The sequence below is a fragment of the Lathyrus oleraceus genome, chromosome 5, assembly GCF_024323335.1.
Source record: "Lathyrus oleraceus cultivar Zhongwan6 chromosome 5, CAAS_Psat_ZW6_1.0, whole genome shotgun sequence".
In the NCBI taxonomy this organism is placed as follows: Eukaryota; Viridiplantae; Streptophyta; class Magnoliopsida; order Fabales; family Fabaceae; genus Lathyrus; species Lathyrus oleraceus.
The window spans coordinates 528,946,541-529,072,183 of NC_066583.1; the positions used below are offsets into that span (position 1 = coordinate 528,946,541).

At 35.1% G+C, this 125,643-nt stretch overlaps 3 protein-coding genes across 13 annotated transcripts; all 3 read left to right on the plus strand.

The window, feature by feature from the left end:
- Window positions 1–54,224: 54,224 nt before the first annotated feature.
- On the plus strand, window positions 54,225–100,953 carry LOC127086115 (glycine-rich protein 5). 11 transcript variants are annotated; one of them, XM_051026832.1, is made up of 4 exons: window positions 54,241–54,363; window positions 64,761–64,814; window positions 75,162–75,566; window positions 88,073–88,385. In XM_051026832.1, the coding sequence occupies exons 1-4, from the start codon at window positions 54,267–54,269 to the stop codon at window positions 88,261–88,263; spliced, it is 747 nt and encodes a 248-aa protein (XP_050882789.1). In that variant the 5' UTR covers window positions 54,241–54,266; the 3' UTR covers window positions 88,264–88,385. The 11 variants fall into 11 exon arrangements, with proteins under 11 accessions (XP_050882782.1, XP_050882789.1, XP_050882788.1 ...); XM_051026831.1 differs by lacking the exon at window positions 64,761–64,814 and adding an exon at window positions 75,039–75,092; XM_051026830.1 differs by lacking the exons at window positions 54,241–54,363; window positions 64,761–64,814 and adding exons at window positions 74,682–74,829; window positions 75,039–75,092.
- A 3,371-nt stretch (window positions 100,954–104,324) lies between these two features.
- Window positions 104,325–108,945, plus strand: LOC127081836 (glycine-rich cell wall structural protein 1.0). The gene is made up of 3 exons (XM_051022064.1): window positions 104,325–104,352; window positions 108,591–108,644; window positions 108,737–108,945. The coding sequence occupies exons 1-3, from the start codon at window positions 104,325–104,327 to the stop codon at window positions 108,943–108,945; spliced, it is 291 nt and encodes a 96-aa protein (XP_050878021.1).
- A 16-nt stretch (window positions 108,946–108,961) lies between these two features.
- Window positions 108,962–109,496, plus strand: LOC127081837 (glycine-rich RNA-binding protein 10-like). Its single transcript, XM_051022065.1, has 2 exons — window positions 108,962–109,131; window positions 109,289–109,496. The coding sequence occupies exons 1-2, from the start codon at window positions 108,962–108,964 to the stop codon at window positions 109,494–109,496; spliced, it is 378 nt and encodes a 125-aa protein (XP_050878022.1).
- The last annotated feature ends 16,147 nt before the right edge of the window (window positions 109,497–125,643 follow it).

Consider the following 125,643-nt stretch of genomic DNA (forward strand, 5'->3'; position numbering starts at 1 on the left):
ATCAGGTCCCTCTTCAACAACTGGCTCTTCATAGTCTTTCATCTTGAGGAACATGATGTCTTCATCTGGAAAATCAAACTTCATCGACTCATAATCTTCAACCGGCTGTTGAGCAAGATAGTCTGACAGAATACTCCCCTTGATGGCTTTTTGGGATGTATATTGGATGTCGTACTCTGTCAGTACCATTTGCCAACGAGCAACTCTTCCGGTGAGAGCTGGCTTCTCAAATATATACTTGATTGGATCCATTTTGGAGATCAATAAGGTTGTGTGAGACAACATGTATTGTCTCAATCGCTTAGCAGCCCATGCAAGTGCACACCATGTTTTTTCAAGCATTGAGTATCTCGACTCGCAATCTTTGAATTTCTTACTCAGGTAGTAGATGGCATGCTCTTTCCTACCTGTCTCGTCGTGTTGACCGAGAACACAACCCATGGAATTGTCTAGTACTGTCAAATACATAATCAGCGGTCTCCCTGGGACCGGAGGCACAAGGATAGGAGGATTATGCAAATACTCCTTTATCTTCTCGAACGCCCTTTGACAATCATCATTCCACCTGATAGCCTGATCTTTTCTCAACAATTTAAATATTGGCTCACACGTGGTTGTTAGGTGAGAGATGAACCTTGCAATGTAGTTCAACCTCCCTAAGAAACCACAGACTTGTTTCTCTGTTCTTGGCTCAGGCATTTCCTGTATCACTTTCACTTTGGCCAGATCCACCTCAATCCCTTTTCCACTAACAACAAAACCCAGTAGTTTTCCAGATCTCACCCCAAAAGTACACTTGTTCGGATTAAGCCTCATCTTGAATTTCCTCAAACGCTCAAACAGTTTCTGCAAATTCACCAAATGTTCTTCTTCTGTCTGAGATTTGGCAATCATATCATCAACATAAACCTCGATTTCATGATGAATCATATCATGGAACAGAGTCACCATCGCTCGCTGATATGTTGCTCTGGCATTTTTCAGACCAAACGACATCACCTTGTAGCAGAAGGTGCCCCATGGGGTTATGAATGTTGTCTTCTCCATGTCTTCTGGTGCCATCTTAATTTGATTATAGCCAGAAAAGCCATCCATGAAGGAGAATACCGAGAACTGAGCCGTGTTATCCACCAAAACATCAATGTGAGGTAAGGGGAAATCATTTTTAGGACTAGCCCTGTTCAGATCCCGGTAGTCAACACACATCCGTACCTTTCCATGCTTCTTAGGTACCGGAACGATATTTGCAACCCATGGTGGATAATTTGTGACTGCTAGAAACCCTGCATCCAACTGTTTTTGCACTTCTTCCTTTATCTTGACAGCCATCTCTGGTCTTGTTCTTTTGAGCTTCTGCTTGACCGGAGGACAATCCTCTTTGAGAGGCAAACGGTGTACCACGATGTCTGTGTCAAGCCCTGGCATGTCCTGATAAGACCAAGCGAAGATGTCAACATACTCTTGCAGCAATTCAATCAACCCCTTCTTTACATTGTCTTCCAAAGCAACCCCTATCTTGATTTCTCTCTTGGCGTCCTCGGTGCCGAGATTAATCACTTCAACAGACTCTTGATGCAATTGAGTGACCCTTTCCTCTTGTTTTAATAACCTGGTAAGTTCTTCAGGAAGTTCACAGTCTTCATCACCCTCTTCTTCAGCTTGAAAGATTGGATTTTCAAAGTCGAAGCGAGCCATAGCAGAACCGTTATCAATAGGATCCGGTGATGTGCATCTGCATGAGTAATGGTATGTGCTTATGAGTGTGAAAAAAAAGAAAAAGTGGAAACTAAACAAAACATTGCCATTTTTTTTTTGAAAAACTGCAAAAATAGAAAGACAGGGAACGAAATATTTGAATGCAAAAAGACGTCCTTTATTTATGATAAAAAATGCAAGTGTCACATAGATGAGCCCTACAATGAGTCATTACGCCCTGGCGGAACGTAAGACTTGGATATGCATGAATAAACAAAGAAAATTACTCCTCCAGACAAGTGGCTTGGACAATCTCCTCAGAAGACCAATTGTTGAGAACTTCACCCGGGATCCTCGGACGCACCCAATTATCGATGTCGCAATCACTATCCCCATCTTCATTGTTGACCGCAGAGACTAATTTGACTTCTCCTTCAACCATGTTAACGTTGGCTCCACCATGCTGGGGCATGGGATTGTTGACGACATTAGGAGCTGGTGCAAAGTTAACGGCCTTCGAATCAATGAGGTCCTGAACCACGTGCTTAAAAGCTTTGCAGTTCTCAATATTGTGGCCAGGTGCCCTAGAGTGGAAGCTACACCTAGCGTTGGCGTCATAACCCACAAAGAGCCTACCAACGGGAGGAGCTAGAGTGCGCAACTGCACAAGTTGTAGTTGTTGAAGACTAGAAAGCAACTGAGCGTACGACATTGGAAGAGTGTCGAAACGCCGGTCCATCGTCCTTGGCCTCGGTTGATAGGCGGGTATGTTACCCGGTTGTTGTGGTTGGTACTGAGCTGGTTGACGCTGTGGTTGTTGTTGTTGTAGTGGTGCTGCAGCTGGAATGGTAGTTCTGAAAGTTATTCCTCCGGTTATCCCTGTCCTGATAAGAAGATATGGAACTTGCATCCCCTTCTCTCCTCTTCTGTCCCTGAATGAATGGCTTCTTCACCCCTGATGAGGATTCACCTCCACTATTGGTCTTGTATGTCCTCAGGTAATTCTCCACCCTCTCTCCGGTAGAGACTACATCAGCAAAATTGGAGGCATTGCAACCCACCAGGCGCTCCAAATAAGGTCCTGTCAGAGTGTTCATGAACATGTTAGCCATTTCCTTCTCCAACATAGGAGGTTGAACACGGGAAGCTGTTTCTCTCCAGCGTTGAGCGTATTCTCTGAAGCACTCATTGCTTTTAAGAGATAGATTTTGAAGTTGAGTTCTGTCCGGAGCCATGTCTGCATTATACTGATACTGCTTCACGAAAGCCTCAGCCAAATCCCTCCAGCAACGGATGTGGGCTCTGTCCAGCCTCATATACCATTCCAGGGATGCCCCAGCTAGGCTGTCCTGGAAAAAGTACATAAGCAACTTTTCGTCATTGGAGTATGCAACCATTTTACGGAAATAGGCTTGCACATGGGTCTTCGGGCAAGAGTTGCCATTGTATTTGTCAAATATCGGGACCTTGAATTTTGGTGGCACTCTCACACCTGGGACCAGCCCCAAGTCAGCAACATTTACTCCCAGAGGATTCTGTCCTTCCACTGCCTTCAACCTCTCTTCCAATCTTCTAAACATGGGGTCCACACCATGACCCATACCAAAGTCTTCCTGCAGCAGGGGGAACTGATCGTCCTGATCATCATGAACGGGCTGTTGACCGGAGGTGACATGTAGGATTGGGATAGGCCCCGGTCCATTGGGTCCATTAGCCTCTCCAGCTGGAGGATCAGTCACCGTCTCTGGTTGAGCATGGGGATTCCTCTGTATCATCTGCCTGAGCTCTTGCTGTCCCTGAGCCACCCCTTGAACCACATCCATGAATTGATTCATGCGGATTTTCATCTCGCCGAACTCTGCCTGTAGGCTTTCCATTACTCTCTGTTGGTTTCTGCGGGTACCGTACCGGTGAATGCCTGGGTCAGCTATCCTGCTGATGGAACACCAAACAAACTGAGAACACTGTGGCGGTACCTGTTATGCAAGACATGCTAATGAATATGTAAATGCAATGACATGTTTATCAATTCCAAAGGTATTCTACCCCCTTGATTCCGGTCTCTCAATAGATAAACGATGTAAAAAAAAGACTAAGCCGTTGATGAGAACCAAGAAAATTCCGACTAGAATCAAGTAGAAGATACAAACCCCATAGAAATGGATAAACATGTGTGAATGATTATGAATGCAAAATGATGTGAATGCAGTGCAGTGGCATAGGAATCAGGATCGCTGTATCTGCTTGAACATCTGTCAGGTTGCACTGTCTGGAGAGAAATTAAGAGCACACCAAACAAAGGTCATGGGATGGATCGTGTTATCCTTAATATCAACCACCCATTTTGGTGGATTATGGTTTACACCTTATCAACACCCAAGTTTCATTGATATTAAGGATACCTGATCGGATCAACCATGAATCAAGGGTTTGTTGCAAGTCACGAGCATGGAGTTTAGGTTAAGAACCACCCAAAAGGAGTGTACTAAGGTTTAAACCTGCCAAACATGTTCTACAAAAGGTTCCCATAGTCATAATCCCATCTTTCGGATATTATCGGAGGAACGACTACTCGTATTCCAAAAATATTCTCAAGAGAGACTCTTACGAGTGTAGTATCGCGTAATAATCGTATCAAATCTTACACTTGAATGACTTTCGCACTACGTCCTACGAATAGGCCAAGATGGGTTTGGTAAACTAAGGACCTCGACTTCTAAGGTCTATATTGGAAAAAGTAATGTCTAACCACAACTTACTTGTGTGACATTATTGATCTCAACATGACCTCCACCAAGTGAATGGGCTTGCAAGTCAACTTGCTAAGGAATAACTCCACACAAGTCGACAAGACTATGCCATTCTCCTATCCTAAGTGCACTCGAGTTCGGGTATAGAACTCATCTCACAAAGATCACCAAGCAGCCATAGCCAACCAACAGATACAACAATGATATGTACACAATGCAATAAGGTAAAGCAGGTAAATAAATAACTGTACAAAAGCATGAACACCCAATAAACAAACAAACTACAAAAGCTAGGAGGGACTCGCTTAGGGAAACCAGAGATTCTGGGTTCGTTTCCCCAACAGAGTCGCCAGCTGTCGCAACCTGAAAAATACAGTGTGCAAAAAAACAACCGGCGAAAGAAAATGACAGAAGAGTCGCCACCGTGCGTTATTTATCCCAAAGGAGGGAAAGGAAACACTCGAAGTAAACCTGAAAAGAGGAAAGGAAAAGACAAGGTCTCGCAACCAAATCTTGGGTTCGGGAGTCGGTTATGCGAAGGGAAGGTATTAGCACCCCTACGCATCCGTAGTACTCTACGGGATCCACTTTTGTAGTTCTTGTCTAAAGGGTGTGAGTTTATCTTGTGCTGTTTACTAAAAAAGGGTTAAATGAAAATGACTCGCGCGGATGTCGCATTCACTGCATACGTATCTCACCTGAATATGAGAATCAGAGTCTTCGTAGCTCGGCTGACCTATGGGTTGGGGGATGTGTGCTCGCTAAGACATCGCGTCTTATGCCTACGTATCTCATCTGGAATGAGAATCAGAGCAAGCCGTAGTTCGGCTAACTACGGGGTTATGGATTGGGTTTTGGACGAACGACGTTACTAGGCAATCTACCGGATGCTCGACCTTTGGAGACTTACTCACCTGTAGTAGAAGGAGTAAATGTGTGTTTAGGAGAAGAAAAATCAATGAAGGGTTAGGTTTTGGGATGCTCATGCAAAAAGGCAGTCCTTGACGAAGGAACCTGTAAAAAAAATAAACACACAAAAACATTGCCTCCTATCGAGGTCTTCCAGCTAGGAAAGTAGTAAAATGTGGGAAAAATGTAAAAGTACCACACGGATAAAGATCCTAAGTAACAGTAATTAACGGAACAAGGAAACCCTGAGATCCTCCCAAGCTAACACCATCAAAGAAAGTGAGTCAGTAGAGGTAATCGGAATGAAACTCCAGGGGGTATCCCACAAATAAAGTGGGAAACCACGCAAGTTATCCCTGCAAAAGTCATGTGCCTTCACAAAAACTCAACAAAAGGGTTAGTGAAACAAGATAGGGTAACCAAGAGTTGCCCCCAAATCAAAATGTAACCACATGAATCATGTCCTTTCAATTCACAAAAAGCAACCAAGGGTAGGAGGCCTAAACCTCTTGTCAAACACATGCATCAAAAGGGTATCAAATTCACCCATAATAACTCATACATTCAGAGCATTCAAATTAAAGGCATAGAGTAATGGGGATAAGGGCAAACCTGATTGGAGAGACCGATGAAATTGAATTGCCTGGTTGGGTTTGCAAAGTAATCTGAGGGTTTATATGAGAGGGAATTGGTTCTTTGCCGATGAGTTCCCTTCAGTCTCTGGAGATTTCTCTGAACTCTGTTAGCTCTTCTCTCACTTTCTTTTTCCTCAGGGTTCTTCTCTCACTATCTTTTTCCCAGACAGGGTAATAGGAATAGAATTGAATTGAAAAAATGTTTCACTAAAACTCTGAATTTATAACCTGATTTTTGTGGACCTGTGGGCTCAAATGAGAGAGGTCCAAGTCCAAGATTTTTTCTTTTATTTATTTATTTATTTATTTTTCGTTTTTTTTTCTTCGTTTTTTTCGTTTTTATTTTTTTATTATTTTTTTTAAATGAATGCATGCATGAGGTGTAAAGCGTATGCTTCCAGGAAAAATGAAGGGTAAATTTTGGGGTATTACAGAATCCACAGAGACCAAGTGTCAATCTACCGTTATCTGTCGTTATAATGTTTATCAAAGGCAATCAAAATAGGTGTTTTTTAGAGTGTGCAATGGAAAGTAAAGTGTTGAATAAAGTTTAATTAATAAAGACAGGGTCGAATGTAATTCACGTAATCAATTAATAATCCAAGTACTTGCTAATAGAACTACTTATGGGCAATGTTTTCTACTTTGAAAAGAACTAATTTAACAGGAACTGTCGCTTTCGCGTATTCAGAACTGAGTTGTACTCCCTAATCAAACCCTCTTATTGTCACTTATAAAAAGGCGTGCATTGCGTTAGAGTAGTAAACCTATTTTTAAGAAATATAGTATCTTGACTAAGTTGAAAAGTATTATAACCTGGATTTCTTAACCAAAAGAGGTTCTTACGAACCAGACTCTAAACTTATAAACGCGTCCGAAAATAGTTTTAAAATCTCTTTTCTTCTTAAATTAAAAACTCCTAATGAACTAAATAAAGCGCTTTCACTGTTTTTGAAATAGTTAAAAACAATTAAGTTTAGATAGACGTTGGACGGCTTTCGATCTTACCCAACGGAGTTGAAGTGCGGGAAAACTTAAGTTGAAAGTTAAAATAGCCCTTAAGTGTTTCTACGAACAATTGTACGGATTATCGGTTCAATTACGATCCTTACATTCTAACCTTATAAATTTAGTTAGACATGGTAAAGTAAAAGTGCATTAATTTAAATAAAAGTAGTGCGAGTGCGGGAAGTAAATAAAAGTAGTGTGAGTGCGAGAAAATAAATAATTTAAAGCGAGTGCGAGGAAATAAATAATTTAAAGCAAGTGCGAGGAAATAAATAAAAGTAAAGCGAGTGCGAGGAAATAAATAATTTAAAGCGAGTGCGGGAAAATAAATAAAGTAAAGCGAGTGCGGGAAATAAATAAAGTAAAGCGAGTGCGGGAAAATAAATAAGATAAAGACAAGTAATAAAAACCTGCTCCAATCGGAGGGTTGAGTAAATTGCAAAGCGGAAATGAAAATGGCGGCAGGATTAACTTCCTACCAAAGTGCTCCAAACTCGATTACAGACTCTACCACAGACTTGATTACACAATTGTGGTAACACTCCAATGCGAAGCGATTACCACTTTAAAATACTGAATATATGCCTAAGTGAAACAAAGTTGCTTTGAGTTTGCCTCTGTTCTAAGTTTGGATGATTGTAAAAGTGATTTCGAGTTTTTATTTATAAGCAAGTAAAAAGATGGAAATGACAAGGATGCCTTTCAACTTGAAAATGGAAGGGAAAACTTTTCCTCTTGTGGCGTCCGCCACAAGGCCATGGCGCCCGCCACAAGGCCAATCTGAGGCGCCTTAGTGGAAGTAGTGGGGAACATGGCAGTTGGGGGAAGTTGAGCTTGGACACGTCATGGCAGGGTCTATGGCGCCAGCCATGGGGTAAGCCACAAGTACAAAATGCTGAGTTTTAGGGTTTTTAGCTCTTTTTCACTCCTTTTTTTGATCGGGGCTCCGATTAAAGTAAAAACCTGAAAACAAAGGAAAACATAGCAATAACACAACAAAATAACAATAGAAAAACTAGAATGCATGTGAAATCGGAGTCGAAAATACGGTAAACTTCAGTGTTATCAGTATCCATCAGCAACTTATCAATCATGATTCAAGTTATATGCCATGAGCCTTAAGTAACAAAGAATGATGAGAGTGGAGAATTCCTATCCCTGTTTAGGATAACCTTGGGTACGGGACGAATGACCCAGTTGCTCGAGGTATCACCTTTATTCATAGACTTTAGTGCAATTTGAATCAAATGATTGATAAAGTCTTCATCATCACAAGGAGCAATGAGGATTCTTCTTCAACAACTTGAAAGTTATGATGAGAATCACATGCCACGAGCCTTAAGTAGTAAAGGAGGAATGTGAATGGAGAATACCATTAACTCATTATGAATGTCTTTGGGTACAGGACGAATGACTCAATTGCTTAGTGTATTCACCTTTATTCATAGACTTCAGTGTGGTTCATTATCCAATAACTGCCAAGTCTTCTTCATCTTCCATTATCATATATCATTTCTATTGCCTCAGTCTCTTGTTGTCTTTGTTTAGGTCGTAGTGGGCCGAACTACGAAGCTCTGACTTTCTCATTGCATAGTGAGAATACGTAGGCCCGAGGATTCAGATTCTCTGTGATCTATCTTATTTATTATTTCTTTATCAATCAATACCATCCTTTTGAAATCAAATGCATTATCCCTTTGGATTCCATGCATATCCTTTTAGGACGATTTAATCGGACTCTGCCTTGTGAACCAGGAGATGTTTGTCTTTTAGACAAACACCTAATTCCTTTGTTTTTGGTCATTCTAATACAGTGGTATGATGCCTCAGGCCCCCCACATATTGGTCTATGCCATATTTACTCTCTGATTCAGATTTTATTCCTTCATGGATTCAAGATACCATTCTTTGGTTTCAAATTTTTTGTTCCCTACATTGATATATTGTTTCTTGTACCAATAATCATTCTCCATTGTGTTTCATACCTACCCTTTTAGGACAATTGTCCATCTTGTGAACCAAGAGATGTTTGCCTTGATGCCAAACACTTAATTCCTTTATTTTTGGTTATTCCAATACAGTGGTATGATGCCTATGCCCCCCACATCTTGGTATGTACCACCTTTACTCTTGGGTTCAAAGTTCACTTACCTTTATGGTTTGATATGCTACCATTTCCTTTTGGTACAAGTTATACTTTTCATCACCATCTATCTTCTCTTTGTTTTCGTAGTTCCACGAACTACAGAGTTCTGAATTTCTCATTGCACAGTGAGAATATGCAGGCATGAGGACGCAAATCCTTGACGAGGACATTCCTATTTATTCCTCCTTATTTTGCCTTAGGGCACCATCCATATCTTTCATGATCTTCCATCTATCTTCACTCATTAAATTAATCACTCTAGTGACATATTGCCTTTCTTTGGAACCAAATACCAGTTTTCTTTGGGATTTCATATATACCATTTTAGGACAATTGTCCACCTTTATGCCAAGAGATGTTTGCCTTGATGCCTAACATTTAATTCCTTGTTTTCGACCAGACCATATATAGTGGTGTGATGCCTATGGCCCCCGATATATTGGTTTATGCCACCTTCCTCTTATCTTTCATGATCTTCCATCTATCTTCACTTATTAAATCATTCATTCCAGTGACATACTGCCTTTCTTTGGAACCAAATACCAGTTTTCTTTGGGATTTCATATATACCCTTTTAGGACAATTGTCCACCTTTATGCCAAGAGATGTTTGCCTTGATGCCGAAAACTTAATTCCTTATTTTCAGTCAGACCATATATAGTGGCATGATGCCTATGGCCCCCCACATATTGGTTTATGCCACCTTTCCTCTTAGGTTGCAAATACCATTTCTCTTATGGATTTCAATATACTCTTACTTTTGGTTCCAAATCATAGCCTTCTGTCACTTTCACCAAATCCTTCAATTCTTTGACTTTTGTTACTTTTCCTAATCAAACAATTTATTTCCATAAATCACTATAATACCTACTACCTTCATTCACTCCATGTGATGTACTATTTCTTTGAGCCAAATATACTATTTCTTTAAGCTTCATCCAGTGTTTGCTTTTGAATCAAGAAATGTTTGACTTGATGCCAAAGACTTAATTCTCTTTGTTTTCGACCGTACCCTATAGTGGTATGATGCATATGCCCCCCCACATATCGGTTAACTCCAGTTTTACTCTTGGGTTCAGATTTCATCCCTTTTTGGAGTCGATATTATTCTTTGATTCAAACCATATTTTGTTATCACTCTTATTTTCACCTCCCACCATTAGTTCTATGAACTACAGAGCTCTGAATTCCTTATTTCACTATAAGGATACATAGGCATGATGGCCCTAATCCTCACCGAGCATTCTATCTATTATTCTTTTTCTTCTTTCACGAGTAACCTTAGATATGACACACATTCAAGCAAATAACGATCAAAATGGTTCCCGTTGAGTATAACGGATGTGAGGGGTGATAATACCTTCCCCTTGCATAACAAACTTCCTTACTCAAATTTCTCTTTCCTCGAGTTTTATCGATGTTTTCCCTTTCCTTCGGGAATAAATAAAGTTCGATGACAACCCTGTTGTATGTTCTAGCGTGCGATGCATTTGGGTATATTTCCGCTAGCTTCAATTGCCAAGGAGTTCTCTTTGTTGTTTGCATGAGAAATCACATTTATCTTCACATATCTTCTTGTACTTTTTCTATGGAGTCCTCATTTTCCTTTTGCATGAGGAAACATCATACTTCTTTACTTACTTTTTACAAGTCTCCTCTACCTTTTGTAGCGGAAAATATTGGCATTCCCCAGCAAAGCATCACTTGCCTTTTGCAAGATCTCTTTTCCTTTTGCAGAAGAGAATTTAATATTACCTATATATCCTCTATTACTTAACTTTTGCGAATGCACAATCCTCGTACCTTTGTGGAACCTTGCAGGAATATCTCAACTACCAATACCTACTGAAACTTGATAGTGGAGGCAAAACAAATATATCATAAACACTTATACCCATCTCTTCTCTTCGGAATTCAAATTTTTGGGTATTTATATTTAATTATCTTCTACCTCGAATGCCTGAAAGCGATTGCTATTCATACCTTCAGGTCTAAGATGATTAAATAGGGGAAACTGTCATATCCCAAAATTTTCCCTACCTATTCTCATTTTATTTGGATCATTCTTAAATCATCTGTATGCCTGGTTATCCAGTTATCCAATTAGGTCAATCATTTTAGTGTGTCATTCATCACATTTCGCGTAATTCGTCAATGGGCCAAAGGTTCGGTAATAATAGATTTAATCAGTTTAAGTAGGTTTTCGAGACGAATATTATTTGGTGATTTTTCGGGTTTATTTCCCATATTACTTGTAGTGTGGATCATTTTTTTAGATTCATGGTTATCAGGGAGATTGAAATGATTGTCACTTAATTCAGAAGATTGCTTAAATTCAAAGAAAATGGCAAAGTTGGAATAAAAAGAATATTTCATTCATTTATTGGAAATTCATGGTACAATGCATATTGTTTGAGATATAAATCAAAAGAATGGATTACAAGGAAAGAGGATAAAAGAGACATATTTTGGGTACAATTGACTTTTTGACTCGATTCTGACTCCTGAATTTTCCTAGGCCTGTTCTATAAGCATTTGATCAAAGGATTCATCATTATTTATAAAAAATGACTTATGTCATGATTATGTTAAATGCTAATTTCCAACTAATACTATCTTCCATCAAGCTTCACTTCCATGGTTTGCTCTTCACTTTCCAATGTTGCTTCAAGTTCATTCTTCCACCACAGTGCTCACTTTGCTACAAGGAAGAAGGTACATCAAGTTAAAAGTTCTTGTCATGAAGTTAAATCATAAATAAGTCATGGAAAATTCCTGAAAAACTCAAGAAACAAAAGGAAAATTCTTCACTATTCCTTAATTTTAATAGTTATTTTTTCAACACTTTCCAACATTGATTCATGCCTAAAAAGTCAGAATTTGATCCATGAGTTTACACCATTCAAAAGTTCTTATTTTCAACATAAAATCACTTCTCAAGAGCACTTAAATTCATGGGATAATTCACCAAAAATTCAAGGCAAAAGTGGTAAAAAATCAAAGGTAAAAGCATTTAAAAATTCCAAGTTTCATGCATAATCACTAATGACCTTTTGTCTTACATTCCAACTTGGTACTTTTGCAAAAACCAAGCATCATTTGTCTCTAACTACATATGCATCCACAACCATTCAATTATACAGTTAACCCTTAACTACCATAACTACCAAACTAACACAAGATCCGACTTCCATTTTCAATCAAGTTTTCATTCAATCCTAACCATTCTTAACAATCAACCCAAAGATTGAAATTAGTGATTTGCAACTAAGACTTAGATTAATTTCCAACCATTGATAAATCTCTTACTTGGATTAAATCCAAGGGGTTCATTCATTCACATCACCTCTATAAACCCGCCAAACTCTTCACTGAAGACGAACATTCACACCCTCTAGTTACTCTTCCCAATTTTCTCAATCATCACCCTCATTCAAATCACTCTCCATAATCTTCCTCAAATTTCCATCTTTGAACTTTGATTGAAGATGTGCTAAGCCTCCATCCATCTCTCAAATTCCAATCATCAACAATTCAATAAAACACCAAAAACATCACAACAATAACAATTTGGTATCAAGAAAAAAAAGAACGAATAGAAAAAGAGAATTAAAGCAAAAAAGAAGCAAAATACGGTAAAGGAACTTTACCGAACACCTTGTGCGCGACTGCATTTTGGTATCCTCGTTGCTCCAACAAGGTAAGTTCTCATCCATTTTATCACTATTATGTTGTATGCTTAATGTTAGTTAAACTCAAACCATAATTTTCATTAAAGCCAACTCAGAATCAAACTATGGTGTAACTCGAAACTGCGTCGAAATCGTAAAAATGCAGAAAATAGAACACTAATTTTTTCATAAATTTTGTGGCTCTGTTTATCCTGGATTTTGTTTGTATTTATGTTTTTTCTTGATACCATCTTGTTATATGCCATGAGACCTTTTCAACACATATTTATTTTTCTATTTTTGTTAAGAAATGAACATTTTATGATGCTTTAAACATGACTAGTTGGAAATGAAAAATGCAAAAAATGCAGAACACCGTTTTTTCGTGAACTTTGTGGCTCTGTTTATGCCGGATTTTGTTTGTGTTTGCGTTTTCTATTGATACCATCTTGTTATATGCCATGAGAGCTTTCCAACGCATATTTATTTGTCCATTTTTATTAAGAAATGAACATTTTATGATGCTTTAAACATGACTAGTTAAAAATGCAAAATGCAAAAAATGAAGAACACGTTTTTTTTTGTAAACTTTGTGGCTCTGTTTATCCTAGATTTTGTTTTTGTCTGTGTTTGCATTTTATCTTGATACCATCTTATTATATGCTATGAGACATTTCCAACACATATTTATTTGTCCATTTTTGTTTAAAAAAAAGAGCATTTTATGATGCTCTAAACACGGCTAGTTGGAAATATACAATGCAGAAAATGAAGAATACGATTTTATTCATAAAATTTATGGATTTGTTTATCCTGAATTTTGTTTGTGTATGTGTTTTCTCTTGATACCATGTTGTTATATGCCATGAGATATTTCCAACGCATATTTATTTGTCCATTTTTGTTAATAAATGAGCATTTTATGATGCTCTAAACATGGCTAGTTGGAAATGCAAAATTCAGAAAATGAAGACACCGTTTTTTTCGTAAACTTTGTGCCTCTGTTTATCCAGGATTTTGTTTGTGCTTGCGTTTTCTCTTGATACAATCTTGTTCTACGCCATGAGGGCTTTCAAACTTATATTCACTTGTTCATTTTTGTTAAGAAATGACCATTTTATGATGCTCTGAACATGGCCGGTTGGGAATGTAAAATAAAGAAGATGAAGATGCAGAATTCTCCTTCCACCCCCTTTAATTAATTCTACATCCATCTTGTGTTAATTCTTTTACATTTTGTAATTAATTAATTATTCAATTGTTTTGATCACGAATTGATTAATAATTAGCCTTTGACTAATTAATTAATTTTTCTCCGCAAGCCGATTAATTTGATCCGATGCAATTTTGGATGATGCGAATGTACTTGCAATCATCATGATAAACTTGAAAAAAATCCTTTATGCGGTATTAATCTTGTTCTTTAAAACAATCATGATTAATAGTTACTTTTTGAATGGCTTATCCTTATGAATGAATTGCATACCCCCGTATCTAGTTAATTGATTAATGTTGATCATTAATTAAATAAATAAAACTTTAGGACTTTTTACCTTATTTAATCCTTTAGGTTATTTAGCTCCATAACAAAATTCTATTGATACCATAACTTGATCTTATGGTTATTTTATTCCTACTTAAAAAAAAACTAAAACTTCTCTTTTCCCAAAATAAATTCAAAACACTTAAAAGTACGATATAAATTATGCCCCACGAGCCTAAAGAAATGGAGAAGAATGAGAGGGATGTATTCCTACCCTTGTTTCGAATATCTTTAGATACAGGACGCATGACCCAATTGTTCAAAATATTCACCTTCATTCGTAGACTTTAGTGCAATTAAAATCAAGGAAACTTTCATAATAAAAGGAAGAAAAATAAGGAGGATGTAGATTCTCTCTTTCCTCGAATGTTCAGATACTATTGTATAGCTCCCTATCTGAATATTCGTCTTCAAACTTAAAATCAATCGCAACTAATCAGTTTCAATTTTCTCACCTTAGGGCATCCAAAACCCTTTCAAAAAGGATATGTTATTTCAGTTCTACAGCAATATAAGCAACGCTTAAACCTCCCATGAGTGAGTATACAAGCTATGTTTAACTGCTAGAATGAGACCCAAGCTCCTACCACAATACAAAACAAATGTTTAAGCCTTTCCTGCACGAGTATACAAGCAAACTTTTAATTGCTAGAACGTGAACGTTAACATCGTTCAATTAAAAAAAATCAACAAAGACTTATTTTCTACTCCACGAACTACGAAGCTTTGATTTTCTCATTGCACTATGGGAATACATAGACACATGATTTCAGAATCTTGGCAAGCACAATAATTAAAAACTTATTTTTCCCCTTAATTAAAACTAAATGCAAGTAACCTTTAGATAATAACAACTATCAATGCAAAGAATAATTAAAATGGTTCCTGTTGAGTACAACAGATATGATGGGTGATAATACCTTCCCCATGCATAACCGTTTTCCGAATTCGGATTTGGTTGCGACGACCATCTTCTTTTCTTTTAAGGGTTTTATCGATATTCCCATTTCCTTTGGAATAAATAAAGTTCGGTGGAGACTCTGTATTTTTCGCGGCTCGACAAGATGTAAAGCACAATCTGTGTGAAACATATTCCACCAATGAAAATTAACCACATGGTTGTTTTTTTGTTGCTCTTTTTGCTAGTATTGCACTTCATGTAAATTGATACCAGCTGCTACCAACGGTACACATACTACCAGCTTTGTAATATCCCATATCCTCTTAAATACTCTATTCATTATCAGTTGAGACCAATTGAGTTCCTATATGCTTTATTTCTTGTCAGTTAGGACAAATAGAGTAATTACTGAACTCATATGAGCTAAATTTTTATTCAATTTAATTAACATTGAAAAGACGACGGAAGAACGTGCGAAGATCCTGGAGGATTAATCCAGAAGACTCTTCAAAGTCTGAAGAATTGGAAAGTTGATACCAACTTGAGGGGTTCGATCTCCGTAGAGTACGGAGAAGTCAAGAATACAAGGTGATGAATCAGAAAAGTCCAGACGAGTCTGGGAGCTCTCAAAAGTGGAAAGCTGACACTGTGGTTGGATGGTGAACACCAGTGTTTGACGAATCGACGGGCGTTCCGTGTCAAATAGGCCGTATCTCCCTAGTGGGTTCGAGGTTGTTATCTCCCCAGCGGATTCGAGATCGGTGTCTCCTCGGCATCCAAGTCTGAAGTTTGTCTTATCCCCAGCCAAGTCTGAAGTTTGTCTTATCCCCAGCCAAGTCTGAAGTTTGTCTTATCCCCAGCAAGTCTGAAGGTTGCTGTCCTCCCCAGCAGGGTTGAGAGTGTTATTTCCCCAGCAAGTCTGAAGGTTGCTGTCCTCCCCAACAGGGTTGAGAGTGTTATTTCCCCAGTAAGTCTGAAGGTTGCTGTTTCCCCAGCGGAGGTGGGTGTGGTTTGTTTTCCCCAGCGAAGTCCCCAAGCGGATCGAGTTCAGCGGAGGTCGTCCCCAATGAAGATTATCCGTTCCCCAGCAGCAGTGCTATTCCCCAGCAGGGTGGAGACTGGAGTGATATTGAGTTCTTCAGCAGAGTTCCTCGAGCTCCCTAGTAGAGTCCCGGGAGGGGGATATATTTTTTATGCATTCATCATTTAGAAAAGCATAGCATATTGCATCATTAATTGCGTAGCATTTCCATGGTTATGGAGCATTACGCTGAAAAAAATTCATGCACAAGCATTGCAAGCATAAGCTAGTCTCAAGCCGTGGTTACCGTTTGAGAATCGGTTTATTTGGTTGGAAGATCAGCCTCAGCATTGCAAGCATCAGCTAGCCTCAAGCCGTGGTTACCGTTTGAGAGTTGGTTTCACCGGATGGTGAAGATGTTACTCCGAGGAGTTTAGTATCATGACGTTGGATAAGTTAGACTCAAGCCGTGGTTACTGTTTGAGATTTGGTTTCGCCGGAGGATGAAGATGTTACTCCGAGGAGTTTAGCATCGTGACGTTGGGTCAATGGTATTCTCCAGTAGTGTGATATTGGAGGAAGAATTTTTGTCGTGCGAGATGGAAGTGGGAAGGTGTTACTCTGAGGAGTTTATCATCGTGATTTTGGACCAACAACATTCCCCAGTTAGTCCCCGGCAAGCGTCTGCCTTGTTTTGACATATGTAGATGTCATCCCTGCGATACCGGTAAATGTCGTGTCGATCCATGTAATGTCTGTTTTCTTTGGTGTCAGTAAACATCATTGTTCGATGTCAGTAAACGTCGAGCTCCTTCCCAGTCATTGGTAAATGTCTGGTCGAGTATCTTTTCTTTGGTGTCAGTAAACATCATTGTTCGATGTCAATAAACGTCGAGTTCCTTCCCAGTCATTGGTAAATGTCTGGTCGAGTATCTTTTCTTTGGTGTCAGTAAACATCATTGTTCGATGTCAGTAAACGTCGAGCTCCTTCCCAGTCATTGGTAAATGTCTGGTCGAGTATCTTTTCTTTGGTGTCAGTAAACATCATTGTTCGATGTCAGTAAATGTCGAGTTCCTTCCCAGTCATTGGTAAATGTCTGGTCGAGTATCTTTTCTTTGGTGTCAGTAAACATCATTGTTCGATGTTAGTAAACGTCGAGTTCCTTCCCAGTCATTGGTAAATGTCTGGTCGAGTATCTTTTCTTTGGTGTCAGTAAACATCATTGTTCGATGTCAGTAAACGTCGAGTTCCTTCCCAATCATTGGTAAATGTCTGGTCGAGTATCTTTTCTTTGGTGTCAGTAAACATCATTGTTCGATGTCAGTAAATGTCGAGTTCCTTCCCAGTCATTGGTAAATGTCTGGTCGAGTATCCTTTCTTTGGTGTCGGTAAACATCATTGTTCGATGTCAGTAAACGTCGAGTTCCTTCCCAGTCATTGGTAAATGTCTGGTCGAATATCCTCATGTATGTCGCCATCAGAGTGGTAGTTGGTGTTATTTCCGGCCTTGCCAACGGAATTAGCATGGGAAAATGGAGAACGAGGTTCATTGTTTGGCAGCAAGATTGACATGAAGTTATCGGGGTCCAAATGCGGCGATCAAGGATCATCCGCGTGAAAAAAGATAAATCAAAAAATTTTGGGGTTCAAGAAAAGCAAAAATGATAAGAATCCCCAGCGGAGCGCAAATTGTTCGTCTGTTCTTGGTATTCAACCACTCTTCACCCTGATCATCTGAAAGTCGAGGCTGTTCATATCTGAGATTCACAGTGGATTGAATAGGGGCAGCTGTAACACCTCAAAATTTGCCCTCCTCTTCTTGGGACTAGTTTAGCATATTGCATTTCATGTTTTAGGACATTAGGCATTTGCATATTGCATATCATATGGAAATCAGAAGTCATCCTCCATTGTCTTTTCAGAAGAGGGAGGTGGTATATGGTTAAAGCCTGAGGGTTTCTATGGACTGATGATCAACCATCTGAGGGTATGGGCTTCAGTTAGGGTTTCCTCATCCTTCAAAGGCCTTGAGTAGTGTCTTGGTTGCAAGGATATATTACCATCATCATGGTTTTATCTTCATCCAGGGTTTCATTGTTCACTCTCAGGTTCTTCTGGATTAGGGTTTTGACCTCTGGTCAACCCTAATCACTGACTTCCTTCCAGCCAAGGTTTCTTAAGGAAATGAGGTATTTGTTGATGATGAAGATCACATGGTTATGTGGAGAAGCTTATGTGAGCTAGGGTTTAATTTCTGAGCCAATTCCTCAAGTGGTTGAGGCTCAAGCTGGTCAGAGCATGTCAAGGTCATTTGAGGACCTATACAATTGACTGTGTAAGATCTAAGGGCTAGGAGGGGGAGAAATGGTTTGAGATACTTCATTCATGCCCCAAAGAGGTTCATTTGTCCTTATAAACATCTATCTTGAAGGTTTTGAAGTCAGATCAAAAGTTTCCCAAAATGGAAAGTGACCTGTAATTGAAAGTTTCCAAAAATGGAAAGTTTTCAGTCCACCTTCAACTTGACTTTACAACATCAAAGAAGCTTCAAATGAAATTTTGTCCGACATGAAATTTGAATATATTTCTCTCCCATTTCCAAAAAGTCCAAGATCATGAGCATCTGACGAATGGTTGAAGAATTATGATCAAATGATTGCCAAGGGTGCATAGAAGTTCAACATGCCATAACTTTTAATCCAAAACTCCAAAATGAGTCACTCTTTTTGCATATTGCTTCTCATGACTTATAATTTCCAAATCCATCATTACATTGCATGAAATTATCTCATATAATCATTTGCCCATGCATGTTCATTTTGGAGGGAAATTGAAGAATTTGAATTTGGTTAATCACATGAGCTAAATACCATTGCCATTGTGTTCATGAATTGATTTTGAGTGAGTATACACCTCCACATGCTACTGTTCACGTCCAAAATTTCCCATGCACCTCACACTTTCCACTTTTGGTCATACACCTTATTTTTCTTAATCTCAATTAACCAATGCAAATGTGGATTAGCAATGTGATTAGGACAGAGTATAAATGCCAAATCATAACAGAATTCTGGAGTTTTTTCACTCATTCTAATTCTAGATCCAAATTCCCTCCAAAAATTCTCTCAATCCAAATTTGAAAATTCTTCACATAACACTTGAATTTTATTGCATATTCGAGTTCATTGATCATCACTGAGTGTAAATCAAGCTGTGGATTGAAGGTTTTGGTGAAGAATCAAGCAAATCGTGCATGAACACATGAACATGGAGCTTTGAGTTTCAGCAAGATCCAAGCCAATTGAAGCATCAAATCGTGTACCAGACTTCATAGCAAGGTTGAGGAAGGAAATCTGGAGCTGGAGAGCACTTGAATCCATTGAATCAGTTCACTGTTCTTCAGGTTGGTTAAAATTCGAATCTCTTAATTCTTCAAATCATTGCCATTTTTAGGTAGATCTCATCATGCTAAGAATTCTGATGGTCATAGATTTTAATTTGGTTGAGATATGTTAGTTTTAAGTTTTGAACATGAAAGATGTTTTCATTTGATTCATGAAATGTGTGATGATTTAGACTTAGTTGATGATAGATCCATGTTCTACGCCTCATGAGCTTTCGATTGGTATGCTTATTGCGCGATTCTGGATTTTTTGTTGTTGAAGCTACTGTAGCCTCGCCGGTCTCAACGAGGAAGACGGTGGAAACCACCGTCAACCTCCGCGTGTGAATAGTGGCAGACGCTTCTGGTTGAGCGTCAGGGCTTGTCCCTGTCATCGCCACGCATGCGTCCTGCTAGCGAAACCATAGGCCAGGATTCCTTTGACTTGTCCACATGTGCTTGGACTTTGCTGACTGGAACGCCACTTCAATTAATGAAGTGCTGCGTTTTGGAACCTTGCGCCATACCTCCATTCGATTCCCATTGGCAGCGCTTTTGTGATTTATTTCTTCAGCGCCTTCTATTTTTTCATGTACCTGGTTCGATTCCAGCTGATAGCATATTTTCAAATTAATCAATCCAATTTCATTTCCCTCCAATTATCATGTGCTTTCTTCATTTTTATTTCAATATTTCCATCCAACTTCAAAAAATCATAACAAATAGAATATTGATCCAAATTGAATGCAATTTTTTCCTACATGTTCATCTTGATGTCTAGTATTTTATAATGTCCATTTCCTGATTTTATCATTTCTGGATTTTTAATGGTGAACTGTTATTTGAACATGATGCAAAATGTGACATGTTGTACCAATTCTCTTGTGAAATGCTCATTAATTAGCCAATTGCTTTGAAATTTGATATGCTGATTCCTAACATGTTACATGATATTTGAGCTTTTATTTGGCATTTTTGGCATATTCCATCTCTGTTTGGGACACATGGATGTATGGTGTGACAATGTGTGTCACACATTTTGATGTTGCTCTTGTTCATTTTCATATACATGTCAATTGAGCTTTTATAATTCCAATTTTTTGCATGATGCTTGTGTTTAACATGTTGTGTGCACATAAAAATTTCCATGGTCATTTGATTCATTTCTGTTTTAATATGGAATTTCTACTCTTAATGCCCAATTGTGTGCTTTGTAATTGCCTTTGCCTTATTTTGCGCTTTAGATGGCTTTGCTTATTGATTTGGATTTGATCCTTTTTAGGACATGTTCTCACTTGATTAAATGTGTTTCATGTTGAATATCACCTTCTGTTTTGACTTTTTGCATTGCCTTTGACCCTAGTCTTGGACTAGTGGTTTGTACTCACCTTTTGAGCTTTGTATTTCAGGTTCAAGCAATTAACTATAATGGTTGATGTTATATCAATTCATGAGATGCAAATTACTTTGTACACTAACCTTGGTTGTGTTGTAGGGTCATTGGTGATGAACTCACTTGAGTTGTTGACTTGTATTGTGTACATATTGAGGAACCACTGTTGTTGACTGTTTGGTGTGTCTGAATGTGAATACTGACTGTTTGACTTTTGTACAGGTACTTTAGTCGCTTTTAGCTCATTGCTTGAGCTTTGCTTTGCTTGTGGTTGGCATACCACCTAGGTAATCATTCTCTAACTCCATGTAGTCTGGAAGCCCTGTCGTTTCTTTTGGCAGACATTTGGCTGAAGTCCTCCTTAAGAGGCAATGACTGTGGTTGTTTATATTTGTGCCATGTACTTCAAGTCCTCCTAAGTGAAGAGGCAATTGGTAGATAGAAGGGATTAGCAATCAATCCCCTGCTAATCGTTTAAGTCGTTCATTAAGCTCGCACTACATGCTGATGCTCTTAAACCTAACCCAAGATCTTTGTATATAGAGTCAGTCAAGTGGAGTAGGGTCCCACATTCTGGATCCCCACGCCTTCTTTGTCTTGAGCTCACCCAGGCCCGGGTTAAGAGCTATGAGGTCTTATCCTCATTACCTTTCATCTGCTCACCCTGACGGTCAATATCAGTGGTTAAGAGCCTCAGACACCCCTTCCAGTGTTGGCTTGTTTGTCGAGGTTGATATGACCCCTTGACTAAAGCGCAACCTTGTATGAGCCGCTTGTTTGCATATAGTGTGTGATACTTGTTCACCTGTGATGTTTACTTGCTATTTATTTGCTGTTTCAACTTGCTTCCTGTGCGAGTTAGGATCTGTTTAGATACCTCAACCTAGGACTATTGTGGATTGCATGACAACTTCTAGGCTCGAGTCGTAGTCTCCCTTTTAGTTGTTATCTCCCTAGTCTCTGGTTAGGATAGTTTTTCCCTGTTAAGGGGAATTATGTCGCCCTGATCCTCATACCAGATGAGGTACGTAGGCAGGAGATTGTGCGAGATCTCTCCGGGCACCCTTTTCTTTTTTGGCGTGTGTTTTGCTTGACAACTATTAGGTCCGAGTTCCCGACTCCCTTTTAGTCTGTGTGTTCAACCTCTTTGTTTCTTTTGACGTCTCAGCGTCTTCTTGGTGTTTGCTTGACAGCTTTTAGGTTCGAGTACCAGACTCCCTGTTAGCTTGTCAATTTGATAACCTTTGTGTGTGTGTTTGGAGTCTGATGTAAGCCCAACGATTGGCATTCGGTTTCCCGTTTGTGTTTGTTTGTTTGGAGTCTGATGTAAGTCCAGATATTGGCCTTCGGTTTCCTATTTCGTTTGTGTGTTCGGAGTCAGATGTAAGACCATTGATTGGCTATCTGTTTCCTGTTTCTTTGTTTGGAGTCGGATGTAAGCCCATCTATTGGCATTCCGTTTCCTTGTTGAGTTTCTTTTGACGTCTCAGCGTCTTTGTTTTGTGTTTTGTTTCGGCGTGCGTTAGCCGAACTACGGTAGCTCTGATTCTCATTCCAGATGAGATACGTAGGCATAGGATGCGATATCCTAGCGAGCCCGTTCCCCATTTCCCCAAACTACGTTGACTCTGATGTTTGTTTCTGACAAACTACGTAGGCCCAGGATGCGATATCCTGCCGAGTCCCATTCCTCCGTCTTCTTTCACCTGTTTGCTTATTCCAGTGTGTGTGCATTCTTTGAGCAGTTTCTCAGCAACCTTATTCTATTCTTTTGAGCGTGGATCCCGTCGAGTACGACGGACGTGAGGGGTGTTAATACCTTCCCCTTGCGTAACCGACTCCCGTACCTTGCAATCTCTGGTGGTAAGACCATTCCTTTCCCTTTTTCAGGTTTACTTCGAGCGTTTCCTTTCCCTCCTTTGGGATAAATAACGCACGGTGGAGGCTCTGTGTCTTTTTCCCGCCGGTTGTTTTTCGCGTTGCGACAGCTGGCGACTCTGCTGGGGAAATGAAGTTGACCTCTTGCTGGTCTATCTTCCCTAAGCGAGTCATTCCTAGCGCTCTCTAGGATAGTTTTGGTTGCTTGTGCTGCTCTATTTATTGCATTTATGATTATTATACTGTGATTGTATATATTTGCATATATGTTTGCATGCATCATATTATCATTGTGCTGGATCTATACAGGTTGGTTCCTCTGATTTGGGGTGGGTGTTCTGAGTGGGGCTAAAACCCAAGCCCGAGTATACACCTAAGATTAGGGTGGTCTCATGTTGCCCCTCATGTTAGGTCAACATGTTTTTGGCGACGTGACATACCACAAGCCGGGCGAGGTTCTTTTGAGAGAGCTCTTCCTTTGTGGAGTATCCACTTTGGTTGAGTCACCTCATCTGAGCTGTTGACTTCGGTGACCGTTCTTTCCCGGATCTTTGGTTTAGATGATCTTATAAGAGCTGCCGCGGCACACCCGAAAGAGCAAACCTGTTGAGTATCTTGTCTGATTATCGAGACCATTATCCGGCTTAGGATGACCTTGTTAGAATTCACCTGTGAGGGGAGAGTTTGATTCTTACAGATGCATGTTCTGGTGGTGACTTTTTTATGGTGACTATTGGGTCCTATTTATGAGTTGGATTTATGGATTTATTTCCGAGATGCCGGAGTTCTGTCCGTGGTATTTATCAGTGGGGATCCGTTTATTTCAGGATTCCATGGGTTGGTACATATGACTTTGTTGCTATCAGATCAATGGTTTTCCAGTGGTGATGGTGATATATCCTCAGGTTCCGTTTATTTCGGAACTCTCAAGTTGGATTTATGGTTACTTGATCCCTCAGATGGTTGTGATCAGTTCAGAGACCGTAATCCAGTACAGTTGATGTTCAGATGACTTGGAGGATGGCACTGTGACTTGCATTCATGCATCTGTATCATTCCCATTTTGCATTCATCCGCATCCAACTCATGTCTATCCCTACTCAGGGTCCATTCTCGATTGAGATTCTGGTTGAGAGACATCCTGATGTCAGAATGTTATTGTCAAATTATTATCCGTCTCGATGAAGCCAGAATCGAAGGACATAATGTTCCTCATACGGATAGACATTGCATTCATGCGTGAGTCATAATAACCTGCCTTCTGTTTTGCAGGTGTCAGTTTCTAACATGTTTGATTGACCTAGGAATCATTGCTCGCGCGCGCCGAATCATTCCCTTGCACGTAGCTCGTCTGCACAAATACCCTACCAGGCGCAACAGATCCAAATTGATGGATCTACCCAACGCAGATATTCTCGAGCAGAAAGAGAAGATGGGAGAGTTGATCAGTGCTATGCAAGGGTTTGCCTTGGGACAGAAAGCACTTGCCGAGAAAGTGGAGAAGCTCGAGCGGGCTTCGGCTGCCAACAGTGGTAATAATCAGGAGGGTGTTTCCAACAACAGTCTTGGTGGTTCTAGGGACGGTGGTGATCCCAAAAGAAAGGCAACTATTGCTGGTGTAGTGATCAACAATGGGGGAGGTTTTGGTTTCGCTGCAGGCAGTGTCCCAGGTCCTATGGGCAATAATCTGAAGGATGATCAGTTTCCTCCTTTCTTTGGGGCTATGGAGGATAAAGAAGAAGACCAGTTCTCCGTGCTAAATGAGCAGTTTGGCCAATATGGTGTTCAACCGCCAAACAAGGAAATTCAGGTGCTGGCAGAGAAGATCAGAGCTCTGGAAAGCCATGCTACTCCTGGGGCTATCAACATGATAAACATGGGGCTGGTTGAGGGGATTGTGATCCCGCAAAAGTTTAAAGTGCCCATGTTTGATAAATACAATGGGAGTTCCTGCCCGGAAACTCATCTCCAGGCCTTCGTCCGAAAAATTTCTGCTTATACAATGGACCAGAAGCTTTGGATGTACTTCTTCCAGGACAGCTTGTCTGGTGGGTCTCTGGAATGGTATACCAAGTTGAGATCATCTGATATCAAGAGCTGGCAGGATTTGGGAGATGCTTTCTTTAAAAAATATCAATTCAATGCTGACATGGCTCCTAGTCGTACCCAGCTGCAGGGTATGTCTCAGAAGCCAAACGAAGGGTTTAAAGAATATGCACAAAGGTGGAGGGAGTTGGCTGCCAGAGTTCAACCTCCGCTGGTGGATCGGGAGATGTCTGATCTGTTCATGGGTACCCTGCAGAGGATTTTTGCTGAAAGGATGGTGGGTTGTCCTGTCACTGGCTTTGCAGACATAGTAGTGGCTGGTGAGAGAATTGAAAGCTGGCTGAGAATGGGGAAAATACACGGAAATGCTCCGTCATCTGGAGTAAAGAAGCCATTTGGGAACGGTCAGCGCAAGAATGAGGGTGAATCGAGTGCTGTGTATGCCCAAAGGGGACGCGGTAGGTATCGTTACTACCAGCACACTGCTGCGGTAACCATTCCTGCTAGTAATCAATCGGTACAGCAGCAACATCAGCCACCTCAACAGAGAGTACAGAGAGCTGGGTACCAAGTGAGAGGAAATGGGATTGATCGTCAGTTTGATAAGCCACCCGTGACATATGCTTTTCTGTTTAAGAAGTTGATGGATCTTGGGTTGGTTCAGCCGAGGACGATGGCTCCGGTAAGACCAGATCAGAGGCCTCCTAACTATGATGAGAATGCCAAGTGTGAATTCCATTCTGGTACACCAGGGCATAACATTGAGGGTTGTAGAGCTTTTAAGCATGTTGTCCAAGACTTGGTAGACTCCAAGGCCATCAATTTTGCACCATATCCGAATGTTAATGCTAACCCCATGCCGACGCATGGTCAGGTGATGGTGGGTGTAATTGCTGAAGATTCAGGTCACGTCTGTGCGGTGGGTGAAGAGATTGACAGTGACTGCGAGCTCGATGGTTGGATAAAACCGTGCGTACCAGGGATGGAAGTCCAGAACTGGAAGGCCGAAAAGATCATCACTGTCACTCTACGTGAAGAGTAATATTTCTGTTTTCCAATTCTGTCTGCATGAAAGCCATATGTTTTGCCCGAAACATATTGGTCCATTGTAAGGGCCACCTCATGTGTTTCATTTTGCAACATTTTGCATCATTAATAAATGGATGTTTTTCACATTAAAAGCCGTGTTCCCTGTTTTTCATTTATTTTTGCAGTTTAAAACAAAAATAAAAATGGCAATGTTTATTTTCATTTTTCCTTCCTTTTGATTGGCTTCGTTCCGACTTTTGTATTCTCTGGATCTCATTGATAACGATTCTGTTACACCCCGTATGACTTCGACAATCCGATCTATCATGCCGAAGAAGAAGGCGAAGAAGATTGTGAACCGCCGGAAGAATTAGCCAGGTTGTTGAAACAAGAGGAGAAGGTGATTCGACCGCATGAGGAACGAGATGAGCTTGTTAGCCTGTGTACCGAGGAGGTCTGAAGGGAAGTGAAGGTTGGGGCCGCCTTGGAGGCGAGTGTCAAGAGCGGAGGTGATGCCATTCGGTCTCAAGAACGTCGGTGCCACGCATCAAAGAGCTATGGTGACTTTGTTTCATGATATGATTCATCATGAAATCGAATGCTATGTTGATGACATGATAGCAAAGTCCCAAACAGAAGAGGGGCATTTGATAGACTTGGCCAAGTTTGATCGGTTGAGACAATTCAAATTGAGGTTGGATCCGAGTAAGTTCACTTTTGGAGTGCGGTCCGGTAAGTTGCTGAGGTTTATTGTGAGCGAAAGAGGAATCGAGGTTGATCCTGCTAAAATAAAAGCAATACAAAAAATTCCTGAACCGAGAACAGAAAAGGAGGTCCGTGGTTTCTTAGGTAGATTGAACTGCATGTCACGGTTCATATCTCATCTAACTGCCACGTGTGAACCCATATTCAAGTTGTTGAGAAAAGATCAAACGGTCAGGTGGAATGATGATTGCCAAGCAGCATTTGAAAAAATAAAAGAATATTTGCAGGAGCCTCCGATTCTGATGCCTCCTGTGGAGGGACGACCGTTAATCATGTACTTGACAGTCCTCGAGGGGTCTATGGGGTGTGTACTGGGGCAGCATGATGAGTCTGGTCAAAAAGAGCATGCAATTTACCTTAGCAAAAAGATTACCGACCGTGAAACAATATATTCACTGCTCGAGAGAACTTGCTGTACTTTGGCATAGGCTGCTCGCTGACTAAGACAGTATATGCTGGTTCATACCACTTTGTGGATTTCCAAGATGGATCCGATCAAGTATATGTTTGAAAAGCCAGCATTGACCGGACGGGTTGCGAGATGGCAAATGATTTTGACTGATTTCGATATACAGTATACCTCTCAGAAGGCAATCAAGAGGAGTGTATTGTCTGATTACCTCGCCCAGCAACCCATTGAGGATTATCAACCGATGAAGTTTGAATTCCCTGATGAGGACATCATGGTTCTCAAATCGAAAGATTGTGAGGAACCAATCCCGGAGGAGGGGCCTGACCCTGAATCCGAACGGATTTTGATGTCTGATGGGGCCGTAAATGAGAATGTGAATGAGTCGGTGCTGTTGTGGTCACGCCGAAGAGATCCCACGTTCCTCTTGTTGCCCGGCTAACAGTTGAATGCACCAACAATGTGGCTGAGTGCGAAGCTTGTATCCTGGGTATCGAACCTCGGTGCGTCTACTGGGGGCAACGCCTTTCTCGCTGGTGTATAAGATGGAAGCCGTGCTACCAGTCGAGGTCCAGATTCCGTCATTGAGAGTCCTGACGGACGCGAAATTGAAAGAGGCTAAATGGGTAAGGACTCGGTACGAGGAGTTGAGCCTGATTGAGGAAAAGAGGCTGGCAGCCATTTGTCATGGGCAGTTGTACCAGCAGCGAATGAAGCGTGCTTTTGATCGAAAGGTGCGACCTCGTGTGTACCACGTGGGAGATATGGTATTGAAAAGGATCCTTCCTCCTCAGAACGATCGTCGGGGCAAGTGGAGACCCAATTATGAAGGTCCATTCGTGGTCAAGAAGGTTTTCTCTGGCGAAGCCTTGTTGTTGACGACCATGGATGGCGAGGATTTTCCATCCCCGGTGAATGCGGACGCAGTTAAAAAATACTTCGTATAAGAGAACCGCTGGACGAAAAGAATAAAATAGTCCAGGAAAAAATGGGCATCCCGGCGAACCAAAAAAAAATGAAAAGGTTCGGGCAAAAATTAGGGATAAAAAAGAAAAAAAACTGTACACCCGGCAAGTCGAAAACCCCACAGGGCGGCTTGGGCAAAAAAGGGTATCCCGGTGGGCTGAAAACCCGAAAGGGCGGTCCAGGAAAAAGAGGGATTGAAACGAACAACTGTGTCTAGCATGATCATTTGTACTGTGGATATGACACATGGATAATCCCCAGCAGGGATCAGTCGGAAGCGTCTTGTTCAGAAGGCAGAAAGCACGGAGAGTCTTGAGGACATATGGGGTGTAACCGAGTTGGAACTCGATGAGATCACGGGTTCACATTGCCATTAGGATAGATTTTTCCTTTTGTGCGTAATTACCTCTTTTCAGGGATTGCTTCCTGTGTATTGCTCAGTTTTGAGCCACCTTTTTCAATCAATAAAATGCATATTCAGTCAAATAATTTTGTTTTTGTTTTCATTACCGCTTTGATTGCAAAAACATCCGGTTTATTTTGATAAAGAATATTTGCATTTTAAAACATACGGGTCCCTTCCAATGCATGTTTATAAGATTGAGAGCCTGAAATCTTATTCGGAAGGTTGAGTGACCCAGGTGTTGAAATTTTGGCGCCTGGGGCACGTTTTATCTAACGATCTCTTTTGCAGGTGCTGTTAGATATTTTCACTCACTTGCAGGTTGTGATGTGAAGCTTTTTGACAAAAGATCCCCGTGGAGTCCAATCAGGGACGAGGAATGGAGGAACGGTGAGAAGACGACGGAAGAACGTGCGACGATCCTGGAGGATTAATCCAGAAGACTCTTCAAAGTCTGAAGAATTGGAAAGTTGATACCAATTTGAGGGGTTCAATCTCCGTAGAGTACGGAGAAGTCAAGAATACAAGGAGATGAATCAGAAAAGTCCAGACGAGTCTGGGAGCTCTCAAAAGTGGAAAGCTGGCACTATGGTTGGATGGTGAACACCAGTGTTTGACGAATCGACGGGCGTTCCATGTCAAATAGGCCGTATCTCCCTAGTGGGTTCGAGGTTGTTATCTCCCCAGCGGATTCGAGATTGGTGTCTCCTCGGCATCCAAGTCTGAAGTTTGTCTTATCCCCAGCCAAGTCTGAAGTTTGTCTTATCCCCAGCCAAGTCTAAAGTTTGTCTTATCCCCAGCAAGTCTGAAGGTTGCTGTCCTCCCCAGCAAGTCTGAAGGTTGCTGTCCTCCCCAGCAGGGTTGAGAGTGTTATTTCCCCAGTAAGTCTGAAGGTTGCTGTTTCCCCAGCGGAGGTGGGTGTGGTTTGTTTTCCCCAGCGAAGTCCCCGAGCGGATCGAGTTCAGCGGAGGTCGTCCCCAGTGAAGATTATCCGTTCCCCAACAGCAGTGCTATTCCCCAGCAGGGTGGAGACTGGAGTGATATTGAGTTCCTCAGCAGAGTTTCTCGAGCTCCCCAGTAGAGTCCCCGGAGGGGGATATATTTTTTATGCATTCATCATTTAGAAAAGCATAGCATATTGCATCATTAATTGCGTAGCATTTCCATGGTTATGGAGCATTACGCTGAAAAAAAACTCATGCATAAGCATTGCAAGCATAAGCTAGTCTCAAGCCGTGGTTACCGTTTGAGAATCAGTTTATTTGGTTGGAAGATCAGCCTCAGCATTGCAAGCATCAGCTAGCCTCAAGCCGTGGTTACCGTTTGAGAGTTGGTTTCACCGGATGGTGAAGATGTTACTCCGAGGAGTTTAGTATCATGACGTTGGATAAGTTAGACTCAAGCCGTGGTTACTGTTTGAGATTTGGTTTCGCCGGAGGATGAAGATGTTACTCCGAGGAGTTTAGCATCGTGACGTTGGGTCAATGGTATTCCCCAGTAGTGCGATATTGGAGGAAGAATTTCTGTCGTGCGAGATGGAAGTGGGAAGGTGTTACTCTGATGAGTTTAGCATCGTGATTTTGGATCAACAACATTCCCCAGTTAGTCCCCGGCAAGCGTCTGCCTTGTTTTGACATATGTAGATGTCATCCCTGCGATACCGGTAAGTGTCGTGTCGATCCCCGTAATGTCTGTTTTCTTTGGTGTCAGTAAACATCATTGTTCGATGTCAATAAACGTCGAGCTCCTTCCCAGTCATTGGTAAATGTCTGGTCGAGTATCTTTTCTTTGGTGTCAGTAAACATCATTGTTCGATGTCAGTAAACGTCGAGTTCCTTCCCAGTCATTGGTAAATGTCTGGTCGAGTATCTTTTCTTTGGTGTCAGTAAACATCATTGTTCGATGTCAGTAAACGTCGAGCTCCTTCCCAGTCATTGGTAAATGTCTGGTCGAGTATCTTTTCTTTGGTGTCGGTAAACATCATTGTTCAATGTCAGTAAACGTCGAGTTCCTTCCCAGTCATTGGTAAATGTCTGGTCGAGTATCTTTTCTTTGGTGTCAGTAAACATCATTGTTCGATGTCAGTAAACGTCGAGTTCCTTCCCAGTCATTGGTAAATGTCTGGTCGAGTATCTTTTCTTTGGTGTCAGTAAACATCATTGTTCGATGTCAGTAAACGTCGAGTTCCTTCCCATTCATTGGTAAATGTCTGGTCGAGTATCTTTTCTTTGGTGTCAGTAAACATCATTGTTCGATGTCAGTAAACGTCGAGTTCCTTCCCAGTCATTGGTAAATGTCTGGTCGAGTATCCTTTCTTTGGTGTCGGTAAACATCATTGTTCGATGTCAGTAAACGTCGAGTTCCTTCCCAGTCATTGGTAAATGTCTGGTCGAATATCCTCTAATATGTCGCCATCAGAGTGGTGGTTGGTGTTATTTCCGGCCTTGCCAACGGAATTAACATGGGAAAATGAAGAACGAGGTTCATTGTTTGGCAGCAAGATTGACATGAAGTTATCGGGGTCCAAATGCGGCGATCAGGGATCATCCGCGCGAAAAAAAATAAATCAGAAAATTTTGGGGTTCAAGAAAAGCAAAAATGATAATAATCCCCAGCGGAGCGCAAATTGTTCGTCTGTTCTTGGTATTCAACCACTCTTCACCCTGATCATCTGAAAGCCGAGGCTGTTCATATCTCAGGTTCACAGTGGATTGAATAGGGGCAGCTGTAACACCTCAAAATTTGCCCTCCTCTTCTTTGGACTAGCTTAGCATATTGCATTTCATGTTTTAGGACATTAGGCATTTGCATATTGCATATCATATGGAAATCAGAAGTCATCCTCCATTGTCTTTTTCAAAAGAGGGAGGTGGTATATGGTTCAAGCCTGAGGGTTTCTATGGACTGATGATCAACCATCTGAGGGTATGGGCTTCAGTTAGGGTTTTCTGATCCTTCAAAGGCCTTGAGTAGTGTCTTGGTTGCAAGGATATATTACCATCATCATAGTTTTATCTTCATCCAGGGTTTCATTGTTCACTCTCAGGTTCTTCTGGATTAGGGTTTTGACCTCTGGTCAACCCTAATCACTTCCTTCCTTCCAGCCAAGGTTTCTTAAGGAAATGAGGTATTTGTTGATGATGAAAATCACATGGTTATGTGGAGAAGCTTATGTGAGCTAGGGTTTCATTTCTGAGCCAATTCCTCAAGTGGTTGAGGCTCAAGCTGATCAGAGCATGTCAAGGTCATCTAAGGACCTATACAATTAACTGTGTAAGAGCTGAGGGCTAGGAGGGGGAGAAATGGTTTGAGACACTTCATTCATGTCCCAAAGAGGTTCATTTGTCCTTATAAACATCTATATTGAAGGTTTTGAAGCCAGATCAAAAGTTTCCCAAAATGGAAAGTGACCTGTAATTGAAAGTTTCCAAAAATGGAAAGTTTTCAGTCCACCTTCAACTTGACTTTCCAACATCAAAGAAGATTCAAATGAAATTTTGTCCAACATGAAAGTTGAATATCTTTCTCTCCCATTTCAAAAAAGTCCAAGATCATGAGCATCTGATGAATGGTTGAAGAATTATGATCAAATGATTGCCAAGGGTGCATAGAAGTTCAACATGCCATAACTTTTGATCCAAAACTCCAAAATGAGTCACTCTTTTTGCATAATGCTTCTCATGACCTATAATTTCCAAATCCATCATTACATTGCATGAAATTATCTCATATAATCATTTGCCCATGCATGTTTGTGAAAGAATTCTTTAACTTGAATTAACTTTTAATGATAGCAAATTGTGTGAACATCATCCAAATTGGTTGTGCATTGCATTACATGATATATTTGTGTTTTTACTTTGTGATTCATCCCATTCTATTGTTGCATAACCCCACATATAACTGTACATTGAAAAATTCCTTAAAATAACTATTAAAATGCATTTTGTAACAGTATGTATCAATACATGAATCTGTGCATCGATACATGTAGCTTTGATTAATCACAAAACAACTTCTGTTCAGTATGCATCGATGCACACGAGCCATGCATCAATACATGAAAGGGCAAAAACTCTGTGCATCGATACACACGACTTCTGCATCGATACATGACCACTTGAGACAGCCTGTGCATCAATACATGAGCATTAAGCATCGATACAGATTAGTGTAAAAATCACATGCATCGATACACACGACTCCTGCATCGATACATGATTAATTAATTTGACCAAATATTCATACAACTTACAGTATGCATCGATGCACACTCCTGTGTATCAATACATAAGGCTGTTTTAAGTCATAACAGTAACTGTTTTTGCAGCACATATATACAGGTTTCAACAGCAGATGAAAACACGAATTCATTGAGCAAAAAGACAATTGAACACAAGATCAAAGTAGTGTTGGAGCAATTGTCAGTGAGCACATAGAAACCTGAAAGAGACTTCATCTTCTTCATCTTCTCAATCACTCTTCTTTCAAGAACATTTACACATAACAATTCTTGTTCGTTGGATCAAAGAAGCATTGAGATAACGTTCAGTGGTGTGATCAAGGATCTAGCTGTGGGTTGCAGTGGAACGATCGAGGATCTAGCTGAGTCGAAGATTGAAGGGGGTTTCTAGGAAAAACCTACTGGTTTGTCCTTCAAGAACTGGTGTGTTCTTGAGGGTTTCGGAGTCACATTTGCAGAACAGATTCAGCCGCAGCGTTGCGTTTGGAGATCGGGGGATTTCGCAAGCAGGTCGTGGAACCGGTGAATTGTTTGCAACTTTGTGCAGGAAAATCTTGATCAAGCTCAGATCAAGTGAAGGTTTATACAAGAAGAGGTTCTTGGAGTTTAGAAATTCTGTCTTTGTATCAAAACCTTGTATCAACGGATTCGGCAATAATTGATAATCAAAGTTCTCAATTTCATTTGAAATTGAGAGGGAGACGTACCCACACGCGAGGACGACGTGGGGAACTTCCTTAACAAATCTCTGCGTATCGTACTCTTACCTTAATCTTCTTTACGTTTCAAAACTGTCTTGCAATTTCTGTTAGTGTGTGGTGATTGATCATAATTCTGGACAGCAGTGATAATAAAACCTTTAATCATACACCATTGCTGTTTATCATCAAACACTCACACACCAACTGTTTGACAAAACGGTTAACTAAATTGTGTTCATTGGAAATAGTATTTGAGGATAAGCGCATTCAATCTGTTAATATTCTGTGTGTATTATTTCTGTCATTCTCATTAAAATCCAGCAACTGCACTTGCGTGTCCGGCTTTCTAGTAGCAGTTCAGAATAGACGGAAGTCGATTCGGGACTGCTTTTTCCGCTATTTTCTGAAAACTCTGATTAAACGTTAAATCCGTTAAATTTTAAAGAGGTGATCTATTCACCCCCCCTCTCGATCACTAGCCACACCGTCTAACAAGTGGTATCAGAGCGCCGGTTCGCTGGTGCTCTGTGGCTGCCTGTAACAGTATGGATTCTGAACCAAAGGGGGCGTATAATAGAGCGCCTATTTTCAACGGTGAAAATTATGGCTACTGGAAGGACTGCATGCGAGTTCATATAAATTCTGTGGATAGGTTAGTATGGGCTGCCATTGAAAACGGTCCGTTTCAAATTACAATGACAAATGCGGCTGGCGCCATAGTACCTAAACCAGAAGATGATTGGAATGAGAAAGATGAGAAAAAGTGGTCGTGTGATTGGAGAGCTCGAAACATGTTAATTTCAGCACTTGGTGTTGATGAATATTATCGAGTATCACATTGCACGACTGCTAAAGAAATGTGGGACGCTTTAGAAGTTGCCCATGAGGGTACTACTGAAGTAAAACAGTCCCGCATTAACACACTCAATCAGGAATTTGAGCTCTTTCGCATGAAACAAGGAGAATCCATCTCCGACATGCAAAAGAGATTCACCCATCTAACTAACCGATTGAATGCTCTTGGAAAACCTATTTCCAATGAAATTGCTACTAATAAAATTCTCAGGTGTCTTAGCAGGGAATGGCAACCTAAAGTTACAGCAATCAAGGAAGCCAACGATCTTACAAGACTTACGATTACAACACTGTTTGGAAAGCTGGAAGAACATCAGCAAGCCTTGGAAAGTCTTGAAAAATATGAGAATAAAAGTAAGAAGGAGAAGGAAAAGAAAAGAGACAAAGAGGGAGAGAAGAAGCCAATAGCTCTTGTGGCTTCTAGCTCTAAGTTCTCACGAAAAGAGCAAAGCGACAATGATTCAAGTAGTGACAAAGACTCGGATGATGAGGAAATGGGACTGTTTGTAAGGAGATACAATAGATTCATTCGAAAGAATGGAGTCAAGCATTCCGACAAAAATCTCATGAAGTTTCGAAAACAATCTACAAACTCAAAACAAGAAGAGAACAAGAAAAGTAGAGGAAGAGGATCCTGTTTTAATTGTGGTAAATCCGGACATTACAAAACGGATTGCCCTATAAAGTATAAGGATCAAAGAAAGGATTCACCAAAAGGGTACAGCAAACAAAGAAGAGCGTACATTGCATGGGAAAGTGATAGCGACTCATCATGCACACAAAGCTCAAGTGATGATGATGAAGCAGCAAATCTATGCCTCATGGCTCACACAAAAGTTCTGCCCTACAACAAGAAGAAAAACAATGACAAAAAGGTAAAACAAGCCTACTATAATAACTTTTCCTCTATGTCATTTTCGGAACTAAAAATAGCTTTTGAAAAACTGCATAACAAAGCGGTAGATGCTTTTAAACGACTATCTTCCGACAAACATATCTTTTCATTTTTGGAAGGTAAAGTAAACAAAGCTGAAATTGAGTTAGAAGCATTGAAGGCTAGTATTGCAGAAAATTCAAAAGATATTGATATTGACGGATGTAGTAGAGTTAGGTATTGTGACGCTTGCTATATTTGGCAAAAAGAGGTAAACACTCTTAAGGTCAAATTAGAAAAAGCGCTACAACCTAAAATTGCTTATGCCGTTGATCCTAAGTTGTTTAAGAAGTCATTGAATCCTCCATATGCAAAATACTCTTTTATTCTAAAGGATTCAATGAATAAGAAACAACAAACATATCATCATCGTTTATGTCATTATTGTTGCCATGCTGGCCATACCATTGAAAAGTGCAAATTTAGGAGATTTCTTGTCCCTAAAGGCATTTATCGATGGAAGCCAAAAGGCAACCATGTTAGCACTTACCCACTTGGACCCAATGAAAATTGGGTACCAACTTCTCTCTTTTGATGTTGTAGGATGAGTGCCTTGCCTCCGCGGATAGAAGGTGGTTTCTTGACAGCGGCTGCTCAAGGCACATGACCGGTGACATATCGCTTTTTATAGACTTCAAGGCAAAGAAGAAGGGATATGTTACTTATGGAGACAACAACAAAGGAGCCATACTCGGCAAAGGTAGTGTAGGTAATCCCTCCACCACTACTATTTCAAATGTCCATTTAGTTGAGGGACTTAAACACAACTTGTTGAGCATAAGTCAACTATGCGACATGGGCTATAAAGTTTCGTTTACAAAAACTTGCTGCATAATTGAACATGCTGAACAAAACATTGTGTTTAAGGGTGTAAGAGTAAACAACATCTATATGCTTGACTTGTTTGATGTACCGTTAACAAACACTAAATGTCTAGTCACCTTGAATGATGATTCTTGGCTTTGGCATAGACGTTTAGCTCATGTTAACTTCGATTTGCTAAACAAGGTTGTATCTAAGGATCTAGTAGTTGGTCTACCAAAAATAAAATTTTCAAAAGACCACCTATGTGACGCGTGCCAAATGGGAAAGCAAACAAGGGTGTCTTTTAAATCTAAAAATGTAATTTCAACTTCACGACCCCTTGAGCTTCTCCATATGGACCTCTTTGGACCTTCTAGGACAAAGAGCCTAGGTGGAAACTACTATGGCTTTGTAATAGTTGATGACTACTCTAGATTCACTTGGACTATATTCCTTCATAGCAAAGATGAAACTTTTTCTGCTTTTAAAAATTTTGCAAATCTGTCCCAAAACAAAATGAATTCCAAAATAGTTACAATTCGTAGCGATCATGGAGGTGAGTTTCAAAATTATCACTTTGAGAAGTTTTGTGACAAGTATGGCATTGAGCATAACTTTTCAGCCCCTCGCACTCCACAACAAAATGGCGTTGTGGAGCGTAAAAATCGTGTTTTAGAGGAGTTGGCAAGAACAATGCTTAATGAGGGTGGACTACCAAAATACTTTTGGGCTAATGCTGTTAGCACAGCCTGTTATGTCCTAAACAGAATTTTAATTCGCCCTATTTTGAACAAAACTCCTTATGAACTTTTGAAAGGAAGAAAACCAAACTTGTCACATCTTCACGTATTCGGTTGTAAATGTTTTGTTTTGAATAACGGTAAGGAAAACATTGGGAAGTTTGATGCAAAAGCGGATGAAGGTATTTTTCTTGGTTACTCAATGTCAAGTAAAGCATATAGAGTGTATAATAAGCGTTTACTTACTGTTGAAGAGTCGGTTCATGTTTCTTTTGATGAGTCTTTTCCGAAAAATGTCGGAAAAGGTATTTCTTTTGATGACGCAGGTGTATCTACAGAAGACATACTCAAGGAAGCTGTTGAGGAAATTGATCAGTCCAAAACAGCTGCCCATGAGAAGGAGGAAGATACAAGTCATGAAGAAATTGAGGAAGAAAAGACAGCTGAAGTGAATGATCTTCCAACAGCTTGGAGATCCTCAAAAGACCATCCCATCGACAACATTTTGGGAGACATTTCAAAGGGAGTAATGACCCGGTCTAAGATAAGTAACTTTTGTTCTCACTTTGCGTTTGTTTCACAAGTTGAGCCTAAAAATGCCAAAGAGGCCTTGATTGATGAGTTTTGGCTAATGGCCATGCAAGAAGAGCTTAATCAATTTAAAAGAAATGACGTTTGGGAACTTGTCCCTCGTCCGCGAGATCATCATATCATAGGCACTAAGTGGGTTTTTAGAAACAAACTTGATGAAAACGGAGTGATTACTAGGAACAAGGCACGCCTAGTAGCACAAGGATATAACCAAGAGGAGGGCATAGACTATGAGGAAACTTATGCTCCAGTTGCTCGCCTCGAAGCTATACGTCTTTTGCTTGCCTATGCGTGTTCTAAGGATTTTAAGCTTTACCAAATGGACGTAAAGAGTGCCTTTCTTAATGGTGTCATAAATGAAGAAGTATATGTTTCACAACCTCCCGGTTTTGAAAATGCTGAAAATCCAGATCATGTTTACAAATTAAAAAGAGCTTTGTATGGTCTTAAACAAGCCCCTCGGGTTTGGTATGAAAGGCTTAGCAAATTCCTAATTGATCATGGATATTCAAGAGGTAAAGTGGACAATACTCTCTTTATTAAACACAAAGGGAAGCACATTCTTTTAGTTCAAGTTTATGTCGACGACATCATATTTGGTTCAACTAACATACACTTGGTCGAAGAATTTTCTAAGGTTATGCAGGGTGAATTTGAGATGAGTCTAATGGGGGAGCTAAACTACTTCCTAGGACTGCAAATAAAGCAACTTGATGAAGGTACTGCAGTATGTCAAACAAAATACTGCAGAGAACTACTCAAGCGCTTTGGAATGAATGACTCAAAATCAATCGACACCCCAATGCCTACCAACGGAAATCTAGAAAAGGATGAGCACGGTAAGTGTGTAGATGTCAAAAGATTCAGAGGTATGATCGGATCTCTCTTGTATCTTTCTGCCTCTAGACCTGACATCATGTTTAGTGTTTGCATGTGTGCACGCTATCAATCAAATCCTAAAGAATCGCACCTAAAAGCGGTGAAGCGCATATTTAGATATCTTCATGGAACATCTAAATATGGGCTTTGGTATTCTAAAGGAAGTGATTGTAGCCTAGTAGGGTACTCCGATTCTGATTTTGCTGGCTGCAAATCAGATAGGAAAAGTACAAGTGGTACGTGTCACCTATTTTCAAACTCCTTGGTCAGTTGGCACAGCAAAAAGCAAGTTTCTGTGGCTTTGTCAACTGCAGAGGCCGAATACGTTGCAGCCGGTAGTTGTTGCGCTCAGATTTTATGGCTTAAGCAGCAACTACAAGACTTCAACATTCAACTCAAACGTATTCCTATCAAATGTGACAACACTAGTGCCATAAACCTTACTAAAAACCCTGTTTTACACTCACGCACTAAACACATAGAGATTAGACATCATTTCCTTCGCGATCATGTTGAAAAAGAAGACGTTGTCTTTGAGCACGTTGACTCCAAAAATCAGCTTGCTGATATTTTCACTAAACCATTGGCAACGGAACCTTTCTTCAACATACGTCGTGAATTAGGAATCTTAGATCTATCTCATTTGATGTCATAAGCATGTTACATCTTAATTATATTATGCCTCACCGGGTGTGACAAGCACTGTTTTGGATGTCAATTATCCTTCACAAAATCTCTCCAACAGAGGTAATATCAATCCTTTCTACAATTTTCTTATTGATTAGTGATTGTGTGTTAGAACAAATATGCTTACTCCAGTTGATGTAAAGTTTGCTTGAATATACTTCCTGTCTATAATGTGTGCTCATTAACAATCTGATTCCTGAGCAAAAGTATCATGACACAGTGCTGCTGCATAATCATACTGCATTAAAACTCATTAAAAACCAGTTCAGCATCAGTAGGTATCGACACATACGAAGCCTGCATCGATACGTATGCTCTGAAATCAAATTTTTTGAAAAACTGCTTCAGTATGCATCGATGCATCTATCGCCTGTATCGATACACAAGGCAATTGTAAACACTAGGCATCGACGCATCCATCGCATGTATCGATACATATGACAATTTTGAAATACTTGGCATCGACGCATAACTCTCTGCATCGATACTTACTGCTGTCATCTGAATTAAATGCATTTTTTTCTCTCTCATGCATCGACACATCAACCAATCATATCATCTCTTATCTCATTACTTCATCTCATCTGCCCTCAAAAACCCCAAAACCAGTGGCTAACCCTAATCCTTCTCATCTTCACTCTCTCACAAACTTGGTAAAACCCTAAATCTCACATCACCATGCCTCCACGCACTATTCCAGCCAGAGCCAAAGGAAAAGGAAAGGGAAAGGAAGCAGCCGGTACGTCTCAGCAACCACCAGATGTTCCTTCAAATGCCTTAGACATTCTTCATCCTGCCATTGCTGTTGAATTTGAGGAATCCTTCAAGGCCAGGTTGGTAATGAAACCTCATATCTTTGATAAAACAGATGCTGTTCACCTGCACCTAAATGAAGTAGTTGAACTGTTACATGCACAAAAACTTGGGTCCTTTCTATCTACAAAAGATGACTATCATGAGGATTTCATCCGGGCCTTTTATGCTGGTTTACACACTGGTCCAGGCTATATGTTCCGGTGTTCTATCGGAGTCAGAACATATACCTTTGAAGCCTCTAATTGGGAAACGGTGTTTCAAATGCCGCTTCCGTCGATGGCTTTCAAGTCCTGGCATGACCTGCACTTTGATCCTGAATTTGACCTGAGGGACTTTACAACTTCTATCCTAAAGATTGATAGACCGTTGAGTGAGGACGAACACGTCACGTCAGGTATGATCAAACAAACTTCGCGTATTCTACACTGGATCATTACACACATTCTGCGTCCAACCAACAGTGGCCACTCTCGGTTGGATAGGCCTAGCATACATCTTCTCTACATTCTGCAAAATAAGATTCACTTAAATTGGGCGAACTACTTTGTAAAACGTCTATTTTATGTGCGAGACAGCAAAACTGTAGCGCTAGGGTATGCCTCTCAAGTCATGAAAATTCTAAAGTTTTGGAAAGTTACAATACCTATTGTTCCTCTTCTATCCCCGTCTGCTGCTCAAGAGTTTGACTCTGCCACTCTTTCGCATATGGGATATCGGTGGGATAAAGACCGCAAATGCTTCTATTTTTACGAAAGAAAATCCAAAACCAGAATTTACAACTTTGACATCCCTTCGGAACGCATCCATGTTGCTGAAGATCAGCCTGATGAAGAGATGCAGGATGCGGCGGATACCGATGCACCACAAGCTGAGGCCAACACTGGTTGGGGTGAATGGGTGCCACGAAGGTGGTCTCCTACCAACTATGTACCTGAACCTACAGCCCCTCCTTTCTCCGGTGGTACTTCAGCCTCAACTCCAAATGCCGACATCACTCACATGCTTCAACAGATGGAACTTGTCAACAAAGAACGCCACGAAGAAGCACGCTATTGGCATGTTCAACAAACTGAATGGCACAATGAGCATCGTGACTGGCATGATGAGCACACACGGATGTATCACAATCAACATGCTTGGCACCAAGACTTGGTTAAATGGCATCAAGTGTTCTACAACGAAATGTCCGGCTTTATGGATGACTGCCGTGAAAATCCTGGGATTATGGACAGCTTTCGAAGCATTGAGGTTCAGAATCGGTTTAGGCAATACTCCTTCATGGGACAAAATCCAGACACAATGCCTCCTCCTCCACCTCCGCCAAGCTACCGAGACCCCGACAGACATGATGAGGAATCCTGTGGTGGCCACAATCCAAATTAACCCACCATATCTTTCATTCCAATGCATTTCATTTTATGTGGTTGCACATTATATATTCTAGCTTATGTAACTCCTAAACTCGTTTGCAAACTTTAAACGCTTTTAAGTTTCTGTTTATCTCTATTCGTTATTGCCCTTACTGTTTGAATGATTCTTTGTGAATGATTCTTTAACTTGCAGCTTCTTTCTTTGTGATTGATAGCGTATTATCCATTTTTGCCATGCCCTGCTTCACTTTCTGCTTGATAACTATGGTTCTTCCTCTTTTTGATGTTGACAAAGGGGGAGAAAATGCAGATATGCACAAACTCAGGGGGAGTATCACACATCTTGCCAAGAATTTGCCATCATCAAAAAGGGGGAGTTTGTGAAAGAATTCTTTAACTTGAATTAACTTTTAATGATAGCAAATTGTGTGAACATCATCCAAATTGGTTGTGCATTGCATTACATGATATATTTGTGTTTTTACTTTGTGATTCATCCCATTCTATTGTTGCATAACCCCACATATAACTGTACATTGAAAAATTCCTTAAAATAACTATTAAAATGCATTTTGTAACAGTATGTATCAATACATGAATCTGTGCATCGATACATGTAGCTTTGATTAATCACAAAACAACTTCTGTTCAGTATGCATCGATGCACACGAGCCATGCATCAATACATGAAAGGGCAAAAACTCTGTGCATCGATACACACGACTTCTGCATCGATACATGACCACTTGAGACAGCCTGTGCATCAATACATGAGCATTAAGCATCGATACAGATTAGTGTAAAAATCACATGCATCGATACACACGACTCCTGCATCGATACATGATTAATTAATTTGACCAAATATTCATACAACTTACAGTATGCATCGATGCACACTCCTGTGTATCAATACATAAGGCTGTTTTAAGTCATAACAGTAACTGTTTTTGCAGCACATATATACAGGTTTCAACAGCAGATGAAAACACGAATTCATTGAGCAAAAAGACAATTGAACACAAGATCAAAGTAGTGTTGGAGCAATTGTCAGTGAGCACATAGAAACCTGAAAGAGACTTCATCTTCTTCATCTTCTCAATCACTCTTCTTTCAAGAACATTTACACATAACAATTCTTGTTCGTTGGATCAAAGAAGCATTGAGATAACGTTCAGTGGTGTGATCAAGGATCTAGCTGTGGGTTGCAGTGGAACGATCGAGGATCTAGCTGAGTCGAAGATTGAAGGGGGTTTCTAGGAAAAACCTACTGGTTTGTCCTTCAAGAACTGGTGTGTTCTTGAGGGTTTCGGAGTCACATTTGCAGAACAGATTCAGCCGCAGCGTTGCGTTTGGAGATCGGGGGATTTCGCAAGCAGGTCGTGGAACCGGTGAATTGTTTGCAACTTTGTGCAGGAAAATCTTGATCAAGCTCAGATCAAGTGAAGGTTTATACAAGAAGAGGTTCTTGGAGTTTAGAAATTCTGTCTTTGTATCAAAACCTTGTATCAACGGATTCGGCAATAATTGATAATCAAAGTTCTCAATTTCATTTGAAATTGAGAGGGAGACGTACCCACACGCGAGGACGACGTGGGGAACTTCCTTAACAAATCTCTGCGTATCGTACTCTTACCTTAATCTTCTTTACGTTTCAAAACTGTCTTGCAATTTCTGTTAGTGTGTGGTGATTGATCATAATTCTGGACAGCAGTGATAATAAAACCTTTAATCATACACCATTGCTGTTTATCATCAAACACTCACACACCAACTGTTTGACAAAACGGTTAACTAAATTGTGTTCATTGGAAATAGTATTTGAGGATAAGCGCATTCAATCTGTTAATATTCTGTGTGTATTATTTCTGTCATTCTCATTAAAATCCAGCAACTGCACTTGCGTGTCCGGCTTTCTAGTAGCAGTTCAGAATAGACGGAAGTCGATTCGGGACTGCTTTTTCCGCTGTTTTCTGAAAACTCTGATTAAACGTTAAATCCGTTAAATTTTAAAGAGGTGATCTATTCACCCCCCCTCTCGATCACTAGCCACACCGTCTAACAATGTTCATTTTGGAGGGAAATTGAAGAATTTGAATTTGGTTAATCACATGAGCTAAATACCATTGCCATTGTGTTCATGAATTGATTTTGAGTGAGTATACACCTCCACATGCTACTGTTCACGTCCAAAATTTGCCATGCACCTCACACTTTCCACTTTTGGTCATACACCTTATTTTTCTTAATCTCAATTAACCAATGCAAATGTGGATTAACAATATGATTAGGACAGAGTATAAATGCCAAATCATAACAGAATTCTGGAGTTTTTTTCACTCATTATAGATCTAGATCCAAATTCCCTCCAAAAATTCTCTCAATCCAAATTTGAAAATTCTTCACATAACACTTGAATTTTATTGCATATTCGAGTTCATTTATCATCACTGAGTGTAAATCAAGTTGTGGATTAAAGGTTTTGGTGAAGAATCAAGCAAATCGTGCATGAACACATGAACATGGAGCTTTGAGTTTCAGCAAGATCCAAGCCAATTGAAGCATCAAATCATGTACCAGACTTCATAGCAAGGTTGAGGAAGGAAATCTGGAGCTGGAGAGCACTTGAATCCATTAAATCAGTTCATTGTTCTTCAGGTTGGTTAAAATTCGAATCTCTTAATTCTTCAAATCATTGCCATGTTTAGGTAGATCTCATCATGCTGAGAATTCTGATGGTTATAGATTTAAATTTGGTTGAGATTTGGTTGAGATATGTTAGTTTTAAGTTTTGAACATGAAAGATGTTTTCATTCGATTCATGAAATGTGTGATGATTTAGACTTAGTTGATGATAGATCCATGTTCTACGCCTCATGAGCTTTCGATTGGTATTTTTATTGCGCGATTCTGGATTTTTTTTTTGTTGAAGCTACTGTAGCCTCGCCGGTCTCAACGAGGAAGACGGTGGAAACCACCGTCAACCTTCGCGTGTGATTAGTGGCAGACGCTTCTGGTTGAGCGTTAGGGCTTGTCCCTGTCATCGCCACGCATGCGTCCTGCTAGTGAAACCATAGGCCAGGATTCCTTTGACTTGTCTACATGTGCTTGGACTTTGCTGACTGGAACGCCACTTCAATTAATGAAGTGTTGCATTTTGGAACCTTGCGCCATACCTCCATTCGATTCCCAATGGCAGCGCTTTTGTGATTTATTTCTTCAGCGCCTTCTATTTTTTCATGTACCTGGTTCGATTCCAGCTGATAGCATATTTTCAAATTAATCAATCCAATTTCATTTCCCTCCAATTATCATGTGCTTTCTTCATTTTTATTTCAATATTTCCATCCAACTTCAAAAAATCATAACAAATAGAATATTGATCCAAATTGAATGCAATTTTTTCCTACATGTTCATCTTGATGTCTAGTATTTTATAATGTCCATTTCCCGATTTTATCATTTCTGGATTTTGAATGGTGAACTGTTATTTGAACATGATGCAAAATGTGACATGTTGTACCAATTCTCTTGTGAAATGCTCATTAATTGGCCAATTGCTTTGAAATTTGATATGCTGATTCCTAACATGTTACATGATATTTGAGCTTTTATTTGGCATTTTTAGCATATTCCATCTCTGTTTGGGACACATGGATGTATGGTGTGACAATGTGTGTCACACATTTTGATGTTGCTCTTGTTCATTTTCATATACATGTCAATTGAGCTTTTCTGATTCTAATTTTTTGCATGATGCTTGTGTTTAACATGTTGTGTGCACATAAAAATTTCCATGGTTATTTGATTCATTTCTGTTTTAATATGGAATTTCTACTCTTAATGTCCAATTGTGTGCTTTGTAATTGCCTTTGCCTTATTTTGCGCTTTAGATGGCTTTGCTTATTGATTTGGATTTGATCCTTTTTAGGACATGTTCTCACTTGATTAAATGTGTTTCATGTTGAATATAACCTTCTGTTTTGACTTTTTGCTTTGCCTTTGACCCTAGTCTTGGACCAGTGGTTTGTACTCACCTTTTGAGCTTTGTATTTCAGGTTCAAGCAATTAACTCTAAGTGTTGATGTGATCTTAATTCATGAGATGCAAATTACTTTGTACACTAACCTTGGTTGTGTTGTAGGGTCATTGGTGATGAACTCATTTGAGTTGTTGACTTGTATTGTGTACATATTGAGGAACCACTGTTGTTGACTGTTTGGTGTGTCTGAATGTGAATACTGACTGTTTGACTCTTTTACAGGTACTTTAGTCGCTTTTAGCTCATTCCTTGAGCTTTGCTTTGCTTGTGGTTGGCATACCACCTAGGTAATCATTCTCTAACTCCATGTAGTCTGGAAGCCCTGTCGTTTCTTTTGGCAAGCATTTGGCTGAAGTCCTCCTTAAGAGGCAATGACTATGGTTGTTTATATTTGTGCCATGTACTTCAAGTCCTCCTAAGTGAAGAGGCAATTGGCAGATTGAAGGGATTAACAATCAATCCCCTGCTAATCATTTGATTCGTTCGTTAAGCTCGCACTACGTGCTGATGCTCTTAAACCTAACCCAAGATCTTTGTATATAGAGTCAGTCAGGTGGAGTAGGGTCCCACATTCTGGATCCCCACGCCTTCTTTGTCTTGAGCTCACCCAGGCCCGGGTTAAGAGCTATGAGGTCTTATCCTCATTACCTTTCATCTGCTCACCCTGACGGTCAATATCAGTGGTTAAGAGCCTCAGACACCCCTTCCAGTGTTGGCTTGTTTGTCGAGGTTGATATGACCCCTTGACTAAAGCCCAGCCTTGTATGAGCCGCTTGTTTGCATATAGTGTGTGATACTTATTCACCTGTGATGTTTACTTGCTATTTATTTGCTGTTTCAACTTGCTTGCGTTGCGAGTTAGGATCTGTTTAGATACCTCAACCTAGGACTATTGTGGATTGCATGACAACTTCTAGGCTCGAGTCATAGTCTCCCTTTTAGTTGTTATCTCCCTAGTCTCTGGTTAGGACAGTTTTTCCCTGTTAAGGGGAACTACGTCGCTCTGATCCTCATACCAGATGAGGTACGTAGGCAGGAGATCGTGCGAGATCTCTCCGGGCACCCTTTTCTTTTTTGGCGTGTGTTTTGCTTGACAGCTATTAAGTCCGAGTTCCCGACTCCCTTTTAGTCTGTGTGTTCAACCTCTTTGTTTCTTTTGACGTCTCAACGTCTTCTTGGTGTTTGCTTGACAGCTTTTAGGTTCGAGTACCAGACTCCCTGTTAGCTTGTCAATTTGATAACCTTTGTGTGTGTGTTTGGAGTCTGATGTAAGCCCAGCGATTGGCATTCGGTTTCCCGTTTGTGTTTGTTTGTTTGGAGTCTGATGTAAGTCCAGATATTGGCCTTCGGTTTCCTGTTTCGTTTGTGTGTTCGGAGTCAGATGTAAGACCATTGATTGGCTATCTGTTTCCTGTTTCTTTGTTTGGAGTCGGATGTAAGCCCAGCTATTGGCATTCCGTTTCCTTGTTGAGTTTCTTTTGACGTCTCAGCGTCTTTGTTTTGTGTTTTGTTTCGACGTGCGTTAGCCGAACTACGGTAGCTCTGATTCTCATTCCAGATGAGATACGTAGGCATAGGATGCGATATCCTAGCGAGCCCGTTCCCCATTTCCCCAAACTACGTTGACTCTGATGTTTGTTTCTGACAAACTACGTAGGCCCAAGATGCGACATCCTGCCGAGTCCCCTTCCTCCGTCTTCTTTCACCTATTTGCTTATTCCAGTGCGTGTGCATTCTTTGAGCAGTTTCTCAGCAACCTTATTCTATTCTTTTGAGCGTGGATCCCGTCGAGTACGACGGACGTGAGGGGTGCTAATACCTTCCCCTTGCGTAACCGACTCCCGTACCTTGCAATCTCTGGTCGTAAGACCATTCCTTTCCCTTTTTCAGGTTTACTTAGAGCGTTTCCTTTCCCTCCTTTGGGATAAATAACGCACGGTGGCGGCTCTGTGTCTTTTTCCCGCCGGTTGTTTTTCGCGTTGCGACACATGTTTCTTTCCTTCTATAATGTTTCCTTGTTGGATGCATTATGCATGTCTCGCTAGGCGAGCAAACCAGTGGCTTGCAGTAGAATATGTTTTGCTATGTTTGCTAGGACTCGGTAGGTCTCGCTAAGCGAGACTGTTGATCTTAAGGAAATGTAACATTTTTACTTGTCTCGCCTGAGTCTCACTGGGAGCTCGCTAGACGAGAGCTTGCTATACGAGAGCTCGCTTAAAGGCCTCGCCGGGTCTCACTAAGTGAGACAAGGAACAGTCCAAAGGTCTGAAATTTATGCCTCACATCACTTGAAGCTCACCCCGAGCTCGCTAAGCAGGGGCTCTGATACTTGGAAAAATGTTAAGTGTTCCTATTTCCACTATAAAACGGGGATCATAACTTTGATTGACGTGATATAGAATGCCTTGAAGAGATAATGCAATATTATATCTATTGAGATATGAATCATGCATGTATCTCATAATGTTTTATGTATTATTATATTTATGTTGTGAATTATATTATGAATTGTTGGTTGAATTGAATGCATAATAACTGAATTAACTTATGATGTTGAGTGAGGTGAATCTAGGTTAATAACTAGGTGAATGAACTAGTAATAACAACTTAGGTTATGAAGATGACTTAAGTGTGATGCTTGGACGCGAAGGTACCTCGGTGTGTATCACAAATGAGTAGCTGCTAGAATTATGAATTAATAGGCTTTGTATGGAACATGTTATGATGATATGAGAATTGGTGAATGTGATCACCTAGTGATTGATGAGTGAAATCATGTTCATGTGAACCTAATCATGTATTCAGAAATAACCCTTGATCATGAACATCCCAATTGAGATGCTTATGTGAAGTAGGATTGGTATGTAGGAACCATTGGTTCGTGCCTCACAAATGGTTTTGAGTCTCATTAATGGGTTTGAGTCCCATAAAGGATTAGTTGACCTTCAAGTGGGTTAGAGTCCCATACGAGGAAAGATACACTACTACAGATAATACATTTCATGACAATGATTCCACCTTCATAGGGACCTTTAGGAGGTCGAGTACCTTCCCATATCTGAGTACAAACCTTCTTTGAATAGAGCCATGCATTTAATCTCGGAGAACCTTCGAACTTTATATGTTAGGTACTTGTGCGTTAATTTGAATGTTCTTTCTCTTATCTGAGTCCATCTCTAAAAGGTACCTACAACAAACTTTAAAATTCCCCACAAAGTAATGATTATATGAGAAAAAAGGCCCATTTTAATGCAAATGATATGATATGTCATGCAAATTTTGATGTAGGACATATATGTGAATAGAACAACCTGACGGAGGGCTTCTATAAAAGGTCCTAGGTTTTTCTACCCAACCCCTTCACAAGGCATGTTCTAGGATTTCATTTGGTTGTGTGAGAATACACCTACAGTTACATACCATACATGGAATTTCATCATGATAGGGCGTAACCCTTCCATGATAAAATTTCAACATGCGCAAGGTTTTGGACCACATGTGGAATTTCATCATGATATGGCATAACCCTTCCATGATAAAATTTCAATAGGGTTCCCCTTAGAGAGCCTTCATATAAAAGAAGTCTCGTGTTCGGGTTCTAGAAGAGATCCCTAGAGTCATGGATCAAATTCAAAGTTTCATCATGAAGATGGGCTAGCCAACTCATGACAAACTCTTTGAAATGATCTATTCTAGACAGAGCCCTCGTTAAAAAGCCCATGAGATAAGAATCCGCAGTGGCCAAAATAGGACAAACCCCTTACATAAACTTATGTTTCATCTCGTCAAACTCGAATATAGAGCTTGCTCTCAAACAGAAATGAAAAAACCGAAGAGTGTTAAGAACAAAGGTATGAAATAATAAAGTAATAAAATAAATAAATAAAGACAAACAAAGAAATAAGATAAATAAATAAATAAATAAACAAAACAAACAACCCTAGAACTAAAGGGTAGACTTGACTCTCTTTAGGAAAATTCCCCAGTAGAGTCGTCAGCCGTCGCATCTCAAAAAATATGATCTCGTGAAGCGCATTGAATGCTCGCGGATGGACTGACAGAGTCGCCACCGTTCTGTATTTATTCCTAAGAAAAGGGAAAACGATGATAAAATAGTAAGGAAAAAAAAAGGATAAGATGGTCATCCCTCACATCTATTGTACTCAACGAGAACATCATAAAGTTCTAAGGTTGATTATTTGTTAAGGGTCTATTTATTTTATTTTATTTTTATTCGAGTGTTTACAAAAAGAAATTATTTACAATGGAACAAGTGTTTTTAATTATTCTACTTGCCAAGGTTTCAAAACTTCGTGCCTATGTATTCTAATTATGCAATAAGAAAATCAGAGCATTGTAGTTCGTAAAAAAAGTTTGTGTGTTGGTTGCTTTTATATGATAGAATTTAAGTCATTCTTGCATTCAAACGTCGTCTTGAATGCTAGCCCTATGGAGGCTTAAGCGCTTGTTTTGTTTTGCGTTGAAAATTACTCGGATTATCCTTTTATGAAAAAGATTGTTGGAATGGTGCACAAGGGCACATAAGAGGTTTGATGAATGGTGTTTGATTTTATGTGTTTTGGTTCTAAGTAATTGATCAATGCAGAGAGCGCTAACCAATCAATTACTCAGGGACATGGTGGATGTGTATCCACCTCCCATTTGTAAAAAATATTGATTTAATTTAACTTATAAAAGTAGTTTGATGATATTACCAATATGAATTATTTACAAGTTGAGAAAAAAAATCTTATTTTGTATTTATTTTATTAATTTGAATATAAGAAGGAATATTATATATATATTTTTAAAATTGATTTTAAATAAGAAGAAGGATTATGATTGGTTGTTTGAACTTATAAAATAAAGGGAAATATTATTCATCATTCTTTATCATTAACCAACTAATTAAAATTAGAATTAAAATGAAAAAAAAATTGTTTTAAATTAAATAAAAAAGGACAGTTTTTGTAACTAGCTAACAATTAGTTAAACTAATTAACACTTAAGCACAATTTTAAAAAAAACACTAAATGACTAACTTAAAAATACAAATAAATAATAAAAATAATAAGAAATAAGAAAATAAAATAGAATTAGGAGGGGGTGCAAATTCAGTGGGGATATTGGACTTTAAGCAACATTGGAGGGTGTGAGAAGCAATGGGCATTAGGCCCAACTTTCAAAATCCCAGACAGAAAGGAGAAAATAAAAAAAATGGAAAAAAAACTTGGCAAACATGGGCCACTAAATCTGATTACAAAGAGAAGTCAAGATTCCTCCTGGGAGTCAACTGATCATATTGATGTGATTGAAGGTTTTTGATAACAAGGGTGGTTGGCAGCGCATGGGACTAGTCAATGGTCATCTTATCTGAGTGGCCAGGAGAAGCCATATGTTGCTCATCTGCAACGAGATGATGAGAGTATATAAACGAAACTCTCTTGAGAAACTCTCATTTCCTTCTCTTCTTTCTCTCTCTAATCCCCCATATCTCTTATTTCTACTCCCTTTTCCCTCTTTCTAAGACCACCACCCCAGGGCTCTCCCATATCTCTAAAACACCTCGAGCTGAAAATCGCCTCTGCCGGTGGTTCCACCCTGGCAACCTTTAATAGACCATCCCTTTCAACCGGTGTTCATCAAGATGATGAACATTAACCCAGATATTCAACCAAACATGAACCTTAGGCTTTTGAAACCCAGAACCCTAAGAACCATACACCTAAAACATGAACCCTAACGAACCCTAACCCTGACCTTCAATCTAAACCCATATTCCTAAGAACCCTAACAATATTAACATGAACCATAAACCTAACTCCAAGAACCCTAACTACCCAGAACCTTCATCTTCTTCTTCAACCATTAACCTCTAAACCTAAATCAACCCAGAACCATACGTAACCCATTCCAAATCCACCCTACCCTTTTCCAAACCTTATATAAGAGCTTCTTAAATATTAATCCACCCTCAAAACAACAACATCAAGCCAAAAAATCTCAAACCATAACACCTCAAAATCATCTTCTGTTTGAACACAAGTCGAACCTTTCCTAAACCTAAATCATACTAGAGCAACATGTAAACATAAAACAATCCCCATAACTACAACAAAAACCCTAACTTTTATGAAACTCAACCATTCGTGCGAAGAGATTCAACAAGAAAGCCTACCTACAAGGATGAGACTTTCCCTGGTGAAAAGGTAATATATTTCCTTTGATCTTTATTTCTTTTTAATGCTGCTATCTTCTACTTTCTAGTCTTCCTTCTGGCTCTCCTTCCTTTTCCTTTTGATGCAAGGTCTGGCTTATGGAATCCTGATGGAGTGATTGGAGAAAAATTTAGGACTTTAGTTGTTATTGTTCTTCAGGGTGAAAAACAATAACTTAAGGTTAGAATTTGTGAATGAAGAACTGTAAAAAAGCTTTGTTATTTATAGTGAAAATTAGGTTTAGGTTTTTATGTCAGATTGATTAGATTAGAAAGTTTTGGATGTAATTTGTTAGTCTTCCCATATTGAAATGTAATAGAAATTCCATATTAATGAAAAGATTATATATTTGCTTTTTTCTTCTATTTGATCCTCTCTGATTCCACTGTTCATGCTACTGTAGGTTTTGTTCTAATTTTAAACTTTTAGACTTTTGTTTAACTTCGTTGACTCAGTATAATAACAAAATAATAATAGAGAAAAAAAATGACAATAACGTTGTTGAGAAAATAATAAGTTTAAAAAGAGAAAAATAAAAAGACACTCTACTTAATATTAAATAATGATAATTAAAAATACTAATACTAATGTTATTAATTAGAAATAATAATAGTAATAATAATATCCTAATAATACTAAATAAACAATAATCTAATAATAATAAATAATAATACTAATAGATAGTAGTTTAATGATAATAATTAATAATAATCTAAATAATACTTAATACTTAATTATAAAATTACTAATTTTGCTAAATAATCACAATGTCAAAAAGTAGTAACATTAGCAACAAAAATAAAAACGCTTTATGTGCCAGTGAACATAAAAAAGAGATAATCACAATGACCAAAAATAGTAATATTAGCAACAAAAATAAAAAACACTTTATGTGCTAGTGAACTTAAAAAAGTAGATAAAAGTCAAAATGGTCCTCCTTTGACTTTTAGGTTATTCGAGTTGACCAGATAACTTAATCATGAATGACTTAGATGGAACATGGCCTTAGATGATAACTCAAGTGAACTGAGACTGACGCAAGGCACTCATGCATTGGACCTACCCTAATGTAAACTATAGTTTTAAGACACTGAGATGGATAAAGTAAATGGGGTCAAAATTTGGACTATGATAATGAACAACACCTTTCAAATGTCAAGTCCCACCATGAAAACAAGTCTTAGGTAGCAAATCTAAAACATGTATTAAGAACAAAGATCCATCAATATTAAATCTTGAATAAACTTACATAGAACTCCATGAACTATTTAGTACTGGAATATAATGACTACATCTACATCCAACAAAAATATTTTTAGCTACGCTTACTCATCGTAGTTGTTTCGATAATCCTGGGAAGATAATCTTGGAATTTTATCTGCCATAAATCTCCCACTCTTGTTCTCTTATTGGAGACCAATGTGAACCTACTTCAATTCTATACTACCCCAATCCACCGAAACTCCACTAAAATTGAATTGGGAACCCCTATTTATTGTTGATAAAATAGGAGTTTCGTTGGGCGCGCTTTCCTTTCGACCATCGAGCCTGCTTTTCTTTAGGGTAAGAAACTTCTAGTTAATACTACAGTTAGCCATAATTCCCCCTTGGCACTGGGTGCACCGCTCTCTCGATCAACGAAGCAACCCTTCCTTCACCATGAAGTAACTTAGCCTTAAAGTCTTATAGCTTTCTGAGTTTGTTGGGCGTGCCCAGAGTCACGACTCAATGAGCCTGTCTTGACTGAAACTTTGTTGGGACTTTGTTTTAGCTACGCCTTTGTGCCATGATTTATGATTTTCCAGTTCTTTTTACATGTTTTTGATTAATACATACTAGAAAACTCCAAAAAGTTATTCCAATTTTTTTTGTCATGATTGCTTGTAAAATAAGTTAATAAGTTCTTACGTATTTAATGTATTTCTCAACCTTATAAATGATTAACATCATCTATCCTTAAAGAATTATTCGAATTCTCATAATTCAAATTTCATCTTTACTGCAGATTAATATATATAAGTTTTGCAAGATCTTACGTATTTAACTTATTTCTCAACCTTATAAGTGATTAACATCATCTATCCTTAAAGAATTATTTGAATTCTCATAATTCAAATCTCATAATTTAAATAAATATTACCTACATTTCAGAGATTAATATAAATAAATTTTGCAAGATCGAAACCTAAAATGACATATGATTTAAATGATTAAAACTAAACAAAAAGTATAAGACTAAAATAAATATTGATAAATATCATATACTTATTTAGTTTAAACAAAAAATATTTTTATAAGATTTCATAAAATAAACACATTAATATATTCTACTTTTTCATATGTATACAAAATGACAAATAAAAACATCTAATATAATAATATTAGCATTATCAATTGACTAGTCCTCACATAATGTTTTTTTTAAAGAGAGAATGAAAAATAAAAATTAACCAAGGTTGTAACTAATTTTTCTTAGCCAGACAATAAGATAGAATTAAAAAAAAACATTGCCACCGCCCTACTCAACTTTGTAATCTCATTTTATTTTTCTTCCCAAACAAGTTACAATTTTCATGGATTCTTAAACTTTCATTTTGTCATCAACCTTAACTTAGATGCCTTTTTACATGTCCTTTTTCATATCTTCTTCAACAAAATTGGATGAATCTTAAATTTAATATGGTGACAAAAAATAGTGTTAAAGATAAGGCCCCATATTACTAATAGCATTTAATTTGATGATACTTTTGAGGCTCTATAAATAAGAGTGTTGTAAGAACATTTTCTTCCATCCTTTTTTCAAGTATCATTTTGTTTTCTAATTATTTATTTAGAATGATTAATTTCAAATCTTTTGTTTTTCTCATACTTCTGGCTGGTGTGATTCTCATCTCTGCAGTGGTGGCCGATGAACCAGATCCTGATCCACCAAGTATGAACCTTGAAATCAACATCAATTTATTTGTTTATCAACTTTGTTTAAGATTTGGGTGAATTAAATTTGTGCATGAAACTGATAAAAGATTTTAGGAAAAAACATCCATATGATGAATTTTTATAACCACTCTTCGTATAAATGCATTTGGTGTATGATTAAATTTTGTTGTTATAGTAACTTAATTATGTATGTTTTTGATGAAGGTCCAAAGATAAGCGTCTATGAAGAGCTCAAGAGGTGTTACAACATTGAAAAAGGTAAAAAATTTATATGTTTTATTTTAATGGGATTGATAAGTAATGTAAATCTTGGTTAATTAAGTCAATTTTGTAAAATTTTGCAACTTTAGGTGGAAGAAAAATGATTTTGGAGCCACTTCATGATGGAACCTGCAAGGAACAAGGAGGTGAAAAGTATGGTGATAGCGAATTTGGTGGTATTAGTGGCGGTGTCAGTCAAGGAGGAGGTAGTAGAGGTGGCATATGGAGAGGTAGGGAAAAAGGAGGTGGAAGTGGTAGTGATGGAGAAGATTATGGTGGTGGAGGAAGTGGAAGTCGAAAAGGAAGAGAATGTGGTGATAAAGGCAGTAGAATTGGAGGAGATTATAGTGGTGGAGCAAGTGGTGCTGGTAAAGGCAATGAAGGTGGAGGAGATTATGGTGGTGGCAAAGGCGGTGGTAGTAAAGGAGTTTATGGTGGTGGAAGTGAATGTGGAAGTGGTAGCAAAGGAGATTATGGTTGTGGAGCTAGTGGTGAAAGTGGAGAAGGTTGTGGTAAATGGGGAGATTATGGAGGTGGAGCAGGTGGTGGTAAAGGAACTGGTAGCGGAAGAGATTATGGTGGTGGAAGTGGTAGAGGTAACATAGGAGATTATGGTGGTGGAGGTAGTGGCCATGGATCCGGTGGTGGAAGTAGACGTGACGACAATGAAAGTGGAGAAGGTGGTGGAAGCAAATGAGAAGAAGGAGGTTATTAATGCAATGGTACATGAGACTTCTATGATTTATGGCAAATATAAAAATAGAATATAAACTCCATTCAAATTTCTTTTATCCTTATATGTCATAATTATAGTATTGTTTCTCTTTATGTGTAGTTCATGAATTATGAATAAAAAATATTGAGATGTTGATAGTAATAATAATAATAATAATAATAATAATAATAATAATAATAATAATAATAATAATAATAATAATAATAATCACCATCATGGAAAGTTCCCATAATTCATTATATGTTTTGTTCATAAATACCTATTGATAAATACAAACAATACTTAAATACTCTAATTAAAAAGTGTTCAAATAATATACCTTTAATATTATTAGTATCTTTGCAATTCACTCAATATTATTTTAAAAAAAAAATCAATCAATTCTAATGGGTCATGAAATCCCTAAAAATTTGTTTATTATATTATATATTCCCTTCACCCTTCTTAATTAAGTAATGTATATAAATATTCCGAAGTATCAAATCATCATGATTCATAAATAAAAATATAAAAACTAACATTGAATGACATAAATAAAAATATAAGATAATGATGGGTGCATAATAGACTCAAATTTCTAATTTGTTGTTTGAAAATTTTAACAGTAAAGTATATATACTAAGCAAGGCGAAACTAATATTCGCACAAAATCATTGCCTCGAGGATCCTGAACGGGAGTTAAAGATCCAGTTGTTTTGGGGGGAAAATTATTTACATTTTTTAGTTACCAATATGATCTTATACTTTAATTTCACTTACATTTTATGGTAAGAAAAAAGGAGTGTCATGAAAGTAATAAAACAAAAAAATAATATATAATTAATTAAATGGATGTGCAAGCAGACTAAGTGAATGTAGCTTTTGCTTGAATAGCACAATTTGTTTTCACCAAAATATCATTTCAAATGCACGTTTAACGTAACTAACGCCATACCAAACATATGCTCTTCAAGGAATTTGAATTTGAAACTTTTATCATCTGAAATCATAGATTTAGTATATAAAAAGAATTCTAATTCTAATTTTTATTCATCTAAATTAGTAGTTGAAACTAGAACTTGAATCAAAATTCTCAAATACTAAAAAATCCATACAAATATCTAAACTTAACTAAAATCGATATTGTTCGTTGATGTGGAGCATAACACAAGTATCATTTCTTATCGATCTATCGATCTAAATCATTCTTTGATCGGTAAAACTTGTAACTCGAGATTATTTTGTATAAATTTATCAAAACCCATTTGTGTTCTTATTATTTGATTTCATGAATTTCATTAAAAACCAAACATTGGAATTATATGTTGTGCACTTTAATTTTTGTTAAGTGGAGTTCGACATTTGATATACAATAATTTAAAATTAGTGAGTCTAGATAAATAAGAAGTTCAATATGTTGTCTAGAAGCTATGGGTTTTTTCCTTTTCTATATTATAAATTAAAACACATGAATTTCATCGGAAATTAATTATTCTAATTTTGAAGACAAAAATTTATTATCGTCATTTTATTTAATTACGGTAAAATTTTACCCGCGTAAATATTTTATAAATTGATTAATTGATATTGTTATTATTATTATTATTATTATTATTATTATTATTATTATTATTATTATTATTATTATTTGTAACACCCATATTCTTTTCCTAATTGTGCTTAGTGTCTAATTGGTTAATTGATGAAGAATTAGTTGTCCTAACCTAACTCTAAGCACTTGATTAGAGGTGAGTGTCGATCATTAGTAATAAGGGGCCATGTGCAAGGGCAAATCAATATGTTCTAATGGTATTATAAAACTTAAACTAAAGAGAAACCTCATTTCTCTACATATTTTCTCTTGGTTAGTAACTTGAATATCAAATGTGACATGAGAGGAAGAATAAGCCAATGACACTTAATGGATGTCGAGTTGCAAGTTAGAGCTAACCATCCAGGCTTCACCCAACCAAGTGATGAAGTCCTTTTGTTAAATCAGAGATTATATGTGCCAATTGATTCAGAGTTGAGAAATGTGATATTGGAAGAAGCTCACAATTTCCCTGTCATACCCCAATTTTGTCCTTCCTTCAATAAGTCGACATCTTTATCATGACATTCGCATCATCTATATACCGATTGAATTGATTCTCAAATGAACGTGAAATTAGCGAGCATAAATTTTAAAATCGAGCTTGTAGATGTCAATTTTATTAATCTATAATTCGTGTAGTTTAACATGGCGTGTTCGTTTTATTTTTTCGATTACTTTTTCAATCACATTTTGATTAGTCTAAGCCTTTTAACCAATATTTTTTTATTTTAAAATTTGATCAAAATCTGTATGTTTATGAGAAGTTTATTTCACACTGATCATTTTTGTGCATTTAGTTTAATTTTTCGAGCATTTTTGCGCTCAACTTTTATTCAATTTAAGTCATTTATTATTTTTTTGTCAAAATGTTTGAAATAAGTAAATTGAATTTTCAATGTTTTTGTTTCGAGTTGATTTTGATTATTTAGATTAATGTAATTTAATTTGATTTAATTTATTTGCAACTATTTTTACATAATTTTCACTCAATAAGAGCATGTTGGATATTTAATAAAAATAGAAAACCCTAGCATATATAAGTTAATAAGTGCTGAAAAAAGAGGACCTCAATTTTGCAATCCACGTCACCTCTTTTTTGGGACAAACAGAAATTGAATAAATTAAAGAATTGAACCAATAACAGCTACAGTGCACCGTTCACTTTCCAAAATCTCCCTCTCATTTGACATACCATCTCTTAACCCCTAACATATACTTGCTATTGTAAAAAAAAAAGGCTTAAATGCACTTTTGATCCCCTTAGTTTGAGCGTTTTAAACAATTGTTCCCCCTATTACAAAACCAGTGATTCTGGTCCCTTAATTTTGATGGTCTTTGGATTTTTATGGTCCCCCTCCACTTTTACATACATGAAATTGATGATTCAGATAAAAAATAGTTTTGAATGATATATCATTGATGACTAGGATAATTTATTAATTAATATTTTTTATAGAATAAATTAATAATTAATTATTTCAATTAATATTTTTAGAAATTAATTAATTAAAATTTTGAAAAGAATTATTGGGCCTAAGCCCAATTCATGACAAAATCCTTTTCAAACTCGTGCCCAAGAAGACATTGAATAATACATTGTTGACTTTTATAAACACTAAAATTGTTTATGAAAAAAACAATGTGGGACATAATTCCCCTTTTTCCTTATGACTTCTACTCAGATCTCTATCATAAACTGAATATGCACTGATGCTTTTCAAGATATAACCACCCAAATAAACATAATCTAGTAGCCATCATATTTGATTAGGTTTTGATGTCTAAAGATCATAAGGAGTTCAATTTCGTTGTGCATGATATTTAACCGCTTTTACTTGTTCCGTCCAAATTCAAACTTCTTTACAACACAAATTTTTTGATGAATCATAGTTTCTACATAATACCATGTGTTCCTCTACCAATAATTTACTGATCACTTAGATTCTTCGTAGCTTGCAACACTCGTTTCTTAAGGGAGAATGACTTACCTGAGATGTTGAATTTCCTGAACATATTCAAGTCCAATCCATTTAGCTCCTCCATTAATATAATACCATTGATTTAGATCAGACTCCATATCTGATTCCTTTCCAAGAAGACACCTTTGAACTATTATTACCAGTATAACAGAAATCAATATTGAGGATCTAATTGATATCATCACAATTTGAACATTACTAATACTGATACATTTATGTTCAGTTGAGTGGTGTGATTTGGAGACACATGGATTTAGATTTAGGGGAGAACAAAGGTATGAAATAATAAGGAAATAAAATAAATAAAAATATCAAAACAAATAAATAAGATAAAAATAAAACAAATAAACAAACAAAACAAACAACCCTAGAACTAAATGGTAGGCTTAACTTTCTTTAGGGATATTCCCAACCAGAGTCGCCAGCTGTCGCATATCAAAAAATATGATCTCGCGAAGCACATCAAATACTCGTGTAAGGACTAACAGAGTCGACACTGTTCTCTATTTATTCTTAAGAAAAGAGAAAATGACGATAAAAATGTAAGGGAAAGAAAATGATAAGATGATCATCGTAACCAAATTAGGGTTCGGGAATCGGTTATGCAGGGGGAAGGTATTAACAGCCCTCACATTCGTTGTACTCAACGGGAACCTCCTAAAGTTATAAGGTTTAGTATTTGTTAAGGGTCTATTTATCTTATTTTATTTTTATTCGAGTGTTTACAAAAAGAAATTACTTACAATGGAAAAAATTTTATTTAATTATTATGCTCGCCAAGGTTTCAAAACTTCGTGCCTACGTATTCTCATTGTGTAATGAGAAAATAAGAGCATCATAGTTTAAAAAAAAGTTTGTGTGTTGGTTGCTTTTACATAATACAATTTAAGTCATTCTTACGTTCAAACGTCGACTTGTATGGTCGCACGATGGAGGCTTAAGCGCTTTTTTTTGTTTTGCGTTGAAAATAACTTGAACTATCCTTTTATGAAAAATATTTTTGGAATGGTGTACAAGGGCACATAAAAGGTTTGATGAGTGGTGTTTGATTTTAAGTGTTTTGGTTCTAAGTAATCGATCGATGTAGAGAGCGCTAACTAATCAATTACTCAGGGACATGGTGTATATGTATCCACCAACCATGGGAAATATTATTCATCATTCTTCATCATTAACCAACTAATATAAAATGAAAATTAAAATGAAAAACTTTTGTTTTAAATTAAATAAAAAAGGATCGTTTTTGTAACTAGCAAACAATTAATTAAATTAATTAACACCTAAGCACAATTTTAAGAAAACACTAAATGACTAACTTAAAAATAAAAATAAATAATAAAAATAATAATAAATAAGAAAATAAAATAGAATTAGGAGGCGGGCAAATTTAGTGGGGATATTGGACTTTAAGCAACACTAGAGGGTGTGAGAATCAATGGGTGCAATCCTAGACAGAAAGAAGAAAATAGATAAAAATGGAAAATAAAATAAATAAATACTAAAAAAACCTGGACAACGTAGGCCAATGGATCTGATTACAAGGACGTGATTGAAGGTTTTTGATAACAAGGGTGGTTGGAAGTGCATGGGAAGGTCAATGGTCAACTAATTTGAGTGGCCAGGAGAAGCCACGTGTTGTTCATCTGCAACAAGGTGATGAGAGTATATAAATGAAACTCTCTTCACAAACTCTCATTTCCTTATCTTTTTTTCTCTATATAATCCCCTTTCCCTCTTCTTTCTACGCCCTTTTCCCTCTCTCTAAGACCACCACCCCAAGGCTCTTCCCCCTCTCTTAAAAACCTCCAGCTAGAAATCGCCTCCGCTGGTGCTTCCACCCTAACAACCTTTACTCGACCATTCCTTTCAACCGATGTTCATCAAGATGATGTACACTAACCCAAATCTTCAACCAAACATGAGCCTTAGGCTTTAGAAACCCAAAACCCCAAGAACCCAAAACCTAAAACATGAACCCTAACCCTAACCTTCAATCTAAACCCAGATTCCTATGAACCCTAAGAATATTAACATGAACCATAAAGCTAAGTCCAGGAAACCTAACTACCCAAAACCTTCATCTTCTTCTTCAACCTTACCCCTCTAAACCTAAATCAACCCAGAACCATACCTAACCCATTCCAAATCTACCCTCCCTTTTCCAAACCTTAGATCAGAGCTTCTTAAATCTTAATCTACCCTCAAAACAACAACATCAAGCCAAAAAATCTCAAACCCTAAAACCCTAAAATCACCTTCTGTTTTAACCCAAACCAAACCTTTCCTATACCTAAATCATACTAGAGAAACATGTAAACATAAAACAATCTACATAACTACAATAAAAACCACAACTTTTATGAAACTCAAGGATAATACTTTCCCCAGTGAAAAGGTAATATCTTTCCTTTGATTTTTCTTTATTTTTAATGCTCCTCTCTTCGACTTTCAATTCTTCCTTCTGGATGTCTTTCTTTTTCCTTTTGATGCAAGGTCTGGCTTATGGAATCCTGATGGAGCGGTTGGAGCAAAAGTTTAGGGAATTAGTTGTAGTTGTTCTTTAGGGTGAAGAACAACAACTTAGGGTTAGAATTTGTGAATGAAGAATTGTAAAAAAAGCTTTGTTATTTATAGTGAAAATTAGGTTTAGGTTTTCATGTCTGATTGATTAGATTAGTAAGTTTTGGAAGTAATTTTTAGTCTTCACATATTGAAACGTAATAGAAGTTCCACATCAATGAAAAGATTATATTTTTACTTTTTGATTTGATTTGAGCCTTTTTGATTCCATTGTTCATGCTACTTTAGGTTTTTTATGATTTTAGACTTTTGGGCTTTTGTTTAACTTTGTTGACTCATTATAATAACAAAAATAATATTAGAGAAAAAATGATAGAAACGTTGTTGAGAAAATAATAAGTCTAAAAAGAGAAAAATAAAAAGGCACTCTACTTAATATTAAAAAATGATAATTAAAAATACTAATAATAATGTTATTAATTATAAATAATAATAATAATAATAATAATAATAGTAATAATAATATCCAAATAATACTAAATAAACAATAATCCTATACTAATAAATAATAATACTAATAGATAATAATTTAATGATAATACTTAATAATAATCTAAATAATAAATAATAATTAATAATAAAATTACTAATTTTGCTAAATAATCACAATGACCAAAAATAGTAATATTAGCAACAAAAAATAAAAAACTCTTTATGTGCTAGTGAACTTAAAAAAGAGGATAAAAGTCAAAATGATCCTCCTTTGACTTTTAGGTCATTCGATTTGATCATATGACTTACTCATGAATGACTTAGAGGGAACATGGCCTCAGATGATAGCTTAGGTGAATTGAGAGTGATACAAGGCACTTATGCACTGGACCTACCATAATGGAAACTATGGTTTTAAAAGACTAAGATGGATAAAGTAAATCGGGTCAAAATTTTGGGTATGACAATGACCAACACCTTTCAAATGTCAAGTCACACCATGAAAACAAGTTTTAGGTAGCAAATCTGAAACATGTATTAAGAACAAAGTTCCATCAATATTAAATCTTGAATAAACTTACATAGAACTCCGTGAACTATTCAGTACTGGAATATAATGACTACATCTAGATCCAACAAAGATATTTTTAGCTACGCTTACTCATCATAGTTGTTTTGATAATCCCGCAAAGATAATCTTTGAAGTTTATCTGCCATATCACCTGAGCAGCATTCCCGACTTAAACCTCCCACTCTTATACTCATGTTAGACACCAATGTGAACCTACTCCAATTCTATACTACCTCAATCCACCAAAACTCCCCTAAAATTTTATTGGGAACCCCTATTTATTATTGATGAAACAAGAGTTTCGTTGGGCGCGTTGTCCTCTTGACCAGCGAGCCTGCTTTTATTTTAGGGTAAGAAACTCCCAGTTAGGGCTACAGTTGGCCATATTCCCACTTTGGCACTGGGAGCACCGCTCTCTCGATCAACGAAGCGACCCTTCCTTCACCATGAAGTAACTTAGCCTTAAAGTCTTATAACTTCCTGATTTTGCTGGGCGTGACCATAGTCACGACTCAACGAGCCCGTCTTGGCTGAAACTTTGTTTTGGCTATACCTTTGTGCCATGCTTTATGATTTCCAATTTCTTTTTACATGTTTTTTATTAATACATACTAGAAAAGTCCAAAAAGTTGTTCTAATGCTTTTTATAGGTAAATTAGTTTTTTTTGTCATGATTGCATGTAAAATAAGTTAAAAAGTTCTTACGTATTTAACGTATTTCTGAACCTTATAAGTGATTAACATCATCTATTCTTAAAGAATTACTCGAATTCTCATAATTCAAATTTCATCTTTATTGCAGAACTGGTGATTCTAATTGACGAAATACCTTTATGAGGGATAAGTTAGGTCTTCCCTATTACCGTTTTTTCGTAGATTACTTTTTACTATTCATTTTCTTCGGGGTTTTGGTACAATGGCCTCATGTACATAATGTTCATTTTATTTTTATTTTATTTGAGCTATGGACAAAAGACAAGGGTAGCTAGTAGTACCAACATAATCGAGACATTTAGCTATTCCCTTGATGTCAGAATGCTCTTAATTCAACAAAAAAATGAAGATAATGAGTGAGATGCATCTATCTATAAAAAATAAAAAATAAATAAATATTTAAATATATATTTAGTCTCTACAAATATATATTTTCTTTTATTTAGTTTTAGATCATTGTTATTTTGTTCTACATCTTTTGTAGGTAGCATATTTAATTTTAGTTCTATAATTTTATTATCATAAAGACTTAAATAAATATTACCACATTTCAGAGATTAATATAAATAAATTTTGCAAGATCAAAAACCAAAATGACATATAATTTAAGTGATTAAAACTAAACAAAAAGTATAGGACTAACAAAAATATTGATAAATATCATATACTTATTTAAATTAAACAAAAAATATTTTTATAACATTTCTTAAAATAAACACATTAATATATTCTTCTTTTTAAAATGTATACAAAATGACAAATAAAAACATCTAATATAATAATATTAGCATTATCAATTGACTAGTCCTCACATAATGTTTCTTTTAAAAAAAGAGAGAATGAAAAATAAAAATTAACCAAGGTTGTAACTAATTTTTCTTAGCCAAACAATAAGATAGAATTAAAAAAAACATTGCCACCGCCCTACTCAACTTTGTAATCTCATTTTATTTTTCTTCCCAAGCAAGTTACAATTTTCATGGATTCTTAAACTTTCATTTTGTCATCAACCTTAACTTAGATGCCTTTTTACATGTCCTTTTTCATATCTTCTTCAACAAAATTGGATGAATCTTAAATTTAATATGGTGACAAAAAATAGTGTTAAAGATAAGGCCCCATATTATTAATAGCATTTAATTTGATGATACTTTTGAGGCTCTCTAAATAAGAGTGTCGTAAGAACATTTTCTTCCATCCTTTTTTCAAGTATCATTTTGTTTTCTAATTATTTATTTAGAATGATTAATTTCAAATCTTTTAATTTTCTCATACTTCTGGCTGGTGTGATTCTCATCTCTGCAGTGGTGGTCGATGAACCAAATCCTAATCCACCAAGTATGAACCTTGAAATCAACATCAATTTATTTGTTTATCAACTTTGTTTAAGAATTGGGTGAATTAAATTTGTGCATGAAACTGATAAAAGATTTTAGGAAAAACATCCATATGATGAATTTTTATAACCACTCTTCGTATGAATGCATTTGGTGTATGATTAAATTTTGTTGTTACAGTAACTTAATTATGTATGTTGTTGATGAAGGTCCAAAGATAAGCGTCTATGAAGAGCTTAAGGGGTGTTACAAGCATGAAAAAGGTAAAAAATTTATTTGTTTTATTTTAATGGGATTGATAAGTAATGTAAATCTTGGTTAATTAAGTCAATTTTGTAAAATTTTGCAACTTTAGGTGGAAGAAAAATGATTTTGTAGCCACTTCATGATGGAAACTGCAAGGAACAAGGAGGCGAAAAGTATGGTGATAGCGAATTTGGTGGTATTGGTGGCAGGGTCAATCAAGGAGGAGGTAGTAGAGGTTGCATATGGAGAGGTAGGAAAAATGGAGGTGGAAGTGGTAGTGATGGAGAAGATTATAGTGGTGGAGGAAGTGGAAGTCGAAAAGGAAGAGAATGTAGGGATAAAGGCAGTAGAATTGGAGGAGATTATAATGGTGGAGCAAGTGGTGCTGGTAAAGGCAACGAAAGTGGAGGAGATTATGGTGGTGGTAAAGGCGGTGGTAGTAGAGGAGATTACAGTGGTGGAAGTGAAGGTGGAAGTGGTAGAAAAGGAGATTATGGTGGTGGAGCTAGTGGTGAAAGTGGAGAAGGTGGTGGTAAATGGGGAGATTATGGAGGTGGAGCAGATGGTGGTAAAGGAACTGGTAGCAGAGGAGATTATGGTGGTGGAATTGGTAGAGGTAACATAGGAGATTATGGTGGTGGAGGTAGTGGCCATGGATCCGATGGTGGAAGTAGACGTGACGACAATGAAAGTGGAGAAGGTGGTGGAAGCAAATGAGAAGAAGGAGGTTATTAATGCAATGGTACATGAGACTTCTATGATTTATGGCAAATATAAAAATAGAATATATACTCTATTCAAATTTCTTTTATCCTTAAACATATGTCATGATTACAGTATTGTCTCTCTTTATGTGTAGTTCATGAATTATGAATAAAAAATATTGAGATATTGATAGTATTAATAATAAAAATAAAATAATAATCCCCATCATGGAAAGTTTCCATAATACATTATATGTTTTGTTCATAAATACCTATTGATAAATACAAATAATACTTAAATACTCTAATTAAAAAGTGTTCAAATAATATATTAATAGTATTAGTATCTTTACAATTCACTCAATATTATTTTTAAAAAATCAATCAATTCTAATGGGTCATGAAATCCCTACAAAAAAAATTATTAGATTATATATTCCCTTCACCCTTCTTAATTAAGTAATGTATATAAATATTCTGAAGTATCAAATCATCATGATTCATAAATAAAAATATAAAAACTAATATTGAATGACATAAAGAAAAATATAAGGTAATGATAGGTGCATAATGCACTCAAGTTTCTAATTTGTTGCATGAAAATTTTAATAGTAAAGTATATATACTAAGCAAGGCGTAACTAATATTCCCACAAAATCAATGCCTCGAGGATCCTGAGCGGGAGTTAAAGATCAATTGTTTTGGGGGGGAAATTATTTATATTTTTTAGTAACCAATATGATGTTATACTTTAATTTCACTTACATTTTATGGTAAGACTAAGTGAATGTAACTTTTTCTTGAATAGCACAATTTGTTTTCACCAAAATATCATTTCAGATGCATGTTTAACATAACTAACGTGTTTTAACCAAAGTATTACTTTAGATGCACGTTTAACGTAACTAACGCCATACCAAACATATGCTCTTCAAGGAATTTGAATTTGAAACGTTTATCTTCTGAAAATGGATATTTAGTCTATAAAATGAATTCTAATTCTAATTTTTGTTCATCTAAATTAGTAGTTGAAACTAGAACTTGAATCAAAATTCTCAAATACTAAAAAATCCATACAAATATCTAAACTTAACTAAAATCGATATTGTTCGTTGATGTGGAGCATAACACAAGTATTATTTCTTATTGATCTATCGATCTAAATCATTCTTTGATCGGTAAAACTTGTAACTCAAGATTATTTTGTATAAATTTATCAAAACCCATTTGTGTTCTTATTCTTTGATTTCATGAATTTCGTTAAAAACCAAACATTGGAATTATATATTGTGCATTTTAATTTTTGTTAAGTGGAGTTAGGCATTTGATATACAATAATTTAAAATTAGTGAGACTAGATAAATAAGAAGTTCGATATGTCGTCTAGAAGCTATGGATTTTTTCCTTTTCTATATTATAAATGAAAACACATGAACTTCATCGGAAATTAATTATTCTAATTTTGAAGACAAAAATTTATTATCGTCATTTTATTTAATTACCGTAAAAATATACCCGCATAAATATTTTATAAATTGGTTAAATGATCTTATTATTATTATTATTGTTATTATTATTATTATTATTATTATTATTATTATTATTATTATTATTTGTAACACCCATATTCCTTTCCTAATTGTGCTTATTGTCTAACTGGTTAGTTGATGAAGAATTAGTTATCCTAACGTAACTCTAAGCACTTGATTAGAGGTGAGTGTCAATCATTAGTAATAAGGGTCCATGTGCAAGGGCAAATCAATATGTTCTAATGGTACTATAAAACTTAAACTAAAGAGAAACCTAATTTCTCTACATATTTTCTCTTGGTTAGTAACTTGAATATCAAATGTGACATGATAGGGAGAATAATCCAATGACAATTAATGGATGTCGAGTTGCAAGTTAGAGCTAACCATCCAGGCTTCACCCAACCCATGGATGGAGTCATTTTGTTAAATCAGTGGTTATATGTGCTGATTGATTCTGAGTTGAGAAGGGTGATATTGGAAGAATCTCACAATTCACCTGTGATACCCCAATTTTGCCCGTCCTTCAATAAATCGACACCTTTATCATGACATTCACATCATCTATATAGCATAACATGCATTTCATTCCACATAATGCCTAAAATATCAACTAGAATAAACTTTCGAATTTACAAGCAGACCGATCAATCTGATTCTCAAATGAACATGAAATAAGCGGGCGGAGATTTTAAAATCGAGCTTGCAAATGTCAGTTTTACTAATCTACAATTCGTGTAGTTTAACATGGCATGTTCGTTTCATTTTTTCAACTACTTTTTCAGTCGCATTTTGACCAGTCTGAGCCTTTTAACCAATCATTTTTAATTTTAAAATTTGACCAAAATCTGTATGTTTTAGAGAAATTTATTTCACGCTCATCATTTTGGTGCATTTAGTTAAATTTTTCGATCATTTTTGCACCCAACTTTTTTTCAATTTGAGTTCGTTTATCATTTTTTTGTCAAAATGTTTGAAATATGTAAATAGAATTTCCAATGTTTTTGTTTCGAGTTAATTTTGATTATTTAGATTGATGTAATTTTTTTTATTTAATTTATTTGTAAATATTTTTACATAATTTTCACTCAATAAGGGCATTTTCGATAATTAATAGAAATAGAAAACCCTAGCATATATAAGTTAATAAGTGCTGAAAGAAGAGGACCTCAATTTTACAATCCATGTCGCCTCTTTTTTGGGTAAAACATAAATTGAAAAGAATAAAGAATTGAACCAATAGCAGCTACAGTGTGACATTCACTTTCCAAAATCTCCCTCTCATTTGAGCATTTTAAACAATTGTTCCCCGTACTACAAAACTAGTGATTCTGGTCCCTTAATTTTGATGGTCTTTGGATTTTTGTGTTCCCTCTCCACTATTACATACGTGACATTGATTATTCGGATAAAAATATAATTTTGAATGATATATCATTGATGACTAGGATAATTTATTAATTAATATTTTTTATAGAATAAATTAATAATTAATTATTTTAATTAATATTTTTAGAAATTAATTAATTAAAATTTTGAAAAGAATTACTGGGCCTAAGCCCAATTCAAAACAACATCCTTTTCAAACTTGCCCAAGAAGACATTGAGTAATGCATTGTTGACTTTTATAAACTCTAAAATTGTTTATGATAAAAACAATGTGGGACATAATTCGCCTTTTTCCTTATGACTTCTACTCATATCTCTATCATAAACTGAATGTGCATTGATGCTTTTCAAGAGATAACCACCAAAATAAACACAATTCGGTAGCCATTAGATTAGATTAGTTTTCGATGTCTAAAGATCTCAAGGAGTTCAATTTCGGTAGCCCTTGTTCCGTATAAATTCAAACTTCTTAACAACACAATTTTTTTGACGAATCATAACTTTGTACATAATACCATGTGTTCCTCTACCAATAATGTACTGATCACTTAGATTCTCTGTAGCTTGCAACACTTGTTTCTTAAGGGAGAATGACTTGCCTGAGATGTTGAATTCCTGAACATATTCAAGTCCAATCCATCAAGCTCCTCCATCAATATAATACCATTGATTTAGATCAGACTCCATATCTGATTCCTTTCCAAGAAGACACCTTTGAACTATAATTACAAGGACAACATAATTAAATATTGAAGATCCAATAGATATCATCACAATTTGAACATTACTAATACTGATACCTTTATGATCAGTTGAGTAGTGTGATTTGGAGACACATGGATTTAGATTTAGGGGAGAACAAAGGTATGAAATAATAAATAAATAAAATAAATAAATAAAGCAAAACAAATAAATAAGATAAAAAGAAAACAAATAAACAAACAAAACAAACAACCCTAGAACTAAATGGTAGGCTTAACTCTCTTTAGGGATATTCCCCAGCAGAGTCGCCAGTTGTCGCATATCAAAAAATATGATCTCGTGAAGCCCATCGGACACTCGCGGATGGACTGGCAGAGCCGGCACTGTTCTTTATTTATTCCTAAGAAAAGGGAAAATGACAATAAAACTGTAACGGAAAGAAAATGATAAGATGTTCATCACAACCAAATTAGGGTTCGGGAGTCGGTTTTGCAATCGGAAGGTATTAACACCCCTCACATCCATTGTACTCAACGGGAACCTCCAAAACTTATAAGGTTGATTATTTGTTAAGGGTCTATTTATTTTATTTTATTTTTATTCGAGTGTTTACAAAAATAAATTATTTAAAATGGAAAATGTTTTTTTTAATTATTATGCTCGCCAGGGTTTCAAAACTTCGTGTCTACGTATTCTCATTGTGCAATGAGAAAATTATAGCATCGTAGTTCAAAAAAAGTTTATGTGTTGGTTGCTTTTATATAATATAATTTAAGTCATTCTTGCGTTTAAACCCCGACTTGTATGCTCGCACGATGGAGGCTTAAGCGCTTGTTTTTGTTTCGCGTTGAAAATAACTTGAACTATCCTTTTATGAAAAATATTTTTGCAATGGTGTACAAGGGCACATAAAAGGTTTGTTGAGTGATGTTTGATTTTAAGTGTTTTGGTTCTAAGTAATCGATCGATGCAGAGAGCGCTAACCAATCAATTACTCAAGGACATGGTGGATGTGATTCCACCTTCGATTTGCAAAAAATATTGATTTAATTTAACTTATAAAAGTAGTTGGATGATATGTACAAATATGAATTATTAACAAGTTGAGAAAAAAAATCTTATCTTCTATTTACTTTATTAATTCGAATATAAAGGAATATTTTATATATTTTTTTAAAATAGAATTTGAATAAGAAGAAGAATTATGATTGGTTGTTTGAACTTATAAAATAAAGGGAAATATTATTCATCATTCTTCATCATTAACCAACTAATATAAAATTTAAATTTAAATGAAAAACTTTTGTTTTAAATTAAATAAAAAAGGATAGTTTTTGTAACTAGCTAACAATTAATTAACACCAAAGCACAATTAAAAAAAAACTCTAAATGACTAACTTAAAAATACAAATAAATAATAAAAAGAATAAGAAATAAGAAAATAAAATAGAATTAGGAGGAGGTGCAAATTTAGTGGGGATATTGGACTTTAAGCAACACTGAAGGGTGTGAGAATCAATGGGTGCTAGGCCCAACTTTTAGTATCCCAAAGACAAAGAAGAAAATAGAAAAAAATGGAAAATAAATAAAATAAATAATAAAAAAAACTGGGCAACCATAGGCTGTTGGATCTGATTACAAGGACGTGATTGGAGGTTTTTTATAACAAGGGTGGTTGGCAGTGCATGGGACTGGTCAATGGTCATCTGATCTGAGTGGCCAGGAGAAGCCACATGTTGTTCATCTACAACATGGTGATGAGAGTATATAAATGAAACTCTCTTCAGAAACTCTCATTTCCTTATCTTTTTTCTCTTTCTAATCCCCCTTCCATTTTCTTTCTACGCCCTTTTCCCTCTCTCTAAGACCACCACCCTAAGGCTCTCCCCTCTCTCTAAATAACTCCAGCTAGAAATCGCCTCCTCCAATGCTTCCACCCTAACAACCTTTATTGGACCATCCCTTTCAACCGGTGTTCATCAAGATGATGAACACTAACCCAAATCTTCAACCAAACACGAACCTTATGCTTTAGAAACCCAAAACCCTAAGAACCCTAAACCTAAAACATGAATCTTAACGAACCCTAACCCTAACCTTCAATCTAAACCCATATTCCTATGAACCATAAGAATATTAACATGAACCATAAAGCTAAATCCAAGAACCCTAACCTTCATATTCTTCTTCAACTTTCAACCTCTAAACGTAAATCAACCCAGAATCATACCTAACCCATTCCAAATCTACCCTACCATTTTCCAAACATTAGATCAGAGCTTCTTAAATCTTAATCCACCCTCAAAACAACAACATCAAGCCAAAAAATCTCAAACCCCAAAATCACCTTCTATTTGAACCCATACCGAACCTTTCCCATACCTAAATCATACTAGAGAAACATGTAAACATAAAATAATCCATAGAACTACAATAAAAACCATAACTTTTATGAAACTCAACGAATCATGCGAAGAGGTTCAACAAGCAATCCTACCTACAAGGATAAGACTTTCCCAAGTGAAAAGGTAATATATTTCCTTTGATATTTCTTTCTTTTTACTGCTCATCTCTTCGACTTTCGATTCTTCCTTCTGGATGTCTTTCTTTTTTCCTTTTGATGCAAGGCCTTGTTATGGAATCCTGATGGAGCAGTTGGAGCAAAAGTTTAGGGCATTAGTTGTTGTTGTTCCTTAGGGTGAAGAACAACAACTTAAGGTTAGAATTTGTGAATGAAGAATTGTAAAAACGCTTTGTTATTTATAGTGAAAGTTAGGCTTAGGTTTTCATGTCATATTGATTAGATTAGGAGGTTTTGGATGTAGTTTGTTAGTCTTCACATATACTGATCACTTAGATTCTCCGTAGCTTGCAACACTCGTTTCTTAAGGGAGAATAACTTACTTGAGATGTTGAATTCCTGGACATATTCAAATCTGATCCATCCAGCTCCTCCATCAATATAATACCATTGATTTAGATCAGACTCCATATCTGATTCCTTTCCAAGAAGACACATTTGAATTATAATTACCAGTACAACAGAATTAAATATTGAGGATCCAATTGATATCATCACAATTTGAACATTACTAATACCGATACCTTTATGATTACTTGAGTAGTGTAATTTGGAGACACATGGATTTAGATTTAGGGGAGAACAAAGGTATGAAATATTAAAGAAATAAAACAAATAAAAAAATAAAGCAAAACAAATAAATAAACAAAACAAACAACCCTAGAACTAAATTGTAGGTTTAACTCTCTTTAAGCGCATCGAACACTCGCAGATGGACTGGCAGAGTCGACAATGTTCTCTATTTATTCCTAAGAAAAGGAAAAATGACAACAAAACTGTAAGGGAAAGAAAAGGATAAGATGTTCATCGCAACCAAATTAGGGTTCGGGAGTCGGTTATGCAAGGGGAAGGTATTAACACCCCTCACATCCGTTGTACTCAACGGGAACCTCCTTATGTTTTAAGGTTGATTATTTGTTTAGGGTCTATTTATTTTATATTATTTTCATTCGAGTGTTTACAAAAATAAATTATTTACAATGGAAAAAGATTTTTTAATTATTATGCTCGCCAAGGTTTCAAAACTTCGTGTCTACGTATTCTCATTGTGCAATGAGATAATCCGAGCATCGTAGTTCAAAAAAAAGTTTGTGTGTTGGTTGCTTTTATATAATATAATTTAAGTCATTCTTGCGTTCAAACCTCGACTTGTATGCTCGCAAGATAGAGGCTTAAGCGCTTGTTTTTGTTTTTTACGTTGAAAATAACTTAAACTATCCTTTTATGACAAATGTTTTTGGAATGGTGTACAAGGGCACATAAAAGGTTTAAATAGTGATGTTTGATTTTAGGTGTTTTGGTTCTAAATAATCGATCGACGCAGAGAGCGCTAACCAATCAATTACTCAAGGACATGGTGGATGTCTATCCACCTTCGATTTGCAAAAAATATTGATTTAATTTAACTTATAAAACTAGTTTGATGATATGTATAAATATGAATTATTTACAAGTTGAGAAAAAAAATCTTATTTTCTATTTATTTTATTAATTTGAATATAAGAAGGAATATTTTATATATTTTTTTAAAATAGAATTTGAATAAGAAGAAGGATTATGATTGGTTGTTTGAACTTATAAAATAAAAGGAAATATTATTCATCATTAAATTAAAATAAAAAACTTTTGTTTTAAATTAAATAAAAAAGGATAGTTTTTGTAACTTTTGTTGTATTGCTTTTGTAGGTAGCATATTTAATTTTATTTATGTAATATTATTATCAGAAAGACTTAAATAAAATTACCTACACATTTCAGAGATTACTATAAATTAATTTTGCAAGATCAAAAACAAAAATGACATATAATTGTAATGATTGAAAACAAACAAAAAATATAAGACTAAAAAAATATTGATAAATATCATATACATATTTAATTTAAATAAAAAATATTTTAATAAAATTTATTAAAATAAACACATTAAATATATTCTTCTTTTTAATATGTATATGAAATGACAAATAAAAACATCTAATCTAATAATATTAGCATTATCAATGGACTAGTCCTCACATAATGTTTAAAAAAAAAGTGAGAATGAAAAATAAAAGTTAACAAAGGTTGTAACTAATTTTTCTTAATAAGATAGTAATATAGAATTAAAAAAAAAACATTGCCACCCCACTACTCAACCTTGTAATCTCATTTTATTTTTCTTCCCAAGCAAGTTACAATTTTCATGGATACTTTAACTTTCATTTTGTCATCAATCCTAACTTAGATGCCTTTTTATGTGACATTTTTCATATCTTCTTCAACAAAGTTTGATGAAACTTAAATTTAATATGGTAACAAAAAATAGTGTTAATGATAAGGCCCCATATTATTAATAGCATTTAATTTGATAATACTTTTGAGGCACTATAACTAAAAGTGTTGTAAGAACATTTTCTTCCATCCTTTTTTCAAGTATCTTATAAGACTAAAAAAAATATTGATAAATATCATATACTTATTTAATTTAAACAAAAAATATTTTTATAAAGTTTCTTAAAATAAACACATTAATATATTCTTCTTTTTAAAATGTATACAAAATGACAAATAAAAACATCTAATATAGTAATATTAGCATTATTAATTTACTAGTCCTCACATAATATATTTTTTTTAAAAGAGAGAATGAAAAATAAAAATTAACCAAGGTTGTAACTAATTTTTCTTAGCCAGACAATAAGATAGAATTAAAAAAAAAATATTGCCACCGCCCTACTCAACTTTGTAATCTCATTTTATTTTTCTTCCCAAGCAAGTTACAATTTTCATGGATTCTTAAACTTTCATTTTGTCATCAACCTTAACTTAGATGCCTTTTTACATGTCCTTTTTTCATATCTTCTTCAAAAAAATTGGATGAAACTTAAATTTAATATGGTGACAAAAAATAGTGTTAAAGATAAGACCCCATATTATTAATAGCATTTCATTTGATGATACTTTTGAGGCTATATAAATAAGAGTGTTGTAAGAACATTTTCTTCCATCCTTTTTTCAAGTATCATTGTGTTTTCTGTTTATTCATTTACAATGATGAATTTCAAATGTTTTGTTTTTCTCATACTTCTGGCTGGTGTGATTCTCATCTCTGTAGTGGTGGCCGATGAACCAGATCCTGATCCACCAAGTATGAACCTTGAAATCAACATCAATTTATTTGTTTATCAACTTTGTTTAAGATTTAGGTGAATTAAATTTATGCATGAAACTAATAAAAGATTTTAGGAAAAAACATCCATATGATGAATTTATATAACCACTCTTCGTATGAATGCATTTGGTGTATGATTAAATTTTGTTGTTATAGTAACTTAATTATGTATGTTGTTGATGAAGGTCCAAAGATAAGCGTCTATGAAGAGCTTAAGGGGTGTTACAAGCATGAAAAAGGTAAAAAAAATTATATTTTTTAATTTAATGGCATTGATAAGTCAATTTTGTAAAACTTTGCAACTTTAGGTGGAAGAAAAATGATTTTGGAGTCAATTCATGATGGAAACTGCAAGGAACTAGGAGGCGAAAAGTATGGTGATAGTGAAATTGGGTGCAATGGTGGCGGTGTCAATCAAGGAGGAGGTATTAGAGGTGGCATATGGAGAGGTAGGGAAAAAGGAGGTGGAAGTGGTAGTGAGGGAGAAGATTATGGTGGTGGAGGAAGTGGAAGTGGAAAAGGAAGAGAATGTGGTGATAAAGGCAGTAGAATTGGAGGAGATTATAGTGGTGGAGCAAGTGGTATTGGTAAAGGCAACGAAAGTGGAGGAGATTATGGTGGTGGCAAAGGCGGCGGTAGAAGAGGAGATTATGGTGGTGGAAGTGGTAGCAGAGGAGATTATGATGGTGGAGCTAGTGGTGAAAGTGGAGAAGGTGGTGGTAATTAATGTGGAGATTATGGAGGTAGAGCAGGTGGTGGTAAAGGAACTGGTAACAGAGGAGATTATGGTGGTGGAAGTGGTAGAGGTAACATAGAAGATTATGGTGGTGGAGGTAGTGGCCATGGATTCGGTGGTGGAAGTAGACGAGACGACAATGAAAGTGGAGAAGGTGGTGGAAGCAAATGAGAAGAATGAGGTTATTAATGCAATGGTACATGAGACTTCTATGATTTATGGAAAATATAAAAATAGAATATATACTCTATTCAAATTTCTTTTATCCTTAAACATAAGTAATAATTACAGTATTGTCTCTCTTTATGTGTAGTTCATGAATTATGAATAAAAAATATTGTGATATTCATAATATTAATAATAATAATAATAATAATAATAATAATCACCATCATGGAAAGTTTCCATAATTCATTATATGTTTTGTTCAGAAATACCTATTGATAAATACAAACAATACTTAAATACTCTAATTAAGATGTGTTCAAATAATATACCGTTAATAGTATTAGTATCTTTGCAATTCACTCAATATTATTTTAAAAAATCAATCAATTCTAATGGGTCATGAAATCCCTACAAAAAAATTATTAGATTATATATTCCCTTCACTCTTCTTAATTAAGTATTGTATATAAATTTTCTGAAGTATCAAATCATCATGATTCATAAATCAAAATATAAAAACTAATATTGAATGATATAAATAAAAATATAAGGTAACGACGGTGCATAATATTGTGATGAAGCTATTTCAACATTGAAGAAAGGATAATAAAATGGAAATGAGAAAGAAACTTCAAGAAGAGAGAATCATAGCTTCATTGATTATTCAAGTGTGATAGTACAACTCTTATATAGTACACTCCTATCACATAATAGCCAATCAAATGAAACTAACTAACCAAATAACCACAAAACTAACAATAGCCTTACCAACTATATTAATAAACTATTCTAATCCAATGATTAAAGTAGCTAATCTTAACAGCCCCTCTCAAGCTAAGCATGGTGAATGTTGATCATGCCAAGCTTGGAAATAAACTTGTTGAAAGTTGAAGTTGGTAATGCTTTAGTTAGAAAATCAGCAAGTTGCTCATGAGTGGAAATTGGTAGGAGCCGAAGTAAGTCTTACTGTAGTTTTTCACGGACCAAATGGCAATCGATCTCAAGATGTTTGGTTCGTTCATGAAACACCGGATTGGACGCAATATGCATTGCACTTTGGCTGTCACAATAAAGGACAGGAAGTTTGGTACATGTGATGTGCAACTCCTTCATAAGGACTATCATCCAAAGCAATTCACATGTGGCAAATGACAGCGCCCGATACTCAGCCTCCGATGATGATCTGGAAATAGTATATTATTTCTTTGCATGCCACGATATGAGAGAAGTACCAAGGAATAAGCAATATCCTTAAATGGACCTCCTTGAATCAATGCACCCTGCCCAATCAGAATCTGAGAAGCCAAGAAGTTGTAATTCAGCATTCCTGCGAAACAGAATTCCTCTACCAGGGCTATTCTTCAAGTAGCGTATGACTCTAAGGGCAGCATGGTAGTGTGCCATTGTTGGATTATGAAGAAACTGTTTGAGTTGCTGCATGGCATAGGTAATGTCTGGGCGTGTGGTGTTAAGGTACATCAAACAACCTATTAATCGTCTATAAGCTCCAATGTCTTCAAAAGCTTTGCCACTATCAGCATGTAGCTTAACTGATGGATCAATAGGTGTGGGAGTTGGTTTGGATCCAAGCATTCCAGATTCCTGCAAGAGATCAAGAAAATATTTTCGTTGTGATAGTGAAATCCCTGCCTTTGAATGAGCAACCTCGAGGCCAAGAAAATACTTGAGTATGCCCAGGTTTTTGATGCTAAAATTTTCATCCAGAATGAGTTTAATACGATCAAATTCAGACATAGAGGTTCCAGCTAGGATTATGTCATCAACATAGACTAAAATAGCTCTAAATTAAGCATCAGTTTTCAAAGTGAAAAGGGAATAATCAGAAGTAGATTGAGTGTACCCTTGTTGAAGTAAAAGAGCTATTAGCTTTTCATACCATTTGCGACTGGCTTGTTTCAGACCATATAAACTCTTTTGGAGTTTGTATACTTGATTGGGCCTGTGACATGTAACACCTTCAGGTATGGTCATATACGCATCTTCCTGCAATTCCCCATGTAAAAAATGCATTGTTAACATCAAGTTGATGTAAGAACCAATTGTTGATGGTTGCAGTTGCAAGAAGAGTTCTGACAGTTGTAAGCTTTGCTACAGGTAAAAAAGTATCAAAGAAATCAAGCCCTTCAATTTGGTTGTAGCCCTTGGCAATAAGTATAGCTTTATACCTCTCTATTGTGCCATATGCTCTATGCTTTACTTTGAACACCCATCTGTTACCAATTGGTTTAACATGTGGTGGCAAATCAACTATGTTCCAAGTTCTATTCTTGTATAATGCATCTAATTCAGACTACATGGCCTTGATCCAATGTTCAGACAAACATGCTTCTTTGTAGTTCTTTGGCTCATATATAAGAGTGATATTGGATGCAAAGGCACGATGAGATGTAGACAGAAAATGCAGTGAATCATAATTTGAAATAGGATAAGTAATTTTGGTTGTACCTGATGATGACTTGACTGCTGAAGCATCAAATGTATTGCCTACATAATCTGAGAGATAATGAGGTGTATGTTTGGCTCTAACAGGCCTAGATTGAATGTTGTCATTTTCAATATCTGATGTATCAGGGATAAATTGAATGTCATGGTTCTCATCAGCATTTTCTAAAGATTCAGGGTCAATGTTAGAATGGTGCAGTGTGTCAATGGTTGTGTTAGGATGGTGGTCATGTTCCTCAACAGTGGATTCAATACTTTGTGATGGAACAAGTATGATAGGATCATGTTGTGGTGAGTCAATGGGATCTTTGTAAGGGTGATAGTTCCAATTAGTAGAATTTGCATTTGAATAGGGAAAAATGTGCTCATGATGTATGACGTTTCTAGAATCAAGAATTGTATGACTGTTAATATCATAGAGCACCACACCCTTCATACCATTCTTGTATCCTAAGAATACACATTTTCGACCTCTTGGCTCAAGTTTTGTTCTATGCATATGTAATGTGGATGCAAAGGCTAGAGATCCAAACACTTTGAGACTATGCATATCTGGATGTGCATTATGCAGTATGAAATGAGGATAAAGATTGTTTAAAACTTGTGTAGGAAGTTTATTTATAATGAATGTTGCATGCAAAATGGCATATAACCAGAATTCCTTTGGAAGTTTTGACTGAAAAAGAAGGGCTCTTCCAACATTTAGTAAATGTTGATGTTTCCTCTCCACTCTACCATTTTGTTGTGGAGATTCAACACAACTTGTTTGATGAATGATTCCCTTAGATGCATAAAATTCAGGGAGGCTAAATTCAGGACCATTATCAATTCTGATAATTTTGACATGAAGCTTATGTTGATTTTCTATGAGACTAACAAAGTTTATAACATGCTGTCTAGCTTCAGATTTGGCTTTCATTAATGTTATCCATGTGTATCTGCTACAGTCATCAACATCAGTTAAAAAACATGAATGACCATGTAAAGATTGAACTGCAAGAGGTCCGCAAATGTCAAAATGGATCAAGTCATAAGGGTGAGCAACTCTATTATTACTAACAGTATAAGAAAGCTTTCTTTGTCTAGCATAGCAACAAACATCACAAACATCTTTATGATTAACTTTGATAAAGGGAAATTGAGAATGTAAGTACAATAGTCTATTTTGAGATAAGTGTCCTAATCTAAAATGCCATAAGGCTCTATCTGGTAAAGTGACATTGGCTGCTACGGCAAAGGTTAAAGCAGGTGTGTGTGTGTGTAGTAGGTGGATCATTATCTCTTAGTGTTAGGTAGTACAATCCATCTTTCTGCTCAGCAGAACCAGTCATCTTCATGGTGATTTTGTCCTGTATAACACATTGTGAATTGAGGAAACTGACATTGCAATTAGAGGATTCACACAATTTTGAAACATATAATAGATTTAAAGAAAATTCAGGAATCAAAAGAACATTATGCACAATGAAGTCAGGAGAAAAATAAATTGTGCCAGAATGTTTAGCAACAAGGCATTGTCCATTTGGCAATCTAACATTGATGGGAATAATTTTCTTATATGAATGAAACTATTGGACAGAACTACATATATGATCAGTAGCTCCTGAATCAATGATCCAAGAACCACTACTACTATTATGCATGCAATGATATGTGTTACCTGTTGATGGATTGCCAACAACAACTTGGTTGGAAGAAGCATGTCCTGAAGATTGGCCAATGCTTGATTTCTGAATTAGATCCATTAAAGCACTGAATTGACCTTGAGTCATAGGTGAATTGTCACTTTTAATGTCAACACCACTAGAGGAAGATCCATCATCATTTCCATCTGATGCCACATTGTTAGCTGAATTCTGAAACTGCTTCTACATATGAGGTGGTACACCATGTTTCTTGAAGCAGTTTTCCACAGTGTGATTAGTCTTGCCACAGAATGTGCAAACACGAGCACCATGCTTGAATGTATTGTTTCTTGCTCCAAACCTCTTGGAATCCACAACATTAATCGGTGTTTGAGACTCATCATTGGGAATAGGGAGCTGAATTTGTCTCTCATGTTGGATAACCATGGAGAATATCTTATTCATATTTGGCAAAGGATCCTTAACAATATTTGAGACTTAACTACAACAAATTGGTCATTCAAACCAGTCAAGAATTTGATAATTTGTAGCAGCGGATGATTAGATCTTGCATTGCGCATAGCTTCACAAGAACATTTTATGTGACATGTACAAGTTGGAAAGGCAAATACAAATCTAATTCTTTCCAAAGAAATTTAAGATCAGAAAAAAAATCAGTTACCGATTTGGTTTCTTGCTTGAGATTATATATTTCTTGCTGCAGCTCAGAAATACGAATGAGGTTACCCTGAGAAAACCTTTCTTTCAAATTGTTCGATACATCAAGTGCATTCTCCATGAAGACGATAGACTGAGAAATTGAATCTGAAACAAAATTCATGATCCAAGAATGTACTAGCATGTTGCAGCGATTCCAAGCACGCAGAGATGGATCGAAAGAATCAGCAGGAACAGGAAGAGATCCATCAATGAACTCAATCTTCATTTTGCCACCAAGAGCCTTCTTCATGCTTCGAGCCCATGAATGATAGTTGGAACCATTGAGTTTCGGAAGAATTGTAACAGAACCATGACCATTGCTGGGGTGAACAAAATAAGGTGAAGTTTGATCCAAAGTAGGATCAAGTGGTGAAGATCGAGGAGGAGCCATGGATGCAGAAAGAAGTGAATGCAGAAAGAAAAATAGATGGAGTAGAAGGATTCAATTGGATAGTAGCGGAAGGAGAATCGAATTGGCGATGATACCATATTATGATGAAGCTATTTCAACACTGAAGAAAGGATAATAAAATGGAAATGCGAAAGAAACTTCAAGAAGAGAGAATCATAGCTTCATTGATTATTCAAGTGTGATAGTACAACTCTTATATAGTACACTCCTATCAAACAATAGCCAATCAAATGAAACTAACCAACCAAATAACCACCTAACTAACAATAGCCTTACCAACTATATTAATCAACTAATCTAATCCAATGATTAAAGTAGCTAATCTTAACACATAATGCACTCAAATTTCTAATTTGTTGCATGAAAATTTTAATAGTAAAGTATATATACTAAGCAAGGCAAAACTAAAATTCCCATAAAATCAATGCCTCGAGGATCCTGAACGGGAGTTAAAGTTCCAATTATTTTTGTGGGAAAATTATTTACATTTTGTAGTTACAAATATGATGTTATACTTTAATTTCACTTACATTTTATGGTAAGAAAAAAGGAGTGTCATGAGAGTAATCAAACAAAACAATAATATATAATCAATTAAATGGATGTGCAAGCAGACTAGGTGAATGTAGCTTTTCTTGAATAACACAATTTGTTTTCACCAAAATATCATTTCATATGCACGTTTAACATAACTATAGTGTTTTAACCAAAATATTACTTTAGATGCACCAAAATATTAGTTTAGATGCACGTTTAACGTAACTAACACCATACCAAACATATGCTCTTCAAGAAATTTGAACTTGAAACTTTTATCTTCTGAAAACATAGATTTAGTCTATAAAAAGAATTCTAATTCTAATTTTTGTTCATCTAAATTAGTAGTTGAAACTAGAACCTGAATCAAAATTCTCAAATACTAAAAAATCCATTCAAATATCTAAACTTAACTAAAATCGATATTGTTCGTTGATGTGGAGCATAACACAAGTATTATTTCTTATTGATCTATCAATCTAAATCATTCTTTGATCGGTAAAACTTGTAACTCGAGATTTTTTGTATAAATTAATCAAAACCCATTTGTGTTCTTATTCTTTGATTTCATGAACTTCATTAAAATCCAAATATTGGAATTATATATTGAGCATTTTATATTTTGTTAAGTGGATGGAGTTAGGCATTTGATATACAATAATTTAAAATTAGTGAGATTAGATAAATAAGAAGTTCGATATGTCGTCTAGAAGCTATGGGTTTTTTCCTTTTCTATATTATAAATTAAAACACATGAGTTTCATCCGAAATTAATTATTCTAATTTTGAAGACAAAAATTTATTATCGTCATTTTATTTAATTACGGCAAAAGTTTACGAGCGTAAATATTTTATAAATTGGTTAATTGATATTATTATTATTATTATTATTATTATTATTATTATTATTATTATTATTTGTAACACCAATATTCTTTTTCTAATTGTGCATAGTGTCTAATTGGTTAATTGATGAAGAATTAATTGTCCTAACCTAACTCTAAGCACTTGATTAGAGGTGAGTGTCGATCATTAGTAATAAGGGTCCATGTGCAAGGGCAAATCAATATGTTCTAATGGTATTATAAAACTTAAACTATAGAGAAACCTCATTTCTCTACATATTTTCTCTTGGTTAGTAGCTTGAATATCAAATGTGACATGAGAGGAAGAATGAGCCAATGACAGTTAATGGATGTCGAGTTGCAAGTTAGAGCTAACCATCCAGGCTTCACCCAATCTATGGATGGAGTCATTTTGTTAAATCAGTGGTTATATGTGCTGATTGATTCAGAGTTGAGAAGGGTGATATTGGAATAATCTCACAATTCACCTGTGATACCCCAATTTTGCCCTTCCTTCAATAAATCGACACCTTTATCATGACATTCGCATCATCTATATAGCATAACATGCATTTCATTCCACATAATGCCTAAAATATCGACCAGAATAAACTTTTGAATTTACAGGCAGACCGATTAAACTGATTCTCAAATGAACATGAAATTAGCGGGCGGAAATTTAAAAATCGAGCTTGCAAATGTCAATTTTATTAATCTACAATTCGTGTAGTTTAACATGGCGTGTTCGTTTTATTTTTTTCAACTACTTTTTCAGTCGCATTTTGACCAGTCTGAGCCTTTTACCCAATCATTTTTTATTTAAAAATTGACCAAAATCTGTATGTTTTCGAGAAGTTTATTTCACGTTCATCATTTTGGTGCATTTAGTTTAATTTTTCGACCATTTTTGCACCCAACTTTTTTTCAATTTGAGTTTGTTTATCATTTTTTTTGTCAAAATGTTTGAAATAAGTAAATAGAATTTTCATTGTTTTTGTTTTGAGTTAATTTTTATTATTTAGATTAATGTAATTTTATTTGATTTAATTTATTTGTAACTATTTTTTACATAATTTTCACTCAATAAGGGCATGTTCGATATTTAATAAAAATAGAAAACCCTAGCATATATAAGTTAATAAGTGCTGAAAGAAGAGGACCTCAATTTTACAATCCACGTCGCCTCTTTTTTGGGTCAAACAGAAATTGAAAAAAATAAAGAATTGAACCACTTGCAGCTACAGTGTGTTGTTCACTTTCCAAAGTCTCCCTCTCATTTGACATACCATCTCTTAACCCCTAGCATATACTTCTTAATTTAAAAAAAAGAAGGCTTAAACGCACTTTTGATCCCCTTAGTTTGAACATTTTAAACAATTGTTCCCCCTATTGCAAAACTAGTGATTCTGGTCCCTTAATTTTGATGGTCTTCGGATTTGTATGTTCCCCTTCCACTTTTACATATGTGACATTGATTATTCGGATAAAAATATAATTTTGAATGATATATCATTGATGACTAGGGTAATTTATTAATTAATATTTTTTATAGAATAAATTAATAATTAATTGTTTTAATTAATATTTTTAGAAATTAATTAATTAAAATTTTAAAAAGAATTACTGGGCCTAAGCCCAATTCTTAACAACATCCTTTTCAAACTTGCCCAAGAAGACATTGAGTAATGCATTGTTGACTTTTATAAACACTAAAATTGTTTATGAAAAAAATAATGTGGGACATAATTCCCTTTTTTCCTTATGACTTCTACTCAGATCTCTATCATAAACTGAATGTGCATTGATGCTTTTCAAGATATAACCACCCAAATAAACACAATCTGGTAGCCATCAGATTAGATTAGTTTTCGATGTTTAAAGATCTCAAGGAGTTCAATTTCGTTGTGCATGATATTTATTCGCTTTTACTTGTTCCGTCCAAATTCAAACTTCTTTACAACATAATTTTTTTGACGAATCATAAATTTGTACATAATATCATGTGTTCCTCTACCAATAATATACTGATCACTTAGATTCTCTGTAGCTTGCAACACTCATTTCTTAAGGGAGAATGACTTACTTGAGGTGTTGAATTCTTGAACATATTCAAGTCCGATCCATCCAGCTCCTCCATCAATATAATACCATTGATTTAGATCAGACTCCATATCTAATTCCTTTCCAAGAAGACACCTTTGAACTATAATTACCAGTACAACAGAATTAAATATTGAGGATCCAATTGATATCATCACAATTTGAATATTACTAATATCGATACCTTTATGATCACTTGAGTAGTGTGATTTGGAGACACATGGATTTAGATTTAGGGGAGAACAAAGGTATGAAATAATAAAGAAATAAAATAAATAAATAAATAAAGCAAAACAAATCAATAAGAGAAAAAGAAAACGAATAAATAAACAAAACAAACAACCCTAGAACTAAATTGTAGGTTTAACTCTCTTTAGGGATATTCCCCAGCAGAGTCACCAATTGTCGTATATAAAAAAATATGATCTCGTGAAGCGCATCGAACACTCGCGGATGGACTGGCAGAGTCGGCACTGTTCTCTATTTATTCCTAAGAAAAGGAAAAATGACAACAAAACTGTAAGGAAAAGAAAAGGATAAGATGTGCATCGCAACCAAATTAGGGTTCAGGAGTCGGTTATGCAATGGGAAGGTATTAACACCCCCCACATCCGTTGTACTAAACGGAAACCTCCTAATGTTATAAGGTTGATTATTTGTTAAGGGTTTATTTATTTTATTTTATTTTTATTCGAGTGTTTACAAAAATAAATTATTTACAATGGAAAAAGCTTTTTTAATTATTATGCTCGCCAAGGTTTCAAAACTTCGTGTCTACGTATTCTATTGTGCAATGAGAAAATCAGAGCATCGTAGTTCAAAAAAAAGTTTGTGTGTTGGTTGCTTTTATATAATATAATTTAAGTCATTCTTGCGTTCAAACCTCGACTTATATGCTCGCACGATGGAGGCTTAAGCGCTTGTTTTTGTTTCGCGTTGAAAATAACTTGAACTATCCTTTTATGAAAAATATTTTTGGAATGGGGTACCGGGGCACATAAAAGGTTTAAATAGTGATGTTTAATTTTAAGTGTTTTGGTTCTAAATAATCGATCGACACAGAGAGCGCTAACCAATCAATTACTCAAGGACATGGTGGATGTCTATCCACCTTCGATTTGCAAAAAAATATTGATTTAATTTAACTTATAAAAGTAGTTTGATGATATGTACAAATATGAATTATTTACAAGTTGAGAAAGAAATCTTATTTTCTATTTATTTTATTAATTTGAATATAAGAAGGAATATTTTATATATTTTTTTAAAATAGAATTTGAATAAGAAGAAGGATTATGATTGGTTGTTTGAACTTATAAAATAAAGGGAAATATTATTCATCATTAAAGTAAAATAAAAAACTTTTGTTTTAAATTAAATAAAAAAGGATAGTTTTTGTAACTTTTGTTGTATAGCTTTTGTAGGTAGCATATTTAATTTAATTTATATAATATGATTATCAGAAAGACTTAAATAAAATTACCTACACATTTCAGAGATTACTATAAATTAATTTTGCAAGATCAAAAACAAAAATGACATATAATTGTAATGATTAAAAACAAACAAAAAATATAAGACTAAAAAAATATTGATAAATATCATATACTTATTTAATTTAAATAAAAAATATTTTAATAAAATTTCTTAAAATAGACACATTAAATATATTCTTGTTTTTAATATGTATATGAAATGACAAATAAAAACATCTAATCTAATAATATTAGCATTATCAATTGACTAGTCCTCACATAATGTTTAAAAAAAAAGTGAGAATGAAAAATAAAAGTTAACAAAGGTTGTAACTAATTTTTCTTAACAAGATAGTAATATAGAATATAAAAAAAAAACATTGCCACCCCACTACTCAACTTTGTAATCTCATTTTATTTTTCTTCCCAAGCAAGTTACAATTTTCATGGATACTTTAACTTTCATTTTGTCATCAATCCTAACTTAGATGCCTTTTTATGTGACATTTTTCATATCTTCTTCAACAAAGTTGGATGAAACTTAAATTTAATATGGTAACAAAAAATAGTGTTAATGATAAGGCTCCATATTATTAATAGCATTTAATTTGATAATACTTTTGAGGCACTATAGCTAAGAGTGTTGTAAGAACATTTTCTTCCATCCTTTTTTCAAGTATCTTATAAGACTAAAAAAAATATTGATAAATATCATATACTTATTTATTTTAAACAAAAAATATTTTTATAAAGTTTCTTAAAATAAACACATTAATATATTCTTCTTTTTAAAATGTATACAAAATGACAAATAAAAATATCTAATATAGTAATATTAGCATTATCAATTTACTAGTCCTCACATAATATTTTTTTTTTAAAAAGAGAGAATGAAAAATAAAATTTAACCAAGGTTGTAACTAATTTTTCTTAGCCAGACAATAAGATAGAATTAAAAAAAAATATTGCCACCGCCATACTCAACTTTGTAATCTCATTTTATTTTTCTTCCCAAGCAAGTTACAATTTTCATGGATTCTTAAACTTTCATTTTGTCATCAACCTTAACTTAGATGCCTTTTTACATGTCCTTTTTCATATCTTCTTCAAAAAAATTGGATGAAACTTAAATTTAATATGGTGACAAAAAATAGTGTTAAAGATAAGGCCCCATATTATTAATAGCATTTAATTTGATGATACTTTTGAGGCTCTCTAAATAAGAGTGTCGTAAGAACATTTTCTTCCATCCTTTTTTCAAGTATCATTGTGTTTTCTGTTTATTCATTTACAATGATGAATTTCAAATGTTTTGTTTTTCTCATACTTCTGGCTGGTGTGATTCTCATCTCTGCAGTGGAGGCCGATGAACCAGATCCTGATCCACCAAGTATGAACTTTGAAATCAACATCAATTTATTTGTTTATCAACTTTGTTTAAGATTTAGGTGAATTAAATTTATGCATGAAACTGATAAAAGATTTTAGGAAAAAACATCCATATGATGAATTTTTATAACCACTCTTCGTATGAATGCATTTGGTGTATGATTAAATTTTGTTGTTATAGTAACTTAATTATGTATGTTGTTGATGAAGGTCCAAAGATAAGCGTCTATGAAGAGCTTAAGGGGTGTTACAAGCATGAAAAAGGTAAAAAAATTATATGTTTTAATTTAATGGGATTGATAAGTCAATTTTGTAAAATTTTGCAACTTTAGGTGGAAGAAAAATGATTTTGGAGTCAATTCATGATGGAAACTGCAAGGAACAAGGAGGCGAAAAGTATGGTGATAGTGAATTTGGTGGCATTGGTGGAGGTGTCAGTCAAGGAGGAGGTATTAGAGGTGGCATATGGAGAGGTAGGGAAAAAGGAGGTGGAAGTGGTAGTGAGGGAGAAGATTATGGTGGTGGAGGAAGTGGAAGTGGAAAAGGAAGAGAATGTGGTGATAAAGGCTGTAGAATTGGAGGAGATTATGGTGGTGGAGCAAGTGGTACTGGTAAAGGCAACGAAAGTGGAGGAGATTATGGTGGTGGCAAAGGCGGTGGTAGAAGAGGAGATTATGGTGGTGGAAGTGAAGGTGGAAGTGGTAGCAGAGGAGATTATAATGGTGGAGCTAGTGGTGAAAGTGGAGAAGGTGGTGGTAAATGTGGAGATTATGGAGGTAGAGCAGGTGGTGGTAAAGAAACTGGTAACGGAGGAGATTATGGTGGTGGAAGTGGTAGAGGTAACATAGAAGATTATGGTGGTGGAGGTAGTGGCCATGGATTCGGTGGTGGAAGTAGACGAGACGACGATGAAAGTGGAGAAGGTGGTGGAAGCAAATGAGAAGAATGAGGTTATTAATGCAATGGTACATGAGACTTCTATGATTTATGGAAAATATAAAAATAGAATATATACTCTATTCAAATTTCTTTTATCCTTAAACATAAGTAATAATTACAGTATTGTCTCTCTTTATGTGTAGTTCATGAATTATGAATAAAAAATATTGTGATATTCATAATATTATTATTAATAATAATAATAATAATAATAATAATCACCATCATGGAAAGTTTCCATAATTCATTATATGTGTTGTTCAGAAATACCTATTGATAAATACAAACAATACTTAAATACTCTAATTAAGAAGTGTTCAAATAATATACCGTTAATAGTATTAGTATCTTTGCAATTCACTCAATATTATTTTAAAAAATCAATCAATTCTAATGGGTCATGAAATCCCTACAAAAAAATTATTAGATTATATATTCCCTTCACTCTTCTTAATTAAGTATTGTATATAAATATTCTGAAGTATCAAATCATCATGATTCATAAATCAAAATATAAAAACTAATATTGAATGATATAAATAAAAATATAAGGTAATGACGGTGCATAATATTGTGATGAAGCTATTTCAACATTGAAGAAAGGATAATAAAATGGAAATGAGAAAGAAACTTCAAGAAGAGAGAATCATAGCTTCATTGATTATTCAAGTGTGATAGTACAACTCTTATATAGTACACTCCTATCACATAATAGCCAATCAAATGAAACTAACTAACCAAATAACCACCTAACTAACAATAGCCTTACCAACTATATTAATCAACTAATCTAATCCAATGATTAAAGTAGCTAATCTTAACAGCCCCTCTCAAGCTAAGCATGGTGAATGTTGATCATGCCAAGCTTGGAAATAAACTTGTTGAAAGTTGAAGTTGGTAATGCTTTAGTTAGAAAATCAGCAAGTTGCTCATGAGTGGAAATTGGTAGGAGCCGAAGGAAGCCTTACTGTAGTTTTTCACGGACCAAATGGCAATCGATCTCAAGATGTTTGGTTCGTTCATGAAACACCGGATTGGACGCAATATGCATTGCACTTTGGCTGTCACAATAAAGGACAGGAAGTTTGGTACATGTGATGTGCAACTCCTTCATAAGGACTACCATCCAAAGCAATTCACATGTGGCAAATGACAGCGCCCGATACTCAGCCTCCGATGATGATATGGAAATAGTATCTTATTTCTTTGCACGCCACGATATGAGAGAAGTACCAAGGAATAAGCAATATCCTGAAATGGACCTCCTTGAATCAATGCACCCTGCCCAATCAGAATCTGAGAAGCCAAGAAATTGTAATTCAGCATTCCTGCGAAACAGAATTCCTCTACCAGGGCTATTCTTCAAGTAGCGTATGACTCTACAAGCAGCATGGTAGTGTGCCATTGTTGGATTATGAAGAAACTGGTTGAGTTGCTGCATGGCATAGGTAATGTTTGGGCGTGTGGTGTTAAGATACAGCAGACAACCTATTAATCATCTATAAGCTCCAATGTCTTCAAAAGCTTTGCCACTATCCGCATGTAGCTTAACTGATGGATCAATAAGTGTGGGAGTTGGTTTGGATCCAAGCATACAAGATTCCTGCAAGAGATCAAGACAATATTTTCGTTGTGATAGTGAAATCCCTGCCTTTGAATGAGCAACCTCGAGGCCAAGAAAATACTTGAGTATGCCCAGGTTTTTGATGCTAAAATTTTCATCCAGACTGAGTTTAATACGATCAAATTCAAACATAGAGGTTCCAGCTAGGATTATGTCATCAACATAGACTAAAATAGCTCTAAATTAAGCATCAGTTTTCAAAGTGAAAAGGGAATAATCAGAAGTAGATTGAGTGTACCCTTGTTGAAGTAAAAGAGTTGTTAGCTTTTCATACCATTTGCGACTGGCTTGTTTCAGACCATATAAACTCTTTTGGAGTTTGCATACTTGATTGGGCCTATGACATGTAACACCTTCAGGTATGGTCGTATACACATCTTCCTGCAATTCCCCATGTAAAAATGCATTGTTAACATCAAGTTGATGTAAGAACCAATTTTTGATGGCTGCAGTCGCAAGAAGAGTTCTGACAGTTGTAAGCTTTGCTACAGGTAAAAAAGTATCAAAGAAATCAAGCCATTCAATTTGGTTGTAGCCCTTGGCAATAAGTCTAGCTTTATACCTCTCTATTGTGCCATATGCTTTATGCTTTACTTTGAACACCCATCTGTTACCAATTGGTTTGACATGTGGTGGCAAATCAACTATGTTCCAAGTTCTATTCTTGTATAATGCATCTAATTCAGACTTCATGGCCTTGATCCAATGTTCAGACAAACATTCTTCTTTGTAGTTCTTTGGCTCATATGTAAGAGTGATATTGGATGCAAAGGCACGATGAGATGTAGACAGAAAATGCAGTGAATCATAATTTGAAATAGGATAAGTAATTTTGGTTGTACCTGATGATGACTTGACTGTTGAAGCATCAAATGTATTGCACATATAATCTGAGAGATAATGAGGTGTATGTTTGGCTCTAACAGGCCTAGATTGAATGTTGTCATTTTCAATATCTGATGTATCAGGGATAAATTGAATGTTATGGTTCTCATCAGCATTTTCTAAAGATTCAGGGTCAATGTTAGAATGGTGCAGTGTGTCAATGGTTGTGTTAGGATGGTGGTCAAGTTCCTCAACAGTGGATTCAATACTTTGTGATGGAACAGGTATGATAGGAACATGTTGTGGTGAGTCAATGGGATCTTTGTAAGGGTGATAGTTCCAATTAGTAGAATTTGCATTTGAATAGGGAAAAATGTGCTCATGATGTATGACGTTTCTAGAAACAAGAATTGTATGACTGTTAATATCATAGAGCACCACACCCTTCATACCACTCTTGTATCCTAAGAATACACATTTTCGACCTCTTGGCTCAAGTTTTGTTCTATGCATATGTAATGTGGATGGAAAGGCTAGAGATCCAAACACTTTGAGACTATGCATATCTGGATGTGCATTATGCAGTATGAAATGAGGATAAAGATTGTTTAAAACTTGTGTAGGAAGTTTATTTATAATGAATGTTGCATGCAAAATGGCATATGACCAGAATTCCTTTGGAAGTTTTGACTGAAAAAGAAGGGCTCTTCCAACATTTAGTAAATGTTGATGTTTCTTCTCCACTCTACCATTTTGTTGTGGAGATTCAACACAACTTGTTTGATGAATGATTCCCTTAGATGCATAAAATTCAGGGAGGCTAAATTCAGGACCATTATCAATTCTGATAATTTTGACATGAAGCTTATGTTGATTTTCTATGAGACTAACAAAGTTTATAACATGCTGTCTAGCTTCAGATTTGGCTTTCATTAATGTTATCCATGTGTATCTGCTACAGTCATCAACATCAGTTAAAAAATATGAATGGTCATGTAAAGATTGAACTGCAAGAGGTCCACAAATGTCAAAATGGATCAAGTCATAAGGGTGAGCAGCTCTATTATTACTAACAGTATAAGAAAGCTTTCTTTGTCTAGCATAGCAACAAACATCACAAACATCTTTATGATTAACTTTGATAAAGGGAAATTGAGAATGTAAGTACAATAGTCTGTTTTGAGATAAGTGTCCTAATCTAAAATGCCATAAGGCTCTATCTGGTAAAGTGACATTGGCTTCTATGGCAAAGGTTAAAGCAGGTGTGTGTGTAGTAGGTGGATCATTATCTCTTAGTGTTAGGTAGCACAATCCATCTTTCTGCTCAGCAGAACCAGTCATCTTCATGGTGATTTTGTCCTGTATAACACATTGTGAATTGAGGAAATTGACATTGCAATTAGAGGATTCACACAATTTTGAAACATATAATAGATTTAAAGAAAATTTAGGAATCAAAAGAACATTATGCACAATGAAGTCAGGAAAAAAATAAATTGTGCCAGAATGTTTAGCAACAAGGCATTGTCCATTTGGCAATCTAACATTGATGGGAATAATTTTCTTATATGAATGAAACCATTGGACAAAACTACATATGTGATCAGTAGCTCCTGAATCAATGATCCAAGAACCACTACTACTATTATGCATGCAATGATATGTGTTACCTGTTGATGGATGACCAACAACAACTTGGTTGGAAGAAGCATGTCATGAAGATTGGTCAATGCTTGATTTCTGAATTAGGTCCATTAAAGCACTGAATTGACCTTGAGTCATAGGTGAATTATCACTTTTAATGTCAACACCACTAGAGGAATATCCATCATCATTTCCATCTGATGCCACATTGTTAGCTGAATTCTGAAACTGCTTCTGCATATGAGGTGGTACACCATGTTTCTTGAAGCAGTTTTCCACAGTGTGATTAGTCTTGCCACAGAATGTGCAAACACGAGCACCATGCTTGAATGTATTATTTCTTGCTCCAAACCTCTTGGAATCAGCAGCATTGATCAGTGTTTGAGACTCATCATTGGGAATAGGGAGCTGAATTTGTCGCTCATGTTGGATAACCATGGAGAATATCTTATTCATATTTGGCAAAGGATCCTTAACAATATTTGAGACTTAACTACAACAAATTGGTCATTCAAACCAGTCAAGAATCTGATAATTTGTAGCAGCGGATGATTAGATCTTGCATTGCACATAGCTTCACAAGAACATTTTATGCGACATGTACAAGTTGGTAAAGGCAAATATAAATCTAATTCTTTCCAAAGAATTTTAAGATCAGAAAAAAATCAGTTACCGATTTGGTTTCTTGCTGCAGCTCAGAAATACGAATTAGGTCACCCTGAGAAAACCTTTCTTTCAAATTGTTCCATACATCAAGCGCATTCTCCATGAAGACGATAGACTGAGAAATTGAATCTGAAACAAAATTCATGATCCAAGAATGTACTAGCATGTTGCAGCGATTCCAAGCATGCAGAGATGGATCGAAAGAATCAGCAGGAACAAGAAGAGATCCATCAATGAACTCAATCTTCATTTTGCCACCAAGAGCCTTCTTCATACTTCGAGCCCATGAATGATAGTTGGAACCAGTGAGTTTCGGAAGAATTGTAACAGAACCATGACCATTGCTGGGGTGAACAAAATAAGGTGAAGTTTGATCCAAAGTAGGATCAAGTGGTGAAGCTCGAGGAGGAGCCATGGATGCAGAAAGAAGTGAATGCAGAAAGAAAAATAGATGGAGTAGAAGGATTCAATTGGATATAAGTGGAAGGAGAATCGAATTGGCGAATGATACCATGTTGCGATGAAGCTATTTCAACATTGAAGAAAGGATAATAAAATGGAAATGCGAAAGAAACTTCAAGAAGAGAGAATCATAGCTTCATTGATTATTCAAGTGTGATAGTACAACTCTTATATAGTACACTCCTATCACACAATAGCCAATCAAATGAAACTAACCAACCAAATAACCACCTAACTAACAATAGCCTTACCAACTATATTAATCAACTAATCTAATCCAATGATTAAAGTAGCTAATCTTAACACATAATGCACTCAAATTTCTAATTTGTTGCATGAAATTTTTAATAGTAAAGTATATATACTAAGCAAGGCAAAACTAATATTCCCATAAAATCAATGCCTCGAGGATCCTGAACGGGAGTTAAAGTTCCAATTATTTTTGGGGGAAATTTATTTACATTTTGTAGTTACAAATATGATGTTATACTTTAATTTCACTTACATTTTATGGTAAGAAAAAAGGAGTGTCATGAAAGTAATCAAACAAAAGAATAATATATAATCAATTAAATGGATGTGCAAGTAGACTAGGTGAATGTAGCTTTTCTTGAATCGCACAATTTGTTTTCACCAAAATATCATTTCATATGCACGTTTAACATAACTATAGTGTTTTAACCAAAATATTACTTTAGATGCACCAAAATATTAGTTTAGATGCACGTTTAACGTAACTAACACCATACCAAACATATGCTCTTCAAGAAATTTGAACTTGAAACTTTTATCTTCTGAACACATAGATTTAGTCTATAAAAAGACTTCTAATTCTAATTTTTGTTCATCTAAATTAGTAGTTGAAACTAGAACTTGAATCAAAATTCTCAAATACTAAAAATCCATTCAAATATCTAAACTTAACTAAAATCAATATTGTTCGTTGATGTGGAGCATAACACAACTATTATTTCTTATTGATCTATCAATCTAAATCATTCTTTGATCGGTAAAACTTGTAACTCGAGATTATTTTGTATAAATTTATCAAAACCCATTTGTGTTCTTATTCTTTGATTTCATGAACTTCATTAAAATCCAAATATTGGAATTATATATTGAGCATTTTATTTTTTGTTAAGTGGATGGAGTTAGGCATTTGATATACAATAATTTAAAATTAGTGAGATTAGATAAATAAAAAGTTCGATATGACGTCTAGAAGCTATGGGTTTTTTCCTTTTCTATATAATAAATTAAAACACATGAGTTTCATCCGAAATTAATTATTCTAATTTTGAAGACAAAAATTTATTATCGTCATTTTATTTAATTACGGCAAAAGTTTACTAGCGTAAATATTTTATAAATTGGTTAATTGATATTATTATTATTATTATTATTATTATTATTTCTATTATTATTATTATTATTATTATTATTATTATTATTATTATTTGTAACACCAATATTCTTTTTCTAATTGTGCATAGTGTCTAATTGGTTAATTGATGAAGAATTAGTTGTCCTAACCTAACTCTAAGCACTTGATTAAAGGTGAGTGTCGATCAAGGGCAAATCAATATGTTCTAATGGTATTATAAAACTTAAACTAAAGAGAAACCTCATTTCTCTACATATTTTCTCTTGGTTAGTAACTTGAATATCAAATGTGACATGGGAGGAAGAATGAGCCAATGACAGTTAATGGATGTCGAGTTGCAAGTTAGAGCTAACCATCCAGGCTTCACCCAATCTATGGATGGAGTCATTTTGTTAAATCAGTGGTTATATGTGCTGATTGATTCAGAGTTGAGAAGGGTGATATTGGAATAATCTCACAATTCACCCGTGATACCCCAATTTTTCCCTTCCTTCAATAAATCGACACCTTTATCATGACATTCGCATCATCTATATAGCATAACATGTATTTCATTCCACATAATGCCTAAAATATCGACCAGAATAAACTTTTGAATTTACAGGCAGACCGATTGAACTGATTCTCAAATGAACGTGAAATTAGCGGGCGGAAATTTAAAAATCGAGCTTGCAAATGTCAATTTTATTAATCTACAATTCGTGTAGTTTAGCATGGCGTGTTCGTTTTATTTTTTTCAACTACTTTTTCAGTCGCATTTTGACCAGTCTGAGCCTTTTACCCAATCATTTTTTATTTAAAAATTGACCAAAATCTGTATGTTTTCGAGAAGTTTATTTCACGTTCATCATTTTGGTGCATTTAGTTTAATTTTTCGACCATTTTTGCACCCAACTTTTTTTCAATTTGAGTTCGTTTATCATTTTTTTGGTCAAAATGTTTGAAATATGTAAATAGAACTTTCATTGTTTTTGTTTTGAGTTAATTTTTATTATTTAGATTAATGTAATTTTATTTGATTTAATTTATTTGTAACTATTTTTACATAATTTTCACTCAATAAGGGCATGTTCGATATTTAATAAAAATAGAAAACCCTAACATATATAAGTTAATAAGTGCTGAAAGAAGAGGACCTCAATTTTACAATCCACGTCGCCTCTTTTTTGGGTCAAACAGAAATTGAAAAAAATAAAGAATTGAACCAATTGCAGCTACAGTGTGTCGTTCACTTTCCAAAGTCTCCCTCTCATTTGACATACCATCTCTTAACCCCTAGCATATACTTCTTATTGTAAAAAAAAGAAGGCTTAAATGCACTTTTGATCCCCTTAGTTTGAACATTTTAAACAATTGTTCCCCCTATTACAAAACTAGTGATTCTGGTCCCTTAATTTTGATGATCTTTGGATTTGTATGTTCCCCCTCCACTTTTACATATGTGACATTGATTATTCGGATAAAAATTTAATTTTGAATGATATATCATTGATGACTAGGATAATTTATTAATTAATATTTTTATAGAATAAATTAATAATTAATTGTTTTAATTAATATTTTTAGAAATTAATTAATTAAAATTTTGAAAAGAATTACTGGGCCTAAGCCCAATTCTTCACAACATCCTTTTCAAACTTGCCCAAGAAGACATTGAGTAATGCATTGTTGACTTTTATAAACACTAAAATTGTTTATGAAAAAAATAATGTGGGACATAATTCCCTTTTTTCCTTATGACTTCTACTCAGATCTCTATCATAAACTGAATGTGCATTGATGCTTTTCAAGATATAACCACCCAAATAAACACAATCTGGTAGCCATCAGATTATATTAGTTTTCGATGTCTAAAGATCTCAAGTAGTTCAATTTTGTTGTGCATGATATTTATCCGCTTTTACTTGTTCCGTCCAAATTCAAACTTCTTTACAACACAATTTTTTTGACGAATCATAAATTTGTACATAATACCATGTGTTCCTCTACCAATAATATACTGATCACTTAGATTCTCCGTAGCTTGATACACTCATTTCTTAAGGGATAATGACTTACTTGAGATGTTGAATTCCTGAACATATTCAAGTCCGATCCATCCAGCTCCTCCATCAATATAATACCATTGATTTAGATCAGACTCCATATCTAATTCCTTTCCAAGAAGACACCTTTGAACTATAATTACCAGTACAACAGAATTAAATATTGAGGATCCAATTGATATCATCACAATTTGAATATTACTAATATCGATACCTTTATGATCACTCGAGTAGTGTGATTTGGAGACACATGGATTTAGATTTAGGGGAGAACAAAGGTATGAAATAATAAAGAAATAAAATAAATAAATAAATAAAGCAAAACAAATCAATAAGAAAAAAAGAAACAAATAAATAAACAAAACAAACAACTCTAGAACTAAACTGTAGGTTTAACTCTCTTTAGGGATATTCCCTAGCAGAGTCACCAATTGTCGCTTATAAAAAAATATGATCTCGTGAAGCGCATCGAACACTCGCGGATGGACTGGCAGAGTCGGCATTGTTCTGTATTTATTCCTTAGAAAAGGAAAAATGACAACAAAACTGTAAGGGAAAGAAAAGGATAAGATGTGCATCGCAACCAAATTAGGGTTCAGGAGTCGGTTATGCAATGGGAAGATATTAACACCCCTCACATCCGTTGTACTCAACGGAAACCTCCTAATGTTATAAGGTTGATTATTTGTTAAGGGTTTATTTATTTTATTTTATTTTTATTCGAGTGTTTACAAAAATAAATTATTTACAATGGAAAAAGCTTTTTTAATTATTATGCTCGCCAAGGTTTCAAAACTTCGTGTCTACGTATTCTATTGTGCAATGAGAAAATCAGAGCATCGTAGTTCAGAAAAAAGTTTGTGTGTTGGTTGCTTTTATATAATATGATTTAAGTCATTCTTGTGTTCAAACCTCGACTTATATGCTCGCACAATGGAGGCTTAAGCGCTTGTTTTTGTTTCGCGTTGAAAATAACTTGAACTATCCTTTTATGAAAAATATTTTTGGAATGGGGTACCGGGGCACATAAAAGGTTTAAATAGTGATGTTTGATTTTAAGTGTTTTGGTTCTAAATAATCGATCGATGCAGAGAGCGCTAACCAATCAATTACTCAAGGACATGGTGGATGTCTATCCACCTTCGATTTGCAAAAAATATTGATTTAATTTAACTTATAAAAGTAGTTTGATGATATGTACAAATATGAATTATTTACAAGTTGAGAAAAAAATCTTAATTTCTATTTATTTTATTAATTTGAATATAAGAAGGAATATTTTATATATATTTTTAAAATAGAATTTGAATAAGAAGAAGGATTATGATTGGTTGTTTGAACTTATAAAATAAAGGGAAATATTATTCATCATTAACCAACTAATATAAAATTTAAATTAAAATAAAAAACTTTTATTTTAAATTAAATAAAAGAGGATAGTTTTTTGTAACTTTTGTTGTATAGCTTTTGTAGGTAGCATACTTAATTTTATTTATATAATATTATTATCAGAAAGACTTAAATAAATATTACCTACACATTTCAGAGATTAATATAAATTAATTTTGCAAGATCAAAAACAAAAATGACATATAATTGTAATGATTAAAACCAAACAAAAAATATAAGACTAAAAAAAATATTGATAAATATCATATACTTATTAAATTTAAATAAAAAATATTTTAATAAAATTTCTTAAAATACACACATTAAATATATTCTTCTTTTTAATATGTATATGAAATGACAAATAAAAACATCTAATCTAATAATATTAGCATTATCAATTGACTAGTCCTCACATAATGTTTAAAAAAAAAAGTGAGAATGGAAAATAAAAATTAACCAAGGTTGTAACTAATTTTTCTTAGCAAGATAGTAGTATAGAATTTAAAAAAAAAAAAACATTGCCACCGCCCTACTCAACTTTGTAATCTCATTTTATTTTTCTTCCCAAGCAAGTTACAATTTTCATGGATTCTTAAACTTTCGTTTTGTCATCAACCTTAACTTAGATGCCTTTTTTACACGTCCTTTTTCATATCTTCTTCAACAAAATTGGATGAAACTTAAATTTAATATGGTGACAAAAATAGTGTTAAAGATAAGGCCCCATATTATTAATAGCATTTAATTTGATGATACTCTTGAGGCTCTATAAATAAGAGTGTTATAAGCAAGGACGAAGCCAAAAATATTTTAGACGGGGGGAAACATATAAAATATTAAAAATAAATTTAATTAATATGCACTATAATTTTACCATTCTTTTACATATATCTTTAATTATATTTAAATATTATTTTATTTATTATATTATTAATCAAATATTTTTATAGAATCTCTATATAATGAGATGTATTTCGATATATGTATGATATTTGTACATCATACAATCCAATTATACTCTTACAACTATAAATAATCCATTATATTTTAATTATAACCTATATTCTTTCATTTTTAATATAAATCGTTTCTGAACTTTTCATGTGGATTATAAGATATTATAGAAAACTCAATATATATATATATATATATATATATATATATATATATATATATATATATATATATATATATATATATATATATATTATATATATATATATATATATATATATATATATATATATATATATATATATATATATATATATATATATATAATTTGTCCCAATTTTTCTTAATGTTGCGGTGAAAATTGCCGAACATATATTGGTTTAATTTAAGAAAAAACAATGTCTTAGTTAAAAGTCATGCATCATGAAATAGAAAATAGAAAAGTTTACAGCAAAATACCACTTACATTATATTAGTAAACGTACAGATTTGAATTGTTTGTGGCGGCAATGACCCACATACTTGCCTATGTAGTTCCGCCCCTGGTTGTAAGAACATTTTCTTCCATCCTTTTTTCAAGTATCATTGCGTTTTCTGTTTATTTATTTACAATGATGAATTTCAAATCTTTTGTTTTTCTCATATTTCTGGATGGTGTGATTCTCATCTCTGTAGTGGTGGCGGATGAACCAAATCCTGATCCACCAAGTATGAACCTTGAAATTAACATCAATTTATTTATTTATCAACTTTGTTTAAGATTTAGGTGAATTAAATTTGTGCATGAAATTGATAAAAGATTTTAAGAAAAAACATCCATATGATGAATTTTTATAACCACTCTTCGTATGAATGCATTTGGTGTATGATTAAATTTTGTTGTTATACTAACTTAATTATGTATGTTGTTGATGAAGGTCCAAAGATAAGCATCTATGAAGAGCTTAAGGGGTGTTACAAGCATGAAAAAGGTATAAAAATTATATGTTTTATATTACTGGGATTGATAAGTAATGTGAATCTTGGTTAATTAAGTCAATTTTGTAAAATTTTGCAACTTTAGGTGGTAGAAAAATTATTTTGGAGCCAATTCATGATGGAAACTGCAAGGAACAAGGAGGCGAAAAGTATGGTGATAACGAATTTGGTGGTATTGGTGGCGGTGTCAGTCAAGGAGGAGGTAGTAGAGGTGGCATATGGAGAGGTAGGGAAAAAGGAGGTGGAAGTGGTAGTGATGGAAAAGATTATGGTAGTGGAGGAAGTGGAAGTGGAAAAGGAAGAGAATGTGGTGATAAAGGTAATAAAATTGGAGGAGATTATGGTGTAGGAGCAAGTGGTGCTGGTAAAGGCAACGAAAGTGAAGGAGATTATGGTGGTGGAAGTGAAGGTGGAAGTGGTAGCATAGGAGATTACGGTGGTGGAAGTGAAGGTGGAAGTGGTAGCAGAGGAGTTTATGGTGGTGGAGCTAGTGGAGAAAGTGGAGAAGGTGGTGGTAAATGGGGAGATTATGGAGATGGAGCAGGTGGTGGTAAAGGAACTGGTAGCGGAGGAGATTATGGTGGTGGAAGTGGTAGAGGTAACATAGGAGATTATGGTGGTGGAGGTAGTGGCCATGGATCCGGTGGTGGAAGTAGACGAGACGACAATGAAAGTGGAGAAGGTGGTGGAAGCAAATGAGAAGAAGGAGGTTATTAATGCAATGGTACATGAGACTTCTATGATTTATGGCAAATATAAAAATAAAATATATACTCTATTCAAATTTCTTTTATCCTTAAACATACGTCATAATTATAGTATTGTCTCTCTTTATGTGTAGTACATGAATTATGAATAAAAAATATTGAGATATTGATAATATTAATAATAATAATAATAATAATAATAATCACCATCATGGAAAGTTTCCATAATTCATTATATGTTTTGTTGAGAAATACCTATTGATAAATACAAACAATACTTAAATACTCTAATTAAAAAGTTTTCAAATAATATAACGTTAATAGTATTAGTATCTTTGCAATTCACTCAATATTATTTTAAAAAATCAATCAATTCTAATGGGTCATGAAATCCCTACAAAAAAAATTATTAGATTATATATTCCCTTCACCCTTCTTAATTAAGTATTGTATATAAATATTCTGAAGTATCAAATCATCATGATTCATAAATAAAAATATAAAAACTAATATTGAATGACATAAATAAAAATATAAGGTAATGACGGATGCATAAGACACTCAAATTTTTAATTTGTTATATGAAAATTTTAATAGTAAAGTATATATACTAGGCAAGGCGAAACTAATATTCCCACAAAATCAATGCCTCGAGGATCCTGAACGGGAGTTAAAGATCTAATTGTTTTGGGGGGAAAATTATTTACATTTTTTAGTTACCAATATGATGTTATACTTTAATTTCACTTATATTTTATGGTAAGAAAAAAGGAGTGTCATGAAAGTAATAAAACAAAAAAATAATATATAATTAATTAAATGGATGTGCAAGCAGACTAAGTGAATGTAGCTTTTGCTTGAATAACACAATTTGTTTTCACCAAAATATCATTTCAGATGCACGTTTAACATAACTAACGTGTTTTAATGCTCTTCAAGAAATTTGAATTTGAAACTTTTATCTTCTGAAAACGTAGATTTAGTCTATAAAAAGAATTCTAATTCTAATTTTTGTTCATCTAAATTAGTAGTTGAAACGATAACTTGAATCAAAATTCTCAAATACTAAAAAATCCATACAAATATCTAAACTTAACTAAAATCGATATTGTTCGTTGATGTGGAGCATAACACAAGTATTATTTCTTATTGATCTATCGATCTAAATCATTCTTTGATCGGTAAAACTTGTAACTCGAGATTATTTTGTATAAATTTATCAAAACCCATTTGTGTTCTTATTATTTGATTTCATGAATTTCATTAAAAACCAAACATTGGAATTATATATTGTGCATTTTAATTTTTGTTAACTGGAGTTAGACATTTGATATACAATAATTTAAAATTAGTGAGATTAGATAAATAAGAAGTTCGATATGTCGTCTAGAAGCTATGGGTTTTTTCCTTTTCTGTATTATGAATTAAAACACATGAACTTCATCAGAAATTAATTATTCTAATTTTGAAGACAAAAATTTATTATCGTCATTTTATTTAATTACGATAAAAACTTATCCGCGTAAATATTTTATAAATTGGTTAATTCATATTATTATTATTATTATTATTATTATTATTATTATTATTATTTATAACACCCATATTCTTTTCCTAATTGTACTTAGTGTCTAATTGGTTAATTGGTGAAGAATTAGTTGTCCTAACCTAACTCTAAGCACTTGATTAGAGGTAAGTGTCGATCATTAGTAATAAGGGTCCATGTGCAAGGGCAAATCAATATGCCCTAATGGTATTATAAAACTTAAACTACAGAGAAACCTCATTTCTCTACATATTTTCTCTTGGTTAGTAACTTGAATATCAAATGTGACATGAGAGGAAGAATAAGCCAATGACAGTTAATGGATATCGAGTTGCAAGTTAGAGTTAACCATCTAGGATTCACCCAACCTATGGATGGAGTCATTTTGTTAAATCAGTGGTTATATGTTCTGATTGATTCAGAGTTGAGAAGGGTGATATTTGAATAATCTCACAATTCACCTGTCATACCCCAATTTTGCCCTTCCTTCAATAAATCGACACCTTTATACATTCACATCATCTATATAGCATAAAATGCATTTCATTCCACATAATGCCTAAGATATCGACCAGAATAAACTTTTTAATTTACAGGCAGAGCGATTGAACTGATTCTCAAATGAACGTGAAATTAGCGACCAGAATAATGCCTAAGATATCGACCAGAATAAACTTTTTAATTTACAGGCAGAGCATTTCATTTTATTTTTTCAACTACTTTTTCAGTCGCATTTTGACCAGTCTGAGCCTTTTAGAGAAATTTATTTCACGCTCATCATTTTGGTGCATTTAGTTTAATTTTTCGAGCATTTTTGCACCCAACTTTTTTCAATTTGAGTTCGTTTATCATTTTTTGGGGTCAAACAGAAATTGAAAAAAATAAAGAATTGAACCAAAGCAGCTAAAGTGTGTCGTTCACTTTCCAAAATCTCCCTCTCATTTCACATACCATCTCTTAACCCCTAGCATATACTTCTTATTGTAAAAAAAGAAGGCTTAAATGCACTTTTGATCCCCTTAGTTTGAGCATTTTAAACAATTGTTTATAAAACTAGTGATTCTGCTCCCTTAATTTTGATGGTCTTTATATTTTTGTGTTCCCCCTCCACTTTAATGGGCCTAAACCCAATTCATAACAACATCCTTTTAAACTTGCCTAAGAAGACATTGGGTAATGCATTGTTGACTTTTATAAACACTAAAGTTGTTTATGAAAAAAACAATGTGGGACATAATTCCCCCTTTTCCTTATGAATTCTACTCAGATCTCAATCATAAACTGAATGTGCATTGATGCTTTTCAAGATATAACCACCCAAATAAACACAATCTGGTAGCCATCGGATTAGATTAGTTTTCGATGTCTAAAGATATCAAGGAGTTTAATTTCATTGTGCATGATATTTAACCGCTCTTACTTGTTCCGTCCAAATTCAAACTTCTTTACAACACAAATTTTTTGACGAATCATAACTTTGTACATAATACCATGTGTTCCTCTACCAATAATATATTGATCACTTAGATTTTCCGTAGCTTGCATCACTCGTTTCTTAAGGGAGAATGACTTACCTGAGATGTTGAATTCCTGAACATATTCAAGTCCAATACATCCAGCTCCTCCATCAATATAATACCATTGATTTAGATTAGACTCCATATCTGATTCCTTTCCAAGAAGACACCTTTGAACTATAATTACCATTACTAATATTGAGGATCCAATTGATATCATCACAATTGATATTGAGGATCCAATTGATATCATCACAATTTGAACATTACTAATATGGATACCTTTATGATCAGTTGAGTAGTGTGATTTGGAGACACATGGATTTAGATTTAGGGGAGAAGAAAGGTATGAAATAATAAAGAAATAAAATCAATAAATAAAGCAAAACAAATAAATAATATAAAAATAAAAAAAATAAACAAACAAAACAAGCAGCCCTAGAACTAAATAGTAGGTTTAACTCTCTTTAGGGATATTCCCTAGTAGAGTCGTCAGTTGTCGCATATAAAAAAATATGATCTCGTGAAGCACATAGAACACTCGCGGATGGACTGGCAGAGTCAACACTGTTCTCTATTTATTCCTAAGAAAAGGGAAAATGACAATAAAATTGTAAGGGCAATAAAAGGATAAGATGTTCATCGCAACCAAAATAGGGTTTGGGAGTCGGTTATGCAAGGGGAAGGTATTAACACCCCTCACATCCGCTGTACTCAACGGGAACCTCCTAAATTTATAAGGTTGATTATTTGTTAAGGTCCTATTTATTTTATTTTATTTTTATTCGAGTATTTAGAAAAATAAATTATTTACAATGGAAAAAGGTTTTTTAGTTATTATGCTCGCCAAGGTTCCAAAACTTCGTGTCTACGTATTTTCATTGTGCAATGAGAAAATCAAAGCATCGTAGTTCAAAAAAAAAGTTTGTGTGTTAGTTGCTTTTATATAATATAAGTTAAGTCATTTTTGCGTGCAAACCTCGGCTTGTATGCTCGCACGATAGAGGCTTAAGCGCTTGTTTTTGTTTCGTGTTGAAAATAACTTGAACTATCCTTTTATGAAAAATATTTTTGGAATGGTGTACCAGGGCACATAAAAGGTTTGATTTTAATTGTTTTAGTTCTAAGTAATCAATCGATGCAGAGAGCGCTAACCAATCAATTGCTTAGGGACATGATGGATGTGTATCCACCTTCGATTTGCAAAAAAGATTGATTTAATTTAACTTATAAAAGTAGTTTGATGATATGTACAAATATGAATTATTTACAAGTTGAGAAAAAAATCTTATTTTCTATTTATTTTATTAATTTGAATATAAGAAGGAATGTTTTATATATTTTTTAAAAATAGAATTTGAATAAGAAGAAGGATTATGATTGGTTGTTTGAACTTATAAAATAAAGGGAAATATTATTCATCATTCTTCATCATTAACCAACTAATATAAACTTTAAATTAAAATGAATTTTTTTTGTTTTAAATTAAATAAAAAAGGATAGTTTTTGTAACTAGCTAACAATTAATTAAATTAATTAACACCTAAGCACAATTAAAAACACACTAAATGACTAACTTAAAAATACAAATAAATAATAAATAGAATAAGAAATAAGAAAATAAAATAGAATTGGGAGGGGGTTCAAATTCAGTGGGGTTATTGGACTTTAAGCAACACTGGAGGGTGTGAGAATCAATGGCACTCTACTTAATATTAAAAATATGATAAGTTTATAAAGAGAAAAATAAAAAGGCACTCTACCCAATAATAATAAATAATAATAATAATAGATAATGATTTAATGATAATACTTAATAATAATCTAAATAATACTTAATACTTAATAATAAAGTTACTAATTTTGCTAAATAATCACAATGACCAAAAATAGTAATATTAGCAACAAAAATTAAAAACTCTTTATGTGCTAGTAAACTTAAAAAAGAGGATAAAAGTCAAAATTGTCCTCCTTTGACTTTTAGGTCATTCGAGTTGACCGTATGACTTACTCATGAATGACTTAGACGGAACATGGCATCAGATGATAACTCAGGTGAACTGAGAGTGACACAAGGCACTCATGCACCAGACCTACCCTAATGGAAACTATGATTTTAAAAGACTGAGATGGATAAAGTAAATGGGGTCAAAGTTTTGGGTATGACAATGACCAACACCTTTAGAATGTCAAGTCACACCATGAAAACAAGTTTTAGGTAGCAAATCTAAATCATAAATTAATAACAAAGATCCATCAATATTAAATCTTGAATAAACTTACATAGAACTCCATGAACTATTCAGTACTGGAACATAATGACTACATCTATATCCAACAAAGATATTTTTAGCTACGCTTACTCATCGTAGTTGTTTCGATAATCCCGCAAAGATAATCTTTGAATTTTATCTGCCATATCACCTGAGCAACGTTCATGCCTTAAATCTCCCACTCTTATTCTCATGTTGGAGACCAATGTGAACCTACTCCAATTCTATACTACCTCAATCCACCGAAACTCCCCTAAAATTTAATTGGGAACCCCTATTTATTATTGATGAAACAAGAGTTTCGATGGGCGCATTGTCCTTTCGACCAGCGAGCCTGCTTTTCTTTTAAGGTAAGCAACTCCTAGTTAGGGCTACAGTTGGCCATATTCCCCCTCCGGCATTGGGAGCACCGCTATCCCTCGATCAACGAAGAAACCCTTCCTTCACCACGAAGTAACTTAGCATTGAAGTATTCTAGCTTCTTAAGTTTGTTAAGCGTGCCAATAGTCATGACTCATCGAGCCCGTCTTGGCTGAAACTTTGTTGGGACTTTGTTTTTGCTAGGCCTTTATGCTATGATTTATGATTTTCCAGTTCTTTTTACATGTTTTTGATTAATACATACTAGAAAAATCCAAAAAGTTGTTCTAATGCTTTTTATAGGTAAATTGGGTTTTTTTTGTCATGATTGCTTGTAAAATAAGTTAATAAGTTTTTATGTATTTAACGTATTTCTGGACCTTATTAGTGATTAACATCATCTATCCTTGAAGAATTATTTGAATTCTTATAGTTCTGATTTCATCTTTGCTGCAGAACCGGTGATTCTAATTAACGAAATACCTTTATGAAGGATAAGTTATGTCTTCCCTATTACCATTTTTCATAGAGTAATTTTTACTATTCCTTTTGTTCGGGGTTTTGGTATAGTGGTCTCATGTACATAATTTTCATTTTATTTTTATTTGAGCTATGGACAAAGGACAAGGGTAGCTAGTAGTGCCAACATAATTGAGATGTTTAGTTATTCCCTTGATGTCAGAATGCTCTTAATTCAATAGGAAAAAATAGAAGATAAAAAGTACGAGGGAGATGCATCTATCTATAAAAAAAATAAAAATAGATTCAGTCTCTACAAATATATAATTTCTTTTATTTAGTTTTAATTCTTAGAAATATATGTCATTTAGTTTTAAATCATTGTTATTTTGTTGTATAGCTTTTGTAGTATAGCTTTTGTAGGTAGCATATTTAGTTTTAGTTCTATAATGTTATTATCAGAAAGACTTAAATACATATTACCTACACATATCAGAGATTAATCTAAATTAATTTTGCAAGATCAAAAACAAAAATGACATATAATTGTGATGATTAAAACCAAACAAAAAATATAAGACTAAAAAAGTATTGATAAATATCATATACTTATTTAATTTAAATAAAAAATATTTTAATAAAATTTCTTATAATAAACACATTAAATATATTCTTCTTTTTAATATGTATACGAAATGACAAATAAAAACGTCTAATCTAATAATATTAGCATTATCAATTGACTAGTCCTCACATAATGTTTTTAAAAAAAGTGAGAATTAAAAATAAAAATTAATCAAGGTTGTAACTAATTTTTCTTAGCAAGATAGTAATATAATTTTTTTTAAAAAAAACATTGCCACCGCCCTACTCAACTTTGTAATCTCATTTTATTTTTCTTCCTAAGCAAGTTGCAATTTTCATTAATTCTTTAACTTTCTTTTTGTCATCAATCCTAACTTAGATGCCTTTTTATGTGTCATTTTTCATATCTTCTTCAACAAAATTGGATGAAACTTAATTTTAATATGGTGACAAAAAAATAGTGTTAATGATAAGGCCCTATATTATTAATAGCATTTAATTTTTGATAATACTTTTGAGGCACTATAAATAAGAGTGTTGTAAGAACATTTTCTTCCATCCTTTTTTCAAGTATCTTTTTGTTTTATGTTTATTTATTTACAATGATGAATTTCAAATCTTTTGTTTGTCTCATACTTTTGACGGGTGTGATTCTCATCTCTGCAGTGGTGGCTGATGAGCCGAATCCTGATCCACCAAGTATGAACCTTGAAATCATCATAAATTTATTTGTTTATCAACTTTGTTTAAGATTTTGGTGAATTAAATGTGTGCATGAAACTGATAAAAGATTTTAGAAAAAAACATCCATATGATGAATTTTTATAACCACTCCCCCATGAATATATTTGGCGTATGATTAAATTTTGTTGTTACAATAACTTAATTATTCATGATGTTGATGAAGGTGCAAAGATAAGTGTCTATGAAGAGCTTAAGGAATGTTACAAGCATGAAAAAGGTAAATTTTTTATATGTTTTATTTTAATGGGATTGATAAGTAATATGAATCTTGATTAATTAAGTCAATTGTGTAAAACTTTGCAACTTTAGGTGGAACAAAAATGATTTTGGAGCCACTTCATGATGGAAACTGTAAGGAAAAAGGAGGTGGAGAGTATGGTGATAGCGGATTTGGTGTTATTGGTGGCGATGGCAGTCAAGGAGGAGGTAGTAGAGGTGGAATAGGGAGAGATGGGGAAAAAGGAGGTGGAAGTGGTAGTGATGGAGATGATTATGGTGGTGGAGGAAGTGGAAGTTGAAAAGGAAGAGAATATGATGGTAAATGCAGTGGTAGTGGAGGAGATTATGGTGGTGCAACAAATGGTGCTGGTAAAGGAAGTGAAAGTGGGGGAGATTGTGGTGGTGGAAGAAGTGGTGATTGTAAATACAACGGTAAAGAAGGAGATTGTGGTGGTGGAAGTGGAGGAGGATATGGGGAAGGTGGGGTAAAGGAGGAGATTATGGTGGTGGAGTGGATGGTAGTAAAGGAAGTGGAAGTGGAGGTGATTATGATGGTGGCAAAGGCGGTGATAGTGGAGGAGATTATGGCGGTGGAAGTGGAGGTTGAAGTGGTAACATAAGAGATTATGGTGGTGGAGCTAGTGGTGGAAGTGGAGAAGGTGGTGGTAAATGGGGAGATTATGGTGGTGGAACAAATGGTGGTAAATGCACTGGTAGTGGAGGAGATTATGGTGGTGGAAGTGGTAGCAGTAACGGAGGAAATTATGGTTGTGGAGGTAGTGGCCATGGGTTTGGTGGTGGAAGTAGACGAGACGATAATGAAAATGGAAGAGGTGGTGAAAGCAAATGAGGATAAGGAGGTTAATAATACAATGGTACATGAGACTTCTATGATTTATGGCAAATTTAAAAAGAGAATATATACTCTATTCAAATTTCCTTAATCCTTAAACATATGTCACAATTATAGTTTTGTCTCTCTTTATGTGTAGTTCATGAATTATGAATAATAAAAATTGAGATATTGATAATAATAATAATAATAATAATAATAATAATAATAATAATAATAATAATAATAATAATAATAATAATAATAATAATAATAATAATAATAATAATATTTATCACTGCAGAGATGAAATTTTTTTCCAAATGAAATTTTTTAAATGGTTAACCAAACTTCCGATTTGTTGTACGGAAATTTAATAGTAAAGTATATATACTAATCAAGGTGAAACTAATATTATCACAAAATCAATGCCTAGAGGATAGTGAATTGGGAATTAAAAATCAAATTGATTTGGGAAAAAATTATTTACATTTTTTAGTTACCAATACGATGTTATACTTTAACTTAATTACATTTTATGGTAAGAAAAAAGGAGTATTATGAAAGTAATAAACAAAAAAAATAATATATAATTAGTTAAATGCATGACTAAGTGAATGTTTAGTGTGGTATTACATTTGTTGTGGATTTAGTTTTGGAGAACTATTTTATATGTAGTTTTTGCTTGAATAGCACAATTTATTTTCACCAAAATATCATTTCAGATGCACGTTTAACATAACCAATATGTTTCCACCAAAATATTACTTTAGGTGCACGTTTAACATAACTAACGCCATACCAAACATATGCTCTTCAAGAAATTTGAATTTGAAACTTTTATCTTCTAAAAACGTAGATTTAGTCTATAAACATAATTCTAATTCTAATTTTTGTTCATCTAAATTAGTAGTTGAGACTAGAACTTGAATTAAAATTCTTTAATACTGAAAAAGCCATACAAATATCTAAAGTTAACTAAAATTGATATTGTTTGTTGATGTGGAGCATAACATAAGTATTATTTCTTATCTATCTATCGATCTAAATCATTCTTTGATCAGTAAAACTTGCAACTCAAGTCTATTTTGTATAAATTTATCATAACCCATTTGTGTTCTTGTTCTTTGATTTCATGAATTTCATTAAAAACCAAACATTGAAATTATATATTTTGACAAATAATTTTTGTTAAGTGGAGTTAGGCGTTTGATATACAATTATCGAAAATTAGTGAGATTAGATAAATAAGATGTTTGATATGTCGTCTAAAGGCTATGATTTTTTCCCTATCTATATTATAAATTAAAACACATGAATTTCATGGGAAATTAATTATTCTAATTTTGAAAACAAAAATTTATAATCGTCATTTTATTTAATTATGGTAAAAATTTATCCGCGTAAATATTTCATATTAAAATTGGTTAATTGATATTTTTATTATTATTATTATTATTATTATTATTATTATTATTATTATTATTATTATTATTATTATTATTTGTAACACCCATATTCTCTTCCTAATTATGCTTAGTGTCTAATTTGTTAATTGATGCAGAATTAGTTGTCCTAACCTAACTCTAATCACTTGATTAAAGTGAGTGTCGATCATTAGTAATAAGGTTCCATGTGCAAGGGAAAATCAATATGTTATAATGGTATTATAAAACTTAAACTAAAGAGAAACCTCATTTCTCTTCATATTTTCTCTTGGTTAGTAACTTGAATATCACATGTGACCTGAGAGGAAGAATAAGCCAAATTCAGTTAATGGATGTCGAGTTACAAGCTAGAGCTAATCATCTAGGCTTCACCCAACCCATGGATGGAGTCCTTTTGTTCAATTAGAGGTTATCTGTGTCAATTGATTCAGAGTTGAGAAGGGTGATATTGGAAGAAGCTCACAATTCACCTGTCATACCCCAATTTTTCCCTTCCTTCAATAAATTGACACCTTTATCATGACATTCACATCATCTATATAATATAACATGCATTACATTCTGCGTAATGCCTAAAATATCGACCAGAATAAACTTTCGGATTTACAGACAGATCGATTGACCTGATTCTCAAATGTATGTGAAATTAGCGGGCGGAAATTTTAAAATCGAGCTTACAGACGTCAATTTTATTAACCTACAATGTTGACAATGTATCAAGTGTGAGAAGTGTGGGTAATAGTCCCACATTGGTTGGAAATATGGAGACTTGAGCATTTATAAATGAGAGAACTCATGCACCTATCACCTTAAGATTTTAGATGAATATGTGGTGTTTGTCTCATAAAGGTGTTGCTCTAAAAGAAGAAGTCCCGCAATGTTCAATGCTCCCTAATGAAAAACTCCCCCAATAAATGGTATCATGAGCCTTTGGTTCAAGAAAGGGACCGACTTACTTGTATCGAAAGTCAACGGCGCCATTATGGTGAATAAGAAACGTTTCGTTGAAGAGTGTTAACAGCGCCAGTATGGTGAATAAGAAACATTTCATGCGGTAGAAGATTTTGTGGAAGTAAGAAGAACTTTCACTTGAGGGGGAGCATTGTGGACTCACACTTGACGGGGAGTGCTAAGAATGTATCAAGTGTGAGTAGTGTAGGTAATAGTCCCATATTGGTTGGAAATGTGGAGACTTGAGCATTTATAAATGAGAGAACCCACCCATATATCACCTTAAGGTTTTGGGTGAATTTGTGGTGTGTGTCTCACAAAGGTGTTTCTCTAAAAGAAGAAGTCCCACAATGGCCAATGCTCTCTAGTGAAAAACTTCCCCAACATACAATTCACGTAGTTTAACATGGCGCGTTCGTTTTATTTTTCGACTACTATTTTGGTCGCATTTTGATCATCCTGAGCCTTTTAACCAATCACTTTTTATTTCAAAATTTGATCAAAACATGTGTGTTTTCGAGAAGCTTACTTCGTGTTGATCATTTTGATGCATTCAGTTTAATTTTTTAAGCATTTTTGCGCCCAACTTTGATTCATTTTGAGTTCATTTTTTTTGTGAAAATGTTCGAAATAAGCAAATATAATTTTCAATGTTTTTGTTTCGAGTTAATTTTGATTATTTAGATTTATTTTATTTTATTTTATTTTATTTATTTGTAACTATTTTTACACTATTTTCACTCATTAAGGGCATGTTGGATATTTAATAAAAATAGAAAACCCTAGCATATATAAGTTAATAAGTGCTGAAAGAAGAGGACATCCATTTTGCAATCCACGTCACCTCTTTTTTGGGTCAAACATAAATTGAACAAATAAATAATTGAACTAATAGTGGCTACAATGCGTCGTTCACTTTCCAAAATCTCCCTCTCATTTGACATACCATCACTTAACCCCTAGCATATACTTTTGATTGTGAAAAAAAAGCTTAAATGCACTTTTGATCCCCTTAATTTGGGTGTTTTAAACAATTGATCCCCCTATTACAAAACCAACAACTATGGTCCCTTAACTTTGATGGTCTTTGGATTTTTATGGTCTTTTGCATACGTGGCATTGATGATTCGGATAAAAAATAATTTTGAATGATATATCATTGATGATTAGGATAATTTATAAATTAATATATTTCTAGAATAAATTAATAATTAATTGTTTTAATTAATATTTTTAGAAATTAATTATTTAAATTTTTTAAAAGAATTACTGGGCCTAAGCCCAATTCATAACAACATCTTTTTCAAACTTGCCCAAGAAGACATTGAGTAATGCATCGTTGACTTTTATAAACACTAAAATTGTTTATGAAAAAAATGATGTGGGACATATCTCTATCATAAACTGAATGTGCATTCATGTTTTTCAAGAGATAACCATCAAAATATACACAATCTGGTCGCCATCAGATTAGATTAGTTTTCGATGTCTAAAGATCTCAAGGATTTCAATTTCGTTGTGCATGATATTTAACCGTTTTTACTTGTTTCGTCCAAATTCAAACTTCTTTACAACATAAAATTGTTGACCAATCATAGCTTTATACACAATACCATGTGTTCCTCTACCAATAATATACTGATCACTTAGATTCTCTATAGCCTGTAACACTCGTTTCTTAAGGGAGAATGACTTACCTGAGATGTTGAATTATGAACATGTCTAAGTCCAATCCTTCCATCTCCTCCATCAATATAATACCATTGATTTAGATCGGACTCCATATGTGATTCCTTTCCAAGAAGACACCTTAGAGTTATTATTACTAGTAAAACAAAAATCAATATTGAGGATCCAATTGCTATCATCACAATTTGAACATTACTAATATTGATACCTTTATGATCAATTGAGTAGTGTGATTTGTAGACACATGGATTTATATTTAGGGGAGAACAAAGGTATGAAATAATAAAGAAATAAAACAAAACAATAAATCAAAATAAAGAAATAAGATAAAAATGAAACAAATAAACAAACAAAACAAACAAGCCTAGAACTAAATGGTAGGCTTAACTATCTTTAGGGAAATTCCTCAGTAGAGTCGCCAGCTGTCGCATCTCAAAGAATATGATCTCACGAAGCGCATTGAACACTCACGGATGGACTAACAGAGTCGTCACTATTCTTTATTTATTCATAAGAAAAGGGAAATGACGATAAAATCGTAAGGGAAAGAAAAGGATAAAATGGTCATCGTAACCAAATTAGGGTTCAGGAGTCAGTTATGCAAGGGGAAACTATTAATACCGCTCACATCCATTATACTCAACGTGAACCTCCTAAAGCTCTAAGGTTGATTATTTGTTAAGGGTATATTTATTTTATTTTATTTTATTTGAGTGTTTACAAAAATAAATTATTTACAATGGGAAAAGTTTTTTTAATTATTGTGCTCACCAAGGTTTCAAAACTTTGTGCCTACGTATTCTCATTTTGCAATGAGAAAACCAGAGCATCGTAGTTTGTAAAAAAAAGTTTGTGTGTTGGTTGCTTTTATATGATAGAATTTAAGTCATTCTTGCGTTCAAACATCGAGTTGTATGCTCGCACGATGGAGGCTTAAGTGCTTGTTTTTGTTTCGCGTTGGAAATAACTTGAACTATCCTTTTATGAAAAAGATTTTTAAAATGGTGCACAAGGGCACACAAAAGTTTGATGAGTGGTGTTTGATTTTAAGTGTTTTTTCTTCTAAGTAATCGATCAATGTAGAGAGCACTAACTAATTAGTTACTCAGGGAAATGGTGGATGTGTATCCACCTCCCATTTGCAAAAAATATTTATTTAATTTAACTTATAAAAGTAGTTTGATGATATGCACGGATGTGAATTATTTACAAGTTGAGAAAAAAAATCTTATTTTGTATTTATTTTATTAATTTGAATATAAGAAGGAATGTTTTTTTATATATTTTTAAATTGAATTTAAATAAGAAGAAGGATTATGATTGGTTGTTTGAACTTATAAAATAAAGGGAAATAATATCCATCATTCTTTATCATTAACCAACTAATTTAAAATTAGAATTAAAATGAAAAAACTTTTGTTTTAAATTGAATAAAAAAAGGATAGATTTTGTAACTAGCTAACAATTAATTAAATTAATTAACACCTATACACAATTTAAAAAACCACTAAATGACTAACTTTAAAATACAAATAAATAATAAAAATAAGAAAATAAGATAGAATTAGGAGGGCTTCAAATTCAGTGGGTATATTGGATTTTTTTCTCCTATACACTCGGATCCTCAGGGCAAGTGGACTCCCAACTATGAGGGACCCTTTGTTGTAAAAAAGGCCTTCTCATGAGGGGCTCTCATTCTCAACATCATGGATGGGGATTACTTGTCAATGTCGGTGAACTTGGATATAGTCAAAAAATATTACGCCTGGAAAAAATGAATGAAAAGCCCGCTAAATTGACATTCGTTAGAATAAATCTAAGCAAAAATGACTATCCCGATAGATCCAAAAAAAGGAAATGTCCATGCAAAAGTTAGGTATTAAACAAAAATATATATAAGTCCGCTAAGTTGAAAACTCGAAAGGGCGACTTATGCAAAAATGACATCCCGGTGGACAAAAGTATAAAAAATTTCACGCAAAAGTTAGAGATAAAGGCATTTGACTATATCTTAACGTTGTCTTTTGAGCACATTCTCACCCTCAGCTTGACCTCAAATGGCATCATATTAGTCCAATCACCGTCAACATAAGCAAAGTATTAGGGCACAATGCTACATCGAATGACAACCAATGTTGTGATCAGTGGAAAATCAAACAAATTTCCCATTTTCATTTAATTTGTTTTTCAATTTCCTCTTTAAGGATTTTTTCATCCTTGTACACACCCTACATGTACAAAATTTCCTCAGTCAATAAAATTTAATCGTTATTCAGTAACTTCTTATCTTTTTTATTTTTCTGCATTTTGTTTGCAAAAGAACTACCAATCTTGATTGCATAATGCCATAAAAATTTGAGAATAATAAAAATTGAAATCGAAAGGAAAACTCTATGCATTGATTTGATTGTTGAAAACTCCCCAATGGATTATCAGTAGTCTACAGTAAACACTTGTCATACGATTATTTTTCAACTACTGCTCCATCAGGTCATGCATCATTCTTCCCTAGTGGAGCCAGATGGTAGTCCTTAGCCAGCAGGATTTTCCCCACCAGTAGTGGTAACTCGAAAGCTCTTCCTTGCAGATTCCCTGGTGTGGATACCAACAAGTCAAAGTCTATATTTCACGAGAAAAAAATCTCACATTGCAATCATACATCATGCATATCAACCATTCATTTTGCACCTGATCTATCTCCCCAACGGAATATTTCAGTATATCCCCAGAGATAAAATCAACCAATTTATCTTTTTATCCCGGGCAAATTTTTGGACATTTTTGTATTTACTCCTCTTCCACTTGAACACCCAAAAAGCTAATGTAATTCACACGTTCAGGTCTAAGATAACTAAATATGGGCAACGGTCATACCCAAAATTTTCCCTCCCTTTTTCCTTTTTTGCATATCATATCATATCATGCATGACCATTGCATTTGGTCATGAGATCACAAGCATGGCCACATTGTCGATTTGTATCTTAACATTAGGGTTTCATATTTATTTTTCTTATCAACTAACCCTACCTTCAATAAGAGATGGTACTTGTTTGTTCTTGTGGTGTATATAGGCGATTATGCTCCAAACCAAGGCAAGACAATGGTCTTTGGTCAAGGGAAATGCAATTTTGCTCCATGTGATTCAAATGTGGTTCATGTGTTTATTTCCATGACACATCACTCAATCTTCAAGATATATTCAAGATCACTCAAGCCCTAACCAAGTCTTCATCAAGAGATGCTTATTCTATCATCACGGTGGCTTGAAATGCAAGAAAAAATCAAGTTTGCACAAAGGGGTACAAGTTGGTTTGACCTAATTTGTAAGTATGTCATGCCTTTGGTCTAAACTCTATAACTTCTTCAATATTTATCCATTTTCCAAGATTATTTTATGTGCAGACCAAGTTTTTGTCGCTTCCGCCTCTCGTCCCGTGGCCTATGGACCACTAGGTGCGGTCTCAAAATCGAGGATTGTTCGAAATGCTATGAAACTTTACATTCCCTAAACATTTGTTGGATTAGTCGTCCATGCAAAAATTGGGGTGCAAATTCGTTGTGTAAGCCAAGTTTTTGTCGCTCCCGCCTCTCTCGTCCCGTGTCCCGTGGCCTACGGACCACTAGGTGCGGTCTCAAAATCGAGGATTGTTCGAAATGCTCCAAAACTTTACATTCCCTCAACACTTATTGGAGTAGACGTCCATGCAAAAATTGGGGTGCAAATTCGTTGTGTAGACCAAGTTTCTGTTGCTCCCGTCTCTCTCGTCCCGTGGTCCGTGGCCTATGGACCACTAGGTGCGGTCGACAAATCGAGGATTGTTCGAACTGCTAAGAAACTTTACAGTCCCTCAACATATGTTGGATTAGACATCCATGCAAAAATGAGGGTGCAAATTTGTTGTGTAGGCCAAGTTTTTGTCGCTCCCGCCCCTCTCGTCCCGTGGCATATGGACCACTAGGTTTTGTCTCAAAATCGAGGATTGTTCGAAATGCTACGAAACTTTATATTCCCTTAACATTTGTTGGATTAGTCGTCCATGCAAAAATTGGGATACAAATTCGTTGTGTAGGCCAAGTTTTTGTCGCTCCCGCCTCTCTCGTCCCGTGGCCCGTGGCCTATGGAGCACTAGGCGCGGTCTCAAAATCGAGGATTTTTCGAAATGCTCCAAAACTTTACAGTCCCTCAAAATTTGTTGGACTAGACGTCCATCCAAAAATTGGGGTGCAAATTCGTTGTGTAGGCCAAGATTTTGTCGCTCCCGCCTCTCTCGTCCCGTGGCCTATGGACCACTAGGTGGGATCTCAAAATCGAGGATTGTTCGAAATTCTATGAAACTTTATAGTCACTGAACATTTGTTGGATTAGATGTCCATGCAAAAACTGGGATACAAATTCGTTGTGTAGGCCAAGTTTTTGTCGCTCCCGCCTCTCGTCCCGTGGCCCGTGGCCTATGGACCACTAGGCGCGATCTCAAAATCGAGGATTTTTCGAAATGCTCAAAAACTTTACAGTCCCTCAACATATGTTGGATTAGACGTCCATGCAAAAATGAGGGTGCAAATTCGTTGTGCAGGCCAAGTTTTTCTCGCTCCCGCCCCTCTCGTCCCGTGACCTATAGCCTATAGACCACTAGGTGCGGTCTCAAAAACGAGGATTCTTCGAAATGCTCCGAAACTTTACAGACCCTCAAAATTTGTTAGAATAGATGTCCATGCAAAAATTGGGATCAAAATTCGTTGTGTAGGCCAAGATTTTGGTGCTCCCGCCTCTCTCGTCCCATGGCCCGTTCCGTATCGACGACTAGCCTCGGTCGAAAGTCGAGGATTGTTTGAAATGTTCTGAAAATTTATAGTCCCTCAAAACTTGGTGGAATAGACGTCCATGCAAAAATTGGCATCAAAATTAGTTATCTAGGTCAAGGTGTTGTCGCTCCCGCCTCTCGTCCGGTGGCACGCGGCGTTTCGACGATTAGTTTCGATCGAAAGTCGAGGATTATTCGAAATGCTCCAAAACTTTGCAGTCCCTCAACCTTTGGTGGAATAGGCATCCATGCAAAAATTGGCATCAAAATTCTTTGTCTAGGCCAAGGTGTTGTCGCTCCCGCCTCTCGTCCCGTGGCACGCGGCGTTTCGACGATTTGTTCCGATTGGAAGTCGGGGATTATTCGAAATGCTCCGAAACTTTGCAGTCCCTCAACATTTGGTGGAATAGACGTCCATGCAAAAATTGGCATCAAAATTCATTGTCTAGGCCAAATTTTGATGTTCCCGCCTCTCGTCCCGTGGCACGTGGCCTATGGCCTATGGACCACTTTGTTTTGGTCGAAAAATCGAGGTTGTTCGAAATACTCCGAAAATTTATAGATCCTTTCTATATGTATTGAGGAAAGATCATGCAAAAAATCGGCTCAAAATTTGTGTTTGCGACTAGGATTCCGTTGTTTTCCGTCCGCATAAAGCCGACACTTAGAAAAATCATAAAAAATTCATACGACGTCGAATTTTTTTTAATTTTTGTGGGACTGATGCTTATATTGTGTTTAACAAGCATGCAAAAAATCATGAAAAAATTCGAAGTTTGATCAAGTTTGGAAATTCATGCCTAGGGGAGCTTACTTGTGAAATTTGATCAAGTTTGGATCATGGATTTGTCATTTAATTAGGAATTGGAAAAGTTACTTAATTTGGAAATGGTTGACTTTCCATTTTGGGCAAGTTTTTATGATTTTTGCACTCACTTTAAGCCCATTTTCTGTCAAGATAAAAGCTCCATTTGAAAATTTCTCCAACATGAAAGTTGTTCCTCTTGTTCCAAGCTTTCTATAAATATAAAGTTTGCTCCATTTGGATCAAAATTGAGAACGTTATGCTTGGTCAAAGTAGGGCATATTTTTAGGATACTTCGAAACATTTCTAAGTCTAGAGATCTTTAAAGTTTGTCAAAACTTCTTGGCCAGTTTTCTTGCACTTCAAGGCACCAATTGAAAATATTTTCTTCACAACAATTATACCTTGTCATGTCTTATTTCACCTCCCTTTGGATTCATCTCATTTGGATCCATGGTTTGAGAGATACACTCACTTAAAGTTGGCACCATGACTTGAAATTTCTAGGCAGATTTTATGCCTAACTTGCCCAACCAATCCTGCAATGGTGTGGCATGATCTTGAGGTCCATTTTTCATCTTCTTCCATTCATTATTTCCACCCATGCTCAACATGAAACATGCCATACTCCATGATATCTTTCTACTGTTTGCATTATCTCATCAATTGGTGGTTTGCTCATCAAGTTATGTTGCCACAAAGTCACCCCTTTGAGTTGATTCCTTGCTTGCTGCCAGACCATGTATGCTGCACAAATGCACCTCCACAGCCAATGTTTTTTTTCCTTATTTTTCCATACATCATTTTGTCCATTCACCTATAAGCCTTGCCAAAATAAGAAACATTGGCCTTGTCATGCAAAACCCTAGCCTCACATGCCCTCTTTCCTATTACACCTCACCAAATTGCCACTAACGTGCATCACTTGCTCACCCCAAAACAGATCATTTCAGAGCCCATTAAGGTATTTGACCCACAATATTTAAGACAAGAAACCCTAAACATGAAAGGAGGCATTGGATTTTCGAGCAAGCAAAGGCAAGGTTCATTAGAAGTCAGATTTTATTTCTCAGCAAGTTCTTGAAGTGAAGTTCTTGAAGCACCAAGAAAGCAACATTCTCTTCTAGTCTCTCCACAGTCAAGAAGCAGTGGACTAGACTTCCACTAGGTAATACTCTTGCTCCATTTCCATAGCCATTTTGTTGATACATTTGTGCTCAGTATCATGCTTGTTTCATTACCATGCTAATCATATGCTTATGCTTGCTTTTAAAGTCCTCAGTACGAGGCATTGTTCATGGTGTTGATTTATGTTGTTGATTTTCTGCTCATGCCCGTGTTCATGTTGACACTTTGTTGTCAACTTTTCTCCATGAATAAGCTACCATCTCACCTAAAACAAGTTACCCTGTTAATCCTTGCATTTTGTACTTGAGATCTGGGTTTTGTTTCATGATTTTTGATGCATTATAGTATGCGTATTTTTGAGTTGAAGTTGAGAAAAACACACTGTTTTCCTGCGTTTTCTTGCATGAGCATGGCTAGGGTTTGGCTCAAGGAAGAAGACGACCACATGTCGTCTTGAGAGCCATTGGATCCAGCGTTTATGTTTTAATCGTGTCCGTCCATGGTTTTTTGTCTTTTAGTAACTTAAATGGAAGTGACCAATTTGACATAAGGTTCACATGATTTTTTAAATAAAATGTTCATTTAATTTGTCACGCCCTGGTTTATTTGTGTTTTGGATCATGGGCCCTTCCACTGTTTGATTTCAGCACCCTGCGTTTATGGCCCATCAGTGCATAACCTATTTCCCAGTTCAGTCAAAATGCTAATGCACCCCCTCTTTTCATGTTCATTTTTTTATTCCCAATTTATTTCTGTTTTGATTTTAATTAATATAAAATATTTTATTTGTTCATAAAAATATCCAAAAATATTTTCCATATTTCTTGATGCTTTATTTAAGTTTATTTAATTTTTGTTTTCACATTTATTTAGTATTAATATTTCATTTTAATTATTCATTCTAAGTGGTCCATTTTAGCATACATTTGATTCTTGATTTTATTTTTATAACTTAAAATTATTTTTAGCTTCTGATTTTTGGGATGAAGGTTGACCACTGCCCCATGGTCAACCTGACCTTTTCTTGGATTTTTATTTCACATTTTTAATTTATTCTTGATTTATTTTTAACCTAGCTTCGTTGATTGACTTTTGGTTTGACTTCTGTTTTATTTCAATTAATTCATGTACTAATTTTCATTATTTTTAAAATCTTTTTTGGGGATGATGATGTCCTGACCCCACCTTACTTAGTTTAATTTTTCATAATTTTCTTGATTAATTTTCTATTTATTTGATATTTATTAAGTTGGCTTGAATTTTCAGTTGACTTCTTTATAATCAATGTTTGATTTAGGGATTGCTTATAGCAATTGAAGAGATCTTTTGATCCTCCCTTGTTCATCTCATATGCCATGTATTAGAGGCCTTTTATCTTGATTTTATCTGATCCTTACTTCATTTCTTGATTTAATTATTTCAGTGGACCCTTTGTGTGCATCTTTTCATCTGTCTGATTCATCTGTTATCAGTAATACTTGTTTCTTTCATCCATGCTTACCATTGCTTGATTGTTTAACATGATCATATTTCCCATGCCTTGTTTAATGCTCCATTATTTCATTCTTTGATTATTTGATTTGATTATATACATGTTTACTTATCTGATTTGATTGATAACTGTTGCCTACTTGTATGATGATTGAGGCATATATTCTTATTGTTTGATTGCCATGAACCATCCCCATTCATAACAAATGAACCCCTATCCCATAAAGTGTATAATATTTATTCTTTCATTCTTTATTCATCTGTTAATACAATAATTAAAACGAGCATTCGATAATCGTTTCAAAACAAGATCAAAATTCATGCCTAGGGGAGCTTACTTGTGAAATTTGATCAAGTTTGGATCATGGATTTGTCATTTAATTAGGAATTGGAAAAGTTACTTAATTTGGAAATGGTTGACTTTCCATTTTGGGCAAGTTTTTATGATTTTTGCACTCACTTTAAGCCCATTTTCTGTCAAGATAAAAGCTCCATTTGAAAATTTCTCCAACATGAAAGTTGTTCCTCTTGTTCCAAGCTTTCTATAAATATAAAGTTTGCTCCATTTGGATCAAAATTGAGAACGTTATGCTTGGTCAAAGTAGGGCATATTTTTAGGATACTTCGAAACATTTCTAAGTCTAGAGATCTTTAAAGTTTGTCAAAACTTCTTGGCCAGTTTTCTTGCACTTCAAGGCACCAATTGAAAATATTTTCTTCACAACAATTATACCTTGTCATGTCTTATTTCACCTCCCTTTGGATTCATCTCATTTGGATCCATGGTTTGAGAGATACACTCACTTAAAGTTGGCACCATGACTTGAAATTTCTAGGCAGATTTTATGCCTAACTTGCCCAACCAATCCTGCAATGGTGTGGCATGATCTTGAGGTCCATTTTTCATCTTCTTCCATTCATTATTTCCACCCATGCTCAACATGAAACATGCCATACTCCATGATATCTTTCTACTGTTTGCATTATCTCATCAATTGGTGGTTTGCTCATCAAGTTATGTTGCCACAAAGTCACCCCTTTGAGTTGATTCCTTGCTTGCTGCCAGACCATGTATGCTGCACAAATGCACCTCCACAGCCAATGTTTTTTTTCCTTATTTTTCCATACATCATTTTGTCCATTCACCTATAAGCCTTGCCAAAATAAGAAACATTGGCCTTGTCATGCAAAACCCTAGCCTCACATGCCCTCTTTCCTATTACACCTCACCAAATTGCCACTAACGTGCATCACTTGCTCACCCCAAAACAGATCATTTCAGAGCCCATTAAGGTATTTGACCCACAATATTTAAGACAAGAAACCCTAAACATGAAAGGAGGCATTGGATTTTCGAGCAAGCAAAGGCAAGGTTCATTAGAAGTCAGATTTTATTTCTCAGCAAGTTCTTGAAGTGAAGTTCTTGAAGCACCAAGAAAGCAACATTCTCTTCTAGTCTCTCCACAGTCAAGAAGCAGTGGACTAGACTTCCACTAGGTAATACTCTTGCTCCATTTCCATAGCCATTTTGTTGATACATTTGTGCTCAGTATCATGCTTGTTTCATTACCATGCTAATCATATGCTTATGCTTGCTTTTAAAGTCCTCAGTACGAGGCATTGTTCATGGTGTTGATTTATGTTGTTGATTTTCTGCTCATGCCCGTGTTCATGTTGACACTTTGTTGTCAACTTTTCTCCATGAATAAGCTACCATCTCACCTAAAACAAGTTACCCTGTTAATCCTTGCATTTTGTACTTGAGATCTGGGTTTTGTTTCATGATTTTTGATGCATTATAGTATGCATATTTTTGAGTTGAAGTTGAGAAAAACACACTGTTTTCCTGCGTTTTCTTGCATGAGCATGGCTAGGGTTTGGCTCAAGGAAGAAGACGACCACATGTCGTCTTGAGAGCCATTGGATCCAGCGTTTATGTTTTAATCGTGTCCGTCCATGGTTTTTTGTCTTTTAGTAACTTAAATGGAAGTGACCAATTAGACATAAGGTTCACATGATTTTTTAAATAAAATGTTCATTTAATTTGTCACGCCCTGGTTTATTTGTGTTTTGGATCATGGGCCCTTCCACTGTTTGATTTCAGCACCCTGCGTTTATGGCCCATCAGTGCATAACCTATTTCCCAGTTCAGTCAAAATGCTAATGCACCCCCTCTTTTCATGTTCATTTTTTTATTCCCAATTTATTTCTGTTTTGATTTTAATTAATATAAAATATTTTATTTGTTCATAAAAATATCCAAAAATATTTTCCATATTTCTTGATGCTTTATTTAAGTTTATTTAATTTTTGTTTTCACATTTATTTAGTATTAATATTTCATTTTAATTATTCATTCTAAGTGGTCCATTTTAGCATACATTTGATTCTTGATTTTATTTTTATAACTTAAAATTATTTTTAGCTTCTGATTTTTGGGATGAAGGTTGACCACTGCCCCATGGTCAACCTGACCTTTTCTTGGATTTTTATTTCACATTTTTAATTTATTCTTGATTTATTTTTAACCTAGCTTCGTTGATTGACTTTTGGTTTGACTTCTGTTTTATTTCAATTAATTCATGTACTAATTTTCATTATTTTTAAAATCTTTTTTGGGGATGATGATGTCCTGACCCCACCTTACTTAGTTTAATTTTTCATAATTTTCTTGATTAATTTTCTATTTATTTGATATTTATTAAGTTGGCTTGAATTTTCAGTTGACTTCTTTATAATCAATGTTTGATTTAGGGATTGCTTATAGCAATTGAAGAGATCTTTTGATCCTCCCTTGTTCATCTCATATGCCATGTATTAGAGGCCTTTTATCTTGATTTTATCTGATCCTTACTTCATTTCTTGATTTAATTATTTCAGTGGACCCTTTGTGTGCATCTTTTCATCTGTCTGATTCATCTGTTATCAGTAATACTTGTTTCTTTCATCCATGCTTACCATTGCTTGATTGTTTAACATGATCATATTTCCCATGCCTTGTTTAATGCTCCATTATTTCATTCTTTGATTATTTGATTTGATTATATACATGTTTACTTATCTGATTTGATTGATAACTGTTGCCTACTTGTATGATGATTGAGGCATATATTCTTATTGTTTGATTGCCATGAACCATCCCCATTCATAACAAATGAACCCCTATCCCATAAAGTGTATAATATTTATTCTTTCATTCTTTATTCATCTGTTAATACAATAATTAAAACGAGCATCCGATAATCGTTTCAAAACAAGATCAAAAGCTCGATCCAACGTCGAGTAATCATTTTCAAAACTTAACAGAACCAACACGCATTCATCCATCCTCTTGTAAGTCGATCGCCTCAGGCATCACCATCTACCTGTAAGTAGATCGCCTCAGGCATCGCCATCTACCTTTATCCGTGGCTCCTCCCCTTGCTCCATCCGTCGACTCTTGTTCCGTTTAGGTAGCACCCATTAGGTAGAACCCTTTGTATGATAACATAGGTAGAATTCCCTTATTCTTTGCATGCTAACATTAGGTAGATGTTCCCCTCTGTAAATCCTAACACATAGATCCACAATGCATGACAACTCTAGGGCAGAGCTTCCCCACTTTTAGACCTTCTGTGCGTCTCCGATCTTGTGGCATGTCAGTCCGTTCTATTGCAAAGAGGTAACTGCCTAAGACTCGATTCAGCGAGCTGCGACACCTACTGCTGGGACGTTGAATACATTGCCCACTTTCCTTTGACACAGCTGGTGTCCTCTTTTGTAAGTCCATGTTCAGATAGCAATCCTTAACCCCTAGTTAGCCAAACTACGACAAGTCTGATTCTCATGTTCAGATGAGATATGTAGGCAC

Excerpts from the sequence above, each read along its gene's own strand:
- LOC127086115 (XM_051026825.1), top strand. The coding sequence starts at position 54,267 with ATGATTAATTTCAAATCTTTTGTTTTTCTCATACTTCTGGCTGGTGTG. Across the intron at positions 54,364-54,572 it reads ACCAGATCCTGATCCACCAA|GTCCAAAGATAAGCGTCTAT; the intron begins GTATGAACCTTG and ends TTTTTGATGAAG. Across the intron at positions 54,627-54,718 it reads GTGTTACAACATTGAAAAAG|GTGGAAGAAAAATGATTTTG; the intron begins GTAAAAAATTTA and ends TTGCAACTTTAG.
- LOC127081836 (XM_051022064.1), top strand. The coding sequence starts at position 104,325 with ATGGATTTAGATTTAGGGGAGAAGAAAG. Across the intron at positions 104,353-108,590 it reads AGATTTAGGGGAGAAGAAAG|GTGCAAAGATAAGTGTCTAT; the intron begins GTATGAAATAAT and ends ATGTTGATGAAG. Across the intron at positions 108,645-108,736 it reads ATGTTACAAGCATGAAAAAG|GTGGAACAAAAATGATTTTG; the intron begins GTAAATTTTTTA and ends TTGCAACTTTAG.
- LOC127081837 (XM_051022065.1), top strand. The coding sequence starts at position 108,962 with ATGGTAAATGCAGTGGTAGTGGAGGAGATTATGGTGGTGCAACAAATG. Across the intron at positions 109,132-109,288 it reads GAGGATATGGGGAAGGTGGG|TGGTGGAAGTGGAGAAGGTG; the intron begins GTAAAGGAGGAG and ends TGGTGGAGCTAG.